This window comes from Dendrobates tinctorius, unplaced genomic scaffold (assembly GCF_039654945.1).
Source record: "Dendrobates tinctorius isolate UK_male_01 unplaced genomic scaffold, ASM3965494v1 ptg000491l, whole genome shotgun sequence".
Classification (NCBI taxonomy): domain Eukaryota; kingdom Metazoa; phylum Chordata; class Amphibia; order Anura; family Dendrobatidae; genus Dendrobates; species Dendrobates tinctorius.
Genome location: NW_027362152.1, coordinates 518,637 through 662,815, shown reverse-complemented (window position 1 = coordinate 662,815; position 144,179 = coordinate 518,637). Strand labels below are relative to the sequence as shown.

Below are 144,179 nucleotides of genomic sequence, written 5' to 3'. Positions count from 1 at the left end.
AAAGGGAGAGGTGGGATTAACCCAGCATGCATCTCTCCGTGATGTCACATAGCAAGTCTATAAAGCATTTCCTGGACAAAACCAGGGCAGAACAGCTCAAGTCGTCGTGCTAGAAAGACCCAGATGAGCGGAGAAGTGCAGCTCCGCCTCCACCCACCTTAGCCGCATGGTCTGCCTAAGGAACAATATGGAACTGTGAGTGTACTCTCTTTGTTTTCTCCACTTTTATTTTATACCTGTACTGTACATATTTTATGTCTCAATTTTATAGCAACTTTTATCTGTAATCACTGTCCTCTTTCGGAAAATAAATGAAATAATTATTTAGATCTGTCTCTATGCTCTAAGACTCGAACTATACGCCTTTGATAGATAATCGCTACTAATTCAAGGGGTTTGCCACGGACCCTCTTAATTTAACACTGTGAATTAAGTAACCGTGACTGGTAGCAGCACGTTGTGCACGGCTATTGCGGCTTGCTGGCAGTCTAGAAGGGTCTTATATAGCTGAATGAGGGGCTGCGGCCACAGCTGATAATTCCCTTACTGCAGAAGCCTAATTGCCGGTTCACAACAGGCAGCCCGTCCGGCAACTAATTATCCTAGGTGCAGTTCCCTGACTGACCTGAGGGTAAGGGGGGCGCCGGAGAGCTGCGAGTTCCAAAGTGGAACTGAGAAAGTGGGATATACATAAATCCCCGCAGTACTTGGAAGATTGATAGCAGTGGCGGGGCATCCAAATTAAACTCCCGCTGCGGCAAATTGTAGAGCGAGATTAGCTTGCTGGATATTTTTGTCACATGGTGCCAGTGGTGGGATAACTAAGATAAGCCCCAACGGTGCCTGTGATAGCCGTGTTCCGGCATTGTGTCTCGTCCCTCCGTCCGCTGATACACCCGTGTCAGTGGTGGGACTGTGACATAGTGGTGACACAGGGGGTCCGCTGTCCGTCGCGTTTTGGTGGCAGCGGGACCCCCGTTAGTCGCCTCCGTAAGTGGACGAACGGCCGAGGGCTGTTCGTCACAGATTATACTGTGTGTGGTGGGATGGTGATACTGTGAGAAGATTATACTGTGTGTGGGGGATGGTGATACTGTGAGAAGATTATACTGTGTGTGGTGGGATGGTGATACTGTGAGAAGATTATACTGTGTGTGGTGGGATGGTGATACTGTGAGAAGATTATACTGTGTGTGGTGGGATGGTGATACTGTGAGAAGATTATACTGTGTGTGGTGGGATGGTGACACTGTGAGAAGATTATACTGTGTGTGGTGGGATGGTGATACTGTGAGAAGATTATACTGTGTGTGGGGGGATGGTGATACTGTGAGAAGATTATACTGTGTGTGGTGGGATGGTGATACTGTGAGAAGATTATACTGTGTGTGGTGGATGGCGGTAGTGTGGACATTATACTGTGTGTGGTGGATGGCGGTAGTGTGGACACATTATACTGTGTGTGGTGGATGGCGGTAGTGTGGACACATTATACTGTGTGTGGTGGGATGGTGATACTGTGAGAAGATTATACTGTGTGTGGGGGGATGGTGATACTGTGAGATTATACTGTGTGTGGTGGGATGGTGACACTGTGAGAAGATTATACTGTGTGTGGTGGGATGGTGGTACTGTGAGAATATTATACTGTGTGTGGTGGGATGGTAATACTGTGAGATTATACTGTGTGTGGTGGGATGGTGATACTGTGAGAAGATTATACTGTGTGTGGGGGGATGGTGATACTGTGAGAAGATTATACTGTGTGTGGTGGGATGGTGATACTGTGAGAAGATTATACTGTGTGTGGTGGGATGGTGATACTGTGAGAAGATTATACTGTGTGTGGTGGGATGGTGATACTGTGAGAAGATTATACTGTGTGTGGTGGGATGGTGATACTGTGAGAAGATTATACTGTGTGTGGGGGGATGGTGATACTGTGAGAAGATTATACTGTGTGTGGTGGGATGGTGATACTGTGAGAAGATTATACTGTGTGTGGTGGGATGGTGATACTGTGAGAAGATTATACTGTGTGTGGGGGGATGGTGATACTGTGAGATTATACTGTGTGTGGGGGGATGGTGATATTGTGAGAAGATTATACTGTGTGGTGGGAAGGTGATACTTTGAGAAGATTATACTGTGTGTGGTGGGATGGTGGTACTGTGAGAAGATTATACTGTGTGTGGTGGGATGGTGGTACTGTGAGAAGATTATACTGTGTGTGGTGGGATGGTGGTACTGTGAGAAGATTATACTGTGTGTGGTGGGATGGTGGTACTGTGAGAAGATTATACTGTGTGTGGTGGGATGGTGATACTGTGAGAAGATTATACTGTGTGTGGGGGGATGGTGGTACTGTGAGAAGATTATACTGTGTGGTGGGATGGTGATACTGTGAGAAGATTATACTGTGTGGTGGGAAGGTGATACTTTGAGAAGATTATACTGTGTGTGGTGGGATGGTGGTACTGTGAGAAGATTATACTGTGTGTGGTGGGATGGTGGTACTGTGAGAAGATTATACTGTGTGTGGTGGGATGGTGGTACTGTGAGAAGATTATACTGTGTGTGGTGGGATGGTGGTACTGTGAGAAGATTATACTGTGTGTGGTGGGATGGTGGTACTGTGAGAAGATTATACTGTGTGTGGTGGGATGGTGATACTGTGAGAAGATTATACTGTGTGTGGTGGGATGGTGATACTGTGAGAAGATTATACTGTGTGTGGGGGGATGGTGATACTGTGAGAAGATTATACTGTGTGTGGGGGGATGGTGATACTGTGAGAAGATTATACTGTGTGGTGGGAAGGTGATACTGTGAGAAGATTATACTGTGTGTGGGGGGATGGTGATACTGTGAGAAGATTATACTGTGTGTGGGGGGATGGTGATACTGTGAGAAGATTATACTGTGTGTGGTGGGATGGTGATACTGTGAGAAGATTATACTGTGTGTGGTGGGATGGTGGTACTGTGAGAAGATTATACTGTGTGTGGTGGGATGGTGGTACTGTGAGAAGATTATACTGTGTGTGGTGGGATGGTGGTACTGTGAGAAGATTATACTGTGTGTGGTGGGATGGTGATACTGTGAGAAGATTATACTGTGTGTGGTGGGATGGTGATACTGTGAGAAGATTATACTGTGTGTGGGGGGATGGTGATACTGTGAGAAGATTATACTGTGTGTGGGGGGATGGTGATACTGTGAGAAGATTATACTGTGTGGTGGGAAGGTGATACTGTGAGAAGATTATACTGTGTGTGGGGGGATGGTGATACTGTGAGAAGATTATACTGTGTGTGGGGGGATGGTGATACTGTGAGAAGATTATACTGTGTGTGGTGGGATGGTGATACTGTGAGAAGATTATACTGTGTGTGGGGGGATGGTGATACTGTGAGAAGATTATACTGTGTGTGGGGGGATGGTGATACTGTGAGAAGATTATACTGTGTGTGGTGGGATGGTGATACTGTGAGAAGATTATACTGTGTGTGGTGGGATGGTGATACTGTGAGAAGATTATACTGTGTGTGGGGGGATGGTGATACTGTGAGAAGATTATAGTGTGTGTGGTGGGATGGTGATACTGTGACATTATACTGTGTGTGGGGGATGGCGGTAGTGTGGACACATTATACTGTGTGTGGTGGGATGGCGGTAGTGTGGACACATTATACTGTGTGTGGGGGGATGGCGGTAGTGTGGACACATTATACTGTGTGTGGTGGGATGGCGGTAGTGTGGACACATTATACTGTGTGGGGGGATGGCGGTAGTGTGGACACATTATACTGTGTGTGGGGGATGGCGGTAGTGTGGACACATTATACTGTGTGGGGGATGGCGGTAGTGTGGACACATTATACTGTGTGTGGTGGGATGGCGGTAGTGTGGACACATTATACTGTGTGTGGTGGGATGGCGGTAGTGTGGACACATTATACTGTGTGTGGTGGATGGCGGTAGTGTGGACACATTATACTGTGTGGGGGGATGGCGGTAGTGTGGACACATTATACTGTGTGTGGTGGATGGCGGTAGTGTGGACACGTTATACTGTGTGGGGGGATGGCGGTAGTGTGGACACATTATACTGTGTGTGGTGGATGGCGGTAGTGTGGACACATTATACTGTGTGTGGGGGATGGCGGTAGTGTGGACACATTATACTGTGTGTGGGGGATGGCGGTAGTGTGGACACATTATACTGTGTGTGGGGGGATGGCGGTAGTGTGGACACATTATACTGTGTGTGGTGGGATGGCGGTAGTGTGGACACATTATACTGTGTGGGGGGATGGCGGTAGTGTGGACACATTATACCGTGTGTGGGGGATGGCGGTAGTGTGGACACATTATACTGTGTGGGGGGATGGCGGTAGTGTGGACACATTATACTGTGGGTGGGGGATGGCGGTAGTGTGGACACATTATACTGTGTGTGGGGGATGGCGGTAGTGTGGACACATTATACTGTGTGGGGGGATGGCGGTAGTGTGGACACATTATACTGTGTGTGGTGGATGGCGGTAGTGTGGACACATTATACTGTGTGTGGGGGATGGCGGTAGTGTGGACACATTATACTGTGTGTGGGGGGATGGCGGTAGTGTGGACACATTATACTGTGTGTGGGGGATGGCGGTAGTGTGGACACATTATACTGTGTGTGGGGGATGGCGGTAGTGTGGACACATTATACTGTGTGGGGGGATGGCGGTAGTGTGGACACATTATACTGTGTGTAGGGGATGGCGGTAGTGTGGACACATTATACTGTGTGTGGGGGATGGCGGTAGTGTGGACACATTATACTGTGTGTGGGGGATGGCGGTAGTGTGGACACATTATACTGTGTGGGGGATGGCGGTACTGTGGACACATTATACTGTGTGTGGGGGATGGCGGTAGTGTGGACACATTATACTGTGTGGGGGATGGCGGTAGTGTGGACACATTATACTGTGTGTGGGGGATGGCGGTAGTGTGGACACATTATACTGTGTGTGGGGGATGGCGGTAGTGTGGACACATTATACCGTGTGTGGGGGATGGCGGTAGTGTGGACACATTATACTGTGTGTGGTGGATGGCGGTAGTGTGGACACATTATACCGTGTGTGGGGGATGGCGGTAGTGTGGACACATTATACTGTGTGGGGGATGGCGGTAGTGTGGACACATTATACTGTGCGTGGGGGATGGCGGTAGTGTGGACACATTATACTGTGTGGGGGGGATGGCGGTAGTGTGGACACATTATACTGTGTGTGGGGGATGGCGGTAGTGTGGACACATTATACTGTGGGGGGGATGGCGGTAGTGTGGACACATTATACTGTGTGGGGGATGGCGGTAGTGTGGACACATTATACCGTGTGTGGGGGATGGCGGTAGTGTGGACACATTATACTGTGTGTGGGGGATGGCAGTAGTGTGGACACATTATACTGTGTGGGGGGATGGCGGTAGTGTGGACACATTATACTGTGTGTGGGGGATGGCGGTAGTGTGGACACATTATACTGTGTGGGGGGGATGGCGGTAGTGTGGACACATTATACTGTGTGTGGGGGATGGCGGTAGTGTGGACACATTATACTGTGGGGGGGATGGCGGTAGTGTGGACACATTATACTGTGTGGGGGATGGCGGTAGTGTGGACACATTATACTGTGTGGTGGATGGCGGTAGTGTGGACACATTATACTGTGTGTGGGGGGATGGCGGTAGTGTGGACACATTATACCGTGTGTGGGGGGATGGCGGTAGTGTGGACACATTATACCGTGTGTGGGGGATGGCGGTAGTGTGGACACATTATACTGTGTGTGGGGGATGGCGGTAGTGTGGACACATTATACTGTGTGGGGGGATGGCGGTAGTGTGGACACATTATACTGTGTGGGGGGATGGCGGTAGTGTGGACACATTATACTGTGTGTGGGGGATGTCGGTAGTGTGGACACATTATACTGTGTGTGGGGGATGGCGGTAGTGTGGACACATTATACTGTGTGGGGGGATGGCGGTAGTGTGGACACATTATACTGTGTGGGGGGATGGCGGTAGTGTGGACACATTATACTGTGTGGGGGGATGGCGGTAGTGTGGACACATTATACTGTGTGGGGGATGGCGGTAGTGTGGACACATTATACTGTGTGTGGGGGATGGCGGTAGTGTGGACACATTATACCGTGTGAGCGGCACCATATATATCCCGTGTGATAAAGGAGAGACACAATAAAGAATGCTCCGGGCTGTGCGGCATTTGTACATAGACTGCCATCTGCCGTTCAGACGGGACCATGTGGAACCAATGGGAAGAGGGAGAGTTTCAGGAAGGAAGAGTCTAGATGGTGCACCAGGTCAGGTGACCTTGATGACCCCGCAGTTTCCTGTTATTATAAAGGCCATAGCCCCAAAGGAAAGGGGTGCGGGGAGGAATGTGAGGTGCCGGCCATGGTAAAGTGCCCGAGGCAGCTGGGTGTGGGGCAGAACCCTGCTCACAGGGGCATAATGGGGGCATTACACTGTGTGGGGCCAAGAAAGGGGCCCTGTCCTATGGGAACACTCCGGCTCCTCACTGCCTGTCCTCCATAGTGGGGTCGTCTGTATCTATCACAGGAAACAGAAACGTGAGGATTCTTATAAAGAGCCTCAGTGCAGAAGGGGTTAATGTCCCCCGCGCTCAGTAATGGGGGAATCTCCACATACCTCCACCTGCAGAGCCGCACTCCACATGTATGGCTGCTCTGTGCACAGGACCTGTGATGAGGTCACAGGAGGGGGAGGAGTTAGGGGTCACATGATCAAGGGCGTCCGAGGCCCCTGATCATGTGACCCCTGACTCCTCCCCTCCTATGACCTCATCACAGGTCCTGTGCACATAGTCCTGAGTGTGTGAAGAACTCTGCAGTGCTGGTTGTCATGGTGCTGGATGAGGGGAAGTTTATGTATTTAGAGCTGTGTGTGTACGAGGTGTACGGAGCGGAGCCGCGTGTGTACGAGGTGTACGGAGCGGAGCCGCGTGTGTACGAGGTGTACGGAGCGGAGCCGCGTGTGTACGAGGTGTACGGAGCGGAGCCGCGTGTGTACGAGGTGTACGGAGCGGAGCCGCGTGTGTACGAGGTGTACGGAGCGGAGCCGCGTGTGTACGAGGTGTACGGAGCGGAGCCGTGTGTGTAGGAGGTGTACGGAGCGGAGCCGCGTGTGTACGAGGTGTACGGAGCGGAGCCGCGTGTGTACGAGGTGTACGGAGCGGAGCCGCGTGTGTACGAGGTGTACGGAGCGGAGCCGCGTGTGTACGAGGTGTACGGAGCGGAGCCGCGTGTGTACGAGGTGTACGGAGCGGAGCCGCGTGTGTACGAGGTGTACGGAGCGGAGCCGCGTGTGTACGAGGTGTACGGAGCGGAGCCGCGTGTGTACGAGGTGTACGGAGCGGAGCCGCGTGTGTACGAGGTGTACGGAGCGGAGCCGCGTGTACGAGGTGTACGGAGCGGAGCCGCGTGTGTACGAGGTGTACGGAGCGGAGCCGCGTGTGTACGAGGTGTACGGAGCGGAGCCGTGTGTACGAGGTGTACGGAGCGGAGCCGCGTGTGTACGAGGTGTACGGAGCGGAGCCGCGTGTGTACGAGGTGTACTGAGCAGAGCCGCGTGTGTACGAGGTGTACTGAGCGGAGCCGCGTGTGTACGAGGTGTACTGAGCGGAGCCGCGTGTGTACGAGGTGTACGGAGCGGAGCCGCGTGTGTACGAGGTGTATGGAGCGGAGCCGCGTGTGTACGAGGTGTACGGAGCGGAGCCGCGTGTGTACGAGGTGTACGGAGCGGAGCCGCGTGTGTACGAGGTGTACGGAGCGGAGCCGCGTGTGTACGAGGTGTACGGAGCGGAGCCGCGTGTGTACGAGGTGTACGGAGCGGAGCCGTGTGTGTACGAGGTGTACGGAGCGGAGCCGTGTGTACGAGGTGTACGGAGCGGAGCAGCGTGTGTACGAGGTGTACGGAGCGGAGCCGCGTGTGTACGAGGTGTACGGAGCGGAGCCTTGTGTACGAGGTGTACGGAGCGGAGCCGAGTGTGTACGAGGTGTACGGAGCGGAGCCGCGTGTGTACGAGGTGTACGGAGCAGAGCCGCGTGTGTACGAGGTGTACGGAGCGGAGCCGCGTGTGTACGAGGTGTACGGAGCGGAGCCGCGTGTGTACGAGGTGTACGGAGCGGAGCCGCGTGTGTACGAGGTGTACGTAGCGGAGCCGCGTGTGTACGAGGTGTACGGAGCGGAGCCGCGTGTACGAGGTGTACGGAGCGGAGCCGCGTGTGTACGAGGTGTACGGAGCGGAGCCGCGTGTGTACGAGGTGTACGGAGCGGAGCCGTGTGTACGAGGTGTACGGAGCGGAGCCGCGTGTGTACGAGGTGTACGGAGCGGAGCCGTGTGTGTAAGAAGTGTACGGAGCGGAGCCGTGTGTGTACGAGGTGTAAGGAGCGGAGCCGCGTGTGTACGAGGTGTACGGAGCGGAGCCGTGTGTGTATGAAGTGTACGGAGCGGAGCCACGTGTGTACGAGGTGTACGGAGCGGAGCCGTGTGTGTACGAGGTGTACGGAGCGGAGCCGTGTGTGTACGAGGTGTACGGAGCGGAGCCGTGTGTACGAGGTGTACGGAGCGGAGCCGTGTGTACATTGAGCGGAGCCGCGTGTATACGAGATGTACGGAGCGGAGCCGTGTGTGTACGAGGTGTACGGAGCAGAGCCGCGTGTTTACGAGGTGTACGGAGCGGAGCCGCGTGTGTACGAGGTGTACGGAGCGGAGCCGCGTGTGTACGAGGTGTACGGAGCGAAGCCGTGTGTGTATGAAGTGTACGGAGCGGAGCCACGTGTGTACGAGGTGTACGGAGCGGAGCCGTGTGTGTACGAGGTGTACGGAGCGGAGCCGTGTGTGTACGAGGTGTACGGAGCGGAGCCGTGTGTACGAGGTGTACGGAGCGGAGCTGTGTGTGTATGAAGTGTACGGAGCGGAGCCACGTGTGTACGAGGTGTACGGAGCGGAGCCGTGTGTGTACGAGGTGTACGGAGCGGAGCCGCGTGTGTACGAGGTGTACGGAGCGGAGCCGCGTGTGTACGAGGTGTACGGAGCGGAGCCGCGTGTGTACGAGGTGTACGGAGCGGAGCCGTGTGGACGAGGTGTACGGAGCGGAGCCGCGTGTGCACGAGGTGTACGGAGCGGAGCCGCGTGTGTACGAGGTGTACGGAGCGGAGCCGCGTGTGTACGAGGTGTACGGAGCGGAGCCGTGTGTACGAGGTGTACGGAGCGGAGCCGTGTGTGTACGAGGTGTACGGAGCGGAGCCGTGTGTACAAGGTGTACGGAGAGGAGCCGTGTGTATATTGAGCGGAGCCGCGTGTGTACGAGATGTACGGAGCGGAGCCGTGTGTGTACGAGGTGTACGGAGCAGAGCCGCGTGTTTACGAGGTGTACGGAGCGGAGCCGCGTGTGTACGAGGTGTACGGAGCAGAGCCGCGTGTTTACGAGGTGTACGGAGCGGAGCCGCGTGTGTACGAGGTGTACGGAGCGGAGCCGCGTGTGTACGAGGTGTACGGAGCGGAGCCGCGTGTGTACGAGGTGTACGGAGCGGAGCCGCGTGTGTACGAGGTGTACGGAGCGGAGCCGCGTGTGTACGAGGTGTACGGAGCGGAGCCACGTGTACGAGGTGTACGGAGCGGAGCCGCGTGTGTACGAGGTGTACGGAGCGGAGCCGCGTGTGTACGAGGTGTACGGAGCGGAGCCGTGTGTACGAGGTGTACGGAGCGGAGCTGTGTGTGTATGAAGTGTACGGAGCGGAGCCACGTGTGTACGAGGTGTACGGAGCGGAGCCGTGTGTGTACGAGGTGTACGGAGCGGAGCCGCGTGTGTACGAGGTGTACGGAGCGGAGCCGCGTGTGTACGAGGTGTACGGAGCGGAGCCGTGTGTACGAGGTGTACGGAGCGGAGCCGCGTGTGCACGAGGTGTACGGAGCGGAGCCGCGTGTGTACGAGGTGTACGGAGCGGAGCCGCGTGTGTACGAGGTGTACGGAGCGGAGCCGTGTGTACGAGGTGTACGGAGCGGAGCCGTGTGTGTACGAGGTGTACGGAGCGGAGCCGTGTGTACAAGGTGTACGGAGAGGAGCCGTGTGTACATTGAGCGGAGCCGCGTGTGTACGAGATGTACGGAGCGGAGCCGCGTGTGTACGAGGTGTACGGAGCAGAGCCGCGTGTTTACGAGGTGTACGGAGCGGAGCCGCGTGTGTACGAGGTGTACGGAGCGGAGCCGCGTGTGTACGAGGTGTACGGAGCGGAGCCGTGTGTGTACGAGGTGTACGGAGCGGAGCCGCGTGTGTACGAGGTGTACGGAGCGGAGCCGCGTGTGTACGAGGTGTACGGAGCGGAGCCGCGTGTACGAGGTGTACGGAGCGGAGCCGCGTGTGTACGAGGTGTACGGAACGGAGCCGCGTGTGTACGAGGTGTACGGAGCGGAGCCGTGTGTACGAGGTGTACGGAGCGGAGCCGCGTGTGTACGAGGTGTACGGAGCGGAGCCGCGTGTGTACGAGGTGTACGGAGCGGAGCCGCGTGTGTACGAGGTGTACGGAGCGGAGCCGCGTGTGTACGAGGTGTACGGAGCGGAGCCGCGTGTGTACGAGGTGTACGGAGCGGAGCCGCGTGTGTACGAGGTGTACGGAGCGGAGCCGCGTGTGTACGAGGTGTACGGAGCGGAGCCGTGTGTGTAAGAAGTGTACGGAGCGGAGCCGTGTGTATACGAGGTGTAAGGAGTGGAGCCGCGTGTGTACGAGGTGTACGGACCGGAGCCGTGTGTGTATGAAGTGTGCGGAGCGGAGCCACGTGTGTACGAGGTGTACGGAGCGGAGCCGTGTGTGTACGAGGTGTACGGAGCGGAGCCGTGTGTGTACGAGGTGTACGGAGCGGAGCCGTGTGTACGAGGTGTACGGAGCGGAGCTGTGTGTGTATGAAGTGTACGGAGCGGAGCCACGTGTGTACGAGGTGTACGCAGCGGAGCCGGGTGTGTACGAGGTGTACGGAGCGGAGCCGCGTGTGTACGAGGTGTACGGAGCGGAGCCGCGTGTGTACGAGGTGTACGGAGCGGAGCCGTGTGTACGAGGTGTACGGAGCGGAGCCGCGTGTGCACGAGGTGTACGGAGCGGAGCCGCGTGTGTACGAGGTGTACGGAGCGGAGCCGCGTGTGTACGAGATGTACGGAGCCGCGTGTGTACGAGGTGTACGGAGCGGAGCCGTGTGTACGAGGTGTACGGAGCGGAGCCGTGTGTGTACAAGATGTACGGAGCGGAACCGCGTGTGTACGAGGTGTACGGAGCGGAGCCGCTTGTGTACGAGGTGTACGGAGCGGAGCCGTGTGTGCACGAGGTGTACGGAGCGGAGCCGCGTGTGTACGAGGTGTACGGAGCGGAGCCGCGTGTGTACGAGGTGTACGGAGCGGAGCCGCGTGTGTACGAGGTGTACGGAGCGGAGCCGCGTGTGTACGAGGTGTACGGAGCGGAGCCGCGTGTGTACGAGGTGTACGGAGCGGAGCCGCGTGTGTATGAGGTGTACGGAGCGGAGCCGTGTGTACGAGGTGTACGGAGCGGAGCCGTGTGTGTACGAGGTGTACGGAGCGGAGCAGTGTGTACGAGGTGTACGGAGAGGAGCCGTGTGTACATGGAGCGGAGCCGCGTGTGTACGAGATGTACGGAGCGGAGCCGCGTGTGTACGAGGTGTACGGAGCGGAGCCGCGTGTGTACGAGGTGTACGGAGCGGAGCCATGTGTGTACGAGGTGTACGGAGCGTAGCCGCGTGTGTACGAGGTGTACGGAGCGGAGTCGTGTGTATGAGGTGTACGGAGCGGAGCCGTGTGTGTATGAAGTGTATGGAGCGGAGCCACATGTGTACGAGGTGTACTGAGCGGAGCCGTGTGTGTACGAGGTGTACGGAGCGGAGCCGTGTGTGTACGAGGTTTACGGAGCGGAGCCGTGTGTACGAGGTGTACGGAGCGGAGCCGTGTGTGTACGAGGTGTACGGAGCGGAGCCGTGTGTACGAGGTGTACGGAGAGGAGCCGTTTGTACATGGAGCGGAGCCGTGTGTGTACGAGATGTACGGAGCGGAGCCGTGTGTGTACGAGGTGTACGGAGCGGAGCCGTGTGTGTACGAGGTGTACGGAGCGGAGCCGTGTGTACGAGGTGTACGGCGCAGAGCCGCGCGTGTGCAAGGTGTTCGGAGCGGAGCCATGTGTGTACGAGGTGTACGGAGCGGAGCCGCGTGTGTATGAGGTGTACGGAATGTCATGATTTGTAGTTTTGCCCTGTCCTGTATTTTGTGTAATATGTCATTTAACTTTCCTCTGGTTGTATTTGCTGTAAATTAACCATGTCTCCTTCCCTCAATACTTTGCAATGTCTTGTGATGTACCTGGACCATAATCTAATTTAGGCTTGTGTCAACAGCTAGTGGAACTTTGGCTATTGTTTTCCTAAGCAGAAGATAACCTACAATACATATCCTGTAGACTCAGTAGAGCCCTTACATTTCTAGAATCTTCTGATGGACCAAACCATTGAATAGTAGGTGTGACCCCTACCCCCCTTCAGATGGGCTGATCCCAGGAGCCCTGACAATACATTCTTGTTTTAAGATCAGTTGTGATTTTGAGTGCAGATGTGAAGGAGTCACGAACTGGGTTGAGGCCAGCTCGTGACGTCCGTGGGATTGTGTGGAATCCTGTGGACTATTGCAAGGATTATTGTTATCGCATCTGGCACAAGGACTATCGTGAGGTGCCCGGATTTGTTTCCATTGTGTGGACTTATTGTGGACTTCTCATGGACTCCATGGACATTATGGATATTTGATGTATGCTCCCTGCCTTAATAAATCTCGTTGGATCGTCCCTCGGCCTATTGTCCCTTCTTGCTCTGTCGTATACCCCGTCACACCAACCTCTCCGGTTTTCTGGACTTAGCTTGTATTTTTGTTTTCTCCTCCGGTGACTCATTCATAACACCAGAATATGTTGTGCAGTTATATGTATGTATAATAGGTTCCATGGGAGATGCATGTCCCAAATGCATCAGCTCACAGGCTGCGCCCAGCCGCCCCCCCATTGTGGAGGAACCATTTAGCTGAGTAGCGGTCGATCTGATAGGGCCGTTAGCCAAACCCAGTCCATCAGGGAAAAGGTATATATTGACAGTGGTAGATTATGCCACACGGTATCCAGAGGCGGTTGCGTTACCTAACATACTGGCAGAGACGGTGGAGGCCGCCCTGTTCCAGGTTTTCTCACAAGTTGGATTTCCCCGGGAGATTATCTCGGACCAGGGTACCCAGTTTACAGCAGAGGTGACCAACCAACTGTGGAAGCTGTGCGGCGTAAAGTTCATTAGAAGCGCCCCGTACCACCCGCAAACCAATGGGTTGTGTGAACGCTTTAACGGGACATTAAAACAGCTCATTGGGACTTTTACCAGGACCTACAGGGACTGGGAGAAAATCTTGCCACACCTCCTGTTTGCCTATCGGGAGGTGCCCCAAGAATCCACAGGGTTCTCCCCGTTCGAGCTGGTATACGGGAGACGGGTAAGGGGACTTAGTGCTAGAACACTGGAAAGGGGAGGGCCTCATAGAAGGGGTACCTATTGTACCCTATGTGCTGGAATTCCGGGACCGCCTACAGGAGCTGACCCAGGCTGTACGTGAGAACATGCAGGCAACCCAGCGGCGCCAGCGCGTATGGTACAATCGGAGGGCCAGAGAGCGCACCTTGGAAATAGGACAGAAGGTCCTGGTGTTAGAGCCCACTAAGCAGAACAAGTTCCAAGCTGCATGGCAGGGGCCCTACCAGGTAGTGGGGAAAATAGCTGACACAACCTATAATGTCGCTGATTGTGACGACCCCAGGGTTATCCGCATGTTCCACGTCAATATGCTGAAGCCCTACCGGGAGCGCCCTGAAGAGGTAGTGGCCATCTGTGCACCTGAAGCAGAGGATTTAGCCGGACTTCCCTTGCCGGATGTCTTATGGGAAAGGACTCAGTCTAAAACATGGGACCAGGTACACTTGGGTGAAGACCTAGGCCCCCGGGAGAGACAGCAGGCGGAGGAGTTGTTGAGGCAGCGACAGAGGATGTTTTCAGGAAGACCAGGGTACACTCGCCTGGCACAACACAAGGTTAGACCCAGGATCAGACCCCCCTGCGACAAAACCCCTTCCACGTCCCTGAGTCTGTACGAGAGGGGATGCTACAAGAGATGTTGCGTTTAGCGGTCATTGAAGAGTCAGTCCCTGGGCATCCCCCGTAGTGTTAGTGCCCAAGAAGGATGGGACTACACGGTTTTGTGTAGACTATCGTAAGCTCAATGAGAAAACAGTGACGGATGCATATCCCAAGCCGCGTGTGGATGAGTTGTTAGACCGGCTGGCGGGGGCAAAGTATTTGACCACCATCGATCTATGCAAAGGCTACTGGCAGATTCCACTTACTCCTGACGCTATTCCCAAGTCGGCATTTGTCACCCCGTTCGGCTTATTCCTGTTTCGAGTTATGCCATTCGGGATGAAGAATGCCGTGGCGACCTTCCAAAGGCTGGCTGACCGGCTTCAGGTTGGTCTCCAGGACTATGCTTGTGCCTACCTGGATGACATCGCCATCTACAGTGCGACATGGGAAGAGCATCTAAATCACCTAGAGACAGTATTGGACAGGATCCACCAGGCCGGAATCACCCTGAACCCAAACAAGTGTCACGTGGGCAAAGCAGAGGTTCAGTATTTAGGGAATTGGGTGGGAAGTGGGAAACAGCGACCAGAACCAGCCAAGATTGAGGCCATAGCCAAGTGGCCCATCCCACGCACTAAAACCCAGGTCATGGCATTTCTAGGGACAGCGGGGTATTACAGGAAATTCGTTCCCAATTACAGCAGCGTAGCCAAGCCCCTCACTGATCTAACCCGTAAGAACCTCCCCCGCCAGGTAACCTGGACCCCAGAGTGTGAGGTAGCCTTCCACCAACTAAAGGACGCCCTCACCAATACCCCTGTATTGGCCGCACCCGATCCAACTAAACGTTTCCTTGTTCACACAGACGCTTCTATGTTTGGAATGGGGGCAGTACTGAGCCAAGTCAGGCCAGACGGCCAAGAACACCCGGTAGCTTACCTGAGTCGAAAACTACTGCCAGTGAAGTAAGCTATGCGGCCATCGAGAAGGAGTGCCTGGCGGTAGTATGGGCACTCAAAAAGTTGCAACCATATTTGTATGGACGACAGTTTTCCCTCCTAACGGACCATAATCCCCTAGTCTGGCTTAATCAGGTCTCCAGAGACAACGCCAGATTGCTGCGGTGGAGTTTAGCCTTACAACCTCGACTTCTCCATCCACTACAGACCCGGCAAACAAAACGGTAACGCCGATGGACTAAGTCGACAAACGGAACTTGTACTAACCCCATAAACTTCGGTCATCCCCAAACCGATTCGTTAAGGATCAGACTGTGTATGCCGATCGCGTCGCTAAAAAGGTGAGCCGTGTTACGGAACCACTCAGCACCCAGAATATGTTGTACAGGTATATGTATGTATAATAGGTTTCATGGGAGATGCATGTCCCTAATGCATCAGCTCACAGGCTGCGCCCAGCTGCCCCCCACCACCTTTGTAATTCCCACAGTAAACATCAGCAGGCTCCGGCCACCTGCGGCTATTGTAATGTATGTCTGGCCTGCCGCTTTTCTATTGGCTGCCCTCTGTATCTGTGTGATATATTCTGTGTCCTGTGAGTAAAGTGTTGTCAAACTGGAAATACGTGGAGAAGCAGTGATCTTTTATATGCGCCCATGTAACCAAGGAATTCCAGCCAGCGTCCTTCATTCAGACTCCAGCCAAAGCAGACTGGACCTCCGGAAACACGGGGTGGTACTGAAAGAGGTACCCGAGATAGCAAGACCCCGTTACAATCCTCCTGGCCATAACCCTTCCATTTGACAAAATACTGGAGTCTCCGTCTAACCAAACGAGAATCCAATATTTTCTCTACCTCATATTTCATATTGCCTTTAACCAATACAGGGTCAGGAGGTGCTGCCATAGGAACCACTGGCTCAACAAACCTCTTCAACAGAGATTTATGAAATACGTTATGGATCTTGAACGTAACTGGAAGAGCCAATCGAAAAGAAACAGGATTAAGAATCTCCAAAATTTTATAAGGTCCAATAAATCTTGGCTTAAATTTTGGAGATGCAACCTTCATAGGAATATTCTTAGATGACAACCAGACCATATCACCCACTTTAAACCGGGGACCAATGGTCCTACGTCGGTTGGAAAATCGCTGGACCTTTTCCTGAGAGAGTGACAACTTATCCACTACTTGGTCCCATATCTGCTGCATTCTCTCAACCACAGTATCCACACCTGAGCAGGATGAAGATTCCACTTGCCCTGAAGAGAATCGAGGATGAAACCCAAAGTTACAGAACAAGGGTGACATCAAAGTGGCAGAACTAGCTCTATTCAGCGCGAATTCGGCCAAGGGCAAAAATGAAACCCAATCATCCAGATCAGCAGATATAAAACATCTTAAATAAGACTCCAAGGTCTGGTTTGTTCTCTCAGTCTGCCCATTAATCTGGGGATGAAACGCGGAGGAGAAGGATAACTGAATTACCAGATTGGAACAAAAGGCTTTGCAAAATCTGGAAACAAACTGGACTCCTGTATCCGACACAATGTTCTCAGAAATCCCATGCAACCGAACCACTTGTTGTAAAAACAAGGGCACCAACTCAGCGGAAGAAGGCAACTTTGGGAAAATCTATCACAAATCACCCAGATCACAGTCATTCTCTGAGAGACAGGAAGATCAGAAATAAAATCCATTGAGATATGGGTCCATGGTCTCTTGGGCAACGGCAGAGGCATCAGCAACCCACTAGAACGAGAACAGGGTTTAGACCGAGAACAAGTCCCACAGGACTGCACAAAATTCCTGACATCACGAGATAAGGCGCGCCACCAAAAAGACCGACTCACCAAATCTCTGGTACCAAAAACACCTGGATGACCAGAAAATACGGAGCAATGAACTTCAGACATCTGTTGTGAGTTCATTTTCCCCTTCACCATTGACGTCTGATGAACTCCCTCTTCTGGTGAAGGAAGGTAGTGAGGCTGATTACCAAGCACCTGAGCAGAATGATGATGACTTGGTGCCGGGAATTGCTGACTGGATCTAAGGCAGCCGATGCCCTTCTGCCTTGCTGGTGATTTCGCTGTGGGATTCTAGGAGACCAGTCTGATTCCTGCTCCTCCAAAGCTAAGTTTTCTGCTCTGCTTTTTGCATTTGTGTTTTGGTTTTGTTTTGCCTTGCTTTTCTGGATTTCTGCCATTCCCTGCTGGGGTGAGCTGAATTCCTTTTTGCCTTTTTACTCTGTCTTCAGAAGATACCTGAGTACTGATATAGTCTTTTTGAAGCCTAGCGTCTTCAGGGTTTTTTCCCCTATCAGTCTGTTGGCTCATGTTTTGATAGGGTTTTTGTGCGGATTGCAGACAGCAGCTTTTCTATCCTGTCCTATTTAGTTAGCTTGGGCCCCATCATTTGCTCAGCCTATCTTTCTGTGTTTTTTCATCTTGCTTCACCGTCATTATATGTTGGGGGCTGCCTATTGCTTTGGGGTCTGCTCTGGGGCAGTTTAGATTTCCCTTTCTGTCTTTAGGCTATTTAGTTCTCCGGCTGTGATCGAGGGGTCTAGGGCACCGTAGGAACCCCCCACGGCTACTGCTAGTTGTTTAGATAGTTTCAGGGGTCTGCAATCCGATAGCTGCCAACTTCTCTGGTTTTCTGGACTTAGCTAGTATTTCTGTTTTTGCCTTCTACGGTGACTCATTCATAACAGAATCACCAGCCATACCGCAGATCCTAGGGTACTCAATAGCAGGAGAGAATTGTAAAAAAAAAAAAGTGTGTATATTTTTTCCTCTATATCTCTGAGGCCGTAGGGGGAATTTTTTTTCTCTCAATGGAGATAAAGCAATTGTCTGATCGTGTGGAGCAGCTCGCTGCGGAAGTGCAGGGAATTTCCGCCTACCTTGCTCATTCACATGCTGCTGAACCAAAGATCCCTACTCCTGATGTGTTTGTTGGAATCGGTCTAAATTTTTGAATTTCAAAAATAATTGTAAATTATTTTTTGCCTTGAAGCCTAACTCATCAGGGAGCTCCGCGCAGCAGGTAAAATTGTCATCTCTTTGCTGCGTGGCGATCCCCAGGATTGGGCGCTTTCTTTGAAACCAGATGATCCTATTCTGACTAATGTGAACGCATTTTTTCAAGCCTTGAGGTTGTTGTATGACGAACCTAATGCTATTGATCAGGCTGAAAAGACCCTGTTGGCATTGAGCCAGGGTCGAAATTCTGCTGAATTGTCAAAAATTCCGAAAGTGGGCGGTCCTTACTACCTGGAATGATAATGCCTTGGCAGCTCTTTTTCGGAAGGGTTTGTCAGAAGCCGTAAAAGATACTATGGTGGGATTTCATGTTCCCTCTGGTCTTGACGATTCTATGTCATTAGCCATTCAGGTTGATCGGCGTTCACATGAACGCAGGACAGCACGAGAGGTGTTGCCACCTGTTGAACAAGTGTCTGAACCTATGCAATGTGATAGAGTTTTGTCCAGGGAGCAACGTCAGGAGTTCAGAAGGCGTAATAAGCTGTGTTTTTTTTGTGGAGATGCCTCGCATATTATTTCTGTCTGTCCTAAACGAGAGAAAGGTTTTGCACACATGTTTTCTGTGGGTGGTGTTCAACCTAAGTTTCTTCTGGCTATTACTCTGATCTGCTCCCTGTCCACATTTTCCGCTAAGGCTTTTGTGGTTTCGGGAGCAGCTCTGAACCTGATGGACTTGGATTTTGCTAAACGTTGTGGATTTCCGATGACACCTCTGCAGACGCCTATCCCTTTGAGGGGGATTGATGCTACTCCTTTGGCGAAAAATAAACCTCAGTTTTGGACCCAGGTGGTAATGCGGGTCGCCCCAGACCATCAAGAAAATTGCAGATATTTGGTGTTGCATAATTTGCATGATACCATTGTTCTGGGGTTTCCCTGGTTGCAAATTCATAATCCAGTTTTGGATTGGAAATCTGTGTCTGTGGTGAGTTGGGGTTGTCAGTGTGCCCTTAGTGAGGCTCCGGTTTTTTCCACCTCTCCTCAGTCGCATGATGTTCCTGACTATTTGGCGGACTTTTATGATGTATTTAGTGAGAATGAGTCTGCGTCTTTGCCTCCTCATAGGAGTTATGACTGTGCAATTGAACTGAGCCCGGGGTGTAAATTTCCCAAGGGTCGGCTCTTCAATTTATCTGTACCCGAGCACGAGGCTATGCGATCCTATATTAAGGAGGCGTTGGAGAAGGGTCATATTAGACCATCCTCTTCACCCTTAGGTGCGTTTTTTTTTTTTCGTGGCCAAAAAGGATGGTTCATTAAGGCCTTGTATTGATTATCGTGCCCTCAACAAAATTACTATTAAATATCAGTATCCGTTACCCCTGATTTCTGATCTATTCTCCAGAGTTAAAGGTGCTTGCTGGTTTACCAAGCTTGACCTCAGGGGGCGTATAATCTTATCCGCATTAAGCATGGGGATGAATGGAAGACGGCGTTTAATACTCCAGAGGGACATTTTGAATACCTGGTGATGCCTTTTGGGCTCACTAATGCCCCTTCTGTCTTCCAGTGCTTCATGAACGACATTTTCCGAGACTGTGTGGTTAAATTTTTGATTATCTATCTGGATGATATTTTGATCTTCTCCAAGGATTGGGATTCTCATGTGGAACATGTTCGGACTGTGTTCCGGATCTTGAGGGAGAATTCCCTGTATGTCAAGGGATCTAAATGCCTTTTTGAAGTACAGAGGATTTCTTTTTTGGGATTTATTTTGTCCCCGTCAACTATTGAAATGGACCCGGCCAAGGCACAGGCCATTTATGATTGGGTTCAGCCCACTTCTTTGAAGGCCCTCCAGAAGTTTTTGGGTTTTGCTAATTTTTATTGGAAATTTATAGCAAAATTTTCTAGTATTGCCAAGCCATTGACTGATCTGACTAAGAAGGGTGCTGATGTGTTGAATTGGTCTCCGGAGGCTGTTTCATCCTTTCAGGAGCTGAAGCGAAGATTCACTTCTGCCCCGGTTTTGCGGCAGCCTGATGTCTCACTCCCGTTCCAGGTAGAGGTGGACGCTTCTGAGATTCGTGCAGGAGCTGTTTTGTCCCAAAAGCATCCGGTAACATCTAAAATGAATCCCTGTGCTTTCTTTTCCCGAAAGTTCTCCCCATCTGAACGTAACTATGATGTGGGGAATCGGGAACTGTTAGCCATGAAATGGGCATTTGAGGAGTGGAGACATTGGTTGGAGGGAGCTAAACATCAAGTCGTGGTCCTCACTGACCACAAGAATTTGATTTACCTGGAGTCGGCCAAACGCTTGAACCCTAGACAGGCTAAGTGGGCCTTGTTTTTTACACGTTTTAATTTTGTGGTCTCTTTTCTTCCTGGCACTAAGAATGTCAAGGCTGACGCTCTCTCTAGGAGCTTCTTTGCTGATTCTCCTGTGGTGGCCAAGCCTGCTACCATCTTAGGCGAAGGGGTAGTACTTTTTGCTATCTCGCCTGATTTGAGATGTGCTCTGGAAGAGTTTCAGGAGGACAAACCTGAGCGTTGTCCCAGTGGAAAGTTGTATGTTCCTGACCAGTGGAAGAAGAGAGTGATGTCTGAAGTTCATTCCTCTGCATTGGCTGGTCATCCAGGTATTTTTGGTACTAGAGATCTGGTGAGTCGGTCTTTTTGGTGGCCCGCCTTGTCTCGTGATGTCAGGAATTTTGTGCAGTCCTGTGGGACTTGCTCCCGGTCTAAACCTTGTTCTCGCTCTAGTGGGTTGTTGATGCCTTTGCCAGTCCCCAGGAGGCCATGGACCCATATTTCAATGGATTTCATCTCTGATATGCCTGTATCTCAGAGAATGACTGTTATTTGGGTGATTTGTGATAGGTACTCTAAGATGGTTCATCTTGTACCACTCCCTAAGTTGCCATCTTCCTCTGAGATGGTGCCCCTATTTTTGCAACAGGTGGTTCGCTTGCACGGGATTCCTGAGAACATTGTATCTGACAGAGTTCAGTTTGTGTCTAGATTTTGGAGGACTTTCTGTTCCAAGCTGGGAATTCAGTTGTCCTTCTCTGCTTTTCACCCTCAGACCAATGGGCAGATGGAGAGAACAAACCAGACCTTGGAGTCGTATTTGAGATGTTTTATTTCCGCTGATCAGGATGATTGGGTTTCATTTTTGCCCTTGGCCGAATTTGCTTTAAATAATAGAGCTAGTTCTGCCACTTTGATGTCACCTTTCTTTTGTAACCTTGGGTTTCATCCTCGATTTTCTTCAGGGCAGGTGGAGCCTTCTGCCTGCCCAGGTGTTGACACTGTGGTGGAGAGAATGCACCAGATCTGGGACCAAGTGGTGGATGTTATCTCTCTCCGAGGAAAAGGCAAAGCAGTTTTCCAACCGGCATAGGACCATTGGTCCCCAGTTTAAGGTGGGTGATATGGTTTGGTTATCATCAAAAAATATCGCTATGAAGGTGGCTTCTCCTAAGTTTAAGCCTAGATTTATTGGACCTTACAAGATTTTGGAGATTATTAATCCGGTCTCTTTTCGGTTAGCTCTTCCTTGGGGATGGGCGAGTCTACTCGCTAGGACTCGTTACTCGGCGAATAGTAAGGGACTCGCTGGACTCGTTACTCGGCGAGTCTCCCAGTGATTACTCGCACAGTAACGAGTCCAATGCAAGTCAATGGCAATCCTAGTTTTGTCAGAGTTTTTTTTTCTCACTCGCTAGACTCGCTATATCACATCGCTGTCAACAGCGAGTCTGAGCGAGTCTGAGCGAGTCTACGATTCCGAGTCCTGTATACTGGATTCGGGACTCGCTTATACAGAATCTGTTATGTTCCTACAAGTTTCCAAGACAGCCTATGTCAACACACAGCGATTGTGAGCGAGTCTGAGCGAGTCTACGAATCCCGAGTCTTGTATACTGGATTCGGGACTCGCAAATATAGAATCTGTTATGTTCCTACAAAGCTTCCGAGACAGCCTAGCGTGTTAGGTCAGAAAACTTTTTTAGATGGACAAGCATGTTAGCCAATCATATTCAGTAATGTTGGTTGTGGCAGGACTATGATTGGCTTCTGTTCATCGTTATGCCTATGTCATGTATGAGAGGCGAGGCTGTGTATAAGCCTTTTCCACCGCCATTTCCTCTACATTCCTGAGAGATCTGAGATAGAGCAGGGTGAGGTAGATGCTTGAGCAGATCATAGGGATTGTCAGTTAGTGTAGGGAAACTTCAAGATTCCTTATATTAAACCCAAACAGCTCTTCTGAGAGCTACCAGGAGGACAAAGGACTACTGTGTAGACTGTAGGCAGGCAGGCAGGGAGGATCAAGCCTTACAGTGCAGTGCACAGTGCAGGGACTAGTGTGCAGCTTCACTGCTAGGTGTCAGCACACACACTTACCCCGCCAGCAAGTGACGCCTACAGCACCACCTAACTCCATCTCGGTGACTGTGCAATTGTCAACAATGTCACAAAAACCACAATTTCCCAAAAAAGAGGTTGCAAAGGGACGAGGTCGTGGCCGTAGCAGTCGTGCCCAAGAAGGCACTGGTACAGGTAGACAGATGAGGATTGATAGAGCTACCTTTCTCCTGTCTAGAATTCCCAGTACTCAACAAAAACGTGTCTTGAGGCCGGAAGAGCATGACCAGATAACATCTTGGATGGCTGATAAGACCTCGACCACTGGTTCTGGCAGTACACAATCGTCCTTGCCAACACAGTCTTTGTTTGTAAATCGCACATTACTCGCTAAGACTCGCTTCCCCATTCATTAACATTGGACTCGCTAGACTCGCAACGAGTATCGAGTCCCGGGCTCGGACTCGCTAGAGTCAAGCGATTCCGAGTAATTTAGGACTCGCCCATCACTACTCTTCCTGTCACATTTAAAATCCATAATGTGTTTCATAAGTCCTTGTTGAAGAGGTTTGTTGAACCAGTAGTTCCTGGGGTGGCACCTCCGGACCCTGTATTGGTTGAAGGTAACATGGAATATGAGGAAGAGAAGATACTGGATTCCCGTCTGGCTAGACGGAGACTCCAGTATTTGGTTAAGTGGAAGGGTTATGGTCAGGAGGATAATTCCTGGGTCTCTGCCTCTGATATTCATGCCAAAAGATTGGTGCGTGCCTTTCATCGGGCTCACCCTGATCGCCCTGGTGGCGTGGATGAGGGTTCGGTGACTCCTCCTCAAGAGGGAGGTACTGTTGTGAGTTCATTTTTCCCTTCACCATTGAAGTCTGATGAACTCCCTCTTCTGGTGAAGGAAGGTAGTGAGGCTGATCACCAAGCACCTGAGCTGGATGATGATGATGACTGGGTGACGGGAATTGCTGACTGGATATAAGGCAGCCGACGCCCTTCTGCATTGCTGGTGATTTCTCTGAGGGATTCTAGGAGACCAGTCTGATTCCTGGTCCTCAAAAGCTAAGTTTTCTGCTCTGCTTTTTGCATTTGTGTTATGTTTTGCATTGTTTTTCTGGATTTCTGCCATTCCCTGCTGGGGTGAGCTGAATTCCTTTTTGCCTTTTTGCTGTCTTCAGAAAATACCTGAGTACTGATAGTCTTTTTGAAGCCTAGCGTCTTCAGGGCTTTTTTTCCCTATCAGTCTGTTGGCTCATGTTTTGACAGGGTTTTTGTGCGGATTGCAGACAGCAGCTTTTCTATCCTGTCCTATTTAGTTAGCTTGGGCCCCATCATTTGCTCAGCCTATCTTTCTATCTGTGTGTTTTTTCATCTTGCTTCACCGTCATTATATGTTGGGGGCTGCCTATTGCTTTGGGGTCTGCTCTGGGGCAGTTTAGATTTCCCTTTCTGTCTTTAGGCTATTTAGCTCTCCGGCTGTGATCGAGGGGTCTAGGGCACCGTAGGAACCCCCCACGGCTACTGCTAGTTGTTGATAGGTTCAGGGGTCTGCAAAAAGCTGCCAACTTCTCTGGACAGTATTTCTGTTTTTGCCTCCTAAGGTGACTCATTCATAACAATGATGTGGCCATGCGTGTCTGGAGAAAAAGGATTGTATGTGGAGGAACAGTTGTGATGATGAGGTGAGAACACTGGGGAGAATGGATGGGAGATGAATAGTTCCTTACTAGGAGGGTGGATTGCAGGAGTTAGGGAGAAATAGAGTAGTATGGGGGTGATAGTAAAAAGAAGGCGAAACATTGTTGAGGTGTTGTAGTTCGTTACCTTACAGTCAATTCCTGTTCAATTCTAGTCTAATTTAGAGTACTTAGAAACATGTACTTTGAGATATGGATTTTGAGATACTGCAGATGATGCCAACTATGTCTGGAGCAGACCCATGGAGCTGAATATATGTGCAGCTAACCCACAATCAGCTGTGAGTGAGAGTGGGGCGTGACTGCCCAGGCCAAATGCACAGAGTTAAGCAAATGTCATAAAGGGGTTATACAGACCACTTAGATGTGTGGGAAAGAAACAAGATGGAGTACAATTATGGATACAAGAAGGTGGGTAAGCAATGCATACCATATAAAATACAATGCAGTTGACATTGGGCATTCAGGAGCATGGGAGAGAGGGGTGGAAATTCAGCAATGCATACCTGTGGAAACAGAAGAACTTATCCTATAAAACTTTATCCTATAAAACTCCCATATAATATTCTCTCCTTCAATTTATCCTTTAAAGCTCCCATATAATATTCTCACCTTGAATTTATTCTATAAAACTTCCATATAATATTCTCACCTTGAATTTATTCTATAAAACTCCCATATAATATTCTCACCTTGAATTTATCCTATAAAACTCCCATATAATATTCTCACCTTGAATTTATTCTATAAAACTCCCATATAATATTCTCACCTTGAATTTATCCTATAAAACTCCCATATAATATTCCATCCTTGAATTTATCCTATAAAACTCCCATAAGTTATTCTCACCTTCAATATATCCTGTAAAACTCCCATATAATATTCTCACCTTGAATTTATTCTATGAAACGCCCATAAAATATTCTCACCTTGAATTTATCCTATAAATTTCACATATAATATTCTCACCTTGAATTTATCCTATAAAACTCCCATATAATATTCCATCCTTGAATTTATCCTATACAACTCCCATAAGTTATTCTCACCTTCAATATATCCTGTAAAACTCCCATATAATATTCTCACCTTGAATTTATTCTATAAAACCCCCATATAATATTCCATCCTTGAATTTATCCTATAAAATTTACATATAATATTCCCACCTTGAATTTATGCTATAAAACTCCCATATAATGTTCTCACCTTGAATTTATTCTATAAAAATCCCATATAATATTCTCACCTTGAATTTATCCTATAAAGCTCCCACATAATATTCTCACCTTGAATTTATCCTATAAAACTCGCATACAATATTCTCACCTTGAATTTATCCTATAAAACTTCCATAATATTCTCACCTTGAATTCATCCTATAAAATGCCCATATAATATTCTCACCTTGAATTTATTCTATAAAACTCCCATATAATATTCTCACCTTGAATTTATCCTATAAAACTCCCATATAATATTCTCACCTTGAATTTATCCTATAAAACTCCCATATAATATTCTCACCTTGAATTTATCCTATAAAACTCCCATATAATATTCTCACCTTGAATTTATACTATATAGCTCCCATACAATATTCTCACCTTGAATTTATCCTACAAAACTCCCATATAATATTCTCACCTTGAATTTATTCTATAAAGATGCCATATAATATTCCATTCTTGAATTTATCCTATAAAACTTCCATATAATATTCACACCTTGAATTTATCCTATAAAGATGCCATATAATAATCTCACCTTGAATTTATTCTATAAAACTCCCATATAATATTCTCACCTTGAATTTATCCTATAAAGCTCCTATATAATATTCTCACCTTGAATTTATCCTATAAAATGCCCATATAATATTCTCACCTTGAATTTATTCTATAAAGCTCCCATATAATATTCTCACCTTGAATTTATCCTATAACACTTCCATATAATATTCTCATCTTGAATTTATCCTATAAAGATCCCGTATAATATTCTCACCTTGAATTTATACTATAAAAATCCCATATAAAATTCCATCCATGAATTTATCCTATAAAACTTCCATATAATATTCTCACCTTGAATTTATCCTATAAAACTCCCATATAATATTCTCACCTCAAATTTATCCTATAAAACTTCCATGTAATATTCTCACCTTGAATTTATTCTATAAAACTCCCATTTAATATTCTCACCTTGAATTTATCCTATAAAACTTCCATATAATATTCTCACCTTGAATTTATTCTATAAAACTCCCATTTAATATTCTCACCTTGAATTTATCCTATAAAACTTCCATATATTCTCACCTTGAATTTATCCTATAAAACTCCCATATATTCTCACCTTGAATTTATTCTATAAAACGCCCATATAATATTCTCACCTTGGATTTATCCTATAAAACTCCCATATAATATTCTCACCTTGAATTTATCCTATAAAATGCCCATATAATATTCTCACCTTGAATTTATTCTATATAACTCCCATATAATATACCATCCTTGAATTTATCCTATAAAGCTCCCATATAATATTCTCAACCAGAATTTATCCTATAAAACGCCCATATAATTTTCTCACCTTCTATTTATCCTATAAAACTCCCATATATTCCATCCTTGAATTTATTCTATAAAACTCCCATATAATATTCCATCCTTGAATTTATCCTATAAAGCTCCCATATAATATTCTCACCCAGAATTTATCCTATAAAACTCCTATATAATATTCTCACCTTGAATTTATTCTATAAAATTTCCAAATAATATTCTCACCTTGAATTTATCCTATAAAACTCCCATATAATATTCTCACCTTGAATTTATCCTATAAATCTCCCATATAATATTCTCACCTTGAATTTATTCTATAAAACTCCCATATAATATTCCATCCTTGAATTTATCCTATAAAACTCCTATATAATATTCTCACCTTGAATTTATTCTATAAAATTTCCAAATAATATTCTCACCTTGAATTTATCCTATAAATCTCCCATATAATATTCTCACCTTGAATTTATTCTATAAAACTCCCATATAATATTCCATCCTTGAACGCACGGTTTTGTACAATTTGTGAATAATATATATAGGTTCTACTCGTCTGAGTTATTTTTGAAGGTCAACAAAATACGATTTTCCTGTAATTCATTTCTCACACTCTAGGTATAATAATGACTTTTCCCTGTGTGGGATTTTTGATAAAAAGGTTGTCATCTAGTCGTCAGAGAGCAGCCTCAGCCCTGGCTTCCTGTCCATGTTCAATACGTCCGAAGGAAGGAACAGTGAAGCTGCCGGTGATTGGGCGCAGGGCTCGTGTGATGTGAGAACCTCACATAAGCCCCGGGACAGTGAGTCTCAACACTGTTGAAGTGGAGCCGGCACGCCAGCGGAGTATGAGTGTTTTTATTTTAATGAGGCCAAACATGAGGAATGAGTTCAATGAGAAAAAAAAACTATATATATACTGTATTTTTTGGACTATAAGACGCACCTAGGATTTAGAGGAGGAAATTAGGAAAATAAACTGAAGCAAAAAATGTAGTAAATTCTGTACTTAATATCCCCTAACCTAGTATGCACGGCCCCCTCATCCCTACCCTGGTATGCATGGCTCTCCCTCATCCCTTATAAATTGATAACATCAGGGACAGTTTTGGTCAACAACCCCCAGAGCCCTTCCTCCCGACTTCCCAGCCCTCCACCTTCAAAACCAACTTCTCCACCATTACTGAAGATCGACTCTCCACTCTACTCTCAAGATCACATCTCACCACCTGTGCACTCGACCCGATCCCATCCCACTTCATCCCAAACCTCACCACAGTCTTCATCCCAACCCTAACCCATCTCTTCAACCTATCACTAACAACTGGTGTTTTCCCCTCAAGCTTTAAACATGCCTCCATCACACCTATCCTCAAAAAGCCCTCTCTTGACCCATCCTCTGTATCTAGCTATCGCCCTATATCACTTCTCCCATACGCCTCCAAGCTACTGGAACAACACGTCTACCTTGAACTGTCCTCCCATCTCTCTTCTTGCTCCCTCTTCGACCGCTTACAATCTGGCTTCCGGTCACACCACTCCACTGAAACTGCCCTTACTAAGGTCACCAATGACCTCTTAACTGCCAAGAGCAAGCGACACTACTCCGTCCTCCTCCTCCTGGACCTGTCGGCTGCCTTTGACACAGTGGACCATTCCCTATTATTACAGACCCTCTCATCCCTCGGCATCACAGACTTGGCCCTCTCCTGGATCTCATCATACCTAACAGACCGGACATTCAGCGTCTCCCACTCACACACCACCTCCTCACCTCGCCCCCTATCTGTCGGAGTCCCACAAGGTTCAGTCCTAGGGCCCCTGCTGTTCTCTATTTACACCTTTGGCCTGGGACAGCTCATAGAATCTCATGGCTTTCAGTATCATCTTTATGCTGATGACACACAGATCTACATCTCTGGACCAGATATCACCTCCCTACTAACCAGAATCCCTCAATGTCTGTCCACTATTTCATCCTTCTTCTCCACTAGATATCTGAAACTTAACATGGACAAAACAGAATTCATCATCTTTCCCCCATCTCACGTGACCCCCCCTACGAACCTATCAATTACAGTAAATGACTGCCCACTCTCCCCAGTCCCACAAGCTCGCTGCCTCGGAGTAATCCTTGATGCTGATCTCTCCTTCAAACCACATATCCAAACCCTTTCCACTTCCTGCCGACTTCAACTCAAAATATTTCACGCATCCGTTCATTCCTCACCCAAGAATCTGCAAAAACCCTAGTCCATGCCCTCATCATCTCTCGCCTTGACTACTGCAACCTCATGCTCTGTGGCCTCCCCTCAAACACTCTCGCACCCCTCCAATCTATTCTAAACTCTGCTGCCCGACTAATCCACCTGTCCCCCCGCTATTCCCCAGCTTCTCCCCTCTGTCAATCCCTTCACTGGCTCCCAATTGCCCAGAGACTCCATTACAAAACCCTAACCATGACATACAAAGCCATCCACAACTTGTCTCCTCCATACATCTGTGACCTCGTCTCCCGGTACTTTCCTGCACGCAACCTCCGATCCTCACAAGATCTCCTTCTCTACTCCCCTCTTATCTCCTCTTCCCACAATCGCATACAAGATTTCTCTCGCGCATCACCCCTACTCTGGAACTCTCTACCACAACATATCAGACTCTCGCCTACCATCGAAACCTTCAAAAAGAGCCTGAAGACCCACCTCTTCCGACAAGCCTATAACCTGCAGTAACCACTGATCGACCAAACCGCTGCACGACCAGCTCTACCCTCGCCTACTGTATTATCACCCATCCCACTGTAGATTGTGAGCCTTCGCGGGCAGGGTCCTCTCTCCTCCTGTACCAGTTATGACTTGTATTGTTTAAGATTATTGTACTTGTTTTTATGTATACCCCCCTCACATGTAAAGCACCATGGAATAAATGGCGCTATAACAATAAATAATAATAATAATAATAATCCCTACCCTGGTGTGCATGGCTCTCCCTCATCCCTACCCTGGTGTGCATGGCTCTCCCTCATCCCTATCCTGGTGTGCATGGCTCTCCCTCATCCCTATCCTGGTGTGCATGGCACTCCCTCATCCCTATCCTGGTATGCATGGCTCGCCCTCATCCCCATCCTGGTATGCATGGCTCGCCCTCATCCCCATCCTGGTATGCATGGCTCGCCCTCATCCCCATCCTGGTATGCATGGCTCGCCCTCATCCCCATCCTGGTATGCATGGCTCGCCCTCATCCCCATCCTGGTATGCATGGCCCCCTCATCCTTACCCTGGTATGCATGGCTCTCCCTCATCCCTATCCTGGTATGCATGGCTCTCCCTCATCCCTATCCTGGTATGCATGGCTCTCCCTCATCCCTATCCTGGTATGTATGGCTCTCCCTCATCCCTATCCTGGTATGTATGGCCCCCTCATCCCCACTCTGGTATGCATGGCCCCCTCATCCCCACCCTGGTATGCATGGCCCCCTCATCCTTACCCTGGTATGCATGGCTCTCCCTCATCCCTATCCTGGTATGCATGGCCCTTCATCCCTATCCTTGCAGGAATTATCGCCCTTCATCTCTATACTAGTATGCATGGCCCTATCCCTATCCTGGTATACAGGGCCCCCATTTCATCCTGGTATACAGGGCCCCATCAGAAAACATTAAAAAACACACAAAATATTACACTTACCTATCCTGCGCTCCCTCGCAGCGTCTGCTCCGATGCAGCAACTGCTTTATGCTTGTAAGCAGCACATGGCAGGGACGTCAGGCGTTGCTCACAAGCAGAGCACAGCTGCCGCAGTACTCACCGGGACTGTGCGCACAGAAAGCAGCGAGTATTCATTCCTCTTCAGTAGCGTGCAGTATCAGCCACCGGCTTCCTGCTGCTGCAGGGGTCACATGTGCCGCTACTTAAGAGAAGTGAATATTCATTGGATTCATCATTCATTCATCAGGAGACTATTTAGTATTGAACTATATTTAAGTGAGACTAGAGGAAGAAAACACTAAAATCATGTATCATGTTATCCAAAACAGTCAGAAAACTAGCCACATAGTGGCTGACCCCAGACCTCAAACTTTATACTTTGAAGGGTAAGTGTTCCCTGAGCGGTATATACGGTATTGTCACATACTATCTATTCCTGACACTGGAGAGGCTTATAAACTTACAGAGATAATTTCCATATTCATACTAAATAATGGCACAGATCTCCCAGACATTATGACTGCACATATCCCGTGTCTGTATAGCGATATTGCACTCATTCCCTGACACACCGCAGCATGGCCATTAGGTAGAAGCTGCTAATGATCTTTGGAGCAGGTGAGTTTTCCGAGTGGTACATATTGGGCCGTCTGAAGACTGAGTTTAGTCTAGGACAATCTGTCTGCACTACTAATTAACAGCAGGTACATTACCAAACTAGGGCAGTCCCTATAGGAGAAAAACACAAGAATTATACTGTATTGTCACACACTATCTATTCCTGACACTGGATTTAGTTTGAGGTCTGGGGTCTGCCAATATGTGGCTAGTTTTCTGACTGTTTCGGATAACATGATTTTAGGTTTTTTTTGTCTAGTCTCGCTTGAATATAGGTCAATATTAAAAGAGTCTCCTGATGAGTCGCCTTTGGTGAGGACGATGAAACCCGTAGAAATGAGAGGCTTGGAGAGTGAGTGTGTATACGTCACCTCACCCTATATACTGAACTGTGGGGTATATGTTTTTTCTATTAGTCACCTACTGACTAATCTTCAGGGGGTGAATTATGTGTATAGATTTACATTTGGAATTAATAAAGCTTAGTTTTATCCTTTTGGCAGCAAACATGAGGAATGACAAGAGACAACCCATTTAAGAAGATTCAATTTTGGTCAAAACTATTCCAACATTATGAATATAAAAAGGCTTCTCCCCTATGTGACGTCTCTGATGTTTATTAACAGTTAATTTCCAAGTAAAATATTTCCCACATTAAGAAAATGAAGGCTTCTCCTCTGTGTGACTGCTCTGATGTCTAACAAGAAGCGCTTTCTGGTTAAAACATTTCAAACATTCTGAACAGGAAAAAGGCTTCTCCCCTGTGTGAGTTCTCAGGTGATTAACCAAATCTGAATTCTGGACAAAACATTTCCCACATTCTGAACATGAAAAAGGCTTCTCCCCTGTGTGAGTTCTCTGATGGCGATCAAGAACCGATTTCAATTTAAAACATTTCCCACATTTTGAACATGAAAAAGGTTTCTCCCCTGTGTGAGTTCTCTGGTGCTTAACTAAATCTGATTTCTGGATAAAACATTTCCCACATTCTGAACATGAAAAAGGCTTCTCCCCTGTGTGAGTTCTCTGGTGGTTAACAAAAGCTGATTTATGTGCAAAACATTTCCCACATTCTGAACATGAAAAAGGCTTCTCCCCTGTGTGAGTTCTCTGATGGCGATAAAGAACCGATTTCAATTTAAAATATTTCCCACATTTTGAACATGAAAAAGGCTTCTCCCCTGTGTGAGTTCTCTGATGCTTAACTAAATCTGATTTCTGGATAAAACATTTCCCACATTTTGAACATGAAAAAGGCTTCTCCCCTGTGTGAGTTTTCTGATGCTTAACCAAATATGATTTCTGCTTAAAACATTTCCCACATTCTGAACATGAAAAAGGCTTCTCCCCTGTGTGAGTTCTCTGGTGATTAACCAAATATGATTTCTGGTTAAAACATTTCCCACATTCTGAACATGAAAAAGGCTTCTCCCCTATGTGGGTTCTTTGGTGTAGCGTAAGTTTCCATTTATGGTTAAAACATTTCCCACAATCTGAACATGAAAAAGGCTTCTCCCCAGTGTGAGTTCTCTGGTGATTAACCAAATGTAATTTCTGGCTAAAACATTTCCCACATTCTGAACATGAAAAAGGCTTCTCCCCTGTGTGGGTTGTTTGGTGTAGCGTAAGATTCCATTTTCTGTTAAAACATTTCCCACATTCTGAACATGAAAATGACTTATTTGCTTTAGGAGCAGTTTGTTCTTTAATGCCTCTTTTGTGACTTTGATTTTCCTTTGTAGTCAGTAATGAATCAGAAGATGGGACCCGTTTCATAGGATCAGATGACAGATCTTTGCTGTGAATGGATGATGATATATCTGGAGTAACAGCAAACACTTCAGTTGTATCTTGTAGGATCTCAAGATAATCTGATTTAAAAATTGAAGATGTCAGCTGTCCCTCTGATCTCCTGATACAGTCATCTGCTAAGATAAAAAAACAATTATTATTTTCTAATAAAATATCCTTGAGTTTTATATTTTTGAACATTTATACTTACACTGTCCATAAAAATGGCAAGTTATGTAAAAAACTTTAACTATTTACCAAGACAATGAGAGTTCACAGTCTAATAGAAAACCTTCTTGGATGAACCAGTAGTGTGTGGTGTTCAACTGTTTGTTCATTCTGCCTCCCAAATATCGAATAAAAAGAAACCAATCAATGTTATGTAGGCGAAAATAATACCAATTCTCATCTCACAAAAACAAGTCCCCACTCAGGTCCATCATCTGTCATTGGAAAACACGGGTATTACATACCTGGTTATGTGTTTTTTCATGAGACATTACGGCACCACAAGAGAGGGGATCTGCCCAACAAGGACAGGAAGCCTTCAAGATAAAAGAGGCGGTTCCTCTCTCCGCATCAGTTGTTTTACAGAGCACGAGAGGAACTTCGCAGGTTAGTGTACATATAAATAATACATCCTTTATACTACTAAATTTCCAACACCCAAGGGAGTGTATAACGCTAATAATGCACCCAACTAATGATGTGAGCAATAGGGAGGGAATATAAGGGTGCCGTCATGCCTCATGAAAAAATACATTAGTAGGTATGTAATACTCGTGTTTTTCCATTATAACATGACGGCACCACGAGAGAGTTACAGAGATTTGTATTCTCTTAGGGAGGGATCACTGCTTGTAACACTCTTCTCCCGAATGTGAGATCAGAGGTAGCAGATAGATCTTATCTATAATGTTTGAAAAAGGTAGATGGAGAGGACCAAGTGGCCGCCTTACAGATTTGGTCGATGGAGGCGTCAGCTCTCTCCACCCAAGACGTCGCCATGGCCCTCGTGGAGTGGGCTTTTAGGCCCTCTGGAACAGCCCTGCCTGCATTACTATACGCTAGCATGATGGCCTCTCTCACCCATCTAGCTATAGTCTGTTTAGAGGCTTTAAGGCCCTTTCTTGCCCCATGGTATGAGACAAATAAGGCCCTGTTTTCTCCAGGGTCTTGTCACCTCTAAATACTGCAGGATACATCTCCTAACGTCTAGGCAATGAAGTCTCTCATCCTTCTGGTTACTGGGGTTAGGACAAAAGGATGGTAAGACCATCTCCTGAGCCATGTGGAATTTCGATACCACCTTAGGAAGATATGCTGGGTCTAATTTTAACACTATTGTCCATGACCCGAGTGTAGGGAGGGTCTGCTGATGTTGTGTTTAGTGGTTCAAATGGACTTTCTGTCAGAGATGATAGGACTAAATTTAGACCCCAAGGAGGAGGAGTAGTGGACAGGACAGAGCCAGCTCTAGTACAGGCCCGGATAAATCTGGCCACCCACCTATTGTTTGCTAGGTCACAGTTGAATAAGGCTGCCAGGGCTGAGACGTGTAATTTGAGGGTACTGACAGCTAACCCCAACTCTAAACCTTTTTTCAGAAATTCCAGTATTGCCACTATCGGGACTTCCCCTTCTGGTATTGGGCCCGAGGTAGATAAGAATTTTTTCCATGTCCTTCCATAAATTCTTGTAGTCACTGGTTTTCTGATACTGAGTAAGGTGGATATTAACCCTGCTGAGAATCCCTTCTTCTCTAGTAGTGACCTTTCAAATTCCAGGCTGTCAAATGCAGTCCGGACTTCTGAGGGTAATTAAGTGACCCTGTGTTATGAGGTCGTGGTCTTCCGGGAGCACCCATGGGTCCCGTCACCGACATCACTCAGCCAGTAGAACCATGGTCTTTTCGGCCAAAAGGGAGCTAATCACTCAGCCAGTAGAACCATGGTCTTTTCGGCCAAAATGGAGCTATCACAATCACTCTGGCTTTGTTCCCCCTGACCTTCCTCAGAACTGCTGGAATGAGGCATATTGGAGGGAAGGCATACAGGAGACCTGATGTCCACTCTATCCTGAAGACGTCTACTGCCAATGGCCTGTCTGCTGGACTTAGTGAGCAGAATTTTTGAACCTTCCTGTTGGCTTTTGAGGCGAAGAGATCTATGTTGGGTCTCCCCCACATATGCACAAGCTGTTGAAAAATTGACTCTTAGGTACCATTCTCCTTGCCTCAAGTGGTTCCTGCTCAGAAAGTCTGCCTTCAGGTTCTCCACGCCTCGAATATGCAGGGCCGATAATGAAAGGAACTGGTGTTCTGCCAGTCATGATCCTTTTTGCTATTTGCATCAGGGACTGAGAACGGGTACCCCCTGGTGGTTCATATATGCGACCGCCGTTCGGTTGTCTGATAGGACTCTCACCTGGTGTCCGCTTAGGTGTGTCAACAATCCTTTCAGTGCCTTTTCGATTGCTAGCAGTTCCCAATCTTTTGAGGATAGATTTCTTTCCTCCTGGGCCCAGGGATCCTGGAGCCATAGTGTGTCTAGATGGGCTCCCCACCCCCAAGGACTGGCGTCCGTTGTGACTACCTTGGAGGCTGTGTACATCCAGGGTACTCCTCTCGGAGAGGACTCTATCTGTAACCACCACCTGAGTGACTGGAGTACAGGTTCCGGGAGGGTGAGCTTTTGCTCTAACTGTCCCTGAAGCCTTAGGTCGTTTTGTAGCACACACCACTGAAGTTCTCTTGTGTGGAACTGGGCCTATTTTACTGCTGGTATGCAGGAGGTTAGGGACCCCAACACTGACATGGCCCTTCTCAGAGTCATTTCTGTTTTTTTTTTTATTGTCACGATTAAATTTTTGATCTTATCTTTCTCCTTTGGGAGGCGACACTCCTGCACCACCGAGTCCATTGTTAAGCCTAAGAAATTCTGGATCATTGCTGGTTCCAGTTTGGATTTTTTGAAGTTCAGCTGCCATCCCAATGTATGTAGTGTCTCCATCACTATTTTGACTGGTTCTTGACAGTGAGAGAGATTCCCACTATCAAGAAGTCATCCAGATATGTTATCATCTAAGTGTCTTCTTCCCTGAGATGCACTGTGACCTCTGCAATTAATTTTGTGAAGACTCGGGGGGGCTATCGCTACCCCAAAGGGCAGAGCCCTGTACTGAAAGTGACGCAATTGAGACCTCATCTGGACCGCTACCCTGAGGTAATTGCGATCTTGTTGCCGGATCGGGACAGGATAATAAGCATCCTTGAGGTCCAGGACTGCCATGTAGCACTGAGGAAAGAGGAGCTTCACCGCTGATCTTAATGTTTCCATTTTGAATGATGGGACTATCAGATATTTGTTGAGGCCTTTCAAATTTATAATCGTCCTCCAGGAGTTGTCTGTTTTTTTATGAGAAATAGGGGGGAGTAAAAACCTTCCTTCCTTTCCTCTTCTGGAACTTCTTCCAGGACATGTTTGTCCAGACTTTCCTGTTTTTCTTGAGAGGACTGTACTGGAGTCTGCATGTATCTTCATGGCGGCCAGTGGTGGAATCTTAACTCCAGACCTGACCCTACAATTTGTCGGATCCAGGTGTTGGATGAGATAATAAATTTTATTTCTATAGCGCCGACATATTCCACAGCACTGTACATTTCAGAGGGGACTTGTACAGACAATAGACATTACAGCATAACAATAATCATATAGATCATAACAGATACCAAGAGGAATGAGGGCCCTGCTCGCAAGCTTACAGTCTATGAGGAAAGAGGTAGACACGAAAGGTGGGTGGTAACAGTTGCCCTGATTGTAAGGACCAGCCATAATGTTAAGTGTGTAACAGTACAGACACAGAGGGCTAATGGATGCATAAAGCATGTGGGAACATGATGCGGGGAACCTGGTTATGGTAAGACTTTTGGCTGTGCCACACAGGGATAGATTAGGTTAATGTGTTGAGGCGGTAGGCCAGCCTGAATAAATGCATTTTCAGGGCACGCTAAAAATTGTGGGGATTGGGGACTAATATTGACCTGGGAAGTGCATTCCAAAGAATTGGCGCAGCACGGGTATAGTCTTGGAGACGGGAGTTGGAGGTTCTGATTATGGAGGATGCTAACCTCAGGTCATCAGCAGAATGGAGGGCGCGGGTAGGGTGGTATACTGAAACAAGGGAGGAGATGTAGGGTGGTGCTGAGCCATGGAGAGCTTTGTGGGTGAGGGTAATAAAGTTTATACTGAATTCTGGAGTGGATGGGTAGCCAGTATAATGACTGGCACAAGGTAGAGGCATCGGTGTAACGATTGGTGAGGAATATGATCCTGGCTGCAGCATTCAAGACAGATTGGAGGGGGGAGAGTTTGGTAAGAGGGAGACCGATTAGAAGAGAGTTACAATAGTCCAGACGAGAATAAATAAGAGAAACAGTAAGAGTTTTTGCGGAGTCAAAAGTAAGAAAAGGTCGAATTCTAGAAATGTTTTTGAGGTGCAGATGGCAAGAGCGAGCCAGTGATCGAATGTGGGGGCAAAGGAAAGCTCGGAGTCAAGTATGACCCCAAGACAGCGGGCATGTTGCTGGGGAGTAATAGTGGAACCACACACGGACATGGCAATGTCGGGTATAGGTACATTAGTAGCGGGAGGAAATGAGAGAGCCTTCCCCCCACCTGAGAAGGCCCGTCACTGGGAAGGTTTTTTGGAGTCTTTGGAGGGCTTGCCGAAGTAGAAGCCTCTCCCACCTCTGGATCGCTTGTCAGTGTTGTTTCTGTCTCGATCCCTGTACTGCTGTCTTCTGAATTTTCGGCCCTTCTGAAAGGAACGCCGAAAGGCCTGAAATGGCTGTTTTGGGAAATTTTTCTTTTTGTCGCCGGCTTTCTCCAATACGTCATCCAGTGCCGGTCCAAACAGGAAATTTCCCTCACTTGGCAGAGAGCAGAGTTTCAGCTTTGCCTGTGTGTCCCCCAGCCAGCACTTGAGCAATACTGCACGGCGTCCCACATTAGTTAAGGCTGCTAATTTTGCTGCTAGCCTGGACGAATCTGAAGCCTCAGCAAGAAAGACTGCCGCTGCTCTGATGGCCGGCAATGCTTCTAAGATAGACTCCCTGGGGACTCATTGCTCTAGCTGATCCTCCAGGTTATAAACCCATATTTTTAAGGATCTAGCAACACAAGTGGCCGCGATAGCAGGCCTTAGTGCACCAGCCAAGGCCTCCCAGGCTGTTTTAAGACAATTGTCTGTCTTTCGGTCCAGAGGTTCCTTTAGGGAACCTAGATCCTCAAAGGGTAGGGAGGATTTTCTGGTGACTTTTGAGATCGCTACATCAATTTTTGGAGCTCTATCCCAGTATGAGGATGCCTCTTCATCAAAGGGGTACCTCCTTTTTAGGGAACTGATTATCTGGGACTTCTTCTCTGATTTTTCCCATTCCCTTTTTATGAGCCCTTCCAGCTGTTCGTTAATAGGGAAGGCTCTACGTTTTTTCTTTTGCAACCCGCTAAACATGAGTTCCTGAGCCGTCTTTTTTGATACTCATCTACCAGCCCCATGGTAGATCGAATTGCTTTCATAAGTTTATCTGTCGCTTCCACTGGGAATGTGTCTTCCTCATCAGAGCTATCTGAATAGCGGGATTTATCAGAGTCCTCCTCTGATCCCGTGGAGTCCTCCTGAGAGACCACTGAGGGGCTTGATCTATCTCTTGCTTTGCTATCCGTATCCTCTGATTGTAATGCCCTCACTGATTTACCAACTTCTGTTTGAATCAGAGATCTCAGGTTATCTGAAAAAGAGGGCGTTTCTTCTGCTACTGTTTTATTAATACAGTCCTGGCACAATCTTTTACTCCAAGATGCTCCTAAGGGACTATTGCATAAGGGAAATTCTTTATTCTTGGATTTTGTCCTACTCTTTTTAGGGGCCTCCTATACTCCACCCCGCCAATGTATGTAAAAAGAGGGGAGAGAGGAGACAAGAGAGAGAGAAAGAACAGACATTAGCATGCTGGACTTTTCTCAAAGCTCACTCACCACTCGGACGCTTCACAGAACGGGTACCGGGTCTGGAGGCTGACTGGTCTTCTCACTGTCTCCCAAAGAGACTAAGGACCCCTCCTTTTGTGGTGACGATCCGCCCTCGTGCTGCCCGAGCGGCTCCCACTGCTACTGTGGCGCGTCTGGATCTTCTCTTCTGAGCGAGACCGAATTTCCTGCACCTCCTGGTGTGGTTGCAGGTGCTCTGGCGAAGGACTCTCCATCTTACAAGCCGCTTTTCCTGCTGCTTCTTGACGAGAGTAGTCACACTCGACCTGGAAATGGTTTGGTGAGGCCTACTAGCAGTTCTGCTGTGTTTAAATATCAGCACCCTCATTTTTTTTTTTTTTCTTATGTGTGCGCGCCCCCAGCCTTCATATCCGATGCACGCTCATTTAGTGCCCGCCTTGCTACAATGACTGCGCTCGTGCACCCCCGGCTGAGGCAGGAACGCGTGCACCCGGTAACTAGATCCGGTGCGCACTCTGTACCGCTGTCTCCTGCGCGCCCCTGTGCATGACAACCAGAGCTCCCCCGTCCCTGTAAGCATGGACCACAGAGGTGCTGGTCTCCCCGCCGATCGGAGAGTCGCCCACGCTGTGTCCTACCTCCAGCTCTGGCGCTGTCTTAGTGCCGGCCCCAGAAGCGCGCACCCAGTTTACTTCCGGTGCGCACCCGGGTCATTTCCAGTACGCGCCCAGAGCCTACCCCGGTGTGTACCTGCGCCATACACCTGACGTTCTCCTGCCATACAACTTTTAGACCGAGCCACCGTGCTCTGTCATGGCTGTCGGATCAGAGCGCCACCCACGCTGTGTCCTACCTTGCCTGGACCGGAGGAAGCAAGAGCACTGCCACTTACTGCAGGTATTTTCTCCCCTGGGGAAGTTCATCTGGCTCTTACCTGCTCAACAGGGAGGGTACACATATGTGGCCTCCAAGGAGCTTTAATTTCTGCCCGGGCACCGATGTGCCACACGGGCTGCATGGCCACCGTATGTCGACAGGGAGGGAGCACGGAAAGTGGCCTCCGTGGACTTCTATGGGGTATGCTTGGCATCAGGGAGGGAACACCCAAAGTGGCCTCCGAGGCTTCCAACTTCACCCGAGAATTTGCCTCAAGGGCTGTGGCCATGCACTCACTCAGGGGGGCATAGGAATATATGACCCCCAAGGCGACTACCAGTACCTGGTGACGGGTGTAGGAGACCGGTGCCTGCCAGTAATCACCCGACCCAGGCATACTCTTTTCTTCTTTCTTCAAGAATCTTCAAGAGGTTTTCATCTTCGAGGACGGGAAACCAACTGATGCGGAGGGAGGAGCCGCCCCTTTTATCTTGAAGGTTTCCTGTCCTTGTTGGGCGGATCCCCTCTCTCGTGGTGCCGTCATGTAGAATGGAAAAAACAGAGGTTCCCACACTGTTAGTGGCTCAAAGGCTGCTGAAAACCAACAAGATTTCCATAAACTAATCCAGCAAAATCCGCTCTCACTTCAGAGTCTTGCAGTGTGCGCAAACAACGTTTAGGATCCCTGTATTTAGCAATATTATAGTGAGAAGAATCCGCTTAGTTTGCGGTGTCTCCTGGAGCACAATCTGGCCACTATGTGCTGGGTAAGAAAATGGCAAACGTGTAATTTTCACTCTCCAACATCCACTGCGTGTTAATTTCCAGAAAGAGGCTGTGGATACAAAATATTCACTCAAAAATATCTTTTTATTCCCCAGAAAGAATATGATTTTTTATTTTCACGTTTCTACGTAATTAACTTCTGTGAAGCACTTGGGGATCAAAGAGCCCACCACACATCTAGAAAAGCTCCTTGGAGGTCTATTTTCCAAAATGGGGTCACTTGTTGGGGGCTTCCACTGTTTAGACACCTCAGGGGCTCTGACAATGACATGTCACCCACAAACAATTCCAGCAAAATCTGCTCTCCAATATGGCGCTCCTTCCCTTCCAAGCCCTGCAGTGCACCCAAACAGTAGATTTCCCCCACATATGGGGTATCGGCATGCTCAGGAGAAATTGTTAAACAAAATGTATGGTCCACTTTCTCCTGTTACTCTAGCAAAAATAAAAAAAAATTAGGTCTAAAGAAAATTTTTGTGACAGAAAAGTAAATGTTTATTTTTTCTTTCCACATTCCATTCATTCCTGTGAAGCACCTGAAGGGTTAATAAACTTCTTGAATGTGGTTTTCAGCACCTTAAGGGGTGCAGTTTTTAGAATGGTGTCACTTTTTGGTATTTTCGGTAATATTGACCCCTCAAATTCACTTCAAATGTGAAGTGGTCCCTAAATAAAATTGTTTTGTAAATATTGAAAAAAATGAGAAAAATCGCTGGACAACTTTTAACCCTTCTATCTTCCAAACAAAAAAAATTCTGTTTCCGAAACAATCTCAGAATCACCAGGATTCGTGGAAGCTTTTTAGAGTTATGACCTCATAAAGTGACACTGGTCAGAATTGAAACAAAATTGGCCCGGTCACGAAGGCAAAAACAGGCTCTGGCGTGAAAGGGTTAATATTTTGGTGCACAACCTTTTGAGGCAATCACCGCAATCAAACAATTCCTGTAACTGTCAATGAGACTTCTGCACCTCTCGACAGGTATTTTGGCCCACTCCTCAAGAGCAAACTGCTCCCGTTGTCTCATGTGTGAAGGTCGCCTTTTTCAGACGGCATGTTTCAGCTCTTTCCAAAGATGCTCAATAGGATTTAGGCTCATAGAAGGCCACTTCAGAATAGTCCAAAGTTTCCTCTTAGCCATCCTTGGGTGTTTTTAGCTGTGTGTTTTGAGTCATTATACTGTTGCAGGACCCATGACATGCGACTGAGACCAAGCTTTCTGACACTGGGCAGCACATTTCTCTCTAGAATCCCTTGATCGTCTTGAGATTTAATTGTACCCTGCACAGATTCTAGACACCCTGTGCCAGACGCAGCAAAGCAGCCCCAGAACATAACAGTGCCTCCTCCATGTTTCACAGTAGGGACAGTGTTCTTTTCTTCACATGCATCATTTTTCTGTCTGTGAACATAGAACTTATGTGCCTTGCCAAAAAGTTCCATTTTTGTCTCATCTGTCCATAGGACATTCTCCCAGGAGCTTTGTGGCTTGTCAACATGTAGTTTGGCAAATTCCACTCTGGTTTTTTTATTTTTTTTTACAACAATGATGTCCTCCTTGGTTGTCTCCCATGAAGTCCACTTTGGCTCAGATAACGATGGTGCGATCTGACACTGATGTTCCTTGAGCTTGAAGTTCACCTTTAATCTGTTTAGAAGTTTTTCTGGCCTCTTTTGTTACCATTTGTATTATCCGTCTCTTTGATTTGTCATCAGTTTTCCTCCTGCGGCCACGTCCAGGGAGGTCGGCTACAGTCACATGTAGCTTACATTTCTGAATATGTGCAACTGTAGTCACAGGAACATGAAGCTGCTTGGAGATGGTCTTATAACTTTTACCTGTAACATGTTTGTCTATAACTTTCTAATCTCCTGAGACAATTCTTTCCTTCGCTTCCTCTGGTCCATGTTGAGAGTGATACACACCATGTCACCACACAGCACAGTGAGGATCTGTAGCCTCTATACAGGCCACTCACTGACTCCAGGACTGTAGACACCTGTGATGCTAATTAGTGGACACACCGTGATTTCACATGTCCCTTTGTCACATTATTTTCAGGGGTCCCATCATTTCTGTCCAGGCCGATGTCATGATTTTTTTTTTTTTTTATAAATTCTGTGGAAGCATGGCTGAAAAGCAATGTCTGACTTTCTTTTGTTCATTTTCATAAATGTTTTATTATTACTTTTGTCAGATTCAAGTCATTTCTGTGACCATTGTGGGTTTTTCTGTGATTAAACGAGGGGTACCAACAATTTTGACCACGTGTGTATAGATTATAACCCTCAGTGAATTAATTAATAACATGGAATCACTTTATGGGGATTTCGACTGTTATGGTTTTCTGTCATTTAGTTATATTAGGGCTTCTGCATATGGTGTGTCCAATCTCATCTGGGATCTGTTCCTGCTGTCCAGCTGGAGTAATCTGCTCCCTACTTCAGCCAATTGGAAAGTACCACACCCTACTAAAGCACAAAGCACATGGCCGGAATCTGCCAGTTACATCGTTGTTCTCCTCTGGTTCAGTCCTCTGTGCTCAGCTTGTGGCTTGTGTATTTGTTTCCTGCTGTGACTGTGGCCCGTTTACTGACTACTCTTGTGTCTTCTGATTCTGTATTCTATCCTTCTGGTTCTGACCCGGCTACCTGACTATTCTTCTTGCCATCTAACACCACAGAATAGCAGGTAACACCATGGTCCAAGCCTAGGGGTCCCAGTGTAAGGTCAGATCCATGTAAGGGTGTTAAAGGGCGATGAGCAAGGCAATCCTCGGGATATGGAAAGCAGAGAAGATACAGCCAAGCATGTTCATGGCGGACATCTTTTGAGCTGCCAGGTGACCATGAACAGTGCTCCCAATACATTGTGTCTGCAAACTATTCCAGCTAGATCTGCATTCAAATAGCTAAATGGCGCTCCTTCCCTTCTGAACACTGCCATGTGCCCAGACAGTAGTGTACAACCATATGTAGGGTATAGAGCGAAGCTGGAAAATAATTTGTAAGATCCATTTGTTTCCTATTATCCTTTGTGAATAATTCCAAAGTTTTCACCACATAAAGTGACACATGTCAGATATTAACCCCTTCCCGACCAATGACGCCTACATTGGCTTCATGAAAACCTGTGCCATTATGATCAGTGACGCCTACGTAGGCGTAGGTGTCACCCGACACGCGGACACAGGACCCTTTGTGCTTCACCCCGGGGGTGGCTTCGCCCCCCGTGGCTACGATCGCTCTGACTCTTGAAAGTGAAACAGCCAATCAGAGCGATAGTAATATTTCAGCAATGAAATCTGATGAAATATTACAATCCAGCCATGGCCGATGCTGAAATAGCATCGGGCATGGCTGGAGACACCGATCCGACCCCCCCCACACAGACTGACAGGGACGATCGCCCCCGCCACCGACTGACGGCGCTGATCAGCCGTCTCCATCATCATCTTCTCCCATCCCCCTTGCCTCCGGGGTGTGTTGGGGTTAGGGTTGGAGTTAGAATTGACTGGTTTCCACTGTTTAGGCACCTCAGGGGCTCTCCAAACGCAACATGGCGCCACCATTTATTCCAGTCAATTATGAATTCAAAAAGTCAAACAGTGCTCCCTCCATTTCGAGCCCCGACGTGAGCCCAAACAGTGGTTTACCCCCACTTATGGGGTATCAGTGTACTCAGGAAAAATTGCACAACAACTGGAGGCTAAAAAGAAAAAATTTTTGTAGAAAAAAAAATGAATGATTTTTTATTTTCACGGCTCTGCATTATAAACTTCTATGAAGCACTTGGGGGTTCAAAGAGCTCGCCACACATCTAGATAAGTTCCTTAGGGGGTCTAGTTTCCAAAATGGGGTCACTTGTGGTGGGTTTCCACTGTTTAGACACATCAGGGGCTCTGCAAATGTAACATGATGCCCGCAGACCATTCCATCAAGTCTGCATTTCAAAACATCACTACTTCCCTTCCGAGCCCCGACGTGTGCCCATACAGTGGTCCCCCCCACATATGGGGTACCAGCGTACTCAGGACAAACTGGACAACTTTTGAGGTCCACTTTATCCTGTTACCCTTATGAAAATAAAAAAATTATAGGCTAAAAAAATCATTTTTTGAGGAAAAAAAATGATTTTTTTATTTTCACAGCTCTGCGTTATAAACTTCTGTGAAGCACCTGGGGGTTCAAAGTGCTCACCACACATCTAGGCAAGTTCCTTGGGCGGTCTAGCTTCCAAAATGGGGTCATTTGTGGGGGAGCTCCAAAGTTTAGGCACATCAGGGGCTCTCCAAACACGACATGGTGTTCGCTAACGATTGGAGCTAATTTCCAATTCAAAAAGTCAAATGGCGCTCCATCCCTTCTGAGCCCTGCCGTGCGCCCAAACAGTGGTTCCCTCCACATATGGGGTACCAGCGTACTCAGGACAAACTGGACAACAACTTTTGAGGTCCAATTACTCCTGTTACCCTTGGGAAAATAATAAAATAGCGGGTTAAAAAAAATCATTTTTGAGGGAAAAAAAATGATTTTTTATTTTCACGGCTCTGCGTTATAAACTTCTGTGAAGCACTTGGGGGTTCAAAGTGCTCACTACACATCTAGATAAGCTCCTTGGGGGGTATAGCTTCCAAAATGTCAGATTGACTGACCAATCACAGCGTTCTGGGTTCAGGGACTGACGGCATGGTTCCCCGCACCTCTTCCCATGCATGTCAGCTGTCTGTGTTTACACTCAGTGACGGTTTAAATGCTGGATGGACACAGTCCGTCATGGTGCGGGAACTGACATCCTGCCATGACGGACTGTGCCCATCCTTGGACGCTAAGGGGTTAAACAGTAAACCAGAGTTGCCCTCATTTATGGTGGAGCATTGGAGCTACTATGGATCCTGAGCAGAAGATTAGAGAAATAATATTGCTCCCCATTTCAGGAGAGATTGTGCAGTAATCTGAATTCCTTAGGATCAGAAACAATGTAATGTATGACGTGGAGTGACTCCATGACACCAGGGCTGGAGCCAACACATCTCCTGCATGCGGGAATAAATGTATACTCCAGCCATCAGCCACGCACAGCTTAGAGATCTATCATGGCACGGGTGGAATGTTTGTCCTGGAGATTATCACAATCCTCCCTGAAGTTAGTTGGTTTTAATACAAATTGAAAAGTCAGGATAAAGGGAAACTCTGCTGTTATTGGACAGAAATTCACACTTGGCCTCACTGCACATTTACTGCTGTCCATCATAAAAGGGAAGTTTGGCCAGAAAGACTGGACCTGGTCTTGTAGGGACCATGAGACATTCAGCAGCACAGAAGGGAGAGAAGATTCATCCGATAAGATCTCAGGGATCTTGGAAGCCAACAGCATCATTACCCTCCGCTGTCTCATACAGGCCCAGCATAAGATTTTTCTTCAAGTGATTTTCTATCTTGTCAGCACATTCTACGTACGCTGTCATTTGGCTTTATAGTTACAGATCTGGGCAGGTAACGGTCAGCGTCTCCTAATGTGAAGGAGAGAATGGCTAATGAAATCAATTATTAACCCTTATATAATCAGTTCAGATATGGTGAACCAAGATGGCGTCTGTGTCTTCAGACAACACCCTGGAAGGAATCCCTGGAATGCAGAAGCTGAGATACTGGATACCATATATGGAGTGAAGCTGAAATGGACCCATCATAGACTGACACTGGCTACTCAGGAGATTGTGTGACACCCATCTCCTGTCTCTTTTTCTCGAGAATAAACTTCAGTTGTGTGCAAGTCTTTGCTGAGAAAGGAGTAGACATCTAACTCTGTGCTCGGTGTGACTCTTTAAGCGAGCACTCGGCCTATATTGGGTCAGGTACAAGCAATCATATAGATCTCATTTTAAGGGATCACCCTCACACTAATCCCAGGGGGTAGGTGGATCCTCCAGGTTGTAAGTTCTATACAAAAGGACTTTCAATGCCCAAAGTCATTTGAACAGTTTTGGGTGGAGGAGAATGTTGTGGTCTAGAGGCAAAATGGTGATCATGGTAATACGGCCGGACTACACCACCGATAAAGCAGCCACAGCCGGTGACTGAGAGGGATCTGTGACTTCTCTGCATTCAGTGGTCACTACTCACCTGGGTAGTCATATGTGAGAATCTCCTCTTTACACCGCTCATCACACCTCACACATGTCTCTGTAGGATTAATATGGGTCAGATCTTCACCCTGAAACAAATATTGTAAAAGTCACCGACAGATGGAGAAGTCCCATCTATGATCAGCTATTATCCTGCCATCTCCACCGTTCTCATTACACAAGTATAAAACATATAATACTGGTGGATAAAACAAGACTGAGCACAAGACCTTCACAGCCGTCTACACATCATAGGGGAGATCTCCTGACACCTTCTCTCCATCTACCTGATGATCCTGAGGAGCACTGGGATCTTCTTGGTTACAGTCCTGTGGAAGAAGAGGACGGGGACATCTCTCTGGTGTTGTCCTCTTACTGGATAGATCTAGAGGAAACACATACAGGGACTGAATTCATTCTCTACATACAGATAATTATAGGCCGTGTGTATTTAGTCCTGTCTATTACCTGGTGATGTGAGGGGCTGGGGAACCTCCATTATGACGTCCTTGTACAGATCTCTGTGTCCTTCTAAATACTCCCACTCCTCCATGGAGAAATAGACAGCGACATCCTGACACCTTATAGGAACCTGACACATACAATCATACCGTCATCCCCCCGATCCCTTCATAGTGTTACTGTATAATGTCCCAGCATTCCAGCAGTGTCACCTCTCCAGTCAGCAGCTCAATCATCTTGTAGATGAGTTCTAGGATCTTCTGGTCATTGATGTCCTCATGGATCAGGGGGTGAGGTGGAGGCCCCGTGATTGGGCTCAGGGGTCTTCCACATCCCTCAGACACAGGGTCCTGACAGCGATCACTAGAGGTCTTCTTCACCACTGTGTAATCCTGGTTATGGAGAGACACATTAATAAATCTCACTACAGACATTTCCAGAGTCCTCACCTCTCCAGTTCTGTCCATCTGTTATTCCCATAGATAAAAATAATCTTTATTTATATAGCGCCAACATATTCCGCAGCGCTTCACAGTTTAACAGTTCCAAACACAAGTCATAAGTAACAACGTTAACAATACAATAATTAAAGCAAAATAAGCCGCCCCTGCTGGTGAGAGCTTACACTCTACAATGAGGTGGAGGAGATACAGAGTACAGGGGTGTATATACAATTGTATATTTACAATGAAGGTCCAGCCATCTTGTGGGAGTGAGGGATGGATGGAGATAGTGAATGGGCTACACACGCACACTTACACACAATGACTGTGATTAGTGAATGTGATAGGCCGCTCTGAACAAATGTGTTTTGAGGGAGTGCCTAAAACTATGCAAATTGTGGATAGTCCTAATTTCTTGGGGTAGAGCATTCCAGAGGATTGGCGCAGCGCGGGAGAAGTCCTGTTGGAGTCGGGAGTGGGAGGTACGGATTAGTGCAGAGGTTAGTCGAAAGTCTTTTGCAGAGCGCAGTGGTCGATTAGGCCGATAGACAGAAATGAGGGAGGAGATGTAGGGGGGTGCTGCACTGTGGAGAGCTTTGTGGGTGAGAACAAGTACTTTGAATTGGATCCTATAATGAATGGGCAGCCAATGTAAGGACTGGTGCAGAGCGGACACGTCCGAGTACCGATTAGCCAGATGGACGACCCTAGCTGCTGCATTAAGTATGGACTGGAGAGGGGATAGTCGAGTAATGGGGAGGCCAATTAATAGAGCATAACAGTAATCCAGGCGGGAGTGGATCAGGGCGACAGTGAGGGGTTTTGTTGTTTCCATGGTGAGAAACGGGCGGATTCTAGAGATGTTCTTTAGGTGTAAGCGGCAAGAGGGGGCAAGAGATTGTATATGGGATGTGAAGGAGAGATTGGTGTTAAACATAATACCCAGACGGCGCGCCTGCTGCCGGGGTGTTATTATGGTGCCACCCACGGAGAGGGAAATGTCAGATTTCGGGAGGTTAGTAGACGGCGGGAGCAGAAGTAGTTCAGTTTTGGAGAGGTTGAGTTTCAGATAGAGAGCGGACATGATGTTGGAAACTGCGGACAGACAGTCACTAGCGTTCTGTAGTACAGCGGGGTAAGGTCGGGGGATGACGTATATAGTTGTGTGTCATTAGCATAAAGATGGTACTGAAAGCCAAATCTGCTGATGATCTGTCCAATTGAGGCCGTATAAGAGAAGAGAAGGGAGCCAAGGACTGAGCCCTGAGGTACCCCGAAAGCGAGAGGAAGTGGATATGACGTGGAGCCAGAGAACAAAACACTGAAGGAGCGGTCAGAGAGATAGGAAGAGAACCAGGAGAGAGCAGTGTCCTTAATTCCTAGTGACTGGAGCCTAGAGAGTAGGAGATGGTGGTCAACAGTGTCGAAAGCTGCAGATAGGTCGAGAAGAATGAGCAAAGAGTGGTGACCATTACATTTTGATGTCAGAAGGTCATTGGTCACTTTGATGAGTGCAGTTTCAGTCGAATGTAGGAGGTGGAAGCCGGACTGTGAAGGGTCTATGATGGAGTGAGTGGAGAGGTAATGGGTAAGGCTGGAGTAGACCAAGCGCTCCAAAAGTTTAGAGATGAAGGAGAGATTGGAGACTGGTCTGTAGTTGTTTGTGCAGATGGGTCGAGAGTGTTTTTTTTTTTAGTAATGGAGTAACGATGGCGTGTTTGAAGGAGGATGGGAAAATGCCTGAGAGAGAGATTGTAATTAGGTGAGTTGTGACGACTGGAGAGAGAGACTGGAGGAGATGTGAGGGAATGGGGTCGGTAGTGCATGTGGTCGGACAAGAGGAAGAGAGGAGTCTGGATACATAGATAAGAATTATGTAATGTGACGTCATCAGAATCTCTCACCTCTCCAGTGAGACGGAAGAGGATCTCTAGGGTGAGGTGTAACATCCTCTCCGCCATCTTCTCTCTGTCCATATCCATCTTTGATGGGTAAATCAGGAAAATTCTTTTTTGTAGAAGATCTTCACTGAGAGGATCCGATATTGAAGAGACCTGAATGAGAAGATGAGCCGATGTAACATCATAAGAATCCTGTGTAATAATACAATTACTGGAGATAATAAGGGAAACATATGAGGAGATTTATTATCTTACAGGGTTTAGTTTTCTTCCCTGACATCTACTAATAAAACCTATATATTTAGGCCACAGACAACAAGCAGTTTCCTCCTCGGAGTCGGCAGCTGAACACGTTCCTCAGACTCATCTTCCATAACGCTAATTCTCGTCTCATTATCGACACTGGAATCGGCATTAGCAATACTGCAGGAGATATTCATTACACGCGACATGAGAAATAACTCCTTCATGATGAGGACGACATCTTCATCTTCTACTACGGCTCTAGAGACAGATTTGGCCAGAGTCGGTCACTGACTCCATCCCCACCGGCCGTCTATATGAAGGTTTCCCGTCTTCCCCGCACTGGAATCTTCTCACGTTAGATCTCAGCTCTGAGTCACACACAGAAGTTTGAGGCTTTTAGAAAAGATTTTTTGTTTCCACAATCACAACGGACAGAAATGATCTGATCCCAAAGTCTCCATGTACAGTGATTTATGGGGATTATTTCTGGCCTCAGGCTTTCCTATATTACAAGAAAAACACCAGAAAAAGCCGATATTAAAATGTTTCTACAGAAAATTGGCCCCAACAATTCTTGTAAGAAGAAAAAAGCATTAGACACATTTTATAATTTTTAACATGTTAAACATTTGTTACAAAAAAAAAATCTTTTTGGGCCCCAGAACATAGATGTACACCGCAGGGACGGCACAGAGGAGGCTGCAACAAAAACCCTGAAAAGCAAACATGGCATCTAAGAAGGTGTGACAGAGTCTGGCTGAATGCCCCCCGCCTCCCAGTACTCGATAGTATGGGGCGGCCTAGTTACTCCGATACTTACATGCCTAATAATGGGGTCTGGGCTGCAATGTATGAAGAGCTATTAGGCCAGGCCAGAGGCAGCATCCAATAAGTTACTGTTATGATTAGGTAACCGAGGAGGATAGCAGGTGAATAGGCTAGGCAACCAGATAACCAGAGAGGTTGGTAACTTAGTGGATTGCAGACCCCTAAACTGACGACACAACTAGAATTAGCCGTGGGACGTACCTACGATGCCCTAGATGCCTCAGCACAGCCAAAGAATTAACTAAGTCTAAAGAGAGAAATGGGAAAGCCGAGTAAGGAAATGATGGGGCCCAAACGGTCTAGATAGAACAGGACAGGAAAGGATACTGTCTGTAATCACGCAAAAAACCCTAAGAAAAATCCAACCCGTCTGATATGCAAAAATACTGAGGCCACACGACCTCTCCCCCACTAAATCGGAACTCTGGTGTAAACTGAACGCAAAACAAAGATACTGATATAACAGGGGATTAGAGATACAGACACAAGCTGTGACATATGAAACAGAGTCCAGCACAGGTCCCAGCAGGGAAACAGGCTTAACTCACACCAGCAGAGCTAAAATCAGAGACCAGCAAAAATGAATCAAAATGCAAAAGAGATTCAAGCAGACAAATAACTTATCTGAAAGATGCAGGACCAAGCAGAAGGCAAGCAGACTTCTTAAATGCTCAGGAAGCAAACCAAATCACCGGCAACAATGGAGGGAAGGTTGCTCACTTAAATCTCTCCAGTCTGTGACACCTGACCTCCATTCATCATCCTCAGGTGATTGATTTCTGTCAGCCAGACCAGCTCCATTACCAGCAGCAACCACAAGAGGGAGCCTACACTCAGAAGCCAGGTCAAAGGTGCTCTCAAAAGTACCCCCACCGAACCCTCACCCAAACCAATCAGGATGGGCCCAGTGAAAGGCGCCATCCAATCTCTCGGCATGAATGTCCAAAGCAAACACCCAAGAATTATCCTCCTGACCATAACCCTTCCACTTGACCAAGTACTGGAGTCTCCGTCTAGCCATATGAGAATCCAATACCTTCTCTACTTCATACTCCAGATTACCCTTAATCAATACAGGATCAGGGGGTGCAGCCTTGGGAACTACTGGCTCCACAAACCTTTAACAAAGATTTATGAAAGACGTTGTGAATCTTGAATGATACTGGAAGAGCCAAACGGAAAGAAACGGGATTAAGGATTTCCAAAATCTAATAAGGTCCAATGAACCTTGGCTTAAATTTTGGAGAAGCAATTTTCATAGGAATATTTTTTGAGGACAACCAAACCAGGTCACCCACTTTAAACCGGCGACCTATAGTCCTATGCCGGTTGGGAAAACGTTGGGCCTTCTCCTGAGAGTGAGACAACTTATCCACTACTTGATCCTAAATCTGCTGCACTCTCTCTACCACAGAATCATCACCTGGACAGGCCGAAGCCTCCACCTGCCTTGAAGAAAACCGAGGATGAAACCCGAAGTTGCAGAAAAAAAGGAGACATCAAAGTGGCAGAACTAGCCCTATTGTTAAGAGCAAATGCAGCAAAGGGCAGAAAAGAGACCCAGTCATCTTCATCAGCAGACAAAACATCTCAAATAGGTTTCCAAAAGTCTGGTTTGCTCTCTCACTCTGCCCATTGGTCTGAGGGTGAAACGCAGAGGAGAAGGACAACTGAAATCCCAGTTTAGAATAAAAAGCTCTCCAAAATCTGGAAACAAAACTGGACTCCTCTGTCAGACACAATGTTCTCCGGAATACCGTGTAAATGAACTACCTGCTGTAAAAACAAGGGCACCAACTCAGAAGAGGATGGCAACTTTGGGAGTGGTACAAGATGGTCCATCTTGGAAAATCTATCACAGATCACACAAATAACAGTTATTCTCTGAGAGACAGGGAGGTCGGAAATAAAAATCCATTGAAATATGGGTCCATGGCCTCCTGGGCACCGGCAGTGGCACTAATAATCCACTAGAATGAGAACAGGGTTTGGACCCTGAACAAGTCCCACAGGACTGCACAAAATTCCTGACATCATGAGATAAGGCAGGCCACCAAAAAGACTGACTCACCAAATCTCTGGTACCAAAAATACCAGGATGCCCAGCTAACGCGGAGCAATGAATTTCAGACATTACTCTTCTCCACTGGTCAGGGACATACAATTTTGCCATAGGGCATCATTCAGGCTTGTCCTCCTGAAATTCCTCCAGGGTAAGTCTCAAATCGGGTGAAATAGCAGAAATAACCACACCCTCATTTAGAATGGTAGTAGGCTCAGTCACATCAAGAGAATCCGCAAAGAAACTCCTAGAAAAGGCATCTGCCTTAATATTCTCAGTACCAGGAAGAAAGGAGACCACAAAATTAAAACGCGTGTGTAATGGTAATGTAAGATATAAGTACGAAATGACATAAGGTTCCATGAGCATTACACTACAGATGAGACTTCTGCCTGTCACACGCTGCAGATGTGACCCCCCTCCTTCCCCCCAAAGCAGCTGCAGCTGTGTGTGTCTCCTCTGCCTGCATCTGTAATAGGACACCAGACACTTCCTGTGCCAGCATTTATCTCCTCTACAGCTAAGGAATGTTAATTAAGCTAAGGGGAAAGAATGTCTTTGTTTGAAGCACAATGCGGCTGGATACAAGTATGGGTAATATTAAAGAGACTGGATCGCGAAAATCATACGCGACAGAGATATGAAAATTAAATTTCTGCAAAATGCATAGACCCAGCGTTCTGGCCCATAATTTTCACGGTTCTAGCATCCACGGAATTCGAGAACTGGATTTCTCCTAAACAGTGTGTCATAATTACTGCCTGTTTGGTCTCGAATTATTGTCTTCGACAGGATAAAAAGAATGATACCAAGTGCATGTTTATACAAGGTACCCTCTGTGAGATATAGTCATTATAAGTTTTGTAGTCAGAATTGTAACTCCTAGAGCAGGGGGAGGAACATCACCAGACCGCCATTTCGTGATGTCACAAATCCAATGCTATAAGGTACTCCCCCCCCCTAAAATTGTTCATTCCAGCTAAGAGATCTCATGCCAAGAGGTCCCCAGATGAGTGGAGACGTGTGGCTCCGCCTTCTCCCCACATGGTTAGCCTAAGACCATCTAAGCAACTGTATGTGATAACCTATTTTCATACCTTTTGTTTTATATTTGCATTGTACATATCTAATGTCTCAACTTTGTAAGATCTTTTACCTCTGTAATCACTGCCCCCCTTTTGGGGAATAAATTGTAACTTTATTAGTCTGTCTTCATGCTCTAAAAATGAACAAGTGCCTTTAAGATAATTCCGCTACTAATTTGGGGGTTTGCTATGGACCCTCTCAATTAACTCATTGATTAAGAGATTCGTAGCTGGTGGCGGCGACGTATGGTCTGCGCCCCGGGCACTGCTGGCTATGACGGAAAGGGATTTTATAAGCTAATTGGGTGGCTGCTGCCAGAGCATTTTACATTTCCCTCAGACTAATGTAAGGTCTGCCGGGTGGCCAGACCTCATTGAAGCAGCCGGCCGGCGACCCATTATCCCATGTGTAGTTCCCTGACTGACAGGGTAAGGGGGGCGCCAAGAGCTGCGAGTTCCAAAGTGGAACTGGAAAAGTAGGATATATACAAATCCCCGCAGTTCGTGGAAGCTTGTTAGCAGTGGTGGGACATCCAAAATAACCCTCCTGCGGTAAATTGTTAGGGCAAGACTAGCTTGCTGTTTTTATCATAGGGTGCCAGCGGTGGGATAACCAAGATAAGCCCCCCTGTGCCTGTGACAGCCATGTGTCGGCAGTGCGTCGCATTCCTCAGTCGGTGACATACCGGTGTCAGCAGATGGGATCGTGACAAGCAGTAATGAGGAGCCGGACCAAACTCATGACCCGGGGTAAGATAAAAGGAAAAGCGCACGCTGCAGCAGTCAGTTTGGCGATAACCAGCAGCAGCGCACAGCTGAGAGAGCAGCTCGCTCCGTCCACCGATCATCGGTGCTGCAGAAGGCTGCGTTCACTGTCCGCAGCAGGACCGCGGGAGACAAAGGTGCCTTGCGCCCCATGACAGAAACCAAGAAAGGTGCTATGCACTCCGTGACTGGGTACCGCACACGCGCAGAGAAAACCGAGCACCAGACATACATTGGCGGCCTTCCCTGCCAGTTGCTGCACGGCCATTTACGCTTCACTCTGGGAGTGCTGCGGTTTTGTTTGTTTCGGCTGCATGTGTTTATGGACTAGAGGCTCAGCGCAAGGTACCAGAGACCGACCGCTGCCGCCAGAAGACGGACCATCGTTTAAAGGACCCTTGGACTATGGAGTTTTGGAGATGACAGACGGGGAAATTGTGGACTGAGGACATTGCATGTTGGCCATCTACATGGATTTGTTGTACAAACATGGATTTATGGAAGAAAAATAGTTGCATCGGTAACCTGCCTAGGTGATTATTACACCCCACAACCTCAGATCTCCACAGGGATGATTTGATCTCACTTCTCATTACGCTAGCCCAGTGTTTGTTAATCATGGGCTATTAATCTTTTACAGGATCAGTTTTCCATATTACAGAATTGTATCTTTATAAATGTCACACTGATGGGCCGTATGGCATCCAATGCTTTCTGCTCCGACCCATCTGAGTTCAGTCACATTGCGAGTCCAGATGAGAAAACCCCACCGATCTGCCCAGCCTGATAGAAGAACATTGCTCCGAGTGCAGGCCAATATGCAGAGGATGGCACTCAACTGATTATTATGCCAGCACGAGCGAGACACAAAAATGTGAAGAGTCACATATTATACTGAACAGGCAGTAATAAGACAAGGGAAGCAGAACTATCAATATGGAATTCATCATCTTTCCCCTCTCTCACTCTACCCCTCCACCAGAACTATCCATCAATGTCAATGGCTGCTCTCTTTCCCCAGTCAGCTCGCTGCCTTGGGGTGATCCTCGACTCTGCCCTCTCAAACCACATATCCAAGCCCTTGCCTCCTCCTGCAACTCAAAAATATTTCCCGGATCCGCTCATTACTCAACCATGAAACCACAAAAACACTAGTGCACGCTCTTATCTCCCGCCTCGACTACTGCAACCTCATACTCTCTGGCCTCCCCCCTCTAACACTGCTCCAGTCCATCCTACACTCTGCTGCCCAACGAATCCACCTGTCTCCCTGCTATTCCCCAGCCTCCCCCCTATGCCAGGCCCTTCACTGGCTTCCTATTGCCCAGAGGATCCAGTTCAAAACCTTAACTATGACATACAAAGCCAGCCACAATCTGTCTCCTCCATACACCTGTGACATGGTCTCCCGGTACCTACCCACACGCAACCTTCGATCCTCCCAAGATCTTCTTCTCTACACCCCCTTATCTCTTCTTCCCACAAGACTTCTCCCGTGCTTCCCCCATACTCTGGAACACTCTGCCACAACACATCATACTCTCACCAACAACGGAAACCTTCAAGAATAACCTGAAGACTCACCTGTTCCGACAAGCCTACAGCCTGCAATGATCCTCAGTCTACTGAACCACCGCACGACCCACTCTACCCTCTCCTAGTGTACCCTCACCCATCCCTGTAGACTGTGAGCCCTTGCGGGCAGGGTCCTCTCTCCTTCTGTACTTGTGTGCCCCTTGTCTTACACATGTTTATTGTCTATATTTCACCTTTTCATATGTAAAGCGCCATGGAATAAATGGCGCTATAAAAATGTATAATAATAATAAGGGAGAGTGATTAACAGTGGTGGCCAGAAATATTGGGGCAGTTCATAGATAAGGAGTGTGAGGTTTTAATGTCCTGTTATTTTAGGTCTGATCCAGGGTTGTAGTCTCCAGGAGGTCTGAGGAGCACATTCCTTCATTGATGTAGCAAGACATAAATCCATGTGACACATTCATTCCAGCTCTGTCACAGTTCGTCAGAGTTTTGTAAACCATTAGTATCCAAAAAATAAAATGTGAATATTGCATAACATTACAAAGATATTTTTCCTCTGGAAAATCTGCCCTAGCCTGTCCCATCAGTGGTGACAGCAGCAGTCAGACCCTCAGCGAGGAGCAGCTTATTTATAAGAAAAAACAATTATGGACAAAAAAAAAAAACAACATACAACTGGTCCGGCTGTACGAGCTCCATGGAAGTGCGGGTCTGGTCTACTGGTGAGTACTTACCTGTAGAGAGTTCCCCCAATAAACCGCAATGTGTGGACACAGCCAGATACAGATCCAACTGCAGTTACCGAATTTTTCGGATTATAAGACGCACCCCAAATTTTGAGGAGAAAAATAAGAAAAAAAAAAAATAATTTTTTAATAAAATGGTGGTGCTTCTTATAATCCATGCGTCTTATTGCCTTGGGTAGTGGCTGCGGTGAAGCTGTATCCCATGGTCGCTGCTGGAGGAGGCAGGAGTGGGGTGATTCTGCAGGTCGCAGGTAGGGATGAGGGGGTGCTCCGATGTGCGGTGCGCTGGTGCGGGTGTCTCCGGTGGTTGCTGGCTGCTGGTGCGGGGGTCTCCGGTGCCCAGCGATGCTGCGTGCGTGTCCGGTGCGGCCTGGAGCTCTGCCGACATTTTGCAACATGCCAGAGCCCCGATACTTCCGCGTTTCTCTGTGCGAATGCAGTGGACTCAGATACTCTGTCCGCCTCCAGTGGCGGCGCATGCGCAGACGGTGATCTTGGAACCAATATCTCGAGAGAGGAGATTTCAGCGCTGAGATCTCATCTCTCGAGATCTTGGTCCCGAGATCACCGTCTGCGCATGCACCGCCCCTGATGGCGGCCATATTCCCGGTGTCCACAGCACACGCACAGGGAACCATGGATGTACTAGAGCTCTGGCATGTCGCAAAATGTCAGCAGAACCCCGGGCAGCGCCGGACACCCACGCAGCACCGCTAGGCACTGGAGACACCCGCAGCAGCGGCCAGCAACCACCGGGCACCCGGACACCCACCTCATCCCAGCCTACGGGGTACACCCACAGTATCGGTAAGGCATATACGCTATGTAAGACGCACCCCCATTTTCCCATCTTTGGGAAAAAAAAGTGCGTCTTACAAAGCAAGAAATACAGGAACTCCACTAATGTCACACCGAGCTTTATCATTCTAGAAATGAAAATTCAACCCATATCTGTCAAACTATTTTATTACAAGTCAAATAGAACTAAAATATATAAATCTATGCATACATACAAAAGAATGATAATGAGTTTTAGAAATCAAAACAATTAAGGCACATTAGAGGTTAATGACAAAAAGCAAAACACATTTTGTACCAACGTCCCCGGCTCTTCAGCTGCAAAAATCGTATTGCGGTACTTAACACAAAATTCCTCTCTGAATCCACTATAGCACACGAGCGTGGGAAAAGGGAAGGGGACCTAGGTGGGCTCTGCGCCATAGATATCACGTCCTAGGATGACCCAAAAAACAAAACAAAGCCCTGAAAAAAGAGAAGCATCAAAAGTACAGAGAGTATGTAAGGCAAATACAGTAAAGGTGAGAAATATTAGACAAAGGAAATGAAAAGGTGGTAGACCCCCACAGGAGCAACCCTAGCAAGCCATGAGCAGTGGAAAGAGGGGAATATCGGAGATCTTAGACTCCTCTGACATCGGAGGGGCGCTGGGTCACACCTATCCTGGCAGAACACAGATGGTGGAGGCACCAGCACTGCACTTGGTGGAGAGATGACAAATGATGAATTGGCATCCAAAGAGGTCACTACTGTGGTGGGCACGGTGAAAGAAAATGGAGGAAACGCACAACATCTAGAATTTATTATACATTTATGTAAGAAAAATCATGCCTAAGTTGTACAAAAAGCCACGGCTGCACCTCCCAATATTCACACCGTGATCTAATGCCCATCAGCAACTATGTATAAACCGCATGTAAAGTAATAACCTCATGTTCACCCATGTCCAGCAGCATGCGCACCCCCGCAGAAACCTCGCACATCTAGACACTCGCACACTCTCTGACTCTATTCTACCACTGTCCTCCATATCTTCACGACACAGACACTGCCACTAGTTTCTACAATGCCACTCTTGCATCATCCATCGACTCAGTCGCCCCTGTCATGCATAACAGAGTGCGACGAATCAATAGACAACCCTGGCACAATAACACCACTAAAAAGCGTCGGCAAGCATCCAGAATTGCAGAACGGCGCTGGAAGAAAACGCATTCCCAAAATGACTTCACTGCACTCAAGCAAGCAACACTTGCATTCAAATCAGCTCTCACCTCTGCTAAACAGGCCTACTTTAGATCCCTTGTATCTTCCTTATCCCACAACCCCAAACAGTTGTTCAATACTTTTAACACCCTCCTCCGCCCACCACTGCCCCCGACTTCACCGCACACTTGAAAAACAAAATAGACCAAACACGGCAAGTCTTTATTGCCCAACCACCACAACCCCTTTCTATACCAGACCAAAGCCCAAACCCCACAACCTCCTTATCTAACATCACTGAAGGGGAGCTTGCTCATCTTCTCTCCCAATCACACCTCACCACTTGTGCACTTGACCCTAACCCATCCCACCTCCTCCCCAACATCACCACCACTCTTATCCCATCCCTAACCCACCTCTTCAACCTATCACTAACTTCTGGTACTTTCCCTTCTGCTTCCAAACATGCCACAATCACACCTATCCTTAAAAAGCCAACCCTCGATCCAACAGCCACATCCAGCTATTGCCCAATATTGCTGCTCCCATTCGCTTCCAAACTCCTGGAGCAGCACATCCAGGCTGAACTTTCCTCCCACCTCTCATCTAACTTGCTCTTTGACAATCTACAATCTGGCTTCCGCCCCCATCATTCCACTGAGCCAGCCCTGGCCAAAATTACCAACCACCTACATACAGCCAAAGCTAACGGACAATACGCTATACTCCTCCTTCTAGACCTGTCCTCTGCTTTCGACACAGTTGACCACTGCCTCCTACTACAGATCCTCTCCTCCTTTGGCATCAAAGACCTCACCCTATCCTGGATCTCCTCATACCTTTCCAACCGCACATTCAGCGCCTCCCACACTACCTCCTCATCCCACCCTCTCTCTGTTGGAGTCCCCCAAGGCTCTGTTCTAGGACCCCTACTCTTGTCAATCTATACACTTGGCCTGGGGCAACTCAAAGTCCATGGATTCCAGTACCACCTTTATGCCGATGATACCCAGATCTACCTCTCTGGCCCAGACATCACCTCTCTGCTCTCCAGAATCCCAGAGTGTCTATCAGCCATATCCTCCTTCTCCTCTCGCTTCCTCAAACTCAATGTGGACAAATCTGAACTGATCATCTTTCCCCCCAATCTCACAGATCTTCCTTACCCGACCTTTCTATAACAATTGACATCACGCTTTCCCCCGTTCCGGAGGTCCGCTGCCTCGGAGTAACCCTTGACTCTGCCGTGTCCTTCAAACCACACATCCAAGCTCTCTCCACCTCCTGCCGCCTCAAGCTCAAAAATATTTCCAGAATCCGTCCCTTCCTCAACTCTCACTCTACTAAAATGCTTGTGCATGCCCTCATCATCTCCCGCCTCAACTATTGCAACATCCTTTTCTGTGGCCTCCCTGCTAACGCCCTTGCACCTCCCCAGTCCATCCTCAACTCTGCCGCCCGACTAATTAATCTCTCTCCTCGCTACTCCTCCGCAAACCTCTTCACTGGCTCCCACTCCCTCAGCGTATCCAGTTCAAATTACTAATACTGACCTAGAAGGCCATCTACAACCTGTCTCCTCCATACATCTCTGAACTAATTGTCACGCGGGGCTTAGGTCAACTAAGGCTGAAATACCCGGGGCCCCTGTGCTGTCCCTTTAACTAGGGGAAACCCTGTCTGACCCTCAACCAAGGGTTTTTGCTAATGGTGCAAATGCCAGAGCCTCCAACCTTTCCTTATCTCCTGCTCAGCCCTAAGCTTAACCCTCCACCCAGTGAGGAGACAAACCACCAAAGCCCCACACAGTAATGACAGACAGGGAGAACTTAAACTGCACCGCACCGCATACACACAAGACTATACAGTAATGTGAACAGGGCACAACAAAACACAAATATGGGAAGGCGAAAAGGTAACAACGGATCATACGCCACCAGATACGAATCTCTCTCTCTCCCCAACACCTCCACTCCAGACCGGAACCACTTGGTATGAAACACAAGCTATAATCGGCGACGCCCATAGGCCAGCACGACTATTTAAAGACCGTGGGCGTGACCAAACATCCAAGCTGATCTCCAGCTAGATTAACCCCAGATAGCCTGAGAAAATCAAGCCAGCGCCACTGAGGCTATAGTGGACGGAGGTGGAACTACCTCTGCCTGCCGGACGCTGTGGTGTGAATAGCGTCCGACATGACAGTACCCCGTCTTCTACGAGGGACCCCAGGGCCCTCAAGACTCATAGGACCCGGCTTGTCCGGATGACGATGGTGAAAAGAACTGACCAGCCGATCTGCATGTATGCCCGGGGCTGGTACCCAAGACCTCTCCTCCGGACCATACCCCCGCCAGTGTAACAAATACTGAAGAGTACGGCGCACTACTCGAGAGTCCACTACCTTGGAGACCTAAACTCTAAATCGCCATCCACCATGACCGGAGGTGGCATCGGCGTCGTGTCCACAGAGCCTACCACCTTTTTCAATAAAGCCCTGTGAAACACGTTGTTTATCTTGTATACCGCAGGAAGTTCCAACCGATAAGCAACTGGGTTAATGATGGCAGCAATCTTAAAAGGGCCAATAAACCTTGGACCCAATTTTAAAGATGGAATTTTGAGTTTTATGTTTAGTCGCTAACCACACCCATTCACCCACACACAGGTCCGGACCTGGCACGCGTCTACTGTCAGCCACCCGTTTGTACCTCGCACTCATGCTCAACAATCGCTGTTTCACCCTCCTCCAGACCGATAATTGAGCTCCTAGCTGGTCCTCCTCCGGGACGCCCCCCGAGTCATCCTGACGTAAGGTACAAAATTGAGGATGTTGACCGTAAACACAAAAGAACGGAGACTCTCCCGATGATTCCTGGCGGTGATTATTTAACGCGAACTCGGCCAGAGGAAGGAAAGTAGACCACTCCTCTTGGTTGTCGGACACAAAGCATCGTAAATACTGCTCCAGATTTTGGTTCATGCGCTCAGTTTGACCATTTGACTGTGGATGAAACGCCGATGAATGTGACAACTTGATCCCCAAACGTGAACAAAAAGCTTTCCAAAAACTCGCCACAAATTGAGTTCCCCTATCAGATACTATGTCCGACGGAACTCCGTGGAGTCTGACCACCTCCTGCACAAACACCTGAGCCAACGTCTTTGCATTGGGCAAGGAAGGCAACGACACAAAATGCGCCATCTTTGAAAATCGGTCAACCACCACCAGGATGACCGTGTTCCCCGCCGAGGCTGGCAAGTCAGTGATAAAATCCATGGAGATTTCTGTCCATGGCCTATTAGGTACCCCCAGAGGCTGTAGTGTGCCAGCAGGACGGGCTCGGGGCGACTTGGCCCTAGCACACGTGATGCAAGCTGCCACGTACGAGACCACGTCCTGCCGGATTTTGGGCCACCAGAAACGACGCGATATCAGCTTCAAGGTGCCCTTAACCCCTGTTTGGCCAGCCAGCACTGAGTCGTGGTGTTCCCTCAACACCTTAAGACGAAGGGGTACAAATGATTTGTTGGCGGGAAGTCCTGGCGGTACCTCCTCTTGGGCCTCGGCAATCTCCGCCTCTACCTCAGTCATGAGAGCCGAGACCACTACACCTTCCTGGAGGATGGGTACCGGCTCTTCCCGAGGTTCTCCCCCCGGAAAACACCTAGACAAGGCATCCGCCTTGGTGTTTTTAGCCCCGAGACGGTAAGTCACCAGAAAATTGAAATGTGTAAAAAACAATGCCCAGCGAGCCTGCCTAGGAGACAGACGCTTGGCCGACTCCAGATAGAGCAGGTTCTTATGGTCGGTGATGACTGTGACCTGGTGAGCCGCCCCCTCCAAGAAGTGTCGCCATTCCTCAAAAGCCAATTTGATGGCCAACTCCCTGTTGCCGATATCATAATTCCGTTCGGCCGGCGACAGCTTCTTGGAGAAGTAGGCGCATGGATGCATATCGCTCAAAGACGAGCCCTGTGACAGTACTGCCCCCACTCCCACCTCAGACGCATCAACCTCCACCACAAAAGGTTTAGACACGTCCGGTTGCACCAGAATGGGGGCTGAAGCAAAACTGTCCTTCAGACGCTCAAATGCACGTATCGCCACCTCACACCAGCTAGCCAGATCGGTACCTTTTTTTGTCATGTCCGTGAGCGGTTTGGCTATAGTAGAAGTGTTTTATAAATTTCCTATAATAGTTGGCAAACCCAAGGAACCGCTGGAGCGCTTTCAGATTATCAGGCCTTTCCCATTGCAGCACCGCTTGCACCTTCACGGTGTCCATTTTAAACCCTGCGGTGGACACAATATATCCCAAAAAAGGCAACTCCTGAACAAAAAATAAGCATTTTTCCAGCTTAGCATAGAGCTTATTCTCCCGGAGCAACTGTAACACCTGCCTGACATGCTCTAAATGAGTGTCCCGGTCGCTCGAATAAATGAGGATATCATCCAGGTAACAAATTTCCCCAGGACAAGAGAAACTACATCATTAATAAAATGTTGGAAAACAGCAGGCGCGGTTGTCAACCCAAATGGCATAACCAGGCTCTCAAAATGACCCTCAGGAGTGTTAAACGCCGTCTTCCACTCATCCCCCTGACGGACCCTTATGAGGTTATACGCCCCCTGAGGTCAAGCTTGGAAAACCACTTCGCCCCCGCCACCTGGTTGAACAAATCAGGGATCAAAGGCATCAGGTAGGGATCACGGATCGTAATCTGGTTTAACTCCCGGAAATCCAGACACGGGCGTAACCCCCCCATCTTTCTTCTTAATGAAGAAAAAAACCCCGCTGCTACAGGCGAGGACGACGGCCGGATGTGTCCTTTGCTCAGACTCTCCGCGATGTAGTCTTTCAGAGCTTGTCTCTCTGGACCAGAAATATTAAACATCCTGGCCTTAGGTAATTTGGCCCCGGGTTTTAACCTAATCACACAGTCATAGGCTCGATGTGGAGGCAGTTCTGAGCAACCCCTCTCATAGAATACATCCGCGAAATCCTGCCTCCGGAAGGCTGGGCGTCACGGCGGACACACGTGGCCAAGCAATTGTCCTGGCAGAAACCACTCCATTGGACTATGTCCTGAGTTTTCCAATCAATCACCGGGTTGTGCCTGGACAACCATGGAAAACCCAGGACCATTTGTGCTGGGAGAATACGGAGGACCCTACATGTAACCCACTCAGAATGTAGGACCCCAATGTGGAGTTTCACCTCAGACACAAACTCCGTAATCTCCCCTTGTGGGAGGGGAGCGGCATTAATGGTAACCACCTGAATGGGATGAGGGAGTTTTTCGATCTTAAACCCGGCAGTGCGTGCAAACTCCTCATCTATGAGATTGGTGGTGGAACCGCTATCCACAAACACTGATATTGGTAGCTCTCTGCCCGCGATAATAACCTTGGCAGGGAGCATACATTGAGATACCATCATGAAGGATATGCATACGCTCAGTTGGGCCTCCTCCATACCCTCCGAGCTTAACAGTTTTCAGCCGGTGTGACTTTCTTTGGTAGCACAGGACAAGCGTTAACATAATGATTTCTTTTACCACAGTAAAAACATGCTCCGGGCTTCCTGAACCCAGGAACGCGACGCTTAACCTGTGACACCCCCGCAATTTGCATAGGTTCAGTGGGCTCACCTGCAGCAACCACACTTGCACCTCTGCTTTCCCCCAGGGGTAGCGTCTCCTGTGCCCCCTGACGCAAACGGCGATCAATACGTATAACCAAACTCATGGCAGACTAACGATGCAGCAGTCTCATACATCAGGAGGGCCTGTTTAACGTTCCCTGAAACACTGGCTCCGCAGCGCTGGGTCGTTCCACTGTGTGTCTTCTGCCCAACGGCGAAATTCCGAACAATAGTCCTCCGCCAAGCACTCCCCCTGGCGGAGGGCGCGGATTTTAGATTCCGCTAGAGCCAATCTGTCAGGATCATCATAAATGAGCCCGAGTGCAGAAAAACCGTTATCAACAGAATGAAATGTAGCAGAGTCAGCTGGTAAGGAAAATGCCCATGCTTGGGGGTCACCACTCAGTAATGATAACACCAGACCCACCCGCTGAGCCTCATTACCTGAGGAGACAGGGCGCAAGCGGAAGTATAACTTGCAGACCTCCCGAAATATGACAAATTTGCTGCGTTCCCCTGAGAATCGCTCTGGCAGCGGGATCTTCGGCTCTGCACCGATACCTGCAGATGCCGTTTGCACGTTCGCTACTACCAGGCCCTGCTGCTGAACTGCCCCTTTCAACTTGGAGACCTGTAAGGACAGCGCCGCCAACTGGCGGGTTATGGAATCCATGGACTCCTGAAAAATGTGGGCCGATTATAATGTCACGCGGGGCTTAGGTCAACTAAGGCTGAAATACCCGGGGCCCCTGTGGTGTCCCTTTAACTAGGGGAAACCCTGTCTGACCCTCAACCCAGGGTTTTTGCTAATGGTGCAAATGCCTGAGCCTCCAACCTTTCCTTATCTCCTGCTCAGCCCTAAGCTTAACCCTCCACCCTCCACCCAGTGAGGAGACAAACCACCAAAGCCCCACACAATAATGACAGACAGGGAGAACTTAAACTGCACCGCGCCGCATACACACAGGACTATACAGTAATGTGAACAGGGCACAACAAAACACAAATATGGGAAGGCGAAAAGGTAACAACGGATCATACGACACCAGATACGAATCTCTCTCTCTCCAACACCTCCACTCCAGACCGGAACCACTTGGTATGAAACACAAGCTATAATCGGCGACGCCCATAGGCTAGCACGACTATTTAAAGACCGTGGGCGTGACCAAACATCCAAGCTGATCTCCAGCTAGATTAACCCCAGATAGCCTGAGTAAATCAAGCCGGCGCCACTGAGGCTATAGTGGACGGAGGTGGAACTACCTCTGCCTGCCGGACGCTGTGGTGTGAATAGCGTCCGACATGACACTAATCTCCCGATATCTTCCCTCACGTATTCTCTGGTCCTCCCAAGACCTCCTTCTCTACTCCACACTTATTCGCTCCTCACCCAACCGCCTCCAAGACTTCTCCCGAATAGCCCTAATCCTCTGGAATTCCTTGCCCCAACACGTCCGGCTATCAACCACACTCGCATCCTTCAGACAGAACCTGAAAACCCACCTCTTCAGGAAAAGCCTACAGCCTGCAATGATCCCCGCTGCCTCCTCACCACTACTGGAGCTACCGCCTCACCATCACTGGAGCTGCTGCAACTCACCAACCTACTGTCTCCTTCCTCACCATCCTGCAGCACATAAGCCCGAAAGGGCAGGGTCCTCTCCCCTCTATATCAATCTGTGATTGTTGGTTTGTTTGCTGTAAGTGATATCTGTAATTTGTATGTAACCCCTTCTAATGTACAGCACCATGGAACCAATGGTGCTTTATAAATAAATAATGTTCAGATCAGCCTGTATGATCACTACCACGTCATAGTGACCAAAACAGTGGGTTCCTAGCCTTAAAGGGAATCTCTCACCCCATTTTTGGCCTATAAGCTGCGGCCACCGCCATCAGGGGCTTATCTACAGCATTCTGTAATGCTGTAGATAAGCCCCCGATGTAACCTGAAAGATAAGAAAAACGAGTTATATAATACTCACCCCGGGAGGCGGTCCGGTCCAATTGGTGTCACGGTCCGGCGCCTCCCATCTTCTAGCGATGATGAACTCCTCCTTGCTTCTCCCTCGGCTCCTGAGCAGGCATATTTTATCTGTCCTGTTGAGGGCAGAGCAGAGTACTGAAGGGCGCAGGCGCTGGACCTCTCTGACCTTTCCCGGCGCCTGCACACTACAGTACTCTGCTCTGCCCTCAATAGGGCAGATAAAGTACGCCTGGCATTTTTATTTTTCCATTAGGATTGGAACTAGGGGTATGTTGTGGTTAGGGTTGTGATTAGGGTTAGGGTTGGAGTTAGAATTGAGGGGTTTCCACTGTTTAGACTCATCAGGGGCTCTCCAAACGCGACATGGCGCCACAATTTATTCTAGTCAATTTTGCGTTCAAAAAGTCAAACAGTGCTCCCTCCATTCCGAGCCCCGACGTGTGCCCAAACAGTGGTTTACCCCCACATATGGAATATCAGCGTACTCAGGAAAAATTGCACAACAACTTTTGGGGTCTCATTTCTCCTGTTATCCTTGGGAAAATAAAAAATTGGGGCTAAAAAAAAAAATGTGGAAAAAAATGATTTTTTATTTTCACAGCTCTGCGTTTTAAACTGTGAAGCACTTGGGGTTTCAAAGTGCTCACCACACAGATTCGTTCCTTGGGTGGTCTAATTTTCCAAAATGGGGTCACTTGTGGGGGATTTCCACTGTTTAGGCACATCTGGGGCTCTGCAAACGTAACATGACGCCCGCAGACCATTCCATCAAGTCGGCATTTCAAGACGTCATTACTTCCCTTCCGAGCCCCGACGTGTGCCCAAACAGTGGTTCCCCCCACATATGAGGTACCAGAGTACTCAGGACAAACTGGACAACAACTTTTGGGGTCCAATTTATCCTGTTACCCTTGGGAAAATAAATAGCGGGCTAAAAAAATCATTTTTGAGGAAAAGATAGGCACTATCGGAATTTCTGTGGGATGAGAGGTTGTATGGAACTGCAGGAATTTTCTCCATATTTTGGTGGTAGACTGCTTCCTGCTCTGTAGGGAAAGGAATTTTTATGGATTAAGCGTGCGCTGCCAGACCATCACTCCTCACAAGTTGTGTGCTTTATACATTTAATTCCCTAGGGAACTAAATGTATAAAGCACACAACTTGTGAGGAGTGATGGTCTGGCAGCGCACGCTTAATCCATAAAAATTCCTTTCTCTGAATCTGATGATTTATGGCCACGGCGTGGTCATTTGGATGTGCAGCAGGCTGACCTTGTTCCTTTATGTCTGACACTCTCCTACATAGGGTGAGTATAACAATTTGATTTACATTCTTATATTCTCGGGTAAGACCCTATTGCGCTCTTTTTCTTTCAGTTTTTACTACTCCTGCTCTGTAGGAGCGTACCAATTAGTTTCGGAGAATCCTCTTGATATTAGTAGCTGCCTCAAATTCCACGCCGTCAAATGTAGGCTGTCCACTTGGGGGGGGGGGGGGTGGAAAAAAGGGGCTTGGGAGAGTAGGTTGGGGATCGAAGGGAGGACCCAAGGATCTGATATCGACATGGTTTGTAGCCATGAGTACCACGGTCTCTTAGGCCAGCACGGTGCTATTAAAATTATCCTCGCCTTGTCCTCTCTGATCTTCCGAATGACCTGTGGTAGTAGGATTATCGGAGGGAAGGCATATGCCAGGTTGAATTTTCATGGAGCCTGAAGGGTGTCTAGTATGTCTGGATGATCCTCCAAGGATAGGGAGGCAAATTTTTCTACTTGTCTGTTCTTTTTCGTGGCAAAGAGGTCTATTTGAGGCTGCCCACATAGAGATACTATGTCATTGAAGACGCGATGATTTAGGCACCACTCCCCCTGCCGTAGTGTATATCGGCTTAAGAAGTCCACCTCTTGGTTGTTTTTTCCCCCTGACATGGAGGGCAGAAAGGGACAACAAATACTTCTCGGCCAGGATTAAGATTTTTGCTGCGGAAGACATCAGTCTCTGATCGAGTACCTCCCTATTTGTTTAAATATGCCACTGTGGTGGTGTCGTCCGATAAAATCCTGACATGTTTTCCACAGAGCTGTGGAAGAAAATGATGTAATGCATAATCTACTGCTGTCAGCTCTTTTAAGTTAGACGAATATTGTAGTTCCTCCTTACTCCACCTTCCCTGACAGAAGCTATTCCCCATATGGGCTCCCCATCTGTGGGGGCTAGCGTCGGTGGTTAAAGTATGGGATGCCGATATTACCCATGGAACACCAGCGGCCAAATGGTTACTATCTAGCCACCATACTAGAGAAGTCAAGACTTCCTGGGCTAAGGTTATCTTCTTCTCGAGATGACCGCAAAGCCGTCTGTCCTCTTGGAGAATGTGATGTTGCAGTGTGCGGCTGTGATATTGGGCCCACTGAACTGCCGGGGTACAAAAGGTGAGGGACCCCAATAGCGACATTGCTTCTCTCAGAGATATGCGTGGTCTGTCTATTGCTGCTCTAACCTTATTTTTAATGAGCAAAATTTTTACCTGAGGAAGTAGACACCTTTGGGTCGTGGAGTCTAATCGGAACCCTAAAAACTTCTGGAGGGAGAGTGGAATAAGTATGAACTTCTGGAAGTTGATGATCCAGCCTAGATCCTGCAAAGATGAGACCGTATCAGCCAAACGTCTAGCACACTGGGCGGTCGAGTTCCCGACAACTAAGAAGTCATCAAGGTGTCTTTTTGATGAAGATAGGCCATCACCTCCAACATCACTTTGGTGAAGATCCTCGGTGCTGTAGAGAGACCGAAGGGCATGGCCGTATAATGGAAGTGACGGATTTCGCCTTCGACTGCTACTGCGACCCTTAGGTACCTTTGGTATCTGTCATGGATAGGGAGATGGTAGTAAGCATCTTTTAGGTCAATGCCCGCCATCACGCAGTTTGGAAAAAGAAGCCTAATGGTGGACCTGATTGATTCCATTGTATATTACTAGTTTTTGATAAACGTATTGAGCTTTTATAGATTTATGAATGTTCTAAACGAACCATCGGGTTTGGGAACTAAAAATAAAGGAGAGCAGAATGCTCTACCCTCTTGCCCCTCTGGGACTTTCACTAAGACCCTCTTGGATAACAGACTACGAATTTCCATTTCGAGGGCTTTTTGTTGTATTGGTGAGCTAAGGGATGTTATAAATGAGTCGTGGGGAATACGAAGGAATTCTAATTTTATTCCTTCTTTGATTATATTTAAAATCCACAAGCTCGATGTTATTCTTTCCCATTTAGGACAAAAAAGGTTCAGTCTACCCCCTACTGGGGGGACTGGTTTGTCAGGATCCTGACAGCGCCGGCGTACAGTCCTAGCTGAGCAGGGACTCACCAGTGCTGTAGGGGTCCCGGGGACAGTAACTGCTGGAAAATACAGACGCACAGGACCTGAACGCTGAAGTATTAGCAAGCAGGCACGGGACCTACGGTCATGTGACCACAAGGGGGCGGGGCTTAGCGTCCTGCTTACTGAGATGGAAGAACACTCAGTCGGGCAAACCAGAGATCATACACAATATGGGCGAACGAGGTACAGGAGGGACAAGCAGATGGGAGGTCAGACGAAGCCAAAGGTCATACACAAGAGGGCGGTGCTTTACAAAAGGGACGAGCAGAGAGCAGTCGAGTGACAAGCAGAGGGTCATACACGAGAGGACGGTGCGGTACAAGAGGGTCAGACAGAACTCGTAACAGGGACAGAACCAGATCACAACCAAACAAGCAACAAGTTATCAGGCACACGTATACAAGAGGTCACTTAACTCAGCCGAGGGCAGGAGTATAACTGACACCGGACCTAGGTCCAGTGAGCATTAAATAGCCGCCCTCTGCCAGAGAGAGGCAGACACAATTAACCCCCTGTCTGACCAGGACGGGCCAAAGCAAAACCCCGTCCTGGATCATGACATGGTTGATCAGTATTTATTTTCTTTCCGGAATCCTGAACCTCTAAACATGGTACCCTTTTGCTTTTCTTCTTTTGTGGGCCATCTTGTTGATTTGTCCGTTTGTCTCCTCTTTCCAAACGGCCGCCTTTTAAAGGCTCTCCTGTAGAAAGGGATAGAAGTCAGGGAAAGCCTTTTTCCTTTCTTTTGCTATGGTGAGTATGTCGTCTAAGGCTTTTCCAAAGAGAAACTCACCCTCACACGGGATAGCGCAGATCTTAGATTTCGACTGCGTGTCCCCCTTCCAACTTTTCATCCATATGCTAATGTATTCCTGGGCTGGTGGGAGGAAACACTCATCTTTGGTGGTGAGGATATGTGGTGGCACTCCTATATTACCCTATGGGCCACATATATCGATGATATTCTGGTATTTTGGTCGGGCCCTGAGAGTGAGTTCCACCGTTTCATGGAAAGTATTAACATCAATGAGACTGGGTTGCGATTTACGTCTGAGTGTCATAACAGGAGCATCAATTTTCTTGATTTTACTGTCACTAAGAAACAGAATGGTAATATCGAGACATTCCCGTATCGAAAGCAGACATCCACGAATAATCTTCTAAAGTGGACGAGCCATCATCCAACTCCCCTAAAAAGAGGCATACCAAAAGGGCAGTTCCTCCGTATTAGGAGGAACTGTTCAGATTTGGATACCTTTAGGAACCAAGCCGATGATCTCCATGATCGGTTTAAAGCTAGGGGCTACCCAGAGCATGTCCTTAGGAAATCATATAAGGAGGCTTTATTTGCAGATAGATCCTCACTCCTGAGGGATAAGGACAAAAAAAAGTTACAAAGGACTCAGTTAGGATGATAGGCACCTTTGATAGCCAGGCCGAAAGAGTTTATCAAATTTTCAGGAAGCATTGGGGAATTCTCTTAGCAGATCCCGATTTGAAGGACATGATTGCCCCTAAACCAAGCATTACTTATAGGAGGGGTAGATCCCTAGGGGATCGTTTGGTCTATAGCTTTTATCAAAAACCAAAAAAGGAAGGTACCTGGTTGGATTGAAAACCAGTGGGTTTCTTTACATGTGGAAATTGCTCAAGATGCGTTACAAACTTCTGTGAAGCACTTAGGGGTTGAAAGTGCTCATTATGCATCTAGATAAGTTCCTTGAGGGGGTCTAGTTTCCAAAATGGGGTCACTTGTGGGGGAGCTCCAATGTTTAGGCGCACAGGGACTCTCCAAACGCGACTTGGCACCCGCTAAATATTCCAGCATATTTTCCATTCAAAAAGTCAAATGGCGCTCCTTCCCTTCTGAGCCCTGCCGTGCACCCAAACAGCGGTTTTCCCCCAAATATGGGGTATCGGTGTATTCAGGAGAAATTGCCCAACAAATTTTAGGATCCATGTTACCCTGTTACTCATGTGAAAATGAAAAAATTGATGCTAAAAGAAAATTTTTGTTGGAAAAATTAAAATGTCCATTTTTTCCCTTCCACGTTGCTTTAGTTCCTGTGATGCATCTGAAGGGTTAATAATCTTCTTGAATGTGGTTTTGAGTAGCTTGAGGGGTGCAGTTTTTAGAATGGCGTCAGTTTTGGGTATTTTCTTGTTTTCTTTGCCACACATCTAAGTGGTCTGTATAACCCCTTCCCCCTTTTATGACCTCTGCTTAACTCTGTGCATTTGGCCTGGGCAGTCACACCCCACTCTCACTCACACCTGATTGTCTGTAGCTGCACATATATTCTGCTCCATGGGTCTGCTCCAGACGTAGTCGGCTCCATCTGTTTCAAAATCCATATCTCAAAGTACAGATTTCTAAGTACACTGAATTAGACCAGAATTGCAGTGGAATTGGACTGGAATTTACTGTAAGGTAACGGACTACAACACCTCAACAATGTTTCGCCTTCTTTTTACTATCACCCCCATACTACTCTATTTCTCCCTAACTCCTGCAATCCCCCCTCCTAGTAACGAAATATTCATCTCCCCCTCCATTCTCCCCAGCCTTCTCACCTCTTCGTCACAACTGTTCCTCCACATACAGTCCTTTTTCTCCAGACACACACGGCCACATCATGTCCTATCCTGCTCCCACCTTCTAATGCTCTGTCTACTACTCCTCATTGCTGGTGATGTATCCCCTAATCCTGGCCCTCCTCAACACATCCCCACTCTCATTTCTATCACCCAGCGACGATCCTCTACACGTCTTCACAACCATGATAACCTCATACCCATTCATCCAGCCCCCACTCCCCCGTCCCTCTACCTGGAGCACTATGGAACGCACGCTGTCTGCAACAAGCTGTCGTTTATCCATGACCTCTTTATCACCAACAAACTCTCCTGTTGTGAATTCATTTTCTGGTTTACCTCTGGCTTCTGGTGAGGGTGCTGGAGCTGGCTGTGTTGACAGAGGAGTCGTGAGTTCTCCATCCAGGCTTCCTCTAGTGGTGACAGTAGGTAATGAAGCTGATCTAAATGGCAGAGACCTGCCACCTGAGGAGGAGGACTGTGAGTGGACATCAGGAGTCTCTGACTGGATTTAAGTCAGCTGACTCCCTAATTATGTGCTGGTGATTTTTTCTTGCCCTGAGGTTCTGGTTTCCAGTTCTGTTCCTGCCTTCTCAAGCTAAGTGTGCTCTGCTATTTTTTCACATGAGATTTGGTCTGTTTACTCAGTTTTTGTGGTCAGCCAGCCAGCCACTGCTGGGGCTGTGCTGAATTTCCATTCTTATGTCTCTGTTTATGCCAGTTTGCTTTTTGTCGCTGATCAGATTGGTCTCTTTTTGCTCTGTGTTCAGAATATACCAGAGTACTGATATAGGGAATTGAAGTCGTGACTTCAGGGTTTTTGTTATCAGACGTGTTGGACATTTTTTGGCAGGGTTTTGTGCGTGATTGCAGACAGCATCTTTCCTTTCTAGTTAGTGTGGGCCCCATCGTTTGCTCAGCATATTTTTCTATCTGTGTTTGTGTTTTCATCTTGTCTCACCAACAATACATGTTTGGGGGCTGTCTATTGCTTTGGGGTCTGTTCTGGGGCAGTTTAGATTTCCCCTTTTCTTGCTTTAGGCTTATTTAGTTCTCCGGCTGTGATGAGGCGTCTAGGATTATCCTAGGTACGCTCCACGCCTACTGCTAGATGTGTGGATAGGATCAGGGATCTGCAATCTGCTTAGTTACCAACCTCTCTGGTTTGCTGTGGCTTGTTTTTGTTTTTCCTCCTCAGTGACTCATTCATAACACTCTCCTTCCTTGCCGTCACTGAAACCTGGCTCACTCCCTCTGACACAGCCTCTCCAGCTGCGCTTTCCTATGGCGGATTCCATCTCTCTCACACCCCTCGCCCCAGCAACAAACGTGGTGGAGGAGTTGGCTTGCTCCTGTCCGATACCTGCTCCTTTACCCCAATTTCTCTGCCACCCTCCGCTATTCTTCCCTCGAGGTGCATTCCGTCCGCATCTATTCCCCCTCCAACTGGCTGTCATCTACCGCCCCCCAGAACAAGCCATCTCCACCTTTCTTGACCACTTCACCACCTGGCTACTCCATTTCCTTTCTGCTGACATCCCCACCATCATCATGGGCGACTTCCAACATCCCCATTGACACTTCCACCCCGGCTGCCTCTAAACTTCTATTGCTCACGGCTTCCCTCGGCCTCACTCAATGGTCCTCTGCGGCCACTCACAAAGATGGTCACACGCTGGACCTTATCTTCACCCGTCTCTGTTCCCTCACTAATCTCACTAACTCACCCCTCCCCCTGTCCGACCACAACCTACTGATATTCTCTTCCCTCTCCTGCTGCGCAACCCCCACTCCATAAACTCGCTCACCCTCGCAGGAATCTCAAACACCTCAATTTACAATCACTCTCCAAGTCCCTTCTCCCTCTTACAGACATAGCTTCCCTTCATGACACAGATGCTGATGCCACTTTTTATAACACCACAATAACAGCAACACTTGATTCAGCTTCCCCCCTCATGCAGAGCAAAACTCGAACAATCAACATGCAGCCCTGGCTGACCAAAGAACTGCGACGGGTTTCCAGGACCACTGAGCGGAGATGGAAGAGAACCCATTCTACTGAGCACTTCAGCGCATACAAGCAGTCCCTTGCCAGCTTCAAGTCCACGCTCTCTGCTGCAAAACAAACTTACTTTGCATGTCTCATACCCTCCCTGTCTCACAACCCTAAACAGCTCTTCAACACATTCAATTCTCTACTCCGTCCCACAGCACCTCCTCCACCACCTCTCATTTCTGCTGAAGACTTTGCCTCCTTCTTTAAGCAGAAGATCGACACAATCAGACAAAACTTTGGCCCTCAGCCCCAATGCCCCTCTTAGCCGCTCAGCTCTTTTCTGCAAAAGCCAGCTTCTCCACCATAACAGAAGATCAGCTCTCCACCCTTGTGTCAAGATCACCTTACCCACTCCCGTCTCATCTCATCCCTAACTTGGCCACAGTCCTCATCCCATCTCTAACACACCTTTTCAACCTTTCACTTACAAATGGTGTCTTTCCCTCATCCTTCAAACATGCCTCAATCACACCCATCCTCAAAAAGCCCTCCTTTGACCAATCCTCTGTGTCTAACTATCGCCCAATAGCTCTTCTCCCTTTCGCCTCAAAACTACTGGAACAGCATGTATATCTTCCTCCCACCTCTCCTCCTTTTCCCTCTTTGACTGGTTACAATCCGGCTTCCGACCGCATCACTCAACTGAAACGGCCCTAACTAAAGTCACTAACGACTTACTAAACGCCAAGAGCAAGCGACACTACTCTGTCCTCCTTCTCCTGGACCTGTCCTCTGACTTCGACGCTGTGGACCATTCCCTCCTGCTACAGATTCTCTCATCTCTTGGCATCACAGACTTGGCCCTATCCTGGATCTCATCATACCTAACGAACATTCACTGTCTCCCTCTCACACACCACCTCCTCACCTCGCCCCCTGTCTGTCGGTGTTCCCCAAGGCTCTGTCCTAGGACCCCTACTATTCTCCATCTATACCTTCGACTTGGAACAGCTCATAGAATCCCACGGTTTGCAGTATCACCTCTACGCCGATGACACGCAGATCTACCCATCTGGACCCGACCTCGCCTCCTTACTGATTGAAATCCCACAATGTCTGTCTGCTATCTCAGCCTTCTTCTCTGCTCGCTTTCTCAAACTGAACATGGACAAAACAGAATTCATCATCTTTTCCCCCATCTCACTCTACCCCTCCACCAGACCTATCCATCAATGTCAACGGCTGCTCTCTTTCCCAAGTCCCGCACGCTCGGTGCCTTGGGGTGATCCTCGACTCTGCACTCTCTTTCAAACCACATATCCAAGCCCTCGCCTCCTCCTGCCGCCTTAAACTCAAAAATATTTCCTGGATCAGCTCATTCATCAACCACGAAACCACAAAACCACTAGTGCACACTCTTATCTCCCGCCTCGACTACTGCAACCTCATACTCTCTGGCCTCCCCTCTAGCACTCTAGCTCCACTCCAGTCCATCCTACACTCAGCTGCTCGACTAATCAACCTGTCTTCCCGCTATTCCCCAGCCTCCCCATGCCAGGTCCTTCACTGGCTTCCTATTGCCCAGAGGCTCCAATTCAAAACCCTAACCATGACATACAAAGCCATCCACAACCTGTCTCCTCCATACATCTGTGACATGGTCTCTAGGTACCTACCCGCACGCAACCTTCGATCGTCCCAAGATCTCCTTCTCTACTCCACCCTTATCTCTTCTTCCCACAACCGCACACAAGACTTCTCCTGTGCTTCCCCCATACTCGAACTCTCTGCCGCAACACATCAGACTCTCACCATCAACGAAAACCTTCAAGAAGAACCTGAAGACCCACCTGTTCCAACAAGCCTACAGCCTGCAGTGATCCTTGGTCTACTGAACCACCGCACAACCTGCTCTACCCTCTCCTACTGTATCCTCACCCATCCCTGTAGACTGTGAGCCCTCGCAGGCAGGATCCCCTCTCCTTATGTACTTGTGTGTCCATTGCCTTACACTTGTTTTTTATACTTGTCTATATTTCCCCTTTTCCCATGTAAAGCGCCATGGAATAAATGGAGGAAAAATAAATGAATAATAAATAATAATATACAGTGGCGGATCTTAATAGGGGCGGATGGTGCGGTCGCCCCGGGCCCAAGGTTTTTTGGGGGCCCAGGGGCCAATCCGGAGCCGCCACCGCAGCGCAATTTTGGCTTCCCCCAATAGTCGCGTGTCGGCGGCTGCGCTGAATGGCTGGCTCAGTCACCTGATACTCCTCCCTCTCTCCGCAGCGTCCGCGCTCATTCCGGCCAGCAACTGGCATCACGTGGCTGCATCAGATTGACGCTGGCCACTCACACTCTGGCAGCGGCTCCTCTGTTCCCTCCCCTTCGTTGGTGTCCATAGATACAGCGGGGCCCGGCAACTGACAGCCCAGCCGACGCCGTGTATCACAGGAGGAAGAACTCTCTGGTGCCTGGTGGACAGTGTTTCAGCAGCAGCAGCACTGCCTGTTCCTCACCTCTCTGAACTTGGGGGTAAGTCGCAGCAGGGTGGGGCGGAGGTATGTCATGACTGACTCATGTGGATGTGGGGAAAAACACTCTTTGTTATACATGTATTTTAGCCCTATGTTGATTGCTCATTAAATATTATAAACTGAATGTACATTTCCTGCCCATTGATGATTATCCTCTAAGAGTACACTGCATAACATCTGGGCCTCCGTCCTTGATCGCCGGCATACGTGTTTTAGCCCTTAGTTGCCAACCACATCTTTCTCTCACCTACTTTATGTGGATGTGGGGGGGGGGGCCTTGGTCAAGAGGGGAGCCGGGTGGCCAGACTTTAGGAACAGCCTCGGACCAGTGAGCAGTGCACTGCACGCATTATGTAACGTAACCCATTCAGGTCCTCACATCACGTCCCCTATGGCCAGGTTCACGTTGGGCGATTTTGTGCGTATTGGCCGTAGGCCTACAGCTTATGTGCAACGTCGTTTTAGGCCATGTCCACACGTGGCGGAATGGTGGCGGGTAGAGTTGAGCGAAACGGGTCGAAAAATTTCAAAAGTCGCCGACTTTTGGCAAAGTCGGGTTTCATGAAACGAAACCCGACCCTAGGATGAGGTCGGTGACAAGCGCCAAAGTCGCATTTCAAAAGTTTGTTTTGCGCTCTTTCAGCCAATCAGGATCCACGGACACTGTGGGCAACGTGATGACATAGGCAGGGGTCACCACCATCTTTCAGAAGGGCATGCAAATGATTGGCTTGCTTTGGTGGGCGTCACAGGGGGTATAAAAGGGCGTGCACGCCGACCGCCATGTTACTCATGCTGATCGCAGAATAGGGAGAGCTGCTGCTGCGGATTCTGTAGGGAGAGCGTTAGGCAGGGAAGAAGACACCAAAAACTGCTTCTGCTGCTAGCGATTTTGCCTGTACAACACACCAGTCACTGTATGTGCAGTGCAAGTGGAGGCTATATTTTGCTGGATCAGCGGTGTTGGTTGTTAGGCTGCCTTCTAAGGCTTCCTGACGGCTGCATTGCTGTTTACCCACTGCTATGCAAAATGCTTTTTTAAAAGCAATCCCAATTTTTTTTTTTGTCCTGGTGAGGTACTGAGCATGCATTTTTTCACACCATACAGCGGTGCACACTCCTCACACAGTACCGTGTAACAGCTGTTATCACGGCCACAGTGAAGCTGTGTGTCGCTCTGTAAGGATAAGTCGAGGACATGTTCCGTTCTTACAGACCTGCACCTACTAGTTTTGTCTAGTTTTCAAACAGTTAAATATATTTGCTGTTTGATCACAATCAAAACTATAGAGAGACAGCGTGTCAGTCCGTATACTTAAAAAACACGGAGCTTGACAATTTTACGTAAACCGGACAGCCGTGTACGTGCACGCTCCTCTCTCAGTACCGTGTAACGGCTGTTATCACGGCCACAGTGAAGCTGTATGTCGCTCTGTAAGGATAAGTGGAGGACTTGTTCCGTTCTTACAGACCTACACTCTAGGGAGATTCCTATTCTGCCCAATTCTATATACACCTTGTAGTTTGTCATACACTAGCCAATTTCTGCCTGTGACATAGCGCTGTGATATTCACTGGGCCTCACACAATCCACAAGTGTCCAGTGTCCACTAGTGTGTGCAGAAATTCAAAATCTCCGTTATCCTCTAGTGACATTTTTCACACCTGTGACATCCAGCCTGTGACATAGCGCTGTGATATTCAGTGGGCCTCACACAATCCAAAAGTGTCCAGTGTCCACAAGTGTGTGCAGAAATTCAAAATCTCCCCTGTCCTATAGACACCTTGTACCTTGTTTTACATTACTATATAGTTTGTTGGATTTTGTCTACATTTCTACCAAAAATGAGGAAGGCTGGTGGAAGAGGCCGTGGAATTAGGCGGGGGTTGGCAGCTGGTAATGATGGTGTTGGATCTGATGCTAGTGGCAAAAGCAAAATAGGACTGAATACAGGAGGTGTTGAGCCTGCGTCATCGTCTGGCTCCACAAGGCCTCGAAGGCTTAGTTTTCTAGGAGTTGGCAAACCGCTTTTAAAGCCAGAGCTTCAGGAAATAGTTTTGTCTTACATTGCTGACTCAGCCTCCAGCTCTATCGCCTCCTCTTCTGAAGTTGTAAAAAATAAAAGCACTGAGTCGTCATTGGAGGGTCATGTTCATGAACCACACCTTTCCTTGTGTCCTTCACCCCAACCAAGATTGAAGGATGACGCAGGCCATACTACTGATTACTCCATGGAGCTGTTTTCACATACCATGCCTGGATTATCAAGTGAAATGGTGAATTACCCAGGCCAAGATGAATCTGATACGGAGTGCACTGATGCACAGCCACTGATAGATGATTCTGCTGGTACATTCACTCAGAGCACTACATTGTCCTCGCAGTGTACTGAGCCAGATTCTGACCCTGATGAAACTCAGGTGCCCCTTCCCGCACACTATACCACCATACACGGTGACAGAGGAAGGTGCACATGACATTGAAGAGGAGGTGATGGATGACCCAGTTGTTGACCCAGATTGGCATCCATTGGGGGAAGAGGGCTGCTTCCAATAGCTCAGATGAGGAGGAGCATCCACAGCAGACATCGACATCGCAACAGCTGTTATCTGGCAGGCCTGGAGCACTCCAAAGACAGGTTCCAAAAATCAAAAGAGTTGCTGAACAGCTTGTCCAGAGGGTCAAAATATCACAGCGTGCTAGGCCGCAAAATGTCTGCCAAAGTAGGAAGAGTGCAGTGTGGCACTTTTTTGAACAAAATCCTCATGATCAGGCCAAGGTTATCTGTAAGAAGTGCGCAAAGACCTTTAGCAGAGGGAAAAATCTGAAAAATTTGAATACCAGTTGCATGCTTAGACATTTAACAAGCATGCACTTGCAAGCGTGGACACAACACCAAACCTCAAGTACCACATGTGCAACTGATCACAAAAAAGGTAGTCAGCAACGCTACATTGTTTCCCCCACTGTAAGCCCACCAGCAAATGTTGGTGTCGCTGCAAGGCCACAGCAGTCAGGGAATCTCACTGTTATATCAACGAAAGACTGAATCTAGGCCATCAGAAAGAACAGCAACTCCATCACCATCATCAACCCTCTCTCAGTCTGCCCTGTCCACCACTACTTCCACCATATGCAGCTCTCAAGTCCAGATCACCCTCCCAGACACTATGAGTAGGTCAAGAAAGTACACATAGCTTGCCAGAAAAATGGCTTGCTTTGGACCTCCTCCTATTCCGCAAACTTGATCTATTTCGCCTTTTGCAGCAGCTGAATGTCCCACATCAACATATGCCACTTTGTAAACCGTCCTAGCTGGGCTGCCCGCCCCCCCCCCCATGGCCGGGGTCACCACCTAGCGCACGAAACCGTGCGAGTGCCGTTGCCCTGGACAGGTGGGTAGGCCGACTCTTGGGTGCGGGCACTGGCACAGGGTCCCTCAGTGAAATCAAGTGTCTCTGACGGTGGAGGTGCATACCCGGCGTCAGACACACCGCCGTTCTATGAGGGGCCCAGTGCCAGTACCGACGCCCACGAGTGTGCCCCCCTTGCATGGGCAGGGCCGCAGCATTTGCAATGTTTACCTCTCCCTGCTCCTCTGCTGTATAGTCTGGGCTGTCAAATCCTTCACTGGGAGTGCCACTACAAATTGAACTGAAAGATGATGGTTAAGATGTAGCTATGCCCTGTCCTGCTGGCCGGGCTCTAGCTCCAGATGATCAGTGGCTTCCATTTCTTATGGACGTTGACTCACAATGACATGCAGTTGTGGTTTATCATCAGCTTTCACAGTTTTCCGAAAAGTTCGATTTTGGCGCGCACGGCGCACCGTCAAAAGTGCACAGCGCAGGTCAAAGCGCAACTAGCGCACGGCCTGCGCACGATCTGCGCACCCTATGCTAAAGATAGGGTGCGCCGATCGCAGGCGCCGCTGTCCGCTAGGAGGCGGCGCTACAAGCAAGGGGCGGGCACGCCGGGCAGAGAGCCGGCTCGGGGGCGGAGCTACCCCCGGCCGTGCGTGCGCTTAAAAAGCGCTAATGTGAAACCAGCCTAAGCGACAAAAGCTGGTCCTTTCAGTGTAGCGTGCATGCAGCCCCGGACATCTACTGGAATGCTAGACCTGTTATTGCTCGATCTCACATGCCACAGCCTCGCGTATCCCTCTAGTAAGCTTGATGCGTACCACGGGGCCATGCCGGAGTCTCGGTCGTTAACGGAATAAAGCTGGGAAGTCGCTAGCACAACTACAAACGGACATACCACACCACACACAGAATCGACAAAGCTTGCAATCTGTCCATCTTTTCTGTAGCTTGTATGGTAGTGGTTTCCCGGGTGCAGTCCAATTAAGCCACAGGCTCCACTCCTGGTGGTGCCCTTTTGGACATTCCTTTAAGGTTCAGCTTTGCAATCATACTGCCCCCGGAAACCAAAAACTTTGCCTTCAGGGACGCTGTTTGGAGGTTCGTGGGAATAATGCCGCCCGATCAGCAGTCAGCATATGGGTCGCCCTCCCAGGGCTGTGGGGTACTCGGTACCGGGCCGGTGTCAGTGGGATGTGTCACAGCAGCGGTGACCCGGACGGTGGCCCTGGGCGCCCATGTAAATGGTGTGGTATAATGGTAAAGAGTTTATAAAGTTTGACGCCACCTGTGGTGTTCAGCAACATAGATGTTAGGCTGACGCTGCATGCAGATCCTCTGGGACTGATGGTGTTGTGCAGCAAAGATGGTGAAGCTCCCCTCAGGTGGAGCTGGAGTCCCAGGGAAGTGTAGATGTAGTGATGGGGGAAAGGCCCAGGCGGTGTAGGTGCTTGTACCCAGATGTAGCGGTGCTGGAATAACTGTAGGACACCAGAGCGTGCAGTTCCAAAGCTTTACTCACAGTCTGCAGGTTACACAGATGCCTGCCTCCGTGCTGTGTCCTCCGGGTCAGGACCTCTGCCAACCTCCGGGACCAGAATGGAAAGCTCCCTTCCAAACACTCCGCCAACAAGTACCTTTCTGAACGTCTCCTTTCTTGCGCTTGTGGGGGAAGCACTCACAGGACCGTGGTTCACTGAAACGCCTCCTGTCTAACAGATGTTCCTCAGACTTTACTTTTATGGCAGACAGTTGTAGCCTTTTCCTTCTGCCTTGAACACGTTGATGCTGGGGCCTCCGAGCCTTAGTTGGGTACAGAGCATTTATAGCTGCTACTTCCCCCGGTTTCTTAGCCTTAACTCTGCTCATCCTCCAGCTCCCCTTCTCACGTCCACACACTTCCCCCTTCCCTGCACAGAGTGCCCTAACTTACCTCCTCCCGACCACAGAGAGCAGCTCCTCAGCAGTCAGGTTCAGAGGTCTCCCTGTTGGCCTGGAGTGGGAAATGTGTTGTGTGTTGGTTTCACTGCTAGAGAGATCCTTCGTTGCTCCCAAGCTTGACAACACACTCCCTAGGAGGAAGGCAATGCCACAGTGGTGACCGTACTCTTGGGGACGCCACAAGTGCACTGAGGCCCAGCCACTGCTGGATGATGCTGCTGGTACATTGACCCAGACCACTAGATTCACCTCGCACTCTACACAGCCAGAATCTGACCCAGAGGAAACTCAGGTTCCCCTTCCCGCTTACTATACCACCTTACACGGTGACAAAGAGGAAGGTGTAGATGAAAGTGCAGGTTCCTTGAGCAGGTGGGGGGGCATACTCATGGGCGATGGCATTGGCACCGCATAGTACGCAAAAGTGTCTCTGCCGGAGGGAGGGCCTAAACAGCCAAGTGCAGCGAGATGGAAGATGGGGACGACAAGGAGTTCAGAGTAGTGCAGGGATTCCCTAGCAAGGAGACTTATGTAATTGTTTTCAATGTTGGGACAGCAATTTTTGGGGAGCACTATACTCTGGAGAATGATATATGGGGCCCACCATACACTGGAGCATTCCAAAGGTGGACATCAGACACTGGAGCAGCATTTACAGGGCCCATTATACACTAGAGCAGTAGAAATGGGGCCAATTATATATGGAGCATTATTTGGGCCCATAAGACAGTGGAGCATCATCCATGGGGGCCAACATATACTGTAGCATTATGTGGAGCTCATCATATACTGTTTGAAACATTATATGGGAATAATGATTCCGTATGGAGAAATATATGGGCCTCATTACTCTGTATAGCGCACTAAGCGCTGGCCATAATACAGTATGGAGTAATATACTGTCCGTTTTTGGAGGTATTGGAGAATTTAAAATGGATATCAGTCATGAGATGTAAAAAGTGAAGTATTTTTCATTGTACTATACTGCTATTTCTCTGCCGTATCGGAGCATCATGAGTTGTGGTATGTGTTAAAGGGGTGCTCTTTGGCCCTGGGCCCACGAAAACCTGGAGCCAGCCCTACCCCCCACAACTGTAGCCAAATAACCCACATTTTTCAGTGTGTAACTAGTATTATGAAGTTAATTAAGGTTGACAAGCTTCAGTAATAAGAATTTATGCTTTTGGCATTCAAATGGGCACTGTTGGTGTGTTTCCTGTCCTCCTCTCACTGCCGACTTTAATTCTCCATTGACTTACATTGGGTTTCGTGACGACCACGACTTTTCCCTATAGTCGGCCGATTTTGCTCGACCATACTTTTGGAAAAGTTGGGTTTCATGAAACGAAACTCGACCCTAAAAAACCAAAAGTCGCTCAACACTAGTGGCGGGTTTTCCGTACGGACCCGCAGCAAACCAAGTGCTGCGGTCCGTATGGCTGTCAATTCCCACACGGGGACGGCAGCGCTCAGCTAGCTGTATTTATGCAGGATGGTTTCACACTGCACAGGTGAGAGATCCTTTTCAAAACTTAAAAGAATTAAAAATGAGTTGAGGAGTCAAATGGGACAAGACAGACTCAATCATCTCTCTTTAATGAGCATTGAACAAGAGCTTTTGAAGAGTCTAGACCTCTCAGAAATCATCAACGACTTTAGCACCAAAAAATCTCGCCGAAAAAGTCTGTGAGCAGTTTATGATCTTCAGTGAGTTTCTAGTCCATTCAGAAATTGTTGCCTGTGCTCATTGCACTTTTCCTGTTAGGCTACCACCCACACCGATATACATCTGTAGAGATAAATAATGATGCTGAATTATTGTTTAATATTATGTTTACATGTTCTTACATGTGGTACGGTGAATGTCGCCTTATGTTTACCTTGTATGAAGAAATACAGGCCAGTATATACACCACATTTTATATTGTGACTGTCGATTTTGAGGAATATTTAATATTATTTATATTGTATGACCATACAATACAATTTCTTGTGAGAAAAAAGTAATTTTTCTTTGTTTTTATGGACTAATAAATGTTACAATTTGTATACCTAAAAATCAGCATATGCAGTGTTTTTGTGAGAAGAGCCACAAAATTTTGACAGAAAATGTTTTACTGGGAAGGGGGGTACTGGGGCCCAGGTTTTATAAACAGCCCCGGGCCCATGGTCCACTTAATCCGCCACTGATAATATAGGCCCCTCAAAGTGACTTCAGATGTGAGGGGGTCCCTAAAAAAAAAAAAATGGTGTGAAAATGAGAAACCGCTGTCGACTTTTAACCCTTACGACGCCCTAACACAGAAGCCATGTTCCCACTCTGCGCTGATGTGACGCAGACGTGTGGGGGCGCTATACAGGAACTATCCGGGGTCACATCACTCTCTGGTGTAACAGGATAAAGATTCAAAGGGGGAAAAGAGCAACATTCGCAAATTTCACCAAATTTCACAAATAAACGCAAAAATTATCGACCTAAATTTACCACTGACATGAAGCCCAGCAGGTCCCGAGAAAGCAAGGCCAGAACGGCAGTGATCCATGGAGGCGTTCCTGCGTCACCCCCTCATACAGAGACAGGGGTGAGAACAGCCGGGATCCATGGAGGCGTTCCTGAGTTATTACCTCATACAGAGACAGGGGTGAGAACGGCCGGGATCCATGGAGGCGTTCCTGCGTCACCCCCTCATACAGGGACAGGGGTGAGAACGGCCGGGATCCATGGAGGCGTTCCTGAGTTATTACCTCATACAGGGACAGGGGTGAGAACGGCCGGGATCCATGGAGGCGTTCCTGCGTCACCCCCTCATACAGGGACAGGGGTGAGAACGGCCGGGATCCATGGAGGCGTTCCTGAGTTATTACCTCATACAGGGACAGGGGACAGAACGGCCGGGATCCATGGAGGCGTTCCTGCGTCACCCCCTCATACAGGGACAGGGGTGAGAACGGCCGGGATCCATGGAGGCGTTCCTGAGTTATTACCTCATACAGGGACAGGGGACAGAACGGCCGGGATCCATGGAGGCGTTCCTGAGTTATTACCTCATACATAGACAGGGGACAGAACGGCCGGGATCCATGGAGATGTTCCTGAGTTATTACCTCATACAGGGACAGGGGACAGAACGGCCGGGATCCATGGAGGCGTTCCTGAGTTATTACCTCATACAGAGAAAGGGGACAGAACGGCCGGGATCCATGGAGGCGTTCCTGAGTTATTACCTCATACAGAGACAGGGGTGAGAACGGCCGGGATCCATGGAGGCGTTCCTGAGTTACTACCTGATACAGAGACAGGGGACAGAACGGCCGGGATCCATGGAGACGTTCCTGAGTTATTACCTCATACAGGGACAGGGGACAGAACGGCCGGGATCCATGGAGACGTTCCTGAGTTATTACATCATACAGGGACAGGGGACAGAACGGCCGGGATCCATGGAGACGTTCCTGAGTTATTACCTCATACAGGGACAGGGGTGAGAACGGCCGGGATCCATGGAGACGTTCCTGAGTTATTACCTCATACAGGGACAGGGGACAGAACGGCCGGGATCCATGGAGACGTTCCTGAGTTATTACCTCATACAGGGACAGGGGTGAGAACGGCCGGGATCCATGGAGGCGTTCCTGAGTTATTACCTCATACAGGGACAGGGGTGAGAACGGCCGGGATCCATGGAGGCGTTCCTGAGTTATTACCTCATACAGGGACAGGGGACAGAACGGCCGGGATCCATGGAGGCGTTCCTGAGTTATTACCTCATACAGGGACAGGGGACAGAACGGCCGGGATCCATGGAGGCGTTCCTGAGTTATTACCTCATACAGAGACAGGAGACAGAACGGCCGGGATCCATGGAGGCGTTCCTGAGTTATTACCTCATACAGGGACAGGGGATAGAACGGCCGGGATCCATGGAGGCGTTCCTGAGTTATTACCTCATACAGGGACAGGGGATAGAACGGCCGGGATCCATGGAGACGTTCCTGAGTTATTACCTCATACAGGGACAGGGGACAGAACGGCCGGGATCCATGGAGGCGTTCCTGAGTTATTACCTCATACAGGGACAGGGGATAGAACGGCCGGGATCCATGGAGACGTTCCTGAGTTATTACCTCATAGAGGGACAGGGGACAGAACGGCCGGGATCCATGGAGGCGTTCCTGAGTTATTACCTCATACAGGGACAGGGGATAGAACGGCCGGGATCCATGGAGACGTTCCTGAGTTATTACCTCATACAGGGACAGGGGACAGAACGGCCGGGATCCATGGAGGCGTTCCTGAGTTATTACCTCATACAGGGACAGGGGATAGAACGGCCGGGATCCATGGAGGCGTTCCTGAGTTATTACCTCATACAGGGACAGGGGACAGAACGGCCGGGATCCATGGAGGCGTTCCTGAGTTATTACCTCATAGAGGGACAGGGGTGAGAACGGCCGGGATCCATGGAGACGTTCCTGAGTTATTACCTCATACAGGGACAGGGGACAGAACGGCCGGGATCCATGGAGGCGTTCCTGAGTTATTACCTCATAGAGGGACAGGGGTGAGAACGGCCGGGATCCATGGAGACGTTCCTGAGTTATTACCTCATAGAGGGACAGGGGTGAGAACGGCCGGGATCCATGGAGGCGTTCCTGAGTTATTACCTCATAGAGGGACAGGGGTGAGAACGGCCGGGATCCATGGAGACGTTCCTGAGTTATTACCTCATACAGGGACAGGGGACAGAACGGCCGGGATCCATGGAGGCGTTCCTGAGTTATTACCTCATACAGGGACAGGGGACAGAACGGCCGGGATCCATGGAGACGTTCCTGAGTTATTACCTCATACAGGGACAGGGGACAGAACGGCCGGGATCCATGGAGGCGTTCCTGAGTTATTACCTCATAGAGGGACAGGGGTGAGAACGGCCGGGATCCATGGAGGCGTTCCTGAGTTATTACCTCATACAGGGACAGGGGACAGAACGGCCGGGATCCATGGAGACGTTCCTGAGTTATTACCTCATACAGGGACAGGGGACAGAACGGCCGGGATCCATGGAGACGTTCCTGAGTTATTACCTCATACAGGGACAGGGGACAGAACGGCCGGGATCCATGGAGGCGTTCCTGAGTTATTACCTCATACAGGGACAGGGGACAGAACGGCCGGGATCCATGGAGGCGTTCCTGAGTTATTACCTCATACAGGGACAGGGGTGAGAACGGCCGGGATCCATGGAGGCGTTCCTGAGTTATTACCTCATACAGGGACAGGGGACAGAACGGTCGGGATCCATGGAGGCGTTCCTGAGTTATTACCTCATACAGGGACAGGGGACAGAACGGCCGGGATCCATGGAGGCGTTCCTGAGTTATTACCTCATACAGGGACAGGAGACAGAACGGCCGGGATCCATGGAGACGTTCCTGAGTTATTACCTCATACAGAGACAGGGGACAGAACGGCCGGGATCCATGGAGACGTTCCTGAGTTATTACCTCATACAGGGACAGGAGACAGAACGGCCGGGATCCATGGAGGCGTTCCTGAGTTATTACCTCATACAGGGACAGGGGACAGAACGGCCGGGATCCATGGAGGCGTTCCTGAGTTATTACCTCATACAGAGACAGGGGACAGAACGGCCGGGATCCATGGAGGCGTTCCTGAGTTATTACCTCATACAGGGACAGGGGACAGAACGGCCGGGATCCATGGAGGCGTTCCTGAGTTATTACCTCATACAGAGACAGGGGACAGAACGGCCGGGATCCATGGAGACGTTCCTGAGTTATTACCTCATACAGGGACAGGGGACAGAACGGCCGGGATCCATGGAGACGTTCCTGAGTTATTACCTCATACAGAGACAGGGGACAGAACGGCCGGGATCCATGGAGACGTTCCTGAGTTATTACCTCATACAGGGACAGGGGACAGAACGGCCGGGATCCATGGAGACGTTCCTGAGTTATTACCTCATACAGGGACAGGGGACAGAACGGCCGGGATCCATGGAGACGTTCCTGAGTTATTACCTCATACAGGGACAGGGGACAGAACGGCCGGGATCCATGGAGACGTTCCTGAGTTATTACCTCATACAGAGACAGGGGACAGAACGGCCGGGATCCATGGAGACGTTCCTGAGTTATTACCTCATACAGGGACAGGGGACAGAACGGCCGGGATCCATGGAGACGTTCCTGAGTTATTACCTCATACAGGGACAGGGGACAGAACGGCCGGGATCCATGGAGGCGTTCCTGAGTTATTACCTCATACAGGGACAGGGGACAGAACGGCCGGGATCCATGGAGACGTTCCTGAGTTATTACCTCATACAGGGACAGGGGACAGAACGGCCGGGATCCATGGAGGCGTTCCTGAGTTATTACCTCATACAGGGACAGGGGACAGAACGGCCGGGATCCATGGAGACGTTCCTGAGTTATTACCTCATACAGGGACAGGGGACAGAACGGCCGGGATCCATGGAGGCGTTCCTGAGTTATTACCTCATACAGGGACAAGGGACAGAACGGCCGGGATCCATGGAGACGTTCCTGAGTTATTACCTCATACAGGGACAGGGGACAGAACGGCCGGGATCCATGGAGACGTTCCTGAGTTATTACCTCATACAGGGACAGGGGACAGAACGGCCGGGATCCATGGAGGCGTTCCTGAGTTATTACCTCATACAGGGACAGGGGACAGAACGGCCGGGATCCATGGAGACGTTCCTGAGTTATTACCTCATACAGGGACAGGGGACAGAACGGCCGGGATCCATGGAGGCGTTCCTGAGTTATTACCTCATACAGGGACAGGGGACAGAACGGCCGGGATCCATGGAGGCGTTCCTGAGTTATTACCTCATACAGGGACAGGGGACAGAACGGCCGGGATCCATGGAGGCGTTCCTGAGTTATTACCTCATAGAGGGACAGGGGACAGAACGGCCGGGATCCATGGAGACGTTCCTGAGTTATTACCTCATACAGGGACAGGGGACAGAACGGCCGGGATCCATGGAGGCGTTCCTGAGTTATTACCTCATACAGGGACAGGGGACAGAACGGCCGGGATCCATGGAGACGTTCCTGAGTTATTACCTCATACAGGGACAGGGGACAGAACGGCCGGGATCCATGGAGGCGTTTGAGTTATTACCTCATACAGGGACAGGGGACAGAACGGCCGGGATCCATGGAGGCGTTCCTGAGTTATTACCTCATACAGGGACAGGGGACAGAACGGCCGGGATCCATGGAGGCGTTCCTGAGTTATTACCTCATAGAGGGACAGGGGACAGAACGGCCGGGATCCATGGAGGCGTTTGAGTTATTACCTCATACAGGGACAGGGGACAGAACGGCCGGGATCCATGGAGGCGTTCCTGAGTTATTACCTCATACAGGGACAGGGGACAGAACGGCCGGGATCCATGGAGGCGTTCCTGAGTTATTACCTCATACAGGGACAGGGGACAGAACGGCCGGGATCCATGGAGGCGTTCCTGAGTTATTACCTCATACAGGGACAGGGGACAGAACGGCCGGGATCCATGGAGGCGTTCCTGAGTTATTACCTCATAGAGGGACAGGGGACAGAACGGCCGGGATCCATGGAGGCGTTCCTGAGTTATTACCTCATACAGGGACAGGGGACAGAACGGCCGGGATCCATGGAGGCGTTCCTGAGTTATTACCTCATACAGGGACAGGGGACAGAACGGCCGGGATCCATGGAGACGTTCCTGAGTTATTACCTCATACAGGGACAGGGGACAGAACGGCCGGGATCCATGGAGGCGTTCCTGAGTTATTACCTCATACAGAGACAGGGGACAGAACAGCCGGGATCCATGGAGGCGTTCCTGAGTTATTACCTCATAGAGGGACAGGGGACAGAACGGCCGGGATCCATGGAGGCGTTTGAGTTATTACCTCATACAGGGACAGGGGACAGAACGGCCGGGATCCATGGAGGCGTTCCTGAGTTATTACCTCATACAGGGACAGGGGACAGAACGGCCGGGATCCATGGAGGTGTTCCTGAGTTATTACCTCATACAGGGACAGGGGACAGAACGGCCGGGATCCATGGAGGCGTTCCTGAGTTATTACCTCATACAGGGACAGGGGACAGAACGGCCGGGATCCATGGAGGCGTTCCTGAGTTATTACCTCATAGAGGGACAGGGGACAGAACGGCCGGGATCCATGGAGACGTTCCTGAGTTATTACCTCATACAGGGACAGGGGACAGAACGGCCGGGATCCATGGAGGCGTTCCTGAGTTATTACCTCATACAGGGACAGGGGACAGAACGGCCGGGATCCATGGAGACGTTCCTGAGTTATTACCTCATACAGGGACAGGGGACAGAACGGCCGGGATCCATGGAGGCGTTTGAGTTATTACCTCATACAGGGACAGGGGACAGAACGGCCGGGATCCATGGAGGCGTTCCTGAGTTATTACCTCATACAGGGACAGGGGACAGAACGGCCGGGATCCATGGAGGCGTTCCTGAGTTATTACCTCATAGAGGGACAGGGGACAGAACGGCCGGGATCCATGGAGGCGTTTGAGTTATTACCTCATACAGGGACAGGGGACAGAACGGCCGGGATCCATGGAGGCGTTCCTGAGTTATTACCTCATACAGGGACAGGGGACAGAACGGCCGGGATCCATGGAGGCGTTCCTGAGTTATTACCTCATAGAGGGACAGGGGACAGAACGGCCGGGATCCATGGAGGCGTTCCTGAGTTATTACCTCATACAGGGACAGGGGACAGAACGGCCGGGATCCATGGAGGCGTTCCTGAGTTATTACCTCATACAGGGACAGGGGACAGAACGGCCGGGATCCATGGAGGCGTTCCTGAGTTATTACCTCATACAGAGACAGGGGACAGAACGGCCGGGATCCATGGAGGCGTTCCTGAGTTATTACCTCATACAGAGACAGGGGACAGAACGGCCGGGATCCATGGAGACGTTCCTGAGTTATTACCTCATACAGAGACAGGGGACAGAACGGCCGGGATCCATGGAGACGTTCCTGAGTTATTACCTCATAGAGGGACAGGGGACAGAACGGCCGGGATCCATGGAGGCGTTCCTGAGTTATTACCTCATACAGGGACAGGGGACAGAACGGCCGGGATCCATGGAGGCGTTCCTGAGTTATTACCTCATACAGGGACAGGGGACAGAACGGCCGGGATCCATGGAGGCGTTCCTGAGTTATTACCTCATAGAGGGACAGGGGACAGAACGGCCGGGATCCATGGAGGCGTTCCTGAGTTATTACCTCATACAGGGACAGGGGACAGAACGGCCGGGATCCATGGAGACGTTCCTGAGTTATTACCTCATAGAGGGACAGGGGACAGAACGGCCGGGATCCATGGAGGCGTTCCTGAGTTATTACCTCATACAGGGACAGGGGACAGAACGGCCGGGATCCATGGAGGCGTTCCTGAGTTATTACCTCATACAGGGACAGGGGACAGAACGGCCGGGATCCATGGAGGCGTTCCTGAGTTATTACCTCATACAGAGACAGGGGACAGAACGGCCGGGATCCATGGAGGCGTTCCTGAGTTATTACCTCATACAGAGACAGGGGACAGAACGGCCGGGATCCATGGAGACGTTCCTGAGTTATTACCTCATACAGAGACAGGGGACAGAACGGCCGGGATCCATGGAGACGTTCCTGAGTTATTACCTCATAGAGGGACAGGGGACAGAACGGCCGGGATCCATGGAGGCGTTCCTGAGTTATTACCTCATACAGGGACAGGGGACAGAACGGCCGGGATCCATGGAGGCGTTCCTGAGTTATTACCTCATACAGGGACAGGGGACAGAACGGCCGGGATCCATGGAGGCGTTCCTGAGTTATTACCTCATAGAGGGACAGGGGACAGAACGGCCGGGATCCATGGAGGCGTTCCTGAGTTATTACCTCATACAGGGACAGGGGACAGAACGGCCGGGATCCATGGAGACGTTCCTGAGTTATTACCTCATACAGAGACAGGGGACAGAACGGCCGGGATCCATGGAGGCGTTCCTGAGTTATTACCTCATACAGGGACAGGGGACAGAACGGCCGGGATCCATGGAGACGTTCCTGAGTTATTACCTCATACAGAGACAGGGGACAGAACGGCCGGGATCCATGGAGGCGTTCCTGAGTTATTACCTCATAGAGGGACAGGGGACAGAACGGCCGGGATCCATGGAGGCGTTCCTGAGTTATTACCTCATACAGAGACAGGGGACAGAACGGCCGGGATCCATGGAGGCGTTCCTGAGTTATTACCTCATAGAGGGACAGGGGACAGAACGGCCGGGATCCATGGAGGCGTTCCTGAGTTATTACCTCATACAGGGACAGGGGACAGAACGGCCGGGATCCATGGAGGCGTTCCTGAGTTATTACCTCATAGAGAGACAGGGGTGAGAACGGCCGGGATCCATGGAGGCGTTCCTGAGTTATTACCTCATACAGAGACAGGGGACAGAACGGCCGGGATCCATGGAGGCGTTCCTGAGTTATTACCTCATACAGAGACAGGGGACAGAACGGCCGGGATCCATGGAGGCGTTCCTGAGTTATTACCTCATACAGGGACAGGAGACAGAACGGCCGGGATCCATGGAGGCGTTCCTGAGTTATTACCTCATACAGGGACAGGGGACAGAACGGCCGGGATCCATGGAGGCGTTCCTGAGTTATTACCTCATAGAGGGACAGGGGACAGAACGGCCGGGATCCATGGAGGCGTTCCTGAGTTATTACCTCATACAGAGACAGGGGACAGAACGGCCGGGATCCATGGAGACGTTCCTGAGTTATTACCTCATAGAGGGACAGGGGACAGAACGGCCGGGATCCATGGAGGCGTTCCTGAGTTATTACCTCATAGAGAGACAGGGGACAGAACGGCCGGGATCCATGGAGGCGTTCCTGAGTTATTACCTCATACAGAGACAGGGGTGAGAACGGCCGGGATCCATGGAGGCGTTCCTGAGTTATTACCTCATACAGAGACAGGGGACAGAACGGCCGGGATCCATGGAGGCGTTCCTGAGTTATTACCTCATAGAGGGACAGGGGACAGAACGGCCGGGATCCATGGAGGCGTTCCTGAGTTATTACCTCATACAGAGACAGGGGACAGAACGGCCGGGATCCATGGAGGCGTTCCTGAGTTATTACCTCATACAGGGACAGGAGACAGAACGGCCGGGATCCATGGAGGCGTTCCTGAGTTATTACCTCATACAGGGACAGGGGACAGAACGGCCGGGATCCATGGAGGCGTTCCTGAGTTATTACCTCATAGAGGGACAGGGGACAGAACGGCCGGGATCCATGGAGGCGTTCCTGAGTTATTACCTCATAGAGGGACAGGGGACAGAACGGCCGGGATCCATGGAGGCGTTCCTGAGTTATTACCTCATACAGAGACAGGGGACAGAACGGCCGGGATCCATGGAGGCGTTCCTGAGTTATTACCTCATAGAGGGACAGGGGACAGAACGGCCGGGATCCATGGAGGCGTTCCTGAGTTATTACCTCATACAGAGACAGGGGACAGAACGGCCGGGATCCATGGAGGCGTTCCTGAGTTATTACCTCATAGAGGGACAGGGGACAGAACGGCCGGGATCCATGGAGGCGTTCCTGAGTTATTACCTCATACAGGGACAGGGGACAGAACGGCCGGGATCCATGGAGGCGTTCCTGAGTTATTACCTCATAGAGAGACAGGGGTGAGAACGGCCGGGATCCATGGAGGCGTTCCTGAGTTATTACCTCATACAGAGACAGGGGACAGAACGGCCGGGATCCATGGAGGCGTTCCTGAGTTATTACCTCATACAGAGACAGGGGACAGAACGGCCGGGATCCATGGAGGCGTTCCTGAGTTATTACCTCATACAGGGACAGGAGACAGAACGGCCGGGATCCATGGAGGCGTTCCTGAGTTATTACCTCATACAGGGACAGGGGACAGAACGGCCGGGATCCATGGAGGCGTTCCTGAGTTATTACCTCATAGAGGGACAGGGGACAGAACGGCCGGGATCCATGGAGGCGTTCCTGAGTTATTACCTCATACAGAGACAGGGGACAGAACGGCCGGGATCCATGGAGACGTTCCTGAGTTATTACCTCATAGAGGGACAGGGGACAGAACGGCCGGGATCCATGGAGGCGTTCCTGAGTTATTACCTCATAGAGAGACAGGGGACAGAACGGCCGGGATCCATGGAGGCGTTCCTGAGTTATTACCTCATACAGAGACAGGGGTGAGAACGGCCGGGATCCATGGAGGCGTTCCTGAGTTATTACCTCATACAGAGACAGGGGACAGAACGGCCGGGATCCATGGAGGCGTTCCTGAGTTATTACCTCATACAGGGACAGGAGACAGAACGGCCGGGATCCATGGAGGCGTTCCTGAGTTATTACCTCATACAGGGACAGGAGACAGAACGGCCGGGATCCATGGAGGCGTTCCTGAGTTATTACCTCATACAGGGACAGGGGACAGAACGGCCGGGATCCATGGAGGCGTTCCTGAGTTATTACCTCATACAGGGACAGGAGACAGAACGGCCGGGATCCATGGAGGCGTTCCTGAGTTATTACCTCATACAGGGACAGGAGACAGAACGGCCGGGATCCATGGAGGCGTTCCTGAGTTATTACCTCATACAGGGACAGGGGACAGAACGGCCGGGATCCATGGAGGCGTTCCTGAGTTATTACCTCATACAGGGACAGGGGACAGAACGGCCGGGATCCATGGAGGCGTTCCTGAGTTATTACCTCATACAGGGACAGGAGACAGAACGGCCGGGATCCATGGAGGCGTTCCTGAGTTATTACCTCATACAGGGACAGGGGACAGAACGGCCGGGATCCATGGAGGCGTTCCTGAGTTATTACCTCATACAGGGACAGGAGACAGAACGGCCGGGATCCATGGAGGCGTTCCTGAGTTATTACCTCATACAGGGACAGGAGACAGAACGGCCGGGATCCATGGAGGCGTTCCTGAGTTATTACCTCATACAGGGACAGGGGACAGAACGGCCGGGATCCATGGAGGCGTTCCTGAGTTATTACCTCATACAGGGACAGGAGACAGAACGGCCGGGATCCATGGAGACGTTCCTGAGTTATTACCTCATACAGGGACAGGGGACAGAACGGCCGGGATCCATGGAGGCGTTCCTGAGTTATTACCTCATACAGGGACAGGAGACAGAACGGCCGGGATCCATGGAGGCGTTCCTGAGTTATTACCTCATACAGGGACAGGAGACAGAACGGCCGGGATCCATGGAGGCGTTCCTGAGTTATTACCTCATACAGGGACAGGGGACAGAACGGCCGGGATCCATGGAGGCGTTCCTGAGTTATTACCTCATACAGGGACAGAGGACAGAACGGCCGGGATCCATGGAGACGTTCCTGAGTTATTACCTCATACAGGGACAGGGGACAGAACGGCCGGGATCCATGGAGGCGTTCCTGAGTTATTACCTCATACAGGGACAGGAGACAGAACGGCCGGGATCCATGGAGGCGTTCCTGAGTTATTACCTCATACAGGGACAGGGGACAGAACGGCCGGGATCCATGGAGGCGTTCCTGAGTTATTACCTCATAGAGGGACAGGGGACAGAACGGCCGGGATCCATGGAGACGTTCCTGAGTTATTACCTCATAGAGGGACAGGAGACAGAACGGCCGGGATCCATGGAGACGTTCCTGAGTTATTACCTCATACAGGGACAGGGGACAGAACGGCCGGGATCCATGGAGACGTTCCTGAGTTATTACCTCATACAGGGACAGGGGACAGAACGGCCGGGATCCATGGAGGCGTTCCTGAGTTATTACCTCATACAGGGACAGGAGACAGAACGGCCGGGATCCATGGAGGCGTTCCTGAGTTATTACCTCATACAGGGACAGGAGACAGAACGGCCGGGATCCATGGAGGCGTTCCTGAGTTATTACCTCATACAGGGACAGGGGACAGAACGGCCGGGATCCATGGAGGCGTTCCTGAGTTATTACCTCATACAGGGACAGGAGACAGAACGGCCGGGATCCATGGAGGCGTTCCTGAGTTATTACCTCATACAGGGACAGGAGACAGAACGGCCGGGATCCATGGAGGCGTTCCTGAGTTATTACCTCATACAGGGACAGGGGACAGAACGGCCGGGATCCATGGAGGCGTTCCTGAGTTATTACCTCATACAGGGACAGGGGACAGAACGGCCGGGATCCATGGAGGCGTTCCTGAGTTATTACCTCATACAGGGACAGGAGACAGAACGGCCGGGATCCATGGAGGCGTTCCTGAGTTATTACCTCATACAGGGACAGGGGACAGAACGGCCGGGATCCATGGAGGCGTTCCTGAGTTATTACCTCATACAGGGACAGGAGACAGAACGGCCGGGATCCATGGAGACGTTCCTGAGTTATTACCTCATACAGGGACAGGAGACAGAACGGCCGGGATCCATGGAGGCGTTCCTGAGTTATTACCTCATACAGAGACAGGGGTGAGAACGGCCGGGATCCATGGAGGCGTTCCTGAGTTATTACCTCATACAGGGACAGGAGACAGAACGGCCGGGATCCATGGAGGCGTTCCTGAGTTATTACCTCATACAGGGACAGGGGACAGAACGGCCGGGATCCATGGAGGCGTTCCTGAGTTATTACCTCATACAGGGACAGGAGACAGAACGGCCGGGATCCATGGAGACGTTCCTGAGTTATTACCTCATACAGGGACAGGGGACAGAACGGCCGGGATCCATGGAGGCGTTCCTGAGTTATTACCTCATACAGGGACAGGAGACAGAACGGCCGGGATCCATGGAGGCGTTCCTGAGTTATTACCTCATACAGGGACAGGGGACAGAACGGCCGGGATCCATGGAGACGTTCCTGAGTTATTACCTCATACAGGGACAGAGGACAGAACGGCCGGGATCCATGGAGACGTTCCTGAGTTATTACCTCATACAGGGACAGGGGACAGAACGGCAGGAAACGGCTCGGGCATGAAGGGGTTAAGGGAGCGGCGCCGCGACTGCAGCCAACAGGGCGAGCGGCCGCGCACTTCGGCCCAGGCAGTCCCAAGCAAGCAACGTCCACTTACCTGATCTCTCAGCCCAAAACACAACACCTGTCGCCATGACACCTGAGACTTCCTCCTGTCTGCCGCATGGAGGAGGCGCCGCCCCTTCTGGTCACATGGGCGTGACGTCACCACAGCTCGTTCAGGCTCCCAGGATTTTAGCCTCTACTCTGTCAGAACACTCCCCCTCAAGGTATGACACGCCCCTAGAAATGACGTCACACATGGGCGGCGCCCATATAGTTAAGTATCTAGCATATCGCTGGTGTCCGCCCTCCGGAGATCATGTGACCCCCTGACTCCTCCCCTCCTGTGACCTCATCACAGGTCCTGTGCACAGAGCAGCCATATATGTGGAGTGCGGCTCTGCAGGTGGAGGTATGTGGAGATTCCCCATTACTGAGCGCGGGGGACGTTAACCCCTTCTGCACTGAGGCGCTCTTGGGGTTTTGTTGCCCCTTTATATATGCATCCTGGTCCCTTGTCCTGCTCCACCCCCCATAAATCCATACAGACCCCAATATATATATATATATATATATACATCCTGGCTCTTATGCATCTTGGCCCCAATATATCCATCCTAGCTTCTTATCCTGGCCCCCCCATGTGTATCCATCCTGGCCCCCCCATGTGTATCCATCCTGGCCCCCCATGTGTATCCATCCTGGCCCCCCCATGTGTATCCATTCTGGCCCCCCCATGTGTATCCATCCTGGCCCCCCCATGTGTATCCATCCTGGCCCCCCCATGTGTATCCATCCTGGCCCCCCCATGTGTATCCATCCTGGCCCCCCCATGTGTATCCATCCTGGCCCCCCCATGTGTATCCATCCTGGCCCCCCATGTGTATCCATCCTGGCCCCCCCATGTGTTTCCATCCTGGCCCCCCCATGTGTATCCATTCTGGCCCCCCCATGTGTATCCATCCTGGCCCCCCCATGTGTATCCATCCTGGCCCCCCCATGTGTATCCATCCTGGCCCCCCCCATGTGTATCCATCCTGGCCCCCCCCATGTGTATCCATCCTGGCCCCCCCCATGTGTATCCATCCTGGCCCCCCCCATGTGTATCCATCCTGGCCCCCCCCATGTGTATCCATTCTGGCCCCCCCATGTGTATCCATCCTGGCCCCCCCATGTGTATCCATCCTGGCCCCCCCATGTGTATCCATCCTGGCCCCCCCCATGTGTATCCATCCTGGCCCCCCCCATGTGTATCCATCCTGCCCCCCCCCATGTGTATCCATCCTGGCCCCCCATGTGTATCCATCCTGGCCCCCCCATGTGTATCCATCCTGGCCCCCCCATGTGTATCCATCCTGGCTCCCCATGTGTCTCCATCCTGCCCCCCATGTGTATCCATCCTGGCCCCCCCATGTGTATCCATCCTGACCCTCTCATATGTATCCATCCTGGCCCCCCCATGTGTATCCATCCTGGCCCCCCCATGTGTATCCATCCTGGCCCCCCCATGTGTATCCATCCTGGCCCCCCCATGTGTATCCATCCTGGCCCCCCCATGTGTATCCATCCTGGCCCCCCCATGTGTATCCATCCTGGCCCCCCCATGTGTATCCATCCTGGCCCCCCCATGTGTATCCATCCTGGCCCCCCCATGTGTATCCATCCTGGCCCCCCATAAATCCATCCTGGCCCCCCATATATCCATCCTGGCCCCCCCATATATCCATCCTGGCCCTCTCGTATGTATCCATCCTGGCCCTCTCGTATGTATCCATCCTGGCCCCCCCATGTGTATCCATCCTGGCCCCCCCATGTGTATCCATTCTGGCCCCCAGGGCTGTGGAGTCGGTAAGCCAAACCTGCGACTCCGACTCCACGACTCCGACTCCCACACATATTGCTTATATTTAAGTGAAAAATTTATTGTAGTACAATGTGAACCTCAGACATTTAATCATTTTTATGATCCAATAATCAAGATATTTAGATAGAACAGAATATATATTGGTGTACTACCCGGTTTTCATTCTTTTTGGTACAGATACGATATGGATAGACAGATATGGATAGAGCAGATTTCTAATCTGCTTTTGCTATTGAAAACATTATCTATGAGCTCAAAAACCTTTCAGGTGATGCAGTTTTTTAAAAAGATGATCAGCTTTTGCAGCTGAAAAACGTATCCTCAAAAAACGCTGTGTGTGAATGTAGCCTTAGATCAGGAATATAACAGCCATTTATAGGACATTTCATAACTTTCCCAAACTCCTATGAAAAAATATTCAGCACATCCTGCATTGAATTACTGTACCCAATTTATTATATATTTTAGGAGTCGGTCCATTTTATACCGACTCCAACTCCGACTCCACCAAAATGAGCACCGACTCCGACTCCACGACTCCGACTCCACAGCCCTGCTGGCCCCGCCATGTGTATCCATCCTGGCCCCCCATGTGTATCCATCCTGGCCCCCCATGTGTATCCATCCTGGCCCCCCCATGTGTATCCATCCTGGCCCCCCCCATGTGTATCCATCCTGGCCCCCCCATGTGTATCCATCCTGGCCCCCCCATGTGTATCCATCCTGGCCCTCTCGTATGTATCCATCCTGGCCCCCCCATGTGTATCCATCCTGGCCCCCCCATGTGTATCCATCCTAGCCCCCCCCATGTGTATCCATCCTGGACCCCTCGTGTGTATCCATCCTGGCCCCCCATGTGTATCCATCCTGGCCCCACCATGTGTATCCATCCTGGCCCCACCATGTGTATCCATCCTGGCCCCCCCATGTGTATCCATCCTGGCCCTCTCGTGTGTATCCATCCTGGCCCCCTCGTATGTATCCATCCTGGCCCTCTCGTGTGTATCCATCCTGGCCCCCTCGTATGTATCCATCCTGGCCCCCTCGTATGTATCCATCCTGGCCCCCCCATGTGTATCCATCCTGGCCCCCCCATGTGTATCCATCCTGGCCCCCCCGTGTGTAGCCATCCTGGCCCCCCCCGTGTGTAGCCATCCTGGCCCCCCCCGTGTGTAGCCATCCCGGCCCCCCCCCCCGTGTGTAGCCATCCCGGCCCCCCCCCCCCGTGTGTAGCCATCCCGGCCCCCCCCCCCCCCGTGTGTAGCCATCCCGGCCCCCCCCCCCCCGTGTGTAGCCATCCCGGCCCCCCCCCCCGTGTGTAGCCATCCCGGCCCCCCCCCCCCGTGTGTAGCCATCCCGGCCCCCCCCCCCGTGTGTAGCCATCCCGGCCCCCCCCCCCGTGTGTAGCCATCCCGGCCCCCCCCCGTGTGTAGCCATCCCGGCCCCCCCCCCGTGTGTAGCCATCCTGCCCCCCCCCCCCCGTGTGTAGCCATCCTGCCCCCCTATTTGTATCTATCCTGGTCCCCCCAATGTGTCTCTATCTTGGCCATCCATTTTCATCCATCCTGGCCCCCCATGTGTGTCTATCCTGACACCTCATGTGTCTCCATCCTGGCCCCCCATGTGTCTCCATCCTGGCCCCCCATGTGTGTCCATCCTGGCCCCCCATGTGTGTCCATCCTGGCCCCCCATGTGTGTCCATCCTGGCCCCCCATGTGTGTCCATCGTGGCACCCCATGTGTGTCCATCGTGGCACCCCATGTGTGTCCATCGTGGCACCCCATGTGTGTCCATCGTGGCACCCCATGTGTGTCCATTGTGGCACCCCATGTGTGTCCATGCTGCCCCCCTGTTATCAATGGGTCATCGAGGAGGATGGAGCAATAGGCTAAGCCACCAGAAAACCAGAGAGGTTGGTCACTCAGCGGATTGCAGACCCTTAATCTTAACAACACAACTAGCAGTAGCCGTGGGGCGTACCTACGATGCCCTAGACGCCTCAGCACAGCCGGAGAGATAACTAAGCCTGAAGTAAGAAAGGTGAAATCTAAACTTCCCCGGAGCAGTCCCTCAAGGAATAGATAGCCCCCAAACATATATTGTCCGTGAGACGAGATGAAGCACAAACACTGGCAGAAAATAGATTGAGCAAATGGTGGGGCCCAAGCTGTCTAGATAGGACAGGAAAGGCACTGTCTGCAATCACTCAAAAGACCCTAAAAATTCCAACACGTCTGATGTGCAAAATTACTGAGGTTACACAACCTCGCCCCCACTATTTCAGCGCTCAGGTGTGAACTGGCAGCAAGCAACAGGCTAATACAGCAGGAGGCAGAGCAAACCATGTGTTTCCATCCTCGCTCCACCATGTGTATCCATCCTGGCGCCCCCTATGTGTATCCATCCTGCCCCCCATGTGTATCCATCCTAGCACCCCATGTGTCTCCTTCCTGGCCCCCCATGTGTCTCCTTCCTGGCCCCCCATGTGTCTCCTTCCTGGCCCCCCATGTGTCTCCTTCCTGGCCCCCCATGTGTATTCTTCCTGGCCCCCCATGTGTATTCTTCCTGGCCCCCCATGTGTAGCCATCCTGGACCCCCCATGTGTAGCCATCCTGCCCCCCCCCATGTGTATCCATCCTGCCCCCCCATGTGTATCCATCCTGCCTCCCCCATGTGTATCCATCCTGCCCCCCCATGTGTATCCATCCTGGCCCCCCCATGTGTATCCATCCTGGCCCCCCATGTGTATCCATCCTGGCCCCCCATGTGTATCCATCCTGGCCCCCCATGTGTATCTACCCTGGCCACACCATGTGTGTCCATCCTGGCCCCCCATGTGTATCCATCCTGGCCCCCCATGTGTATCCATCCTGGCCCACCATGTGTATCCATCCTGGCTCCCATGTGTGTCCATCCTGGCCCTCCCATATGCATCCATCCTGGCACCCCATATGCATCCATCCTGGCCCCCCCATGTGTGTCCATCCTTGCCCCCCCATGTGTGTCCATCCTTGCCCCCCCATGTGTGTCCATCCTTGCCCCCCCATGTGTGTCCATCCTTGCCCCCCCATGTGTGTCCATCCTTGCCCCCCCATGTGTCCATCCTTGCCCCCCCATGTGTGTCCATCCTTGCCCCCCCATGTGTGTCCATCCTTGCCCCCCCATGTGTGTCCATCCTTGCCCCCCCATGTGTGTCCATCCTTGCCCCCCCATGTGTGTCCATCCTTGCCCCCCCATGTGTGTCCATCCTTGCCCCCCCATGTGTGTCCATCCTTGCCCCCCCATGTGTGTCCATCCTTGACCCCCCATGTGTGTCCATCCTTGCCCCCCCATGTGTGTCCATCCTTGCCCCCCCATGTGTGTCCATCCTTGCCCCCCCATGTGTGTCCATCCTTGCCCCCCCATGTGTGTCCATCCTTGCCCCCCCATGTGTGTCCATCCTTGCCCCCCCATGTGTGTCCATCCTTGCCCCCCCATGTGTGTCCATCCTTGCCCCCCCATGTGTGTCCATCCTTGCCCCCCCATGTGTGTCCATCCTTGCCCCCCCATGTGTGTCCATCCTTGCCCCCCCATGTGTGTCCATCCTTGCCCCCCCATGTGTGTCCATCCTTGCCCCCCCATGTGTGTCCATCCTTGCCCCCCCATGTGTGTCCATCCTTGCCCCCCCATGTGTGTCCATCCTTGCCCCCCCATGTGTGTCCATCCTTGCCCCCCCATGTGTGTCCATCCTTGCCCCCCCATGTGTGTCCATCCTTGCCCCCCCATGTGTGTCCATCCTTGCCCCCCCATGTGTGTCCATCCTTGCCCCCCCGTGTGTCCATCCTTGCCCCCCCGTGTGTCCATCCTTGCCCCCCCGTGTGTGTCCATCCTTGCCCCCCCGTGTGTGTCCATCCTTGCCCCCCCGTGTGTGTCCATCCTTGCCCCCCCGTGTGTGTCCATCCTTGCCCCCCCGTGTGTGTCCATCCTTGCCCCCCCATGTGTGTCCATCCTTGCCCCCCCATGTGTGTCCATCCTTGCCCCCCCATGTGTGTCCATCCTTGCCCCCCCATGTGTGTCCATCCTTGCCCCCCCATGTGTGTCCATCCTTGCCCCCCCATGTGTGTCCATCCTTGCCCCCCCATGTGTGTCCATCCTTGCCCCCCCATGTGTGTCCATCCTTGCCCCCCCATGTGTGTCCATCCTTGCCCCCCCATGTGTGTCCATCCTTGCCCCCCCATGTGTGTCCATCCTTGCCCCCCCATGTGTGTCCATCCTTGCCCCCCCATGTGTGTCCATCCTTGCCCCCCCATGTGTGTCCATCCTTGCCCCCCCATGTGTGTCCATCCTTGCCCCCCCATGTGTGTCCATCCTTGCCCCCCCATGTGTGTCCATCCTTGCCCCCCCATGTGTGTCCATCCTTGCCCCCCCATGTGTGTCCATCCTTGCCCCCCCATGTGTGTCCATCCTTGCCCCCCCATGTGTGTCCATCCTTGCCCCCCCATGTGTGTCCATCCTTGCCCCCCCATGTGTGTCCATCCTTGCCCCCCCATGTGTGTCCATCCTTGCCCCCCCATGTGTGTCCATCCTTGCCCCCCCATGTGTGTCCATCCTTGCCCCCCCATGTGTGTCCATCCTTGCCCCCCCATGTGTGTCCATCCTTGCCCCCCCATGTGTGTCCATCCTTGCCCCCCCATGTGTGTCCATCCTTGCCCCCCCATGTGTGTCCATCCTTGCCCCCCCATGTGTGTCCATCCTTGCCCCCCCATGTGTGTCCATCCTTGCCCCCCCATGTGTGTCCATCCTTGCCCCCCCATGTGTGTCCATCCTTGCCCCCCCATGTGTGTCCATCCTTGCCCCCCCATGTGTGTCCATCCTTGCCCCCCCATGTGTGTCCATCCTTGCCCCCCCATGTGTCCATCCTTGCCCCCCCATGTGTGTCCATCCTTGCCCCCCCATGTGTGTCCATCCTTGCCCCCCCATGTGTGTCCATCCTTGCCCCCCCATGTGTGTCCATCCTTGCCCCCCCATGTGTGTCCATCCTTGCCCCCCCATGTGTGTCCATCCTTGCCCCCCCATGTGTGTCCATCCTTGCCCCCCCATGTGTGTCCGTCCTTGCCCCCCCATGTGTGTCCGTCCTTGCCCCCCCATGTGTGTCCGTCCTTGCCCCCCATGTGTCTCTGTCCTGGCCCCCCATGTGTCTCTGTCCTGGCCCCCCATGTGTCTCTGTCCTGGCCCCCCATGTGTCTCTGTCCTGGCCCCCCATGTGTCTCTGTCCTGGCCCCCCATGTGTCTCTGTCCTGGCCCCCCATGTGTCTCTGTCCTGGCCCCCCATGTGTCTCTGTCCTGGCCCCCCATGTGTGTCCGTCCTTGCCCCCCATGTGTCTCTGTCCTGGCCCCCCATGTGTCTCTGTCCTGGCCCCCCATGTGTGTCCGTCCTTGCCCCCCATGTGTCTCTGTCCTGGCCCCCCATGTGTCTCTGTCCTGGCCCCCCATGTGTCTCTGTCCTGGCCCCCCATGTGTCTCTGTCCTGGCCCCCCATGTGTCTCTGTCCTGGCCCCCCATGTGTCTCTGTCCTGGCCCCCCATGTGTCTCTGTCCTGGCCCCCCATGTGTCTCTGTCCTGGCCCCCCATGTGTCTCTGTCCTGGCCCCCCATGTGTCTCTGTCCTGGCCCCCCATGTGTCTCTGTCCTGGCCCCCCATGTGTCTCTGTCCTGGCCCCCCATGTGTCTCTGTCCTGGCCCCCCATGTGTCTCTGTCCTGGCCCCCCATGTGTCTCTGTCCAGGCCCCCCATGTGTCTCTGTCCTGGCCCCCCATGTGTCTCTGTCCTGGCCCCCATGTGTCTCTGTCCTGGCCCCCATGTGTCTCTGTCCTGGCCCCCCATGTGTCTCTGTCCTGGCCCCCCATGTGTCTCTATCCTGGCCCCCCATGTGTATCCATCCTGGCCCCTTGTCCTGGCTTCATGTACATAGGACAAAAAAATAAAGATTCCATTTAACTTCCTGCGCTCCCAGCGCCCTGTGGTGCCCTCCTCCTCTGCGGATCTGGCGCGCACATAGTAAAATGACCGCCAATGTAGCACAGGTCGGCGGTGAATGTGTGCGTGTCGCACTGACGTCATACGCCGGTGATGATGGGTGCACAGTCTTCGGCATTGATTGGGATGTGCACCGCAGTGGTTCAGGTAATGACTGTTGCATGCGTTCGCCCCTGCACAAACTCTGCCTGCACTTTTAAAGGACCCCCGCCCCTAAAATCCGCAGACTTTTTTTTTTTCTTTTTTTCATCTTCTCCTCCTCTCCTTCCCACAGCCAAGAGCCCACCGGGGATTTTCCCGATACCCCGCCAGCCCAGTCCGACCCTATATATATAATTTTTTTTTCCATTAAGTTGAGAGGTCCAATTCCAGCTATTGCTGTGGGACCTGTGATTTCTATCTACTCCACTGTGTACAGGATAATAGAGTATAATAAAGTAGTTATGGACGTGACGTAACTAACATTGTGCAGTGACTCTGCTTTCCATATAGTGACGGATATTTCTTGTTGCTGAAACTGTGATATTTTTTTCACTTTAAACCTTTTTTAAACCCCTCTGATCAGTGCGATCATACAACATACAAGCCTCTGATGGCTCCGGTGATGCCCTGTACTACTGTAGTGCCGTGTATCATCACTGCCTGTCAGTGTAATACTAACGGCCCCATACACATGAGATCAGAGTTGGCTGAACGGTCATTTGGCAGACGGCGATCTCTCCCGACTCCCCCATACACACAAATATTCCAGCTTTCCTGTGGTCTGTATGAGAGAGTCGCCTCCAGACTCCTCTAGAGGAGGATTATCTACAGGAAGAACAAACGGATTATCCTCTGAAATTCAGGATGCCGGATCCTTCTCTGCCCTGACATCATCTGTCGGGAGGCCCCCAAATACATTACATGGTCGGCCAAACCCCCCGAAATCAGTGCTTTCATGGAACTTTAGTGTAATGTGTATGGGGGCGTTATAAGGTAACTTATTGAACGCTGCCTCTGGCCCGGCCTAATAGACCTTCATACATTGCAGCCCAGACCCCGTTATTAGACATGTAAGTATCGGAGTAACTAGGCCGCCCCATACTATCGAGTACTTGGGGGCGGGGGGCATTCAGCCAAACTCTGTCACACCTTCTTAGATGCCATGTTTGCTTTTCAGGGATTTTGTTGCAGCCGCTCGTGTGCCGTCCCTGCGGTGTACATCTATGTTCTGGGGCCCAAAAACCAGAGCTGTGGAGTTGGTAAGCCAAACCTGCGACTCCGACTCCTCAATTTCCCTTACACCGACTCCGACTCCCACATATATTGCTTATATTTAAGTGAAAAATGTATTGTAGTACAATGTGAACATCAGACATTTAATCATTTCTATGATCCAATAATCAAGACATTTAGATAGAACATAATATTTATTGGAATACAACTTTAGAACACAAAAAACTGTAATAAATTGTAAATATGTAATACACTGTATAATATCGATTACATACATATATAACACTATGTAATATACTATGTAAGTGGCAAAAAACAGTTTTCAACACAATCATACTAAATAACATTTGTGCAGTCTATGAATTTGTTCTAAGAAATAGAATTGCCTTCATCAGATCCTCCTTCATAGATGACCTCACATCTGACCTAATAATTTTAAGGCCAGAGAACAACCTCTCTACACTAACTTGGGTTGGAGGCAAAGCCGTAACCACATGGGAACATCTCTAACAATTTCCGGGTATAAAGGAATTGCCTCCTGCACAGTCAGTTTTGATGAACGGTTGAATTTTTTTTTCTTTGAGAGCAAGTGAAACATTTTGCTGAAAGATGGTCAATCTGCTGCTATAGGAGACAGAGTGAAATCTTTTTCCTTGCGGCAAAGCTTTGCCTGCTCCATGTCATACAAATACTTGTCAAAGTCAAACTCCTCATCTGATGAGGATGAAGATATGGCAGCAGTAGCACTGTCAGGACCCAAGTCCTCTTGCGCCTGGCAGTCCTCCTGTAGGCCACTCTTCCTAACTGCTACCTCAGTCAGAGCTTCTTTTCCTTTAGTAAGCTGTTGATCATCAAGCAGTATACAATGACTCGGGGCCACATAAACAGCTGCCAGAAAAATTTTATTTTCCAATAGCTGTGTCTCTCTCCGTTTCATTGAAGCAGAAATGCCATCTGCGATTAAACCTCCTCTTTGGGACAGGCAAAATGGTAAGTTCTTCCACTCCCTTATGAAAATGCCAGGAGTTAAATCCTCAGCTTGTAATTTTTTAGTCACGGTAAATGGGTGATTAAGCAATTCCTTCAATTCAGCCACCTGTGTCCATTGACCTTCATTTAGGTTTACCTGAGGGTTCGCCATATCTATAAGAAACGGTTTTAGTTCAAGCAATCGCTAAATCATTAAATAAGTGCTGCCCCACTGATTGGCTTGATCGACAATTGCCCCTTTCCCATCACGTCTCTTCAAGATGGAATCAATTTTAGGGGTTCAGGCGGCAATAACCAATTTCCTCACTTTTCCAACCAGATTTCCAGCATGTCCCTCTTGCAGACTATCTTATTGCCAGCTGCAGCGTGTGCACAACTTTCTCACTTTCTCCAGCTTGGGGCCCAGGAATCGGATCCTGTGCAGGGCAGGCACCCCTCCCCCTCCTCTCTGGTGAAGACAGGACAGAGGAGGGGAGATTGCCCCCTGCAGTCTGGAGCCGGTGCAGGACGGGAGCACTGCTGCATACGAGTGAGTTTTGATAGGTGCGTGTCCCTGCTTCTAGGGGGGGGACAGCTGCCCCCCTGCCCCTCGCTGGCTACGGCCATGATTCACACACAGCGTTTTTGCGGATCCGTTTCTTGCAGTAAAATGCAGTGACTCTGGACATCCCAGCAAAGTCAGTGGGTTTCAAGATATGACATTCAGACACATCGTTTTGTGAGGATCCGTTTTTGGGCTGAATGAGCATGTCAGTTTGTGTGGCGCTTTTCTAATCTGCTTTTGCTATTGAAAACATTATCTATGAGCTCAAAATCCTTTCAGGTGATGCGGTTTTTTAAAAAGCTGATCGGCTTTTGCAGCTGAAAAACGTATCCTCAAAAATGCAGCAAAAACGCTGTGTGTGACTGTAGCCTTAGATCAGGAATAGAACAGCCATTTATAGGACATTTGATAACTTTCCCAAATTCCTATGAAAAAATATTCAGCACATCCTGCATTGAACTATTGTACCCAATTTATTATATATTTTAGGAGTCGGAGTCGGACCATTTAATTCCGACTCCACCAAAATGAGCGCCAAAAAGATTAATTTCTTTGTAATAAATGTTTAACATGTTACAAATTATAAAATGTGTCTTCTGCTTTTTTCTTCTTACAAGAATTGTTGGGGCCAATTTTCTTTAGAAACATTTTAATATCGGCTTTTCTGGAGTTTTTCTTGTAATATAGGAAAGTCTAAGGCCAGAAATAAACCCCATAAATCACTGTACATCAGTGGTCCCCAACCGTTTTTGCACCAGGGACCGGCTTGAAGCAAGACCATTCTTCCATGGCCCGGCAGGGCGGGGATGGAGGTGTGACAGGGGCGGGGCTTTGGTCATAAGGGGGCGGGGCTATGGACGCGGTTGTAGTTTAGCAGTGCATACTTATCATTTAATTATAACATTTATAATGTGACTCCACTCACCATAGGTTATGAATGAGTGGGAGCACCTGGCTTGTTTCTCTGTTTCAGTGGGAGCACCTGGCTTGTTTCTCTGTTTCAGTGGGAGCACTGGGCTACTTCTACTGATGACCGTCACTGCTAATGATGATTGGAACCTACAAGGAAATGGAGCATTGAGCACTTAAGAAAAATTGTACTGGAGTTCTGTACATGCTGATTATTTTCTAATCATCAGAAAATGTATGTGTGGTCCCCCCGTCCTGTCCAGCTCTGTGTGGCTCCCCCTGTTGTATACATGGCTCCCCTGTCCCATCCTGTATACATGGCTCCGCTCCCACTCTCCCTCCCTTGTATATATGGCTCTGCTCCCACTCTCCCTCCCTTGTATATATGGCTCCGCTCCCACTCTCCCTCCCTTGTATATATGGCTCCGCTCCCACTCTCCCTCCCTTGTATATATGGCTCCGCTCCCACTCTCCCTCCCCTGTATACATGGCTCCGCTCCCACTCTCCCTCCCCTGTATATATGGCTCCGCTCCCACTCTCCCTCCCTTGTATATATGGCTCCGCTCCCACTCTCCCTCCCCTGTATATATGGCTCCGCTCCCACTCTCCCTCCCCTGTATATATGGCTCCGCTCCCGCTCTCCTTCACCTGTATATATGGCTCCGCTCTCACTCTCCCTCCCTGTATATATGGCTCCGCTCCCACTCTCCCTCCCCTGTATATATGGCTCCGCTCCCACTCTCCCTCCCCTGTATATATGGCTCCGCTCCCACTCTACCTCCCTTGTATATATGGCTCCGCTCCCACTCTCCCTCCCTTGTATACATGGCTCTGCTCCCACTCTCCCTCCCCTGTATATATGGCTCCGCTCCCACTCTCCCTCCCCTGTATACATGGCTCCGCTCTCACTCTCCCTCCCCTGTATATATGGCTCCGCTCTCACTCTCCCTCCCCTGTATATATGGCTCCGCTCCCACTCTCCCTCCCCTGTATATATGGCTCCGCTCCCACTCTCCCTCCCCTGTATACATGGCTCCGCTCCCACTCTCCCTCCCCTGTATATATGGCTCCGCTCCCACTCTCCCTCCCCTGTATATATGGCTCCGCTCCCACTCTCCCTCCCCTGTATATATGGCTCCGCTCCCACTCTCCCTCCCCTGTATATATGGCTCCGCTCTCACTCTCCCTCCCTTGTATATATGGCTCCGCTCCCACTCTCCCTCCCCTGTATACATGGCTCCGCTCCCACTCTCCCTCCCCTGTATATATGGCTCCGCTCCCACTCTCCCTCCCCTGTATATATGGCTCCGCTCCCACTCTCCCTCCCCTGTATATATGGCTCCGCTCCCACTCTCCCTCCCCTGTATATATGGCTCCGCTCCCACTCTCCCTCCCTTGTATATATGGCTCTGCTCCCACTCTCCCTCCCCTGTATATATGGCTCCGCTCCCACTCTCCCTCCCCTGTATATATGGCTCCGCTCCCACTCTCCCTCCCTTGTATATATGGCTCCGCTCCCACTCTCCCTCCCTTGTATACATGGCTCCCCTGTCCCATCCTGTATACATGGCTCTGCTCCCACTCTCCCTCCCCTGTATATATGGCTCCGCTCCCACTCTCCCTCCCCTGTATACATGGCTCCGCTCTCACTCTCCCTCCCCTGTATACATGGCTCCGCTCTCACTCTCCCTCCCCTGTATATATGGCTCCGCTCTCACTCTCCCTCCCCTGTATATATGGCTCCGCTCCCACTCTCCCTCCCCTGTATATATGGCTCCGCTCCCACTCTCCCTCCCCTGTATATATGGCTCCGCTCCCACTCTCCCTCCCTGTATATATGGCTCCGCTCCCACTCTCCCTCCCTTGTATACATGGCTCCGCTCCCACTCTCCCTCCCTTGTATACATGGCTCCGCTCCCACTCTCCCTCCCTTGTATACATGGCTCCGCTCCCACTCTCCCTCCCTTGTATACATGGCTCCGCTCCCACTCTCCCTCCCTTGTATACATGGCTCCGCTCCCACTCTCCCTCCCCTGTATATATGGCTCCGCTCCCACTCTCCCTCCCTTGTATACATGGCTCCGCTCCCACTCTCCCTCCCTTGTATACATGGCTCCGCTCCCACTCTCCCTCCCTTGTATACATGGCTCCGCTCCCACTCTCCCTCCCTTGTATACATGGCTCCGCTCCCACTCTCCCTCCCTTGTATACATGGCTCCGCTCCCACTCTCCCTCCCCTGTATATATGGCTCCGCTCCCACCCTCCCTCCCTTGTATATATGTCTCCGCTCCCACTCTCCCTCCCTTGTATATATGGCTACGCTCCCACTCTCCCTCCCCTGTATATATGACTCTGCTCCCACTCTCCCTCCCTTGTATATATGGCTCCGCTCCCACTCTCCCTCCCTTGTATATATGGCTCCGCTCCCACTCTCCCTCCCTGTATATATGGCTCCGCTCCCACTCTCCCTCCCTTGTATACATGGCTCCGCTCCCACTCTCCCTCCCTTGTATACATGGCTCCGCTCCCACTCTCCCTCCCTTGTATACATGGCTCCGCTCCCACTCTCCCTCCCTTGTATACATGGCTCCGCTCCCACTCTCCCTCCCTTGTATACATGGCTCCGCTCCCACTCTCCCTCCCCTGTATATATGGATCCGCTCCCACTCTCCCTCCCCTGTATATATGGCTCCGCTCCCACTCTCCCTCCCTTTTATATATGACTCCGCTTCCACTCTCCCTCCCTTGTATATATGGCTCCGCTCCCACTCTCCCTCCCTTGTATATATGGCTCCGCTCCCACCCTCCCTCCCTTGTATACATGGCTCCGCTCCCACTCTCCCTCCCCTGTATATATGGCTCCTCTCCCACTCTCCCTCCCCTGTATATATGGCTCCTCTCCCACTCTCCCTCCCCTGTATATATGGCTCCGCTCCCACCCTCCCTCCCCTGTATATATGGCTCCTCTCCCACTCTCCCTCCCTTGTATATATGGCTCTGCTCCCACTCTCCCTCCCCTGTATATATGGCTCCTCTCCCACTCTCCCTCCCTTGTATATATGGCCCCTCTCCCACCCTCCCTCCCCTGTATATATGGCCCCTCTCCCACCCTCCCTCCCCTGTATATATGGCTCCGCTCCCACTCTCCCTCCCTTGTATATATGGCTCCGCTCCCACTCTCCCTCCCTTGTATATATGGCTCCGCTCCCACTCTCCCTCCCTTGTATATATGGCTCCGCTCCCACTCTCCCTCCCTTGTATATATGGCTCCGCTCCCACTCTCCCTCCCCTGTATATATGGCTCTGCTCCCACCCTCCCTCCCCTGTATATATGGCTCCGCTCCCACTCTCCCTCCCTTGTATATATGGCTCCGCTCCCACTCTCCCTCCCTTGTATATATGGCTCCGCTCCCACTCTCCCTCCCCTGTATATATGGCTCCGCTCCCACTCTCCCTCCCTTGTATACAGTGCCTACAAGTAGTATTCAACCCCCTGCAGATTTAGCAGGTTTGATAAGATGCAAATAAGTTAGAGCCTTCAAACTTCACACAAGAGCAGGATTTATTAACAGATGCATAAATCTTACAAACCAAAAAGTTATGTTGCTCAGTTAAATTTTAATAAATTTTAAACATAAAAGTGTGGGTCAATTATTATTCAACCCCTAGGTTTAATATTTTGTGGAATAACCCTTGTTTGCAATTACAGCTAATAATCGTCTTTTATAAGACCTGATCAGGCCGGCACAGGTCTCTGGAGTTATCTTGGCCCACTCCTCCATGCAGATCTTCTCCAAGTTATCTAGGTTCTTTGGGTGTCTCATGTGGACTTTAATCTTGAGCTCCTTCCACAAGTTTTCAATTGGGTTAAGGTCAGGAGACTGACTAGGCCACTCCAACACCTTGATTTTTTGCCTCTTGAACCAGGCCTTGCTTTTTTTGGCTGTGTGCTTTGGGTCGTTGTCTTGTTGGAAGATGAAATGACGACCCATCTTAAGATCCTTGATGGAGGAGCGGAGGTTCTTGGCCAAAATCTCCAGGTAGGCTGTGCTATCCATCTTCCCATGGATGCGGACCAGATGGCCAGGCCCCTTGGCTGAGAAACAGCCCCACAGCATGATGCTGCCACCACCATGCTTGACTGTAGGGATGGTATTCTTGGGGTCGTATGCAGTGCCATCCAGTCTCCAAACGTCACGTGTGTGGTTGGCACCAAAGATCTCGATCTTGGTCTCATCAGACCAGAGAACCTTGAACCAGTCTGTCTCAGAGTCCTCCAAGTGATCATGAGCAAATTGTAGACGAGCCTTGACATGACGCTTTGAAAGTAAAGGTACCTTACGGGCTCGTCTGGAACGGAGACCATTGCGGTGGAGTACGTTACTTATGGTATTGACTGAAACCAATGTCCCCACTGCCATGAGATCTTCCCGGAGCTCCTTCCTTGTTGTCCTTGGGTTAGCCTTGACTCTTCGGACAAGCCTGGCCTCGGCACGGGAGGAAACTTTCAAAGGCTGTCCAGGCCGTGGAAGGCTAACAGTAGTTCCATAAGCCTTCCACTTCCGGATGATGCTCCCAACAGTGGAGACAGGTAGGCCCAACTCCTTGGAAAGGGTTTTGTACCCCTTGCCAGCCTTGTGACCCTCCACGATCTTGTCTCTGATGGCCTTGGAATGCTCCTTTGTCTTTCCCATGTTGACCATGTATGAGTGCTGTTCACAAGTTTGGGGAGGGTCTTAAATAGTCAGAAAAGGCTGGAAAAAGAGATAATGAATCCAAATATGTGAAGCTCATTGTTCTTTGTGCCTGAAATACTTCTTAATACTTTAGGGGAACCAAACAGAATTCTGGTGGTTTGAGGGGTTGAATAATAAATGACCCTCTGAATAAACTTTTCACAATTTAAAAAAAAATTAAACAAAGAAATAACATTCTTTTTTGCTGCAGTGCATTTCACACTTCCAGGCTGATCTACAGTCCAAATGTCACAATGCCAAGTTAATTCCGAATGTGTAAACCTGCTAAATCTGCAGGGGGTTGAATACTACTTGTAGGCACTGTATATGGCTCCGCTCCCACTCTCCCTCCCTTGTATATATGGCTCTGCTCCCACTCTCCCTCCCTTGTATATATGGCTCCGCTCCCACCCTCCCTCCCCTGTATATATGGCTCCGCTCCCACCCTCCCTCCCCTGTATATATGGCTCCGCTCCCACTCTCCCTCCCCTGTATACAGTGGGGCAAAAAAGTATTTAGTCAGTCAGCAATAGTGCAAGTTTCACCACTTAAAAAGATGAGAGGCGTCTGTAATTTACATCATAGGTAGACCTCAACTATGGGAGACAAACTGAGAAAAAAAAATCCAGAAAATCACATTGTCTGTTTTTTTTTCATTTTATTTGCATATTATGGTGGAAAATAAGTATTTGGTCAGAAACAAGCAATCAAGATTTCTGGCTCTCACAGACCTGTAACTTCTTCTTTAAGAGTCTCCTCTTTCCTCCACTCATTACCTGTAGTAATGGCACCTGTTTAAACTTGTTATCAGTATAAAAAGACACCTGTGCACACCCTCAAACAGTCTGACTCCAAACTCCACTATGGTGAAGACCAAAGAGCTGTCAAAGGACACCAGAAACAAAATTGTAGCCCTGCACCAGGCTGGGAAGACTGAATCTGCAATAGCCAACCAGCTTGGAGTGAAGAAATCAACTGTGGGAGCAATAATTAGAAAATGGAAGACATACAAGACCACTGATAATCTCCCTCGATCTGGTGCTCCACGCAAAATCCCACCCCGTGGGGTGAGAATGATCACAAGAACGGTGAGCAAAAATCCCAGAACCACGCGGGGGGACCTAGTGAATGAACTGCAGAGAGCTGGGACCAATGTAACAAGGCCTACCATAAGTAACACACTACGCCACCATGGACTCAGATCCTGCAGTGCCAGACGTGTCCCACTGCTTAAGCCTGTACATGTCCGGTCCCGTCTGAAGTTTGCTAGAGAGCATTTGGATGATCCAGAGGAGTTTTGGGAGAATGTCCTATGGTCTGATGAAACCAAACTGGAACTGTTTGGTAGAAACACAACTTGTCGTGTTTGGAGGAAAAAGAATACTGAGTTGCATCCATCAAACACCATACCTACTGTAAAGCATGGTGGTGGAAACATCATGCTTTGGGGCTGTTTCTCTGCAAAGGGGCCAGGACGACTGATCCGGGTACATGAAAGAATGAATGGGGCCATGTATTGTGAGATTTTGAGTGCAAACCTCCTTCCATCAGCAAGGGCATTGAAGATGAAACGTGGCTGGGTCTTTCAACATGACAATGATCCAAAGCACACCGCCAGGGCAACGAAGGAGTGGCTTCGTAAGAAGCATTTCAAGGTCCTGGAGTGGCCTAGCCAGTCTCCAGATCTCAACCCTATAGAAAACCTTTGGAGGGAGTTGAAAGTCCGTGTTGCCAAGCGAAAAGCCAAAAACATCACTGCTCTAGAGGAGATCTGCATGGAGGAATGGGCCAACATACCAACAACAGTGTGTGGCAACCTTGTGAAGACTTACAGAAAACGTTTGACCTCTGTCATTGCCAACAATGGATATATCACAAAGTATTGAGATGAAATTTTGTTTCTAACCAAATACTTATTTTCCACCATAATATGCAAATAAAATGAAAAAAAAACAGACAATGTGATTTTCTGGATTTTTTTTTCTCAGTTTGTCTCCCATAGTTGAGGTCTACCTATGATGTAAATTACAGACGCCTCTCATCTTTTTAAGTGGTGGAACTTGCACTATTGCTGACTGACTAAATACTTTTTTGCCCCACTGTATATGGCTCCGCTCCCACTCTCCCTCCCCTGTATATATGGCTCCTCTCCCACTCTCCCTCCCTTGTATATATGGCTCTGCTCCCACTCTCCCTCCCCTGTATATATGGATCCTCTCCCACTCTCCCTCCCTTGTATATATGGCTCCGCTCCCACTCTCCCTCCCCTGTATATATGGCTCTGCTCCCACTCTCCCTCCCTTGTATATATGGCTCCGCTCCCACTCTCCCTCCCTTGTATATATGGCTCTGCTCCCACTCTCCCTCCCTTGTATATATGGCTCTGCTCCCACTCTCCCTCCCCTGTATATATGGCTCCTCTACCACCCTCCCTCCCTTGTATATATGGCTCCGCTACCACCCTCCCTCCCTTGTATATATGGCTCCGCTCCCACTCTCCCTCCCTTGTATATATGGCTCCGCTCCCACTCTCCCTCCCTTGTATATATGGCTCTGCTCTCACTCTCCCTCCCTTGTATATATGGCTCTGCTCCCACTCTCCCTCCCCTGTATATATGGCTCCGCTCCCACTCTCCCTCCCTTGTATATATCGCTCCGCTCCCACTCTCCCTCCCTTGTATACATGGCTCCGCTCCCACTCTCCCTCCCCTGTATATATGGCTCCGCTCCCACTCTCCCTCCCTTGTATATATGGCTCCGCTCCCACTCTCCCTCCCCTGTATATATGGCTCCGCTCCCACTCTCCCTCCCCTGTATATATGGCTCCGCTCCCACTCTCCCTCCCCTGTATATATGGCTCCGCTCCCTCCCCTGTATATATGGCTCCGCTCCCACTCTCCCTCCCCTGTATATATGGCTCCGCTCCCTCCCCTGTATATATGGCTCCGCTCCCACTCTCCCTCCCCTGTATATATGGCTCCGCTCCCACTCTCCCTCCCTTGCATTTATGGCTCCACTCACACTTTCCCTCCCTTGTATATATGGCTCCGCTCCCACTCTACCTCCCTTGTATATATGGCTCCGCTCCCACTCTCCCTCCCCTGTATATATGGCTCCGCTCCCACTCTACCTCCCTTGTATATATGGCTCTGCTCCCACTCTCCCTCCCCTTGTATATATGGCTCCGCTCCCACTCTCCCTCCCTGTATATATGGCTCCGCTCCCACTCTCCCTCCCTTGTATATATGGCTCTGCTCCCACTCTCCCTCCCTGTATATATGGCTCCGCTCCCACTCTCCCGGCCTCCCTTGCATTTATGGCTCCACTCCCACTCTCCCTCCCTTGTATATATGGCTCTGCTCCCACTCTCCCTCCCCTGTATATATGGCTCCGCTCCCACTCTCCCGGCCTCCCTTGCATTTATGGCTCCACTCCCACTCTCCCTCCCTCGTATATATGGCTCCGCTCCCACTCTCCCTCCCCTGTATATATGGCTCCGCTCCCACTCTCCCTCCCCTGTATATATGGCTCCGCTCCCACTCTCCCTCCCCTGTATATATGGCTCCGCTCCCACTCTCCCTCCCTTGTATATATGGCTCCGCTCCCACTCTCCCTCCCTTGTATATATGGCTCCGCTCCCACTCTCCCTCCCTTGTATATATGGCTACGCTCCCACTCTCCCTCCCTGTATATATGGCTCCGCTCCCACTCTCCCTCCCCTGTATATATGGCTCCGCTCCCACTCTCCCTCCCCTGTATATATGGCTCCGCTCCCACTCTCCCTCCCTTGTATATATGGCTCTGCTCCCACTCTCCCTCCCCTGTATATATGGCTCCGCTCCCACTCTCCCGGCCTCCCTTGCATTTATGGCTCCACTCCCACTCTCCCTCCCTCGTATATATGGCTCTGCTCCCACTCTCCCTCCCTTGCATTTATGGCTCTGCTCCCACTCTCCCTCCCCTGTATATATGGCTCTGCTCCCACTCTCCCTCCCTTGTATATATGGCTCTGCTCCCACTCTCCCTCCCCTGTATATATGGCTCCGCTCCCACTCTCCCGGCCTCCCTTGCATTTATGGCTCCACTCCCACTCTCCCTCCCTCGTATATATGGCTCTGCTCCCACTCTCCCTCCCTGTATATATGGCTCCGCTCCCACTCTCCCTCCCTTGTATATATGGCTCCGCTCCCACTCTCCCTCCCCTGTATATATGGCTCCGCTCCCACTCTCCCTCCCTTGTATATATGGCTACGCTCCCACTCTCCCTCCCTGTATATATGGCTCCGCTCCCACTCTCCCTCCCTTGTATATATGGCTCTGCTCCCACTCTCCCTCCCTTGTATATATGGCTCCGCTCCCACTCTCCCTCCCTGTATATATGGCTCCGCTCCCACCCTCCCTCCCTTGTATATATGGCTCCGCTCCCACTCTCCCTCCCTTGTATATATGGCTCTGCTCCCACTCTCCCTCCCTTGTATATATGGCTCTGCTCCCACTCTCCCTCCCTTGTATATATGGCTCCGCTCCCACTCTCCCTCCCTGTATATATGGCTCCGCTCCCACTCTCCCTCCCTTGTATATATGGCTCCGCTCCCACTCTCCCTCCCTTGTATATATGGCTCCGCTGCCACTCTCCCTCCCTTGTATATATGGCTCCGCCCGCTTCAAATCTCCCTCCCCTGTATATATGGCTCCGCTCCCACTCTCCCTCCCTTGTATATATGGCTACGCTCCCACTCTCCCTCCCTGTATATATGGCTCCGCTCCCACTCTCCCTCCCTTGTATATATGGCTCTGCTCCCACTCTCCCTCCCTTGTATATATGGCTCCGCTCCCACTCTCCCTCCCTGTATATATGGCTCCGCTCCCACTCTCCCTCCCTTGTATATATGGCTCCGCTCCCACTCTCCCTCCCTTGTATATATGGCTCTGCTCCCACTCTCCCTCCCTTGTATATATGGCTCTGCTCCCACTCTCCCTCCCTTGTATATATGGCTCCGCTCCCACTCTCCCTCCCTTGTATATATGGCTCCGCTCCCACTCTCCCTCCCCTGTATATATGGCTCTGCTCCCACTCTCCCTCCCCTGTATATATGGCTCCGCTCCCACTCTCTCTCCCTTGTATATATGGCTCCGCTCCCACTCTCCCTCCCTTGTATATATGGCTCTGCTCCCACTCTCCCTCCCTTGTATATATGGCTCTGCTCCCACTCTCCCTCCCCTGTATATATGGCTCCGCTCCCACTCTCCCTCCCCTGTATATATGGCTCTGCTCCCACTCTCCCTCCCCTGTATATATGGCTCCGCTCCCACTCTCTCTCCCTTGTATATATGGCTCCGCTCCCATTCTCCCTCCCTTGTATATATGGCTCTGCTCCCACTCTCCCTCCCCTGTGTATATGGCTCCGCTCCCACTCTCCCTCCCCTGTGTATATGGCTCCGCTCCCACTCTCCCTCCCTTGTATATATGGCTCCGCTCCCACTCTCCCTCCCTTGTATATATGGCTCTGCTCCCACTCTCCCTCCCCTGTATATATGGCTCCGCTCCCGCTCTCCCTCCCCTGTATATATGGCTCTGCTCCCACTCTCCCTCCCTTGTATATATGGCTCTGCTCCCACTCTCCCTCCCCTGTGTATATGGCTCCGCTCCCACTCTCCCTCCCCTTTGTATATGGCTCCGCTCCCACTCTCCCTCCCTTGTATATATGGCTCCGCTCCCACTCTCCCTCCCCTGTATATATGGCTCCGCTCCCACTCTCCCTCCCCTGTATATATGGCTCCGCTCCCACTCTCTCTCCCTTGTATATATGGCTCCGCTCCCACTCTCCCTCCCTTGTATATATGGCTCCGCTCCCACTCTCCCTCCCCTGTATATATGGCTCCGCTCCCACTCTCTCTCCCTTGTATATATGGCTCCGCTCCCACTCTCCCTCCCTTGTATATATGGCTCTGCTCCCACTCTCCCTCCCTTGTATATATGGCTCTGCTCCCACTCTCCCTCCCCTGTATATATGGCTCCGCTCCCACTCTCCCTCCCCTGTATATATGGCTCTGCTCCCACTCTCCCTCCCCTGTATATATGGCTCCGCTCCCACTCTCCCTCCCCTGTATATATGGCTCCGCTCCCACTCTCCCTCCCTTGTATATATGGCTCCGCTCCCACTCTCCCTCCCTTGTATATATGGCTCCGCTCCCACTCTCCCTCCCCTGTATATATGGCTCCGCTCCCACTCTCTCTCCCTTGTATATATGGCTCCGCTCCCATTCTCCCTCCCTTGTATATATGGCTCTGCTCCCACTCTCCCTCCCCTGTGTATATGGCTCCGCTCCCACTCTCCCTCCCTTGTATATATGGCTCCGCTCCCACTCTCCCTCCCTTGTATATATGGCTCCGTTCCCACTCTCCCTCCCCTGTATATATGGCTCCGCTCCCACTCTCCCGGCCTCCCCTGTATATATGGCTCCGCTCCCACTCTCCCTCCCTTGTATATATGGCTCCGCTCCCACTCTCCCGGCCTCCCCTGTATATATGGCTCCGCTCCCACTCTCCCTCCCCTGTATATATGGCTCCGCTCCCACTCTCCCTCCCCTGTATATATGGCTCTGCTCCCACTCTCCCTCCCCTGTATATATGGCTCCGCTCCCACTCTCTCTCCCTTGTATATATGGCTCCGCTCCCACTCTCCCTCCCTTGTATATATGTCTCCGCTCCCACTCTCCCTCCCCTGTATATATGGCTCCGCTCCCGCTCTCCCTCCCCTGTATATATGGCTCTGCTCCCACTCTCCCTCCCCTGTATATATGGCTCTGCTCCCACTCTCCCTCCCCTGTGTATATGGCTCCGCTCCCACTCTCCCTCCCCTGTGTATATGGCTCCGCTCCCACTCTCCCTCCCTTGTATATATGGCTCCGCTCCCACTCTCCCTCCCTTGTATATATGGCTCTGCTCCCACTCTCCCTCCCCTGTATATATGGCTCCGCTCCCGCTCTCCCTCCCCTGTATATATGGCTCTGCTCCCACTCTCCCTCCCTTGTATATATGGCTCTGCTCCCACTCTCCCTCCCCTGTGTATATGGCTCCGCTCCCACTCTCCCTCCCCTTTGTATATGGCTCCGCTCCCACTCTCCCTCCCTTGTATATATGGCTCCGCTCCCACTCTCCCTCCCCTGTATATATGGCTCCGCTCCCACTCTCCCTCCCTTGTATATATGGCTCCGCTCCCACTCTCCCTCCCTTGTATATATGGCTCCGCTCCCACTCTCCCTCCCTGTATATATGGCTCCGCTCCCACTCTCCCTCCCCTGTATATATGGCTCCGCTCCCACTCTCTCTCCCTTGTATATATGGCTCCGCTCCCACTCTCCCTCCCTTGTATATATGGCTCCGCTCCCACTCTCCCTCCCCTGTATATATGGCTCCGCTCCCACTCTCCCTCCCCTGTATATATGGCTCCGCTTTTCTAAAAGCCTCAAACTTCTGTGTGTGACTCAGAGCTGAGATCTAACGTGATGGAAGCTTCCAGTGCGGGGAAGACGGGAAACCTTCATATAGACGGCCGGTGGGGATGGAGGCAGTGACCGACTCTGGCCACATCTGTCTCTAGAGCCGCAGTAGAAGATGAAGATGTCGTCCTCATCATGAAGGAGTTATTTCTCATGTCGCGTGTAATGAATCTCTCCTGCAGTATTGCTAATGCCGATTCCAGTGTCGGTAATGAGGCGAGAATTAGCGTTATGGAAGATGAGTCTATGAGGAACGTGTTCAGCTGCCGACTCCGAGGAGGAAACTGCTTGTTGTCTGTGGCCTAAATATATAGGTTTTATTAGTAGATGTCAGGGAAGAAAACTAAACCCTGTAAGATAATAAATCTCCTCATATGTTTCCCTTATTATCTCCAGTAATTGTATTATTACACAGGATTCTTATGATGTTACATCGGATCATCTTCTTCTCATTCAGGTCTCTACAATATCGGATCCTCTCAGTGAAGATCTTCTACAGAAGAGAATTTTCCTGATTTACCCATCAAGGATGGATATGGACAGAGACAAGATGGCGGAGAGGATGTTACACCTCACCCTAGAGATCCTCTTCCGTCTCACTGGAGAGGTGAGAGATTCTGATGACGTCACATTACATCATTCTTATCTATGGGAATAACAGATGGACAGAACTGGAGAGGTGAGGACTCTGGGAATGTCTGTAGTGAGATTTATTAATGTGTCTCTCCATAACCAGGATTACACAGTGGTGAAGAAGACCTCTAGTGATCGCTGTCAGGACCCTGTGTCTGAGGGATGGGGAAGACCCCTGAGCCCAATCACCGGGCCTCCAACTCACCCCCTGATCCATGAGGACATCAATGACCAGAAGATCCTAGACCTCATCTACAAGATGATTGAGCTGCTGACTGGAGAGGTGACACTGCTGGGAATGCTGGGACATTATACAGTAACACTGTGAAGGGATCGGGGGGATGACGGTATCATTGTATGTGTCAGGTTCCTATAAGGTGTCAGGATGTCGCTGTCTATTTCTCCATGGAGGAGTGGGAGTATTTAGAAGGACACAGAGATCTGTACAAGAACGTCATAATGGAGGTTCCCCAGCCCCTCACATCACCAGGTAATAGACAGGACTAAATACACACGGCCTATAATTATCTGTATGTAGAGGATGAATTCAGTCCCTGTATGTGTTTCCTCCAGATCTATCCAGTAAGAGGACAACACCAGAGAGATGTCCCCGTCCTCTTCTTCCACAGGACTGTAACCAAGAAGATCCCAGTGCTCCTCAGGATCATCAGGTAGATGGAGAGAAGGTGTCAGGAGATCTCCCCTATGATGTGTAGACGGCTGTGAAGGTCTTGTGCTCAGTCTTGTTTTATCCACCAGTATTATATGTTTTATACTTGTATAATGAGAATGGTGGAGATGGCAGGATTAGAGCTGATCATAGATGGGACTTCTCCATCTGTCGGTGACTTTTACAATATTTGTTTCAGGGTGAAGATCTGACCCATATTAATACTACAGAGACATATGTGAGAGATGATGAGTGGTGTAAAGAGGAGATTCTCACATATGACTACCCAGGTGAGTAGTAATCACTGAATGCAGAGAAGTCACAGATCCCTCTCAGTCACCGGCTGTGGCTGATTTATCGGTGGTGTAGTCTGGCCGTATTACCATGATCACCATTTTGCCTCTAGACCACAACATTCTCCTCCACCCAAAACTGTTCAAATGACTTTTGGGCATTGAAAGCCCTTTTCTATAGAACTTACGACCTGGAGGATCCACCTACCCCCTGGGATTAGTGTGAGGGTGATCCCTTAAAATGAGATCTATATGATTGCTTGTACCTGACCCAATATAGGCCGAGTGCGCGCTTAAAGAGTCACACCGAGCACAGAGTTAGATGTCTACTCCTTTCTCAGCAAAGACTTGCACACAACTGAAGATTGTTCTCAAGACAAAGAGACAGGAGATGGGTGTCACACAATCTCCTGAGTAGCCAGTGTCAGTCTATGATGGGTCCATTTCAGCTTCACTCCATATATGGTATCCAGTATCTCAGCTTCTGCATTCCAGGGATTCCTTCCAGGGTGTTGTCTGAAGACACAGACGCCATCTTGGTTCACCATATCTGAACTGACTTATATAAGGGTTAATAATTGATTTCATTAGCCATTCTCTCCTTCACATTAGGAGACGCTGACCGTTACCTGCCCAGATCTGTAACTATAAAGCCAAATGACAGCGTACGTAGAATGTGCTGACAAGATAGAAAATCACTTGTAGAAAAATCTTATGCTGGGCCTGTATGAGACAGCGGAGGGTAATGATGCTGTTGGCTTCCTAGATCCCTGAGATCTTATCGGATGAATCTTCTCTCCCTTCTGTGCTGCTGAATGTCTCATGGTCCCTACAAGACCAGGTCCAGTCTTTCTGGCCAAACTTCCCTTTTATGATGGACAGCAGTAAATGTGCAGTGAGGCCAAGTGTGAATTTCTGTCCAATAACAGCAGAGTTTCCCTTTATCCTGACTTTTCAATTTGTATTAAAACCAACTAACTTCCGGGAGGATTGTGATAATCTCCAGGACAAACATTCCACCTGTGCCATGATAGATCTCTAAGCTGTACGTGGCTGATGGCTGGAGTATACATTTATTCCCGCCTGCAGGAGATGTGTTGGCTCCAGCCCTGGTGTCATGGAGTCACTCCACGTCATACATTACATTGTTTCTGATCCTAAGGAATTCAGATTACTGCACAATCTCTCCTGAAATGGGGAGCAATATTATTTCTCTAATCTTCTGCTCAGGATCCATAGTAGCTCCAATGCTCCACCATAAATGAGGGCAACTCTGGTTTACTGTTTAACCCCTTAGCGTCCAAGGATGGGCACAGTCCATCATGGCAGGATGTCAGTTCCCGCACCATGACGGACTGTGTCCATCCTGCATTTAAACCGTCACCGAGTGTAAACATCTCCCGCCCGGTCAGTGCAGGAGCTCAGCGCTGCCGGTGGCAGAGCTTCCTGCACTAACAGCCAGGAGCGGCGTCCGCGTCCACCCCTGGCTGTTAACCCCCTGATTGCTGCGATCGCAGCGTTCAGGGGGAGGCAGAGGGTCGGGGGTTCCCTCTGCCTTCAGATCGGCGACTCCGTGATGTAATCGCAGGGCCCGATCTCTGCCATGGTGACTCACAGCATGGTATCAGAATGCTGGAGCAGTGCGATGTATTATACCTGCAACCAAAGTGAAAAGTGAAAGTCCCATAAAGGAACTAGGTAAAAAAAACATTTTTCAAACTTCTATTTAAAATAAAAAATTAAAATAATTAAAAAAAAAAAAAAAAATCCCCTAATACACATTTTTATGTAAAAAAATAAAAATAAACAAAGTTCACACGTTTGGTATCGCCGCAACCATAAAAATTCCCATCTCTAAAAGTGTCACCCTAGTTAACCCCTTCAGTGAACGCCATTAAAAAAAAAAATACAAAAAAGTATCAAATAATACTTTTTCCAAGCGATATCATCATACTGCTTGGAAAAAGTGGAATAAAACACGATAAAATAACGAATGGTAATAAAAATGGTATCGCTGAATGCGCCATCTTGTCCCGCAAAAATCGAGCCGCCGTACAGCTCCATCAGCGGAAAAATACAAAAGTTACAGCTCTCAGAATAAAGTGATGCAAAAATAATTATTGTCTCTATAAAAGATTTTATTCTGTAAAAAAACACCAAAACATAAAAAGATATAAATCTGGTATCGCTGTAATCGTGGTGACCCGAAGAATAAAGCCGCCACATCACTAATACCGCACGAGGAACGGCGTAAAAAGTAACACCAATTCTTCACCGTTTGTGGATTTGTGCATTCTGCCTCCCAGAGATCAGTAAGGCGATCACAGTGGTTCACCCCACATATATCAGCGCGCTCAGGACAACTTTTTGGGGTCCAATCTCTCCTGTTACCCTTGTGAAAATAAAAATTTGGGGGCAAAAAGATCATTTTATCATTTTCACGGCTCTACGTTATAAACTTCTGTAAAGCACTTGGGGGTTCAAAGTGCTCACCACACATCTACATAAGTTCCTTGGGGGGTTTAGTTTCCAAAATGGGGTCACTTGTGGGGGTTTCTACAGTTTAGGTACATCAGGGGCTCTGCAAACGCAACATGAGGCCCGCAGATCATTCCACCAAAGTCTGCATTCCAAAACGGCGCTCCTTCCCTTCCGAGCTCTGCCATGCACCCAAACAGTAGTTTACCCCCACATATGGGGTGTCAGAATACTCAGGACAAATAGCACAATAACTTTTGGAGTCTTGTTACCCTTGGAAATTAAAAAATTGGGGGTGAAAATCATTTTTTGGAAAAAATGATTTTTTAATTTTACGGCTCTATCTTATAAACTTCTGTGAAGCCCTTGGGGGTTCAAAGTGCTCACCACACATTTGGATAAGTTCCTCGGGGGTCTAGTTTCCAAAATGGGGTCACTTGTGGGGGGTTTCCACTGTTTAGGTACATCATGGGCTCTCCAAACGTGACATGGCGTCCGATCTCAATTCCAGACAATTTAACATTCAAAACCTCAAATGATGCTCCTTCCCTTCTGAGCACTGCCGTGCGCCTAAAGATGGGTCTTCCTCTACCCATGGGGTATCGGTGTACTCAGGAGAAATTACACAGCAAATATTGTGCTTCATTTTCTCCTGATAGCCTTGACAAAATAAAATTAATTGTGTCCAAAGTAAAATCTTTGGGAAAAAAAAGTTAAATGTTCATTTTTTCCTTCCACATTGCTTCAATTCTCGTGAAGCACCTGAAGGGTTAATAAACTTCTTGAATGTGGTTTTCAGCACCTTGACGGGGGGAAGTTTTTAGAATGGTGTCACTTTTGGGTATTTTCTGTTATATTGACCCCTCAAAGTGACTTCAAATGTGAGGTGGTCCCTAAAAAATGGTGTAAAAATGAGAAATCGCTGTTCAACTTTTAACCCTTATAACTTCCTGACAAACAAAATTGTTTCCCTAATTGTGCAGATGTAAAGTAGAAATGTGGGAAATGTTACTTATTACCTATTTTGTGTGACATCACTCTCTGATTTAAGGGCATAAAAATTACAAGTTTGGAAATTGCTAAATTTTCAAAATTTTTGACAAATCTCCGTTATTTTCATAAATAAACCTAAGTTATATCAAAAACTTTTTACCACTAACATGAAGTACAAAATGTCACAAAAAAACAATGTCAGAATCAGCGGGATCCGTTGGAGCGTTCCAGAGTTATAAGCACATAAAGTGACAGTGGTCCGATTTCAAGATTAAGGCCTGGTCATTAACCTACAAAGTGGCTTGGCCTTAAGGGGTTAATCTGTATTTGTAGTTTTCAGTGAATGAGATTCTCGTGCTCTGGGGCGGGGCTGTGGGCGGGGCTTTATGTGGTGCTCTGATCACATATTCATCTGTATTGGCTTATGACAGGTCGCTGACCCCTCACTGACCTGCCCCCATTATTACATAATGCATATAATAGCATTGATATTATTGGTGATAATGCCTATAATATTGTGGCTATTGTGAGGCTTAAAAAAAAAATTACATCCAGCAAAATGTCAACAGCAGCGCCTGTCCAGTAACCTCGATGTCTTATAGACGCTGCTGCGCAGGCGCCGCCATCGCCGGTGACATTTTGTGTTCTGAATCAGGCCCCATTATTAATATCTGACGTGTGTCACTTTATGTGGTGATAAATTATTCACAAAGGATAATAGGAAACAAATGGATCTTACAAATTATTTTCCAGCTTCGCACTGTACCCTACATACGATTGTACACTACTGTCTGGGCACATGGCAGTGTTCAGTGTTAAGGGCTAGCGGAATGCACCAAATAATGATGGTAAGAGGTGCGCTCGCTGCCCGGGGTCCACAGTGCAGAGATGTAACCTGCTGCTAGGTAATGGCGATAGCAGCACGCTCGGGTTACCTCACCCGGACTGTCCAAGGCGAACCCTGTTACTTCACAAGGTCACACTAATATGATATGAGCGCAAGCGATGTGGTCACAGAACTCTGCTCAGAGGCACGGAGTCAGAGTCCTTCTAGACCCACTTGCTCACAGAGCCGCTGCTGCGGCGCTAGAGAGTGACGAGTTATGAATGGGTCACCGTGGAGGAACAACAAAAAGCTAAGTCCCAGAAAACCAGAGAGGTTGGTAACTATGCAGATTGCAGATCCCTGATCTTAACCACACAACTAACAGTAGCAGTGGGGCGTTCCTACGATGTTCCTAGATGCCTCGTCACCGCCGGAGGACTACATAAACCTAAAGCAAGAAAAGGGAAAACTAACTGCCCCAGAGCAGACCCCAAAGGAATAGACAGCCCCCACACATGTATTGACGGTGAAGCAAGATGAAAACACAAACACAGGCAGGAAAATAGGCTGAGCAAACGATGGGGCCCAACTAACTAGAAAGGACAGGAAAGGAAAGCCACTGTCTGCAATCTGTCAAAAAACCCTACCAAAATAATGTCCAACACGTCTGATAGCACAATTAACCCTGAAGTCACTAGACTTCTCCCACTATGTCAGCACTCTGAAATATTCTGAAACAGAGCAAAAAGAGGCCAATCTAATAAAGGACAAAAAGGCAAATTGTCAAATACAGATAAATAGGAGTGGAAGTTCAGCATATCCCCAGCAGGGGCAAGCTGACCACACAAGAAACTAAATTGACCAACAATCGCAAGTGTGAACATTAGCAAAAAACAAACTTAACTTGAGAAGACTGGAAGAGAGCTGAAGTCCAAGACCTGAGAAGCAGACTGAATCACCAGCACCAGGATAGGGCGTCGGCTGTCTTATATCCAGTCTGATACTCCAGAGATCCAATCGTTATCCTCCTCATCAAGTGGCAGATCACTACCACTTAAACCGACCTCTCTACCTCCTGTCACCACCAGAGGGAGAACGGAAGGAGAACTCTCAACTGGTAGAGCAGAAAATGAGCTCATAACAGTGACGCTAGGAAAATGCTGTTCCCTATCACAGGGTGCAGCGGATAGACTTGTACCACCCGGAGAGATACAGGAGATATGGCGGCACTATGGCGCTAACCTCTGTGCTTAGACTGGAGCACTGTGGCACATGCTTTGCTACCATGAGGCGCTGATTCAAGCTAAACTAACCTTAACACATACGTATCAAATGGAGGGAGTCTTAATGAGTCAGTCACCAGTTTCATGCATCCATCATCACTCACACAAGTCTCAACAAAAGTCTATCTTAGCGCATGGCCGAGCAGCCATGCAAACCTTTTATAGCAGCATCCTTCCGGGGCCTTCCTGATGGTCCTATCCGAGCTGGAGAAGGACCTGAGCATGTGACCTCCGATCTCCAATGACAGATCGTCCCACGGGCATGCTCAGTGGGCCGAAAGGAGGACTCAGTCCCTGGAGTAGCTTGCTGCTGACCAGCATGCATTCCTGTAGCTGGACCAGAGGTGGCAGCAGCAACCAAACCCACAATGCTGGTCTGAGCAGAGCGCCGGGATCGACGAGTCTGCTGAGCAGGCTCCACTGCGGCCGGAGAGGAATGGGAGACCGCCGAAGGCAAATATCGGGATTCCTGCTGTGCAGCGACAGGAACCCGACTCCTAAAAATCAGAAGGGAAGGAGCGCCATTTAGCTATTTGAATGCAGATCTAGCTGGAATAGTTTGCAGACACAATGTATTGGGAGCACTGTTCATGGTCACCTGGCAGCTCAAAAGATGTCCGCCATGAACATGCTTGGCACTATCTTCTCTGCTTTCCATATCCCGAGGATTGCCTTGCTCATCGCCCTTTAACACCCTCACATGGATCTGACCTTACACTGGGACCCCTAGGCTTGGACCATAGTGTTACCTGCTATTCTGTGGTGTTAGATGGCAAGAAGAATAGTCAGGTAGCCGGGTCAGAACCAGAAGGACAGAATACAGAATCACAAGACACAAGAGTAGTCAGTAAACGGGCCACGGTCACAGCAGGAAACAAATACACAAGCCACAAGCTGAGCACAGAGGACTGAACCAGAGGAGAACAACGCTGCATCTGGCAGATTCCGGCCATGTGCTTTAGTAGGGTGTGGTACTTTCCAATTGGCTGAAGTAGGGAGCAGATTACTCCAGCTGGACAGCAGGAACAGATCCCAGATGAGATTGGACACACCATGTGCAGAAGCCCAAATATAACTAAATGACAGAAAACCAGAACAGTCGAAATCCTCATAAAGTGATTCCATTTTATAAGTTCACTGAGGGTTATAATCTATACACACGTGGTCAAAATTGTTGGTACCAGAAAAACCCACAGTGGTCACAGAAATAGCTTGAATCTGACAATATTATTTATTTATAAAACACCTTTGGTTCCATGGTGCTGTACATGAGAAGGGGTTACATACTTACAGTAAACTAACAATCACAGACTGATACAGAGGGGAGAGAGGACCCTGCCCTTTTATGCTACAGCATGGTGGGGAAGCAGACAGTAGGTTGGGGGGGTTGCAGCAGCTCCAGTGATGGTGCGGCGGTAGCTCCAGTAGTGGTGAGGAGGCAGCGGGGGTCATTGCAGCCTGTAACCTTTCTTGAAGAGGTGGGTTTTCAGGTTCCTTCTGAAGGACCAGAGTGTGGTTGATAGCCGGACGTGTTGGGACAAGGAATTCCAGAGGATGGGGGCTATTCAGGAGATGTCTTAGAGACGGTTGGATGAGGAGCGAGTAAGTGTGGAGGAGAGTAGGAGGTCTTGGGTGGACCGGAGATTATGTGGGGGAAGGTATCGGGAGATTAGTTCAGACATATGGGGGAGACAGGTTATAGATGGCCTTGTAGGTCAGTGTTAGTAATTTGAATTGGATATTCTTAGGGAATGGGGGCCAGTGAAGAGATTTGCAGAGGGGAGAAGTGGAGGAGTAGCAAGGAGAGAGATGAATTAGTCGGGCGGCAGAGTTAAGGATGGACAGGAGAGGTTGCGAGGGTGTTAGCAGGGAGGCCACAGAAAAGGGTGTTGCAATAGTCAAGACGGGAGATGATGAGACCATGCACAAGCATTTTAGTAGAGTGAGGGTTGAGGAAGGGACAGATTCTGGAAATATTTTTGAGCTGGAGGCGGCAGGAGGTGCAGAGAGCTTGGATGTGCGGTTTGAAGGAAAGGGTAGAGTCAAGGGTTACTCTGAGGCAGCGGACCTCCGGTACGAGGGAAAGTGTGATGTCGTCAATTGTTATAGATAGGTAAGGTAAGGTTTTTCTCATATGGGGGGAAAGATGATCAGTTCAGATTTGTCACCATTCAGCTTGGAGAAGCGGGAGGAGAAGGAGGATATGGCCGATAGATACTCTGGGATTCTGGAGAGCAGAGAGGTGACGTCTGGGCCAGAGAGGTAAATCTGAGTATCGTTGGCATAAAGGTGCTACTGGAATCCGTGGGACTTTATGAGTTGCCCCAGGCCAAGTGTATAGATTGAGAAGAGTAGGGGTCCTAGAATAGAGCCTTGGGGGACTCCAACAGAGAGAGGGTGGGAGTGGGAGACGCTGAATGTGCAGTTGGAGAGGTATGAGGAGATCCAGGATAGGCCGAGGTCTTTGATGCCAAAGGAAGAGAGGATCCGTAGTAGGAGGCAGTGGTCAACTGTGTCGAAGGCAGAGGACAGGTCTAGAAGCAGGAGTATAGAGTATTGTTCGTTTACTTTGGCTGTAAGTAGGTTGTTAGTAATTTTGGTCAGGGCTGTCTCAGTGGAGTGGTGGGGGCGAAACCCAGATTGTAGATTGTCAAAGAGCAGCTTAGATGAGAGATGAGAGGAAAGTTCAGCGTGGACGTGTTGCTCCAGGAGTTTGGAAGTGAGTGGGAGCAGTGATATTGGGCGATAGCTGGACATAGCGGTTGGGTCGAGGGTTGGCTTTTTAAGGATAGGCGTGATTGTGGCATGTTTGGAAGCAGAAGGGAAAGTACCAGAAGTTAGTGATAGGTTGAAGAGGTGGGTTAGGGATGGGATAAGAGTGGTGGTGAGGTTGGGGAGGAGGTGGGATGGGATGGGGTCGAGTGCACAAGTGGTGAGGTGTGATTTGGAGAGTAGATGAGCAAGCTCCCCTTCAGTGATGATGGATAAGGAGGTTAAGGAGTTTGGGCATTGGTCTGGTATACAAAGGGGTTGTGGTGGTTGAATAATAAAGACTTGCCGTGTTTGGTCTATCTTGTTTTTTAAGTGCGTGGCAAAGTCCTCAGCAGAGATTAGGGAAGTTGGAGGGGGCAGTGGTGGGCGGAGGAGGGAGTTAAAGTATTGAACAACTGTTTAGGGTTGTGGGATAAGGAAGATACAAGGGATGTAAAGAAGGCCTGTTTAGCAGAGGTGAGAGCTGATTTGAATGCAAGTGTTGCTTGTTTGAGTGCAGTGAAGTCGTTATGTGAGTGCATTTTCTTCCAGCGCCGTTCAGCAAAAAGAGTAATTAAAAAATCTATGAAATGGAAAACTGGGTATTTTGCGTGCACTCTAGTCAAATATAGATGAGGTGCAGGTGCAACGGACCAGTAGGTCCTAATTACAAGTTAATTAAATTCACCGCACACTCAAAGAGACTTTATGCAAATAGGTGTTCATTTTATTTCATGTGGGAGCCAAACAGGAATATAGCACACAGTGGAAGCGATATAAATAATAGACGATTTTTGTGATTTGTTTATCTGTTTTTGTCAATCTCTGATATATCTCTCTTTATATTTCAGCGATAATATGATAAAGGCTCGGGCTGAGCCGAAACTTCTTTTATTTATATCGCTTCCACTGTGTGTTATATTCCTGTTTGGCTCCCACATGTAATAAAATGAACACCTATTTGCATAAAGTCTCTTTGAGTGTGCGGTGAATTTAATTAACTTATGAAATGGAAAAGTCAGACTTTGCTTTTCAACCATGCTTCCACAGAATTTAAAAAAAGGAGACTCATGACATCGGCCTGGACAGAAATGATGGGACCCCTGAAAACAATGTGACAAAGGGACATGTGAAATCACGGTGTGTCCACTAATTATCATCACAGGTGTCTACAATCCTGGAATCAGTGAGTGGCCTGTATAGAGGCTACAGATACTCACTGTGCTGTGTGGTGACATGGTGTGTATCACACTCATCATGGACCAGAGGAAGCAAAGAAAAGAGTTGTCTCAGGAGATTAGAAAGAAAATTATAGACAACCATGTCACAGGTAAAAGTTATAAGACCATCTCCAAGCAGCTTGATGTCCCTGTGACTACAGTTGCACATATTATTTAGAAATGTAAGCTCCATGGGACTGTAGCCGACCTCCCTGGATGTGGCCGCAAGAGGAACATTGATGACCACCTTGAACTGTCCTCCCACCTCTCTTCTTGCTCCCTCCTTGACCGATTACAATCTGGCTTCCGGCCACCCCACTCCACTGAAACTGCCCTAACTAAGGTCACTAATGACCTACTAGCCGCCAAGGCCAAGCGACACTACTCTGTCCTCCTCCCCCTGGACCTGTCGTCTGCCTTTGGCACAGTGGACCATTCCCTATTACTACATACCCTCTCATTTCTTGGTATCACAGACTTGGCCCTATCTTGGATTGCGTCATACCTAACAGACCGGACATTCAGCGTCTCCCACTCGCACACCCCCTCACCACGTCTCCTATCTGTCGGAGTCCTGCAAGGTTCAGTCCTAGGGCCCCTGCTTTTCTCCATTTACACCTTCGGCCTCGAACAGCTCATAGAATCTCATGGCTTTCAGTATCACTTCTATGCTGATGACACAGATCTACATCTCTGGACCAGATATCACCTCCCTACTAACCAGAGTCCCACAATGTCTGTCCGCTATTTCATCCTTCTCCGCTAGATTTCTAAAACTTAATATGGACAAAACAGAAATCATCATCTTTCCCCCATCTCACGTGACCCCCCCAACAGACCTATCCATTAAAGTAAATGGCTGCCCACTCTCTCCAGTCCCACAAGCTCGCTGCCTCGGAGTTATCCTTGACACTGATCTCTTTCAAACCGCATATCCAAGCCCTTTCCCCTTCCTGCCGACTTCAACTCAAAAATATTTCACAGATCCGTACATTCCTCAACCAAGAATCCGCAAAACCCTAGTCCATGCCCTCATCATCTCCCGCCTTGACTATTGCAACCTCATGCTCTGTGGCCTCCTCTCTAACACTCGCACGCCTCCAATCTATTCTAAACTCTGCTGCCCGACTAATCCACCTGTCCCCCGGCTATTCCCCGGCCTCTCCCCTCTGTCATTCCCTGCACTGGCTCCCCATTACCCAAAGACTCCAGTTCAAAACCCTAACCATGACATACAAAGCCATCCACAACCTGAGTCCTCCAGACATCTGTGACCTCATCTCCCGGTACTTACCTGCACGAAACTTCCGATCCTCACAAGATCTCCTGTACTCCCCTCTTATCTCCTCTTCCCACAATCGCATACAAGACTTCTCCCGCACATCCCTCCTACTCTGGAACTCTCTACCACAACATATCAGACTCCTACCATGTAAACCTTCAAAAAGAACCTGAAGACCTACCTCTTCAGACAAGCCTACAACCTGCAGTAACCACCGATCCACCAAACTGCTGCACGACCAGCTCTACCCTCGCCTACTGTATCCTCACCCATCCCTTGTAGATTGTGAGCCCTCGCGGGCAGGGTCCTCTCTCCTCCTGTACCTGTCGTGACTTGTATTGTTTAAGATTACTGTACTTGTATGTATTATGTATACCCCTCCTCACATGTAAAGCGCCATGGAATAAATGGCGCTATAATAAATAATAATAAAGACAAATCAAAGAGACGGATAATACGAATGGTAACAAAAGAGCAGCCATCTGGAAAAGGCAACCCTCAAACACGAGACAACCGGAGCAGTTTGCTCTTGAGGAGTGGGCCAAAATACCTGTCGAGAGGTGCAGAAGTCTCATTGACAGTTACAGGAATTGTTTGATTGCGGTGATTGCCTCAAAAGGTTGTGCAACAAAATATTAACCCTTTCGCGCCAGAGCCTGTTTTTGCCTTCGTGACCGGGCCAATTTTGTTTCAATTCTGACCAGTGTCACTTTATGAGGTCATAACTCTAAAAAGCTTCAACGAATCCTGGTGATTCTGAGATTGTTTTGCAAACAGAATTTTTTTGTTAGGAAGATATAAGGGTTAAAAGTTGACCAGCGATTTCTCATTTTTACTAAATTTACAAAACTATTTTTTTAGGGACCACTTCACATTTGAAGTGAATTTGAGGGGTCAATATGACATAAAATACCCAAAAGTGACACCATTCTAAAAACTGCACCCCTCAAGGTGCTCAAAACCACATTCAAGAAGTTTATTAACCCTTCAGGTGCTTCACAGGAATGAATAGAATGTGGAAGGAAAAAAATAAACATTTTCTTTTCTGTCACAAAAATTTTCCTTTAGACCTAATTTTTTTTTACTTTTGCTAGAGTAACAGTTTTGTTTTGCAATTTCTCCTGAGTATGCCGATACCACATGTGGAGAAAATCTACTGTTTGGGTGCACGGCAGGTCTCGGAAGGGAAGGAGCGCCATTTGATTTTTGAATGTAAAATATGCTGGAATAATTAGCGGTTGCCATGTCGTGTTTGGAGAGCCCCTGATGTGCCTAAACAGTGAAAACCAACCACACGTGACCCCATTTTGGAAACTAGACCCCTTAGGGAACTTATCCATATGTGCATTGAGCACTTTGAACCCACAGGTGCTCCACAGAAGTTTTAAAATGTAGAGCCGTTCATTTCCAAAACGGGGTCACTTCAGGGGGGATTCTGCTGTTATGGCACTTTGGAGAGCCACTAAGTGTCAGAACAAGAGAATCCCCCCTGAAGTGACCCCATTTTCGTAATGACACCCCTCTAGGAATTCATCTATAGATATAGTGACCATTTTCACTACATGAATGATTTCCAGAAACACGTAGTGGAAGGTTTAGAGCAAAAATTGCAAAATTGTCATTGTAGTGCCCAATATATTGTGCCCAGCTTGTGTCTCTGGAGACCTCCCCCCACCTACCCCCGGAAATTGGTAAGTCAGCTCTACTCAAATGTGTCTGTCACTAAATAAACCAAATGCTTGAATGTCAAAACAGTTCAAAAACGTGGTTCTGTGTGGAAGATTGTAAAGCCGTCATGGAGGCATAAGGCTGGCAATGATGGGCATTGTGGGTAATAATAGCGGGGATCATGCCTCATTCCTCTCTAGGAACATACACGACATCATCTCTGGGGGTTCTTTCTTGTTTCAGTTACTGGGATGAGTGCAATAAAATGTCGCTCAGTGAGCCTTCTGACATCTTCAGATTCTAAAGGATTGGCGGGGACAAAATTTTCAAAAACAAGACTTTTAGTGACCTTTTCCCGATAATCAAGGAAAGGATCTGCATTTCCGGCTTTTTTGTATAACGCAAAAGAATTACCGTACATACTCGTGTATAAGCCGAGACTTTCAGCCCATTTTTTTTTGGGCTGAAAGTCCTCCTCTCGGCTTATACATGAGTCATATACCGGAGAGGGAGGGGGAGCGGGGGTGTCAGAGATCATACTCACCCCCTCCTGGCTCCTCTCTGCAGCCCCCCTGCTTGTTCCATGTTCTCGGTGCAGCTGCTCTTCCTGCTTCAGCGGTCACGTGGTACCGGTCATTAAACTCATGAATATGTGCATATTTATGACGTTAATGAGCAGTACCACGTGACCGCTGAAGCAGGAAAAGCCGCTGCGCTGAGAGCATGGAACAAGCAGGGGGGCTGCAGAGAGGAGCCAGAGGAGGGTATGAGTATGAATGGGGGGAGTCATATTCACCTGTCCCCGTTTCAGAGCCGGCAAAGCTGATGAGCAGCGGGCTGTAGGAGGTGAGTATACAGTTTTGTTTTGTTTTTTACGGAGGCAGCAGCAGCAACATGATGGGGCCACTCACTGTCCTCATTATCTGTGGCCACTCACTGTGCAGCATTATCTGGGGCCACACACTGTGCAGCATTATCTGGGGCCACTCACTGTGCAGCATTATCTGGGGCCACTCACTGTGCAGCATTATCTGGGGCCACACGCTGTGCAGCATTATCTGGGGCCACTCGCTGTGCAGCATTATCTGGGGCCACTCGCTGTGCAGCATTATCTGGGGCCACTCACTGTGCAGCATTATCTGGGGCCACACACTGTGCAGCATTATCTGGGACCACTCACTGTGCAGCATTATCTGGGGCCACACGCTGTGCAGCATTATCTGGGGCCACACGCTGTGCAGCATTATCTGGGGCCACTTGCTGTGCAGCATTATCTGGGGCCACACACTGTGCAGCATTATCTGGGGCCACACACTGTGCAGCATTATCTGGGGCCACTCACTGTGCAGCATTATCTGGGGCCACACACTGTGCAGCATTATCTGGGGCCACTCACTGTGCAGCATTATCTGAGGCCACACACTGTGCAGCATTATCTGGGGCCACACACTGTGCAGCATTATATGGGGCCACTCACTGTGCAGCATTATCTGAGGCCACACACTGTGCAGCATTATCTGAGGCCACACACTGTGCAGCATTATCTGAGGCCACTCACTGTGCAGCATTATCTGGGGCCACTCACTGTGCAGCATTATCTGGGGCCACTCACTGTGCAGCATTATCTGAGGCCACTCACTGTGCAGCATTATCTGGGACCACTCACTGTGCAGCATTATCTGGGACCACTCACTGTGCAGCATTATCTGGGACCACTCACTGTGCAGCATTATCTGGGACCACTCACTGTGCAGCATTATCTGGGGCCACTCACTGTGCAGCATTATCTGAGGCCACACACTGTGCAGCATTATCTGGGGCCACACACTGTGCAGCATTATCTGGGGCCACACACTGTGCAGCATTATCTGGGGCCACACACTGTGCAGCATTATCTGGGGCCACTCACTGTGCAGCATTATCTGGGGTCACTCACTGTGCAGCATTATCTGGGGCCACTCACTGTGCAGCATTATCTGGGGCCACACACTGTGCAGCATTATCTGGGGCCACACACTGCAGCATTATCTGGGGCCACACACTGTGCAGCATTATCTGGGGCCACTCACTGTGCAGCATTATCTGGGGCCACACGCTGTGCAGCATTATCTGGGGCCACACGCTGTGCAGCATTATCTGGGGCCACTCGCTGTGCAGCATTATCTGGGGCCACACACTGCAGCGTTATCTGGGACCACTCACTGTGCAGCATTATCTGGGGCCACACACAGCAGCATTATCTGGGGCCACACACTGTGCAGCATTATCTGGGGCCACTCACTGTGCAGCATTATCTGGCTCCACTCACTGCAGCATTATCTGGGGCCACTCACTGTGCAGCATTATCTGGGGCCACACACTGTGCAGCATTATCTGGGGCCACTCACTGTGCAGCATTATCTGTGGCCACACACTGCAGCATTATCTGGGGCCACTCACTGTGCAGCATTATCTGGGGCCACACACAGCAGCATTATCTGGGGCCACTCACTGTGCAGCGTTATCTGGGGCCACTCACTGTGCAGCGTTATCTGGGGCCACACACTGCAGCATTATCTAGGGCCACACACTGCAGCAAAACTGGGATGTTGGATTGTGCTCCAGGAGACACACACCGCAAATTAAGTGGGTTCTTCTCACTATAATATTGCTAAATACAGGGATCCTAAATGTTGTTTGCGCACACTGCAAGACTCCGAAGTGAGAGCGGATTTTGCTGGATCGGTTTATAGAAATCTTGTTGCTTTTCAGCAGCCTTTGAGCCACTAATAGTGTGGGAACCTCTGTTTTTCCACTGACAGATGATGGACCGGAGTGGGGACTTGTTTTTTGTGAGATAAGAATTGGTATTATTTTCGCCTACATAACATTGATTGGTTTCTTTTTATTCGATATTTGGGAGGCAAAATGAACAAACAGTTGAACACCACACACTACTGGTTCATCCAACAAGGTTTTCTATTAGACTGTGAACTCTCATTGTCTTGGTAAATAATTAAAGTTTTTTACATAACTTGCCATTTTTATGGATAGTATAAGTATAAATGTTCAAAAATATAAAACTCAAAGATATTTTATTACAAAATAATAATTGTTTTTTATCTTAGCAGATGACTGTAGCAGGAGATCAGAGGGACAGCTGACATCCTCAATTTTTAAGTCAGATGATCTTGAGATCCTACAAGATACAACTGAAGTGATTGTTATTACTCCAGATATATCATCATCCATTCTCAGCAAAGATCTGTCATCTGATCCTATGAAACAGGTCCCATCTTCAGATTCATTACTGACTACTAAGGAAAATCAAAGTCACAAAAGAGGCATTAAAGAACAAACTGCTCCTAAAGCAAATAAGTCATTTTCATGTTCAGAATGTGGAAAATGTTTTAACAAAAAATGGAATCTTGAGCAACACCAAAGAATCCACACAGGGGAGAAGCCTTTTTCATGTTCAGAATGTGGGAAATGTTTTAACCATAAAGGGACTCTTGAGCAACACCAAAGAACCCACATTTGGAAGAAGCCTTTTTCATGTTCAGAATGTGAGAAATGTTTTAGCCAGAAATTATATTTGGTTAATCACCAGAGAACTCACACAGGGGAGAAGCCTTTTTCATGTTCAGAATGTGGGAAATGTTTTGACCATAAATGGAAACTTACGCTACACCAAAGAACCCACATACGGGAGAAGCCTTTTTCATGTTCTGAATGTGGGAAATGTTTTAACAAGAAATCATATTTGGTTTATCACCAGAGAACTCACACAGGGGAGAAGCCTTTTTCATGTTCAGAATGTGGGAAATGTTTTAACCAGAAATCATATTTGGTTAATCACCAGAGAACTCACACAGGGGAGAAGCCTTTTTCATGTTCAGAATGTGGGAAATGTTTTAAATTGAAATCTGTTCTTGATTACCATCAGAGAACTCACACAGGGGAGAAGCCTTTTTCATGTTCAGAATGTGGGAAATGTTTTACACAGAAATCAGATTTGGTTTATCATCAGAGAACTCACACAGGGGAGAAGCCTTTTTCATGTTCAGAATGTGGGAAATGTTGTATCCAGAAATCAGATTTAGTTAAGCATCAGAGAACTCACACAGGGGAGAAGCCTTTTTTATGTTCAAAATGTGGGAAATGTTTTACACAGAGATCAGATTTGGTTTATCATCAGAGAACTCACACAGGGGAGAAGCCTTTTTCATGTTCAGAATGTGGGAAATGTTGTATCCAGAAATCAGATTTAGTTAAGCATCAGAGAACTCACACAGGGGAGAAGCCTTTTTCATGTTCAGAATGTGGGAAATGTTTTACACAGAAATCAGATTTGGTTTATCATCAGAGAACTCACACAGTGGAGAAGCCTTTTTCATGTTCAGAATGTGGGAAATGTTTTAACCAGAAATCATATTTGGTTAATCACCAGAGAACTCACACAGGGGAGAAGCCTTTTTTATGTTCAAAATGTGGGAAATGTTTTAAATTGAAATCTGTTCTTGATTGCCATCAGAGAACTCACACAGGGGAGAAGCCTTTTTCATGTTCAGAATGTGGGAAATGTTTTAAGCAGAAATCACATTTGGTTAATCACCAGAGAACTCACACAGGGGAGAAGCCTTTTTCATGTTCAGAATGTGGGAAATGTTTTAAGCAGAAATCATATTTGGTTAAGCATCAGAGAACTCACACAAGGGAGAAGCCTTCATTTTCTTAATGTGGGAAATATTTTACTTGGAAATTAACTGTTAATAAACATCAGAGATGTCACATAGGGGAGAAGTCTTTTTTATATTCATAATGTTGGAATAGTTTTAACCAAAATTGAATCTTCTTAAATGGGTTGTCTCTTGTCATTCCTCATGTTTCCTGCCAAAAGCATAAAACTGAACTTTATTTATTCCAAATGTAAAACTATACCCAGAATTCACCCCCTGAAGATTAGTCAGTAGGTGACTAATAGAAAAAACATATACCCCACAGTTCAGTATATAGGGTGAGGTGACGTATACACACTCACTCTCCAAGCCTCTCATTTCTACGGGTTTCATCGTCCTCACCAAATGCGACTCATCAGGAGACTCTTTTAATATTGACCTATATTCAAGTGAGACTAGACAAAAAAACCCTAAAATCATGTTATCCGAAACAGTCAGAAAACTAGCCACATATTGGCAGATCCCAGACCTCAGACTATATACTGTGTAAGTTTATAAGCCCCTCCAGTGTCCGGAATAGATAGTATGTGACAATACAGTATAATTCTTGTGTTTTTCTCCTATAGGGACTGCCCTAGTTTGGTAATGTACCTGCTGTTAATTAGTAGTGCAGACAGATTGTCCTAGACTAAACTCAGTCTTCAGATGGCCCAATATGTACCACTCGGAAAACTCACCTGCTCCAAAAATCATTAGCAGCTTCTACCTAATGGCCATGCTGCGGTGTGTCAGGGATTGAGTGCAATATCGCTATACAGACACGGGATATGTGCAGTCATAATGTCTGGGAGATCTGTGCCATTATTTAGTATGAATATGGAAATTATCTCTGTAAGTTTATAAGCCCCTCCAGTGTCAGGAATAGATAGTATGTGACAATACCGTATATACCGCTCAGGGAACACTTACCTTTCAAAGTATAAAGTTTGAGGTCTGGGGTCGGCCAATATGTGGCTAGTTTTCTGACTGTTTCGGTTAACATGATACATGATTTTAGTGTTTTCTTCCTCTAGTCTCACTTAAATATAGTTCAATACTAAATAGTCTCCTGATGAATGAATGATGAATCCAATGAATATTCACTTCTCTTAAGTAGCGGCACACGTGACCCCCTGCAGCAGCAGGAAGCCGGTGGCTGACACGGCGCGCTACTGAAGAGGAATGAATACTCGCTTTCTGTGCGCACAGTCCCGGTGAGTACTGCGGCAGCCGTGCTCTGCTTGTGAGCAATGCCTGATGTCCCTGCCATGTGCTGCATACAAGCATAAAGCAGTTGCTGCATCGGAGCAGACGCTGCGAGGGAGCGCAAGATAGGTAAGTGTAATATTTTGTGTTATTTTTAATGTTTTCTGATGGGGCCCTGCATACCAGGATGAAATGGGGGGCCCTGTATACCAGGATGAGATGGGGGCCCTGTATACCAGGATAGGGATGGGGGCGATAATTCCTGCCAGGATAGGGATGAGGGATCCATGCATACGAGGATAGGGATGAGGGGGCCATGCATACCAGGATAGGGATGAGGGATCCATGCATACCAGGGTGGGGATGAGGGGGCCATGCATACCAGGATAGGAACGAGGGGGCGATGCATACCAGGGTAGGGATGACGGATCCATGCATACGAGGATAGGGATGAGGGGGCCATGCATACCAGGATAGGGATGAGGGATCCATGCATACCAGGGTGGGGATGAGGGGGCCATGCATACCAGGATAGGGATGAGGGGGCCATGCATACCAGGATAGGGAAGGGGAGCCATGCATACCAGGGTAGGGATGAGGGGGCCATGCATACCAGGATGGGGACGAGGGGGCCATGCATACCAGGATGGGGACGAGGGGGCCATGCATACCAGGATGGGGACGAGGGGGCCATGCATACCAGGATGAGGACGAGGGGGCCATGCATACCAGGGTAGAGATGAGGGGGCTATGCATACCAGGATGGGGATGAGGGGGCATACATACCAGGGTGGGGATGGGAAGCCATGCATACCAGGGTGGGGATGAGGGATCCGTGCATACCAGGATAGGGATGAGGAATCCATGCATACCAGGATAGGGATGAGGGATCCATGCATAGCAGGATAGGGATGAGGGATCCATGCATACCAGGATAGGAACGAGGGGGCCATGCATACCAGGATGGGGATGAGGGGGCATTCATACCAGGATGGGGATGAGGGATCCATGCATACCAGGATAGGGATGAGGGATCCATGCATACCAGGATAGTGATGAGGGGGCCATGCATATCAGGATGGGGATGAGGGATCCATGCATACTTGGGTATGGATGAGGGGGCCATGCATACCAGGATAGGAATGAGGGGGCCATGCATATCAGGATGGGGATGAGGGATCCATGCATACCAGGGGTAGGGATGAGGAGCCATGCATACCAGGGTAGGGATGAGGGGGCCATGCATACCAGGCTAGGAATGAGGAGCCATGCATACCAGGGTAAGGATGAGGGGGCCATGCATACCAGGGTAGGGATGAGGGGGCCATGCATACCAGGGTAGGGATGAGGGGGCCATGCATACCAGGGTAGGGATGAGGGATCCATGCATACCAGGGTAGGGATGAGGGGGCCATGCATACCAGGGAAGGGATGAGGAGCCATGCATACCAGGGTAAGGATGAGAGGGCCATGCATACCAGGGTAGGGATGAGGGGGCCATGTATACCAGGGTAGGGATGAGGGGGCCATGCATGCCAGGGTAGGGATGAGGGGGCCATGCATGCCAGGGTAGGGATGAGGGGGCCATGCATACCAGGGTGGGGATGAGGGGGCCATGCATACCAGGGTGGGGATGAGGGGGCCATGCATACCAGGGTAGGGATGAGGGGGCCATGCATACCAGGGTAGGGATGAGGGGGCCATGCATATCAGGATGGGGATGAGGGATCCATGCATACTTGGGTAGGGATGAGGGGGCCATGCATACCAGGATGGGGATGAGGGATCCATGCTTACTTGGATAGGGATGAGGGGGCCATGCATACCAGGATAGGAATGAGGGGGGCCATGCATATCAGGATGGGGATGAGGGATCCATGCATACCAGGGTAGGGATGAGGGGGCCATGCATACCAGGCTAGGAATGAGGAGCCATGCATACCAGGGTAAGGATGAGGGGGCCATGCATACCAGGGTAGGGATGAGGGGGCCATGCATACCAGGGAAGGGATGAGGAGCCATGCATACCAGGGTAAGGATGAGGGGGCCATGCATACCAGGGTAGGGATGAGGGGGCCATACATACCAGGATAGGGATGAGGGGGCCATGCATTCTAGGATAGGGATGAGGGATCTATGTATACCAGGGTAGGGATGAGGGGGCCATGCATTCTAGGATAGGGATGAGGGGGCCATGCATTCTAGGATAGGGATGAGGGGGCCAAGCATACCAGGGAAGGGATGAGGGGGCCGTGCATACCAGGGTAGGGATGAGGGGGCCGTGCATACCAGGGTAGGGATGAGGGGGCCATGCATACCAGGGTAGGGATGAGGGGGCCATGCATACCAGGGTAGGGATGAGGGATCCATGCATACCAGGGTAGGGATGAGGGGGCCATGCATACCAGGGAAGGGATGAGGAGCCATGCATACCAGGGTAAGGATGAGAGGGCCATGCATACCAGGGTAGGGATGAGGGGGCCATGTATACCAGGGTAGGGATGAGGGGGCCATGCATGCCAGGGTAGGGATGAGAGGGCCATATATACCAGGGTAGGGATGAGGGATCCATGCATACCAGGGTAGGGATGAGGAGCCATGCATACCAGGGTGGGGATGAGGGGGCCATGCATACCAGGGTGGGGATGAGGGGGCCATGCATACCAGGGTAGGGATGAGGGGGCCATGCATACCAGGGTAGGGATGAGGGGGCCATGCATATCAGGATTGGGATGAGGGATCCATGCATACTTGGGTAGGGATGAGGGGGCCATGCATACCAGGATGGGGATGAGGGATCCATGCTTACTTGGGTAGGGATGAGGGGGCCATGCATACCAGGATAGGAATGAGGGGGGCCATGCATATCAGGATGGG

At 49.5% G+C, this 144,179-nt stretch overlaps 2 protein-coding genes and 1 long non-coding RNA gene across 4 annotated transcripts; 1 reads left to right on the top strand and 2 right to left on the bottom strand.

Moving 5' to 3' along the window:
• Positions 1–31,809: 31,809 nt before the first annotated feature.
• LOC141078039 (uncharacterized) lies at positions 31,810–97,712 on the bottom strand. Its single transcript, XM_073564845.1, has 7 exons — positions 97,581–97,712; positions 49,611–49,760; positions 47,476–47,655; positions 47,270–47,393; positions 47,089–47,186; positions 46,800–46,890; positions 31,810–33,133 (listed from the first exon to the last, which is right to left on the bottom strand). The coding sequence occupies exons 2-7, from the start codon at positions 49,686–49,688 to the stop codon at positions 31,863–31,865; spliced, it is 1,842 nt and encodes a 613-aa protein (XP_073420946.1). The 5' UTR covers positions 49,689–49,760; positions 97,581–97,712; the 3' UTR covers positions 31,810–31,862.
• Positions 83,923–96,276, bottom strand: LOC141078026 (uncharacterized). 2 transcript variants are annotated; one of them, XR_012227635.1, is made up of 2 exons: positions 96,119–96,276; positions 83,923–84,132 (listed from the first exon to the last, which is right to left on the bottom strand). It is a non-coding gene; the product is annotated as an uncharacterized lncRNA (long non-coding RNA). The 2 variants fall into 2 exon arrangements; XR_012227636.1 differs by lacking the exon at positions 96,119–96,276 and adding an exon at positions 84,396–84,945.
• A 9,978-nt stretch (positions 97,713–107,690) lies between the features above and the next one.
• Positions 107,691–140,169, top strand: LOC141078040 (uncharacterized). Its single transcript, XM_073564846.1, has 7 exons — positions 107,691–108,137; positions 121,760–121,909; positions 122,039–122,218; positions 122,302–122,425; positions 122,509–122,606; positions 122,805–122,895; positions 138,507–140,169. Exons 1-7 carry the CDS (start codon positions 107,937–107,939, stop codon positions 140,114–140,116), a joined length of 2,454 nt encoding a protein of 817 aa, XP_073420947.1. The 5' UTR covers positions 107,691–107,936; the 3' UTR covers positions 140,117–140,169.
• Positions 140,170–144,179: the final 4,010 nt, after the last annotated feature.

Coding starts and splice junctions, on each gene's coding strand:
- LOC141078040 (XM_073564846.1), top strand. CDS start 107,937: ATGTCCCTCTTGCAGACTATCTTATTGCCAGCTGCAGCGTGTGCACAA. Junction 122,219..122,301: donor TTGAGCTGCTGACTGGAGAG/GTGACACTGCTG, acceptor TGTATGTGTCAG/GTTCCTATAAGGTGTCAGGA. Junction 122,896..138,506: donor TCTCACATATGACTACCCAG/GTGAGTAGTAAT, acceptor TTTTTATCTTAG/CAGATGACTGTAGCAGGAGA.
- LOC141078039 (XM_073564845.1), bottom strand. CDS start 49,688: ATGGATATGGACAGAGAGAAGATGGCGGAGAGGATGTTACACCTCACC. Junction 47,656..49,610: donor TCTTCCGTCTCACTGGAGAG/GTGAGAGATTCT, acceptor CTCCATAACCAG/GATTACACAGTGGTGAAGAA. Junction 33,134..46,799: donor TCTCACATATGACTACCCAG/GTGAGTAGTGAC, acceptor TTATCTTAGCAG/ATGACTGTATCAGGAGATCA.